This window comes from Elephas maximus, chromosome 1, assembly GCF_024166365.1.
Source record: "Elephas maximus indicus isolate mEleMax1 chromosome 1, mEleMax1 primary haplotype, whole genome shotgun sequence".
Classification (NCBI taxonomy): domain Eukaryota; kingdom Metazoa; phylum Chordata; class Mammalia; order Proboscidea; family Elephantidae; genus Elephas; species Elephas maximus.
In genome coordinates this window covers 49,810,573-49,954,751 of record NC_064819.1, presented here as the reverse complement: position 1 = coordinate 49,954,751, position 144,179 = coordinate 49,810,573, and the positions used below count along the sequence as shown (strand labels likewise).

Here is a 144,179-nt window from a genome sequence, read left to right as displayed (position 1 = left end):
GATCAAGGAAACGGCTTGCGCGATTGTAGAGGCTGGAACGTCCCAAGCCCATGGATCAGGATAGAGGCTTCTCTTGATTCACGTCGTCACAGGAGCTGGTGAACCCAAGATCTGCAGGTCAGAGAGCAAGGCTCCCACTCTCAGGCTGTGAAGATCGACGAATCCCAAGATCTGCAGATAAGCTGATAGCTCAAGTTCTCAGAGCCGGAGGTCAGATGAACAGGAGGCAGCGGCAGGATCCAGAGTTAGCAAAAAGATACAGGCCACACCCCCAAGGAAACTCTCTTTCAACTGATTGGCTACTCACAGCAGAGACCATCATGGGAATGATCACATATAAAGACGGAGAATCATGGCCCAGCCAAGTTAACACACGATATTAACCAACACAAAAAGGAAAGGGAGCAATCCAGAATGACTCTGAGGTCTCTAAAGCTAAAATGAACAGGACCATGGTCAGGTAAACAGAATAGCAGAAGAAAGAATGTAGGAGGCAGAAGTAGTTTGGGGGACAAGGTGATGACTACAGTTTTGGGCTGTGGATTCTGAAGTATGTGGCGAACATTTCAGGGCGAGGTGTGCGATTTGACAGATAAACATGGTGCTGGGAGAAGTCTAGGCTGAAGTCATAGATTTGCTCATTGTCCATGATGAGTAGGTGACATCTGCTGGGCAGAGCATATAGAATACAGAAGGACATCAACCCTGAGACTCACCAGTATTTAAAGAATGGGCAAAGGACAGGGTGCCTGTCCAGAACAAACAGTCGAAGAAGTGTGGAGAGAACCGTGAGGTGGAGCCGTGGGAGGCCACACAGTAGCAAATTTCAAAAAGAAAGGTTTGATGGAGTCAAACACAGCACTGAGGCCCCGGAATTTAAAGGTGGAAAGTCCTTTAGATTTGGTAATGCAGAAATCATTGATTATCTCAGTGGTGCTTGCTGAAGCCAGAGAGCAGTGAGTTATGGGAAACTCTTGAATGGAAACAGATACTCTCTGGAGAAATTTGGATAAATGCATATGCATAGAGAGTTTCCAAGTAAAAAACAGAAACAGTTGCTGTCCATTCCGACTCATAGCAACCCTAGCACGTGTCAGAGGAAAACTGTGCTCCACAGGATTTCTAATGACTCATTCTTCAGAAGTGGATGGCCAGGCCTTTCTTCCAAGGCACTTCTGGGTAGATCTGAACCTACAACCTTTCAATTAGCAGCCAACCACACGAACCATTTGCACCACCCAGACTTTAGAAGAGTAGTTATTAAGGTATAAAGATATTTGGTATGAAAAATTGAAATGTTTTAAATATTAGTAAGATGATCTCTATGGCACAATAAATTCATATATCAAGTACTTTTCAGTGCCAGACAAATTAATTTAATCCTCACAACAAATCGATGAAGTAGAATTTATCATCCTCATTACTGAGTTAAGGAGCTAAGATTCTGGGGTGTAAGTAATTTGCCCCAGGTGCCACTGCTGCAGATAGCCCTGTGGACAGTCAGCCTCATAGCTGTCTGCTCTTAATCACTTCATTATACTGTCTCTTTTTAAAGTAGATAGTCATCAAATTACAGACAGATTACTTACTGAAAGTTTTTATGTAAGTAATTTGCTTGGATCCTGAAATACATTTTCCTATAGAAATGTGATCAGTGGTGACTGGGTTTCCAAACCACCCCACAAAAGCATGTTTAAAGTATAATGTATGATGAGCAAGCTATTTATGTACAACCAAACAAAGAAAAACCCAAGGCTTCTGCCATACTAGTGATTAAATAAAACGGCAAAACAATAATATCATTGAGCAGGAGGTTTCTCAAAATTATCTTAATGGCTAAGGCTTGATTAAATGTAGATAAGGCAGTAAGTAGGGGATGGATAGGCTCTAGGCATTTTCAGAAACATTCGAGTTTGAAACCCTTGCTTTTTTGTCCTGTCCAATTTACTTCAAACATATGGCTTCCCCATCCCCTCTTGATTCAAATCATTCATTGGCCATGATCAGGGAGTTTCTTGACTCATAAATGTATTTTGAGATGAACAGAATATTTTCTTTAAATTTAGTTAAGATATACAAACACTTAGAACTGTGTCTGGCATACAGTAATTAGTTTATATGTGCTGTGTACTCTTTTAGGCTTTTTGAATATGTTAATTCTTTCACTACTTATAACCTTATTGTTGCCCCTGGTTTATATGGGGGAAATGGAGGCCTAGAAAGTTAAGCAACTTTCTCAAGCTAGCACAGCTAGTCAATGACAGAGCCAGAGTCTGAACCCATACTTTTAACCTCATTAAATGGGAGAACAGGAGCTAATGAAGATATGTGCATTCATGTGATAAAGGATGGCCCAAGTTCAGCCATAACGCTGTGAAGGTGAAAGACAGATGCAAAAGGAAAAGCTTAGTACATGCCCCTCTAACTATGAAGCGGGGCAGTGATAGTTCAGTGGTAGAATTCTTGCCTTCCACATGGGAGACCCTGGTTTGATTCCCGGACAGTGCAACTCTTGTGCAGCCACCACTCATCTGTCGGTGGAGGCTTGTGGACTGCTATGATGCTCAACAGGTCTCAGTGGAGCTTTCAGACTAAGACTGGCTAGGATGAAAAGCCTGGAGATCTACTTCCAAAAATCAGTCAGTAAAAACCCTATGGATCACGACAGTTTGATTCACAATCCATCCTGGCGATGGCACAGTGTTTCGTTCTGTTGTGCATGGGGTAGCCATGAGCTGGGGCTGACTTGATGATGGCTAGCAACGACAACAAGGAGGGGAGGATACAGTGGGGAAGGAAGGCTGGTTCCTGTTGTACTTCCCGCCAAAACCAAAAACCAAACCCACTGCTGTCGAGTCGATTCCGACTCATAGCTACCCTATACCACTTAATAGGGTTGGACCTAGACAGTGGAGGGTGAAGGACTGAGCTGGGCAGAATGCTGCCACCTAGAGGCTGAGTAGGAAAGAAGAGGAAGAGAGGCCAGAGATGGGAAGGGGGGGTGGGGGGAACCAAGTGATGTCATCCTGGAAGCCAAGAGAAGAGTGAGTTGCCAAGAAGGAAAGATGGATCTGCTGTGAGGAATGCTGCTGAATGATTACGTGGGATGGGGACTGACTATGCTGGATTTGGCAAATGGAGGTCATAGGTGCCCTAGCCATAAGCAGTTTGAATGGAGTCAGATATTTGAGCTAATGACACCCAGGCCCCAGGAAAGTCACTTTGACCAGTGGGGTGCCAATGCCCAAATCCACAGTGATGGGCAGAGATATCTCAGTGGCTGCCCTCCAAGACGGTATTGCAAGCACAATTCATAATCATTGCCATGAAAGTGGAAACGAATGACTAGCCACCTGCAATATACTATACATCCTCATCCCATTGCTCCTACCTTTTCCTTCTTCCCACGTTTTCTCAATGTCTGAACGTGAGTCTAGCCCCTGCTCTTTCTCTGTTGCATGAAGAAGCTAAAAGACATATCTGTAGGAGAAAAATGCCCAAAACCCCAGTCTGCATTGCCATCAGAGATGACCCCCTTCTGGGTGTGGCTTCCCTGTTTTCACTCTCCCATGAGCCTCTTCTCTTTGAATTAAGGATGCTCGTGGATTCTGGGTGAGCACTTTGAAGGCAAATTATAAGGCTAGAGGGTTTCCTGAAAAGTCACCGCCTTTCCCAAACAGAATGTGAGCAGATGCTTACCCCTTTTTCATTTGGTATCAAAGGTTTCTAAGAGTTTCGTGCGTTTGTTTTTCCCTAAAATGTGAGTTAGGGGGCAGTGGTGGTTCAGTGGTAGAATTCTCACCTTCCATATAGGAGACCTGGGTTTGATTCCCGGCCAATGCACCTCATGTGCAGCCACCACTGGTCTGTCAGAGGACGCTTACATGCTGCTGTGATGCTGGACAGGTTTCAGCAGAGCTTCCTGACTAAGACAGGCTAGGAAGAAAGCCTTGGCCATCTATTTCTGAAAGTCAGCCAGTGAAAACCCTATGGATCACAAGGATCTGATCCACAACAGATCATGGGGATTGTGCAGTACCAGGCAGTGCTTTGTTCCACTGTACATGGAGTTGCCGTGAGTCAGGAGCCAACTCAATAGTAGCTAATAAAAAAAAAGTTATTATTAACCATGTTACAAATATTACTCTTTATTGGCAGGATAACTTTTACAGTATTAATTTACATTTTCCTTCCTTGTAGGTTTCCCTTGTCTTCTCCAATTCAAGTAGCTAACAGGTTTTTGGGTGGAAAGTAGAAATTATCTGTCTCCAAAAGATTTTATTCCTCAGTTTTGGTTTACAAACCTCTTTGAGAACTGAGTTCTAGTTCCCAGAGATGGTAAAACCCCAGGGAGGAATAGGGGCAGAATGGGCAGAATGAGGGATCCTCAGCCTTGCCAAACATTCCTTGCCCCAAGACTCTCATGAAAGTATCAAGGGTGCTTGACATGTGGAACTACTTAGACCAACAGGGACCTGCTGTCCTAACTCCTCCAAGATTGGCAGAAATGTCTGAATGATGCTGAGCTCATGGGCTGAAAAAAGACATATGTTAGCAGCTGGCATCAGCATCCTCTCACAGGGAAGGTGTAGAGGGGTTTCCTCTCAGCTCCCACTGCACTTGGTCTGTATTTTTAACATGGCACTTGTTATGGACTGAGTTGTGTCTCTCAAAAAGAGGCTAAAATCCTAACCCCTGTACCTGTGAATGTGACCTTGTTTGGGAATAGGGTCTTTGAAGATGTTATCAGCTAACATGAGGTCATACTGGAGTAGGGTGGGTCCTAATATGTAGAAATGGAGCCTACCATTAATCTCACACTTCTTTTCCTCCTTTATGCCTTTTCTTTTTTATTTTTACTAAGCTACAGCAAGCTATTATTTTCTCCTGTTCTCCGTCCCTCTTGTTGCAAGTGAAAAATGAAATACAACCACTCTGGAAAACAGTTTGGCAATTTCTTATAAGGCTAAATATACACTTAACACTTGACCCAGCAAACCACCTGATATTTCCCCAAAAAGAAATTAAAATACATGTCCACCCAAAGGCTTATAGTGGAATAGTCACAACAACTTTATTCATAAGAGACAGAAACTGGAAACAACCCAGATGTCCAGCTGGTAAATGGAAACTAAATTTGGTATACCCATACAATGGAACACTACTTAGCAAATTAAAGAAATAAATTGATATGTACATTAACACAACAAAGAAAAGGCATAAAGGAGGAAAAGAAGTATGAGATTAATGGTAGGCTCCATTTCTATGTGCCATTCTTTTCCTTTGGCCACAAGATCAAAAGTTGATTCTGTGAATAAACCGAATGCTTTGAAGGCCAGAGTAGCAGGGGCAGGGTTTCAGGACCATGGTTTCAAGGGACATCTAGGTCAACTGGCACAATAAAAACTATTAAGAAAACATTCTGCATCCCATTTTGGAGAGTGGCATCTGGGGTCTGAAATACTAGCAAGCAGCCATCTAAGATGTAACAATTGGTTTCAACCCACCTGGAGCAAAGGAGAATGAAGAACACCAAAGACACAAGGTAAGTATGAGGCTAAGAGTCAGAATGGGCCACATAAGTCAAAGACTACATCAGCCTGAGACCAGAAGAGCTAGATGGTGCCCGGCTACAATCGATGACTGTCCTGACAGGCAACACAACAGAGAAATCCCTGAAGGAGCAGGCGAGCAGTGGGATGCAGACCCAAAATTCTAGTAAAAAGGCCAGACTTCATGGTCAGACTGAGAATAGAAGGACGCAGGTCATGGTCCCCAGACCTTCTGTTAGCCCAAGCCAGGAACCAGTCTCGAAGCCAACTCTTCAGACAGGGATTGGACTGGACTACAATACAGAAAATGAACTGGTAACGAGTGGGCTTCTTGGGTCAAGTAGACACACGAGACTATCTGGGCAGCTCCTGTCTGGAGGGGAGATGTGAAGGCTGAGGGGGACAGAAGCTGGCTGAATGGACACGGAAACACAGGGTAGAGAGATGGAATGTGCTGTCTCATTAAGGGGAGATCAACTAGGAGTATATAGCAAGGTGTATATAAAGTTTTGTATGAGAGACTGACTTGATTTGTAAACTTTCACTTAGAGCACAATAAAAAAATTTTTTTTTAAGTTGATTCTACTCTGACTCCTTCAGATTAACATGAGGGACAGGTATGACTGTCCTTAGACATCAAATTTAAATACGCCAGAAAAAGTACATTTCTTCATTTCCTTTAGATCAAACTCATTTTGATTCAAAGCCCACATTCTCTGGGCTGGAGGGAAATTCAACTTCAGTCATTCTTCGGGATCTCGCCCTGTCTCCAGAGAGATGAAAAGATCTCAGAGTCTAACTAGGGTCAACCCACAGGTATTAAATGAGATCATGAGGGAATATGTGTTGAATAAATCTCAAATTAAATATAATATGCACTCTTTCCTTCTCAGTTCAGTTCTGACACCAGCCACCCATGTACCACATCTTTCTCTGACCCTTAGGTCAGATCTCACAAGTTAAAAGGAGACTGTCCTTCAGACTGCCAAACGGGCAGATGGCCAGCCTCAAGTTTGGGAGTCCACAGGACACCCTCACTTCTGACTCGCTGGCTACAAATTCGGGCTTTCAGGGTGCCAGCTGCAAGCTCCGGAGTCCCCTCTGGGCTTCCTCATTTCTGACTTCCTGGCTCCCACTACTCTTCGGGTTCCACAATTCACTGGAATGACTCACAGAACTCAAGGAAATTACAGCCTTATTATAGCAAGAAAGAATACCAACAAAGAGGCACGTAGGGAGAGGTCCAGGAGGGTTCCCAGTGCCGAACGTCCTGGTCCCAAGGGATAGGCTACCCTCCCATGTGCCTCCTGTCTTTTACCAACCAGGAAGCCTCCACATCCAGAGTCTTTACTGGCAGTATCACGTAGGCCCAAGGTCAGCTGGTATCAGGCCACCACAGTGGTCTTCCTGGTCAGGCCAGCCCCCCACCATTAGCGCAACCCCCCAGGTGTGGTCTAGAAGATAACAAAGGCATCTCAATTACTCAGGAAATTCCAAGGGGTTAGAGTTCTCTCTCAGGAGCCAAAGACAAAGGCCAAATGAGGTGAGGTAAAATAATTCTTTACTGGACAGCGTGTTTCAGTAATTTAGTGAAAGACTGACAGCAGGAAATGTCACTTCACCAAGTGTTTTTCCTGTGCCAAGGTCATCCTGAGGAGGCACAGAGCAACAGTTCCTGAATAAAAAACCGAAACAACCTATTGTCAATGAGGTGACTCATAGTGACCCTACAAGACAAAGCAGAACTGCCCCTTAGAGTTCCCAAGGAGCACCCGGCGGATTCAAACTGCTGACTTTCTGGCTAGCAGCCATAGCTCTTAACCACTACACCACCAGGGTTTCCAGCTTCTGAATACCAAAACCAAAACCAAACCCGCTGTCATCAAGTCAATTGCAACTCATAGCGACCCTGTAGGACAGGGTAGAACTGCCCATAGAGTTTCCAAGGAGAGCCCTGTGGATCCGAACTGCTGACCTTTTGGTTAGCAGCTGTAGCACTTAACCACTATGCCACCAGCGTTTCCAGTTTCTGAATAGCAATCTCAAATTCCAGTCCTGAATCTGAAGGGTCTCACTCTGCCTGTAGGGGGCCCCATTCTCATTTTAACATAAGCACAGTCTGACGTGGGTCCCCTGAGTTGTTCATTTCTAGAGCAATTCACCAGGCAGAACTAAACTGGTCAATTACTTTGCTGTTTTCAAATCGTGATATTTTTCCATTTCAAAGAAAGCAAGTTTTCCTGTTACTGTCAGTTTCCATTACTACTTAACCATTCAATGACCTCAAGCATCCCAATGTTCCAAGAGGACTGAAAACATTCACCCTGCACATGTGTGCAAGACTCCACAGCAAAAGAGAAACACAACATAAGGGAGGAGATGGCAGTCTCCTCAGATCTCTTCCATGAGAGCCAGGCTGTGGTGGTGATAGTGGTTGTTATTAAAAATGATATCCTCGGAGCTAGATAAATAATAAATGCACTCTTACATGTTCCTTCTTTTTGCCTTCCACTTTCTCTTCCACTGCATTTGTTTTGTAGGGCTGCCTTAACACAGTGCCAACAACTGTGTGCCTTATAAGAGCAGAAATTTATTGCCTCACAGTGTTAAAGGCTGGGAGTCTGAAATCAGGATGCTGGCTGTGTTTATCCCTTCTGAATTCAGGGTGCTCGTTCTCAGGGAATTTTTGTCCTATGTCTGTCTCCTGGCTTCTGGCGGCTCCTAATGTCTTTGGTGCCCCTTGACTCGTAGATCACTTGAATTCTGCCTGTTTTCACATGGCATCCTTCCTCTGCCTCTTCTCCTCTTTTATAAGGACATTGCTCATACTGGATAAGGGCTCACCCTACTTCACTGTAACCTCATGTGAACTGATAACACCCTCAAAGACCCTATTTCCAAATCAGATCACATTCACAGGTACCGTGGGTTAGGGCTTTAGCCTATCTTTTGGGAGGACACAGTTCAATCCGTAACACCAACCAAGTGAGCACAGCAAGAGCACGCATGAATTTACACGACCACAGGAGTAACAGTGTTATGATGAAGGAACTCCACAACGCACACCTGCTGACAGCACAGCACAGCCGGTCTTAGGATGGTTCTCACAGTGAGAAAGCAAAAGACCGTTATGCCTGATCACCAGCCCAGTTGCCGTCTAGTCGCTACCAACTCATGAGGACCCCATGTGTGTCAGAGTAGAACTGTGCTCTATACGGTTTTCAATGACTGATATTTCAGAAGTAGATCACCAGGCCTTTCTTCGAAGGTGCTCTGGGGGGACCCAAACCTCCTACCTTTTGGTTAGCAGCTGAGCATGTTAACTGTTTGCACCACACAACAACTCCATAAAGCAAAGTAATTTTGAAGATGGATTTACCATACGTATTTTTCCCTCACAGGTACGCCGTATGAGGAAACACACAGGATGCGCAAACACCCAGCTGACCAGTGTAGCCTGTGCAAAGTTGTTCAGGTAGGATGACAGAGTGGAAAGGGAACAGGCCAGCTTACTTGAGTCCTCTGAGTTCAGATTTTTCAGCTGTAAAACTGAGACTAGGAATGCCCGCCTCTCAGGGTGGTAGTGAAGATCAATTGCATCAGGCACCATGCAGCTGCTGCAGAAAAAAACTGCTGGAGCTCTTGTGGGTAGGTGGACAGTCTCTCAGGGAACTTGACCAATGACATGTATGCAAAGTGTCTCATTCACAGGAAGCACTCAAGAAAGGGAAGCTGCCCTAGTTCACGAAATCCGAGAGACATCAGTCATAAACACACATTTCAACTGAGGGATTGTTGGTATTAGTTGCCATTGAGTCAGCTCTGACTTACGGTGTCTTCATGTGTAACCGAATGAAACGTGGCCTGGTCCTACATGATCTTCATGATCATTGCTGTGCTCGAGTCCGGTGTTGTGTCTGTTGTGTCAGTCCGTCTCACTGAGGGTTTCCCTCATTTTCGCTGACCCTCTACTTTGCCAACCATGATGTCCCTTTCTAGCGACTGGTCTTTCCTGATGACATGTTCAAAGTAAGCAAGCCGAAGTCTTGCCATCCTTACTTCTAAGGAGCTTCTGGTTGAATTTCTTCTAAGATTGATTTGTTCATTCTTCTGGCAGTCCACAGCATACTCAACTAGGTGCTTATGAAATCATGTAAAGGGCTGGAGGAGTGGGCTCACGGCAGGGCTTTCAGAAATAACTCCAGAAGGACACTCCTGAAGTGCTACCTCCATCGTATAATCAGGGACCAGGTAAGGATCTGATACCTTACCAGAGACCCAGGGATGAGAAAACTCTGCCACTGTGGCTCCAGGAGCAAATACCCTGGGCTTAAAGAGCACCAGAAAAGTTCCCCAAGAGCTGGTGGTCCCAGAGCCACCCTGACCTTACAGAACCTCACATGCCCCACCCCTACCTGAGCCATCTGCTAATGTGGGAACAGCTCCTCCAGCCCACTTGCCAACAGCAGCAGAGGCAGCAGAAGCAAAGCCCCCAGTTGGCTTCTGCCCACCAAATCTCCACGAGGTCATCTGATTGGTTGAGCCAGCATCACGTTGTACCCCTGGCTGCAATGGAACCCAGAACTGTGGTTTTTAGCCTCTGATCCCTACAGCTGAGGAGGGCGAACTAAACCCAGCACCCAGTACCAGTTCTGACTCATGGCGACCCCATGTGTGTCAGAGTAGAAACGTGCCCCGTAGAGTTTTCAATGGCTGATTTTTTAGAAGTAAATCACCAGGCCTTTCTTCTGGGTGGACTCAAAACCTCAACCTTTCTGTTAGCAGCCAAGCCTGTTAACTGTATCACCCAGTGACCCCAAGCAAACTAGGAAGGTAGAATGAGTCCCAGGACACCACACCAAGTTGTTTACGTAAAGAACCCAGCACTGAGCCTGGCCCCTAGTAAGTGCTCAGTAAATTTACAGCTGGAACAAACTACATGAAAATGGTACACATTTTCTTTCTTCGCTGAGGAAAGAATCAAATAAAAGGGGGAAACTAACCTGGTTTTTTCCCCCTGGGAGGCTTTCATCCCCAAACAGGAATGTCTTCCACTGTTGATTTTACCAGCGGTAATCCAGATGGTCACGTGAAGCAGATGGCTTGCAAAGTCACTGGGCAAGTGAAATTCTTAGATAAAGCAAGCAAAAGAATGCTCTCTTCAACTAATTCAGCCACCTTTTATGGCTTTCATAGCAGATCCATAGCAGAACTTTTTTTTTCCTGCAAATATAGTGCTCTTCCTTAAAGATAAATTAAGTTACTAAAAAGCTCTAGGAATTTCAGAAGTTTTCTGAATTGGTTTACTTCTTGCTTCCCATGACTCTTAACATTCGTTTCTTCGAGAGGATGAAGAGACTGAAGGGATTCATCTAATCAGCATCTGCCCTGCTCTACTCCAGATTAAGGAGAAGGGTGCAGGAGCCTGGGCTTCTGTTCCAAAGCGTCCTCTGACCTACGTGTGGAGAGCGCCAAAGTGGCAGCATGCCCGCGCTCTGGGCCTAGATTTACCCTTCTCTGCATGATCTCAAGCAAGCTATTATCTTTCCATGCCTCAATCTTCTCACCTTGAAAATGGGGATGAATATTATTCTCTCTACCTGCCACCCTCCCTTGGACATTAGGGCAAATCACAAAACACAGGTACAGACTGCATACGAATCTTCACATCTAAAGAAGCAGCTAACTTGCCCTGCCCTACCCCAGGGTAGTCTAAGTCCTTGCTATCCCCTCAGCATCGTTCTATGGAACCTATTCTTGCTGCTTTCCTTGTTGTCCCAGAGAAATTCTTACCGTGGCTACTTTGGAAAACCACACACTGCCCTCCTCCTTGCCTAAGAAAGAAAATAATACCAGATGCTAGGAGCACAGCATCCACTCCCCATGGGGGTGCCTTAGCAGTGAGGCTCCAATGGGGGATGCACTGACAGTGAGGCGCCCATGGGGCAGTGCACTAGCAGTGAGGCTCCCGGGGCGGGGGGGTGCACTGGCAGTGAGGCACCATGGTTAAGAGCTAGGTCTTGGTGTCAGGAATGAATTTTAATTCTCTGCAACCAACTGTGGGATTTTGTAGAAGCTACTCAGTCTCTCTAAGCCTCAGTTTCTCATCTTAAATGGAGACTGATAATAACAGCATCTACACAAAGAGTGAAGAGTACATGAGATAACTCATTGTAGTGGATGCTTGGTGCACAACCCAGATCTCCCCCTCCGGAATGGAAGTACTCTATCACTAGCTGCCAGGAGCACCGCTAAGGACAGCTGACATCTGAGAACCATCCCCCCACCCCCCAATTGCCCTTCATCAAAGGGAAACCTCACCCAGGGTTACATGACCTGGGGAGCCTTGGGAGAAGAGTCAGAGCTTGCATCCAATGAATTGTTGACGTGGAGGACAACGCTGAAGGGCCATCCCAGCCCAGAACTCCTAACACGGAATAACATGTTCCTACAGGACCGGCTAATGCTTTCGCCGTGACTGCATTGTAGCTAAATTTCTCCCCCTCCGCAGTGACTGCATTGTAGCTAAATTTCTCTCCCTCCGCAGTGACTGCATTGTAGCTGACTGCATTGTAGCTAAATTTCTCCCTCTGCCCATCCTGCTGATGTCACTCCCTGACTAGTGCAATCCTGGAAGCACCCTCCAATAAAGATCCTGCATCAAATCTGGGACTCAGAGACTGTTCCCAGGGAACCTGACCTAGGACATTGATGCAAAGCAGCTCATTCATAGAACACACTCAATAAAGGGAATTACCAGAGTTCCATCAAATCTGAGAGGCAGCAATCCTAAAATGCACATTATGCTATGTACCACTAGGAAAGAAAAAATACCCTCCAAATAGAGCCGGGACGCCAACCAAAGGGTTCTTCCCCGCAAAACAGAATGGCCAGAAACGTGCAGGGCTCAAGCCTGGCGCTGGGTGATGAAAGGGGAACTGCCCTGATAATCTGCATTGCGCTCTCTTCAAATGCCTGGCAGCATCCCCAGGATAAAGCAAGTATAAATTTTCTCTGGAAAAACTCCACTTCAATTCTTGGCAACAGTGATCGTAAAACTCAACCAAGTTTCAGACATGTTAAATGTGAGATGTGAGAATCAATGAAGCATGGTAATATCATGTTTAGCAAAGACATGCCCACCTCCAGGTGTCACTCTGCAGTGGCGGCAATTCCAATCATCACCTGTGTGGCTCACCACAATCAAAGCTGGCCAGGGCAATTGACCAGATCTCCTGTGAACCCTGAAGCTTGCAAATCCAAAGTAGAAATTACTGAGAAAAAGCACAGCCCACTCACTACAGCCAGAAATATCATGTTCCAATCAGACCGCTAAGGGTAGGGAAGCCCTCAGGGCAGAAATTGGGAGAACAGGTCTCCAGTCTCCTCCTACTCCTAATTAGCTATCAGCACTTCTGAGACTCATTTTTCTCACATCTTCTCATCAATGAGGGGAAAAAAATAGCTGTCATGCCTGCTCAAGTACTATATTGCATGAACAAGTACTCTGAGGAGTTACATAAAGATACACCATGCCTTTGACAATGGATTCTTAGATGATATCAAAAACATGAGCAATAAAAGACAGATAAATGGGACTTCATCAAAATTAAAACCTTTTGTGCCTCGGGACTATATCAACATAATGGAAAGAGAACCTACAAATTGGAAGAAAATATCTGGGGATCCTATCTGATAAGGATTTAATATCCCGAATATGTAAAGAACTCCTACAACTCAACAAGACAGCCCAATCCAAAAAATGGGCAAAGAACTTGGCATAGATGTTGCTCCAAAGAAGATATACAAATGGCCAATAAGCACATGAAAAGATGCTCAACATTACTAATCATTGTTGTTATTATTGTTAGCTGCCTTCAAGTTGGCCCCTACTCATGGTGACCCCACGCACAGCGGGATGGAACCTAAAGATTAGTCATTGGGGAAATGCGCACCAAAGCCACAATGAGGTACCACTTCACACCCAATGAGATGGCTATTATTAGAAAAACAGAAACTAACAAGCGCTGGCAATTGCTGGTAGGAATATGAAACAATGCAGCCTCTGTGGAAAACAATTTGGTTAAACATAGAATTACCATGTTAGTTATACATTGAATTGAATTCTGACTCATGGCAACTGTCTTCTGACATGCCTTGGGATGACTTAAATCGCCAACCTTTCAGCCAATAGTCCTGTACTTAACCAGGGCTTAACTGCACCACCCCGGGGGCCAGTTACTTATGTGCTAGAGGTAGGTACTGTAAGCACAGACACATTTCTTTATAAAATCTTCAATGACATAAGGTGTGTTTGCTAATACTATAGTGTGAGAACTCTCTGAGGACATAGGAAGAGGTATCCAGGTTGACCCATAAGCAAAATCAGGCATAGGAGCCAGGGGAGAAAGAAGCGGCTCCATGCATGTTACAAACCATAACAATGGCAGGTATTCAATACTTGCCATATTTCAGACACTATGCTTAAGGGAAATCCCACTCCTTATCTCTAAGCCTCACCGCAACGCTTTGAGGGAGTATAGCCTCAATCTACAGGTGAGGGAGAGGAAGCAACAAGAAATTAAGAATTTCCCCAGGTCACATTCTAACTTAAAAAGAAAGACCAGACTTTCTGGCCTGACAGAGACTGGAGAAACCCTGATAGTACGGAACCCGGACACCGTTTCAGCTCAGTAATGAGGCCACTCCTGAGGTTCACCCTTCAGCCAAAGACTGAACAGGCCCATGGAACAAAACAAGACTAAAGGGGTGCACCAGCTCTGGGGTGGGGGCTGGAAGGCAGGAGGGAACAGGAAAGCTGGTAATAGGGAACCCAGGGTTGAGAAGGCAAGAATGTTGACATGCTGTGGGGTTGTTAACCAATGTCATACAACAATGTGTGTATCAACTGTTTGATGAACTAGTTTGTTCTATAAACCTTCATCTAAAGTTCAATTAAAAAAAAAAAAGAGAGAAAAAAAAATTTTCCCAGGTCACACAGCTAAGAGGCAGGACCTGCATTGTATCTGACTCATCCTTCTGTCCCTTTTGATCAAGATTATTCCTTCTACTCTGTGATGAATTTATTACTTAAAAGTGTTTCATTTGTACTAAATAGTGTCAGCAATACCAAAGAAAGCCCGGGCTCAAACTTCTTCTCTCTGTATCCCTTTAATTACCTTCTCATCCCAGAATAGCATTGAGCTGGAGGGACAAACAGGCTACCAAAGTTCTGGGATTCAGGGAAATTAGCCTCATAACGCCACACTCAAGCACCCAGATTCCTCAATTGGTGTCACCAACTCCCTGGAGCCAGCAGCCTTTCTTATTTTCACATTGTCCAGATGGTATGTGTAGCAACTCTTTAAATTGGGAGCACCCCCTGCCTTGTATTACTTAACCAAATTAAGCATAGGAATATATATTCTGTCCAAAGGCAGCACCCCTTTTCTTACATGGCTTTATTTGTTTTGAAGTGGAAAGTGACAGCTTGTGCAATAAAGATGAATCCAGCATATAGCCCCTCGAGGCTGGCAAATCCTGTTCTTTATGAAAGGGAGCACTAGAAATTACTGGTCCCAATCCAGATAGCCAAAAGCTGTGAGGCCCTTTTATATATATCCAAAACTCTCAAACTCAAATCCAGAGCAGGAAGTAAAATCACTAACGTGATAGAACAAGTGTGGTTTAGAAGAGCTTTAACAACTAACACACCTGCTGGTTTATGGCAACTGCACAAGCAAGCTACATGAAAAAATTGACCTTATAAACATAGTCGAGCAAATATAAAATGGGTTTTAACCTTACCCACGCAGACTGCAACAAAGCTTTACACAAAAACTCTTGGACTTTCTTCATGAACTCACTGAACATACAGAGTCCTCAGAAGACAGAGGGAAATACCGTACACACGGTTTTTATAGTGTTAATATTTCTGCACTATAGAATATATTGATTAGAAAAGATTAGAAAAATGTCCTTGCCAATTTAGAACGTTTCAGCTAAACTTTACTCCTTGACAACCAATTTTCACCAAAAGAGTTTGAGATTATCCAATCAACCATACTAAACAAAGTGGCAGGTAGAGTAAAACCTGTGACAGCCAGAGCCTGTATAAGGTGGACACCTGCCAGAGAAGGAAAACTCAAAATGTTTTCCACTAAAACGAGCAACAGAAAAGCAGTAAGACTGCACCTGGCCAAAGGGGGAAAACTTGGGAGATTTGGAAAAACAAGGCAGTCCCATCAAGTTCCAGCTCTCACAGGTTGCACTGTACTTTGAGATTATTAATCTAATTTAAAATTCTGAGTGATGAGTTCAGATAATTACTTTTTCTTATTTATTTTGTTGTTGTTGAGAATACAGCAAAACATACATCAATTCAACAGTTTCTACATGTACAATTCAGTGACTCTGATGACATTCTTCTGGCTGTGCAACCATCTCACCCTTCTTCTGAGTTGCTCCTCCCTTATTAACAAAAACTCATTGTCCCCTAAGGTTCCTATCTAATCTCTCGAGTTACTTTTGTCAATTTGATCCCTTATTGATAGTTCTTACAAGAGCATACTCCTCAAGGCAGGCATTTTTTACTAGTTAAGCTCAACTATGGTTTGGTTTTAGGAAGACTTCAGCGGATATTTGTGGTTTAAGGTTTAAAGATTGTCAGGGCAGAGTTCAGATAATTACTGAAAACAGTGTCAATATCTAAGTTAAAGTCACCAACGTCAGTCGAAATATTTGAGACACTACCTTAATTTTTCTGCTCACGAATGCCTCCCCTACTGAAGCCTCATTTTCCTAGGGCAGACTGGGGTGTCACACTTACTTCTTCTTCCTCCTGAAGATGAAAAGGAAGAGAGATGGGATGGGGAACAATAAAACGTGGACGACAAAGCAGGTTCTAGCTTTTCTCAGTCTGATTCCCACTTCCTTACATTGGCTGAGAATCCTCCAGGACTCTGGCATCTAATTGTTAAGTAGTCTTAAACTTAAAAGGTGTTGTGAGATCTAGGCTTTTGCATCTTCATGTGAAATCTTGGAATGGAAAGTCGATCAATGCAGTCAACTTTGGTTTATGACTAAATGGTATCAAGATACAATGCGAGTTCATCTGTGGGGCAGTTTGATCTATTTTAACAAGTGGCGGGTGGTAAAATGCTCAAATTCTCTGGAGTTCGGGGAACTCTGGTGTATATGAAGAGACCGCCAAGAAATGGCAGAGATCTCATGATGTGAATCCATTGAACAGGGTCCGCAGATAGTAAACATCTACACAGTGGTTAAGAGCAGGGATTCCAGTTCCAATTCTGGTTGAATTCTGTGTATGCTGGGGAGCTAACAGCTTTTCCATGCCTATACTTCCTATCCATAAACACTTATCACCTGCACCACTCAAGGAATTATGCTAAGCACCTTGGGGATTCAAAGATAATCATATATCTTACAGAAATCTTAAAACCTAGTTAGTGATAAAAGTAGTACGTAACTGAAATACAAGGTTAAAAAAAAAAGTGTGTGTGTGGGCTCTGGAACAGAGTGGCCTGGGTTTGAAGTCTGGCACCACCACTGTCTTCAAGATCTTGGGGAAGTTATTTAACTCTTGGAGCCTCAGTTTCTTCATCTCTAAAATAGGGATAGTAACGTTTATACCTCTGAGGGTCATGAGAGAAGTTTAATATAAAGAGCTTCAAACAGAGTCTGAGACAAAAAAAAAAAAAGTGCTCAATAAATCTTAACTATTATTAGTATTGTTAGTTCAGGAGAGAAGATTATTTACAGCCAATAGATTACAGCCAAGAAAACTCTATGGAGCAGTTCTACCCTCTAACAGTTGGAATCAACTCAACAGCAAATAACAGATCAGAAACGTTGGTGAGGAGTCATCGTGTGAGCTAGGCCTCAACGGATGGGTAGGACAAATAGTAGTAATAGTAATTGCTAGTGGCACTTTATAAATCAAAATTAGATCTTAGAGACTGGGGTTTGCAAATTCTTTTGTCAAAATTTAAAATTACAAATTAATAACTATTATGATTTTTTTTTATGTTACACTGAGGAAACCCTGGTGGCATAGTGGTTAAGTGCTATGGCTGCTAACCAAAGGGTCAGCAGTTCGAATCTGCCAGGTGCTCTTTGGCAACTCTATGGGGCAGTTCTACTTTGTCCTATAGGGTCGCTATGAGTCGGAATTGACTCGACGGCACTGGATGTTACACTGAAGAAGATATAAACTCTGTTTTCAAGTAGCTTGTAATCCTGTGAAGGAGTTTGAAACACAGCTAAGCACAGAAGATTAATACTTCCAAGAATCAGACAAATGACTCTTCACATCTGATTTTACATTTTATTAGTTTACAGTAGTAGTTGATGCCACACTTAAAATCTGGGCTTTAAAGAATCCTGGCTGCATTTTAGATAATTTCCTTTCCACTTGTTTTTCTCTTCTACTAAAAACCCAAGTATTCCATTTAATTTTGCTCTTTAGTTTTTCTTCCAGTTAGTGAAATCATAATTAAAAACAAAATTATAAATTAAGCTATGATATGAAACCACCAATAATTCAAGTGGTTTTGACCTATAAAACCAGCAATTTCACATAGTTCAACATTATAAACCCGTTAACCTGTTGCCATTGAAGTCAACTCCGACTGAGCCTATAGAACAGAGTAGAACTGCACCATAGGGTTTCCAAGGAGCGGCTGGTGGATTCGAACTGCTAACCTTTTGATTAGCATCTGAGCTCTTAACCTCAACATTATAGTAATTCCAAAGTCCTTTCTTTTATGATTTTATGTTTTATGGCACCAGCAGGACTACATCTTAGCAGGTGACCTGCTGATTTCCAACTTATAAATCTCAGAGCTGCTTCCCACACCTGAACCCTAACACTTACTCAATGTAATCCAAATCCAATCAACCTCTCTGCCCCAAATAATTCAGGTTTCATTTTTATTTGGAACCCACAATGGAATCTTTAGCCTGAGTTTCCAAGATTCAAGACCATGATATTGCCATTTGGACATGAGGTGCTTAATATTTAACACCAGAGTTTCACCTGAATGATCTATTATACAACAGAATATACGACTCGTAACACATACAACATGGACAAGTCTGAAAAGTACTCTGAGTGGAAGAAGGCAGAGCACATACTGCATTACTCCATTTACATGAATTCTAGAAAAGATAAATCTAATCAACAGTGACAAAAAGCAGATCTACAGACATATGTATCACCACGAAAAATAAATACTAAAAAAAAAAAAAAAAAGCAGATTTGGGGTTGGGGGTAGAGGGGCTGACTGCAGAAAGGGATCTAGAGAATGTTTCGGGGTGATGAAAACATTATCTTGATTGTGGTGAAGGCTACATGGGAGCATAAATTTGTCAAAACTCACTGAAATGTACTCTTAAAATGGGTGCATTTTATTGCATCTAAATAATACCCAGCAAAGTTGATTTTTTAAAAACAGAAGACAGTATATTTTTAATTAACAAATGAAACATGGACACCTTCTTATTTAAAAAAAATTAATGTATTATGGATAAAGCTAGAGTTCTCGCTGACCATCAATCACCTCAATCCTAGTCTCCTCCCCTAATCTTTCCTATCTAAATTCTATCCCCCAAATAACCACTGTTATGACTTCTGTATGCACTCTTCTACACCTTTAAGATACATTTACGTATGTATATAATCACAAAAAATGTATACTAATATTTTTTACACAGATATAAATTATATGTATCTTTCTGCACCTTGGAATTTTCCGTTTCTGAGATCTGTCCATGTTAATATAAACCCAAAACCAAACCTGTTGCCATCGAGTTGATTCCAACTCATAGCAATCCTACAGGGCAGAGCAGAACTGCCCCATAGGGTTTTCAAGGCTGTGATCTTTATGGAAGCAGACTGCCACATCTTTCTCCCACAGAGCAGCTGGTGGGTTCAAACTGTCAACTTTTTGGTTAGCGGTCAAGCACTTAACCACTGCACCACCAGGGCTCCTCCATGTTAATAGAGATCTAGCTTATTTCTTTTAATTCCAATACAGTAATCTATCCCACGACTATGCCACAGTTTATTCAGCCAGACCATTCCCCTTCTGGTAGATTTTTAGGTTGTTTTTCCCTACTATATTTATAATACACTAGTATTGTGCTAAATGGCAGTAGCCATGGGGGTGGGCCTATGGATTACAGATGGTGCTCCCAGGGTGCCATAACCTCATCTGTGAGGTTTAATGTCTACAATAAGAATGTTACTCATGTGTTATTCTAAAAGAAATCTTACCATGCATAAATTACCAAGAAGAATGAAACAATCAGTAACAGGAAACAAATCATCTATTAAAATAAGGAAAACAAAGCTGTAGGAATAGTGTACTCATGGTTTGAGGCTAAGTGTTTATTTAGAGATAATGATCTGAACACCAAACAGATCCACTCAAAGCAATTCCAATTAAAATTTCAGCATAAAATACCATGGCATAAGCATAATTAATACATGCACAAATACATCATTTTTTTATATTTTTTGCTTTCTTCTTTTATGGCTACGATGTCTTTCTCCATCCCTGAAATAAAAGGGATTAAAAAAAAAAACACTATTATAACCATGGGTATTTTAATATCAGAACCTTAAAATAATTCAACAGCAACATAGTTCCATGAGATATAAACCAGAACAAGTTAAAACACACATTTAGAATTGAACAATTAAAACTGAACAGATTTTTTTTTTTATATTGTGCTAAAGACATGTAACAAATCACTTGCCTTTTCAACATCCTTCGCCTGTACAGCTGAGAGATGTTAATTATGTTGATCACGTGGTTCAACCATTACCACTGTTTCCAAATTATCCCGTGACCTACACTCAGTGCCCCCTAGGCTGTGAGTCCCCCAGTCCCCTTCCTCCCACCCATGAACAGTGATTTTTTTTTTTTTTAAGAGTAAATGAATTATTAAAATTAAGGGACAAAACAGAAATAGGGATAAACAAAAAATTTTTTTTTCAATTGTGCTTTGGAGTTCTGCGTTAAAATTAACTTGGAATATAGGTATATATGACTGATAACCAGGGATTTAATTTCAAATAGAATACTGAAATCATAGAAGGAATTCAAAAACTTAATGCCTTATCCTGGCTCCTATCTCAACTCCCTAAAATTCACTCCACCTTGGGATGGATATCAAAGATTAGCCTTCCCCTATTGAGAAGTACACTTTTTCTAATATCTAGTTTATACCCTCTAAAGAAAAATTATTTCATGTTTAGATTTTGAGGGCTTCCATGTATTTAAGCCAATAGTGACTGCTTACCAAAACTAGTTGCTACTGAGTCAACTCTGACTGGTAGTGACCCCACGTGTGTCACAGTAGAACTGTGCTCCATAGGGTTTCAACGGCTGATTTTTCAGAAGTAGATCACCAGGCCTTTCTTCTGAGATGCCCCTCTGGGTGGACTCAAACCCCCAACCTTTCGGTTAGCAAAAAACTGTTTGTACTACCCAGGGATTCCTAGGGATTGATTAGAGACGTCGAAAAACTACTTAAGTGGAAGAAGCACTAACAAACTTGAAAGAAGCGAAAGTGCCCAATCCTTGATAGAGAATCAGATTGTGTGTAATCATCATAAAGTATCATTATATGAATCAAAAAGAAATACTCCACTTGAAGAGGAGAAGGATCACAAAGCTTTAAACCTATAAACTGAATGACAAGAAGACAAGCAAAACTCCTAAACCAATAAAAAATAAGCCTTATCATTTCTGACCATCAGTGGCTCTGGGAGAGACACAGTATCCTTTCAGGGCCAATTATTTGACAAGCACTGTGCATATAAAACTAAATAAGACATGGATGCTGCTCACAGTCAGGTGGGGAGAACAGTAACTATTAAGTATAAGAACAAGTACGTACCAGGTAAGGGGGTGATAAAATGGAAAATGTAATCAATTCTGCCACAATAAGTGAGAAAAAAAGCCTTCACAGAAATGACTCAGCTGGGTCTTAGAAGGATGAATACCCGTTGCTGTCAAGTCAATTCCGACTCAAAGCGACCCTACAAGACAGAGTAGAACTGCCCCATAGAGTTTCCAAGGAGCGCCTGGTGGACTCACACTGCCAACCTTTTGGTTAGCAGCCGTTGCACTTAACCATTACACCACCAGGGTTTCCAAGAAAGATGAACAGGAGTTTACCAAATGGTATATTAAAAAAAAAAAAAAATTAGGCAAGAGAACACTACCTCTGGAAAAGCACAGGTGTGGCACAGTGTGGATGAGGAACCATAAGTAATTTAGGCTATCTAGGATATAAGTTATGAATTTTCCAGGGTAACAGTTCAAAAAAAAAAAAAAAAAAGTCTAGGTAGGCAGGATCCTTGGCCCTGGAGGGTCTTAAGAACTATTCTAAAGAATTTGAATTTTGCCACTGAAGAGTTTTTAAGAGGTGAAATTCTCTCTGCAGCAGAGTAGGGGATGGATTTATATGGGACAAGCTGAGAGACAGGCAGAGCAATTGCGAAAACTAAGATCATCTTCCAGATGGAGAGAATAGAGACAGAAAAAAGGAGGTACATGAGGGTGGAGCTGACATGATGGTAAGGAACAAGAAAGGAGCATCTCAAACAACTCCTTGATTTCTAGCTTAGGTGACAAGATGGGTAGTCAACCCACTGATCAGGATAGGAATGCTGGGAAAAGAACAATGGACTGAGAAAACGATATTAGTCCAGTTGTAGGCCTGATGAATTTGAGAGGCAGGAAGTTATGTCCAGGAAGCAGCTGGAAATTTAAGAACAGACCTTAACTGACTAAAATTTATCATTTTAGTATTAGTTCTTATCTCTTCAGATATCAAACTTTTTATCAGGGATATTAACAAGGATAAAACTGAATGATATTAAACTTTGAATCTGCTCTCAGACCCTGTACATCTTTTTAACTGAGGAACCAACAAGAGAGAGAAAATGAGAAAGAGACAGGGAAGAAGAAAGGAAGAAAAGAAAGGGATCTAGGCAAACACCTTTGACATAATAAACTCCCTACCTAGACCTGACTCTCCTATATCCTCGTCAGGACACAAGCGATTCAAAAAAGTGAAACTAAAATCAAACACACATACAGAGAACCATGTCATTAGAGCTACAGTTATTTCACCTGAAATATGGGGAATGTTAAGAATCTTCATCAATTTACTCTTCTTACCTTAACTCACTCTTAGAATCTATTTCCTTGACATGGTCTACAAAGAAAAGATCTATTTGTCCTAAGAATCCAACATCGGATGACACAGTATTAGACTCACCTCTCTTTCCTTCTTCTTGAGTCCAAGTTTCTATCCTTATCTTTACTTTTCTTTCGTTTGTGTGGGCTCCTGCTCCGATCCCTTCTATGCCGTGAGCATTCAGCATCCAAATAGCTTCCACCAGACTGCCATGAATCTACTGAAGCTGATCGCCTTTCTTCCTTCCTGAACGAGAGAAAGTAGCATTAGTCAGTCAGTTTTAACAGCTGGTTTTCAGTATGCATGCACACATGAACGCACACACGGGCCTAAAATTCAATATTCAATACTGTGCCAACGATAAGCCAGTTGCTGTCAAGTAGACTCTAACTCATGGCGACCCCATGTGTGTCAGAGTAGAACTGTGATCCACATGGTTTTCAATGACTAATTTTTTTCAGAGGGAGATAGCCAGGCTTTTCTTCTGAGGTGCCTTTGGGCGGACTCAAACCTCCGACCTTTCTGTTAGCAGCCGAGCATATTAACCGTTTGCGCCACCCAGGGACTCCATATGAATGATAACAAAAACCAAATCCATCGCCATCGAGTCAATTCCGACTCATAGGACAGAATAGAACTGCCCCACAGGGTTTCCAAGGAGCAGCTGGTGGATTCGAAATGCCAACCTTTTGGTTATACAGTCTAATTAAATGTGCATAATAAGAGGATAGTCAAAGTGACACGGCTCTTATATGCTTCATTATTTCATTAACTATTTTACTAATATGGTTGCACCCCCCAAACTGTCAAAGGGCAATGTCATAAAACAACTCTTGTATAGTAATCCTGAGCAATTACAACAAACAAGCATTTTGATGAATTATAATGTGTTATTAACGGTCTCAGAAAAGCCAAAACAAATAACTATAGGTAAGAGATTAGAAAAGGACACACTTTATAATACCATCCTCTGCTTTTTCCTGCTCTTCTTGCCACTGACTGCTGAGTTCTTCCATGTGTACATTTATCACATCCCGGATCACCTAGGAGAATTAAGCACAGAATTTCTGATAAGAAAGCTGTTTACAAAATTAAGAGCATAAAGCTAGAAAAAATACTGCTAACAACCAGTCAAATATTTACTAAGGGCTATGACACATCAGACTGCGGAGCGTGTGTAGTTAAGAGAACAATGTTCAAAATGGAATACAAATGGTAGATCAAATTATCATATCAATGTTAAATTTACCGAAGCTGACGATAGTACTATGATTATGTACGAAAATTTCCCTATTCTTAGGAAATACATACTAAGTATTTAGAGATAAAGGGTATGCAGCTTGCCCTTAAATAATTCAGAAAAAAAATCTCATACAAATGAGAATGAGAGAGTGAGGAAAAGAGTACCAATGATGAGCAAATGGGGTAAAACGTCAACAAGAGGTGACCTAAGGAAAGGGCACACAGGTGTTCTTTGTATTATTTATAGTTCTGCATCTTATCTGTAAGTTTGAAATTATTTACATGTAGAGTTTTTCTAACAAAACTAGTAATTAAGCCAAAGAGATGACAGAATCTGACATCTTACAGGCAATTCAGATCTTTCCCACTTAGATGACACACCCCTTAACCTGTCGGAACCATTAGAAATGTTTCCTTTTCCAGTTATCCAGGCCACCAAGCACTGGACTAATCACTAGGGAGACACACATGGAACTAAAATACACGTGTATGTCTTCCTCATGCCTAATTAGTGAATCTCTTCAGGAAAAAAAAAAAAAGGATGAAAGACAAGGGAGAAAAATATCAGAACGATGTATGCCATAGTTCAGGTCGGACTGCATTTCTTCTCTGCTCACATAAACTTTCAACGGCTCCCTAAGTAAAATAAAATAATGTCCAAACTCTTTAACGTAACTTTCAAAGTCCTCCATGATTCAACCACAACATGTAGTAGATTCCAGCTTTATCTCTCACTATATAGTTCATCAGAAACCCTGGTGGCGTAGTGGTTAAGTGCTATGGCTGCTAACCAAAGGGTCGGCAGTTTGAATCCTCCAGGTGTTCCTTGGCAACTCTACAGGGCAGTTCTACTCTGTCCTATAGGGTCACTATGGGTCGGAATCGACTCAACGGTACTGGGTTTGGTTTGGTTTGGCATATAGTTCATCAGAGTCCTGGTGGCACAGTCGTTAAGAGCTCAGCTGCTAACCAAAAGGTCACCAGTTCGAATTTACCAGCCACTCCTTGGAAACCCTATGGGGCAGTTCTACTCTGTCCTACAGGGCCGCTATGAGTCGAAATCGACCTGACGGCAACGGGTCTGGTTTTAGTTTATATAGATCGTCAGAAGCTCTAAGCTCTAGTCACCCTGGATTATTAACGGTTCTCTGAAAAAACTCCTGTACTTGTATTTATTTTTAGGAATGCCAATCCTCCTGCCTGAAAAACCCTTACACACGACTTCCTCTCCCTCAGTTCATTCTCCTGTTGGACACCTAAGACACTTGAAGGTTCCACCCAGAGGAGTGACGTAAATCACACAGCCCTGAACTCCAATTCCAGCTCTGGCACTTCTAGCCTGTGAGCTCCTTGAAGACTGCGTATTACTGGATGTTGTTTCCACAAAGCCTGCTAGCCAGGCTCTGGCACACGGAAAGCAGTCAACAAGCAGACATTCCTTTTCCACTTCCTGCTTGCCCCTTTCCCACAAATGCTCCCTTCTCTATGAAGCCTATACCAAGCTCATCTTTAGAAAGAACCTCTCCTTCCTCCCACAGCACTTGGATCTCACCTATTTTAGCACTTAACACAATCTCTATTTTGAATATGTCTGTTTTGCTTATTAAACTATAAGCTCCTTGAGGGTGGGATCTGTGTGTCATTGGTATCTGCTCACCCCATTTAAAAAAAAAGGTTGCCTTCAAGTCAATTGACTCATGGCGACACCATGTGCTGCAGAGTAGAACTGCGCTCCATAGGGTTTTCATGGCTGTGTCCTTTTGGAAGCAGATCGTCAGGCCTTTCTTTTGAGGCACCTCTGGGTGGATTCAATCTGCCAACCTTTTGGTTAGTAGCTGCAGGCTTAACCATTTACACCACCCAGGGACTCTCTTACATACCCCGTAACGGTGTGTTACGTGGTGTGTTATGCATAGTAACTAAGCATTTGCTAAAATTTATCAAAGTTCAGGTTTTGGTTCAGAGCAAACAAAAAAATATGCAGGATATGAATGAAGCTAGGAATGCATTAAAATGTCAAAAAAGCCATGACCAGAGATACGGCAAATCATTGAAAGATTTCTAAATACTGAAGTATTTATGAATGAAAAGATATTCGGGTTTTCCTTTCAAAACGACCAAGTGTGGGAAGTGGGCTATGAGATGAGTGGGAGATAGCTAAAACAAGACGGGCCGGTATGCTGGCAACTGCGCAAGAGAGGTATGGGTCCATGAGGGTTCATTATACTATGCCGTTTACTTTGGAATATGTTTAACCGTTTCCATACCACCAGTTAACAAACACTATCAGCACCATTTAAAACTGATTACAAGGTTATGAGTCCAAGAAGGAACACCTGATGAACCAACCACCAAGTATCTGAGGGATTGTGAGAATCACAAAGGCAGTATGACATGTCCCCAGAGCTCTACTGGCTTAGAAAAGTCTGAAACACATACTTTAATTTCAAAAAAAGACAGCATAAAATTAAGCACTAAGCTGTGTCCAAGCCTGAGCCTGATGCCATCTAGTTGATTCCGACTCACAGCGACCCTATAAGAAAGAGTAGAGTTGCCCCATCAGGTTTCCAAGGAGCAGTGGGTGGTTCTGAACTGCCAACCTTTTGGTTAGCAGCTGGCCTCCAAACCACTGTACCGCCAGGGCTCCCCGGGCTGTGCACCACTGAGCAATTGTGCAATAAGCCAGTGGAGGGCTAAGAGCCAACAAACACCCCGTGGAAAGAGTGGGCCTTAGGCTCATTAAGATTCACAATGGCAAAACCAAACAATATTTCAGGTGAGAAAACAGCATCCACTGAGGCACAGAGCTAAGGAAAAAGATGTGTAATCACAACGTAATTTGAAAGACATGACTGACTAAAACAAAAGAAAATGCTTGGTAAATGGAGCCAGGTTATGGAGGGTCTCCAAAATCACAGAAGTAAGAAATAATATGGGTAAATTAGGGATTCAGTGAGAAAATTATTTGTAGAATTTGGGCAGGGTAACTCATGTACCAAAAAAAATTCATCCACTCTAACTCTATCCATTCAACAACATTTGAAAACAAGTCTAGCTGCACACTAAGAGATAGAGTACATAAAGAACCCTAAGAATTCTGCAAAAAGGATGATAGCTAGTATTTATTGAGCAATTTTTGTGTTCACGTGCATTTTTTCAATCTACTCATAATAATCCTACAAGATTTGTACTATTACTATAAAGTGAAAAAAACTCAACCTTAAAAAACTCAAATATCTCACCCATGTCAAACAGCCCAGGACATCCAGGAGAACCAAACTTCAAGCCCAGGTATATCTAAAGCTAAAACCTACACTCTCCTCACAATGCCATACGACTTTCTCAAAGGTAAACATTTTACCATATGGTCAAGCCTCTTTACTTTACATAAGGTTTTCATACCCTGAAAAGCCTTTTCCTGGGAAACAGTGAGTCTGAAAGTGATGGAGCAAATACAAGTTCAATACGGCCACCCCGAAGACACTTACTTCAGAAAATCTCCCAGGAATCGTGGAAACCCACAGAAGAGACTTAGAAAACTATCTAAGGGAAAGTTTTGTTCTCAACAAAGCTCTTCAAGCTGATGTAAAACTTACCTCAGTATATGATTTCTTGGTTATGTGAACATTCTTAGCTCTATAGGACTGGCGTCTTCTTTTATAATCTCTCACTTCTGCCAGGATTTCAAGGTAAGATTTTGGACATTTTCTACTATTATCTAATAGGAGAATAAAATGTTATATCCTTAGGAGCTTTTCAATCCTTGTGAGTTAACAGGCAGCAACACCACAACCATCCCATGTTTCAGTGTAGCACACAAAACATTCTAGAAATTCTATGATACATAAATAGGTGATATGTAGTGTTGTATCATTCCTTTTCTCTGGCTACAAAACAAAAAAGAAAAACAAACTTTGCAACTGAGTCAATTCCGACTCTTAGCAATCCTATAGGGCAGAGCAGAACTGCCTCACAGGATTTCCAAGGCTGTAAATCTTTATGGAAGCAGACCGCCACACCTTTCTCCCACGAGTGGTGGGTGTGAACGACCAATTTCCCAGCTAGCCACAGGCTGAACATAACAGTGTTCAGGTACATAGATTAAAGTAACAACACAATTTTAAGCAACATCTTTACAGAAAGAAGACATGCTTAAATCAAAATTTTATGCACTGAATGTCTTAATACATACATAAACATCAGAGGATGCAAAAGCATCCTATTTCAATTTGTTTTCAAAGTGGTTTGACAATTCCATCATCTTAATAACTCTCAAAGCATGGAAAGATAATTGGGAAACGTAAAGATATGATATTCATCTCAAACCTTGGTTGACTTTAGCGGCCAAGTCTACAAAAAGATCACTGTCATTTTCAATGATCTGAGAACTGGAGCGCTTTTTCTTTGTTTCCTCAACTACAAAATCGTAGATGGCAAGACGATCGGCTTGGGTTAGATCACAAACAAAGCGCTTGTGATTCAGAGGAACTTCAACAGGCAAGGAAGAATAAATCTCTAAAGGAAAATAAAACCACAAAAATAAACAATACATGAAGCAGTGTGAACTTAAAATCTACCCCTTATTTTTAAAACACATGCTGTAATAGTGCAATATTAACAATTTTTTCATAGTAATCTCTAACATACAAAGTATCCATCTACGAGCTAAATGGTAGTGACAACTCTATCCTGAACGCTCCATAACCACAGAAAGGGTATACCCTGGATGTCTGCTAGTCGCCCGGCACAATGGTGAGAGAGGACCCACAAGGAGATGCATAATAACCATAAGAAAGAACATGCTCACGAAAAACCTTTTGGGTGACAATTTTTAAGAAGACCATCCACATTACAAAAGTAGGTATTAACTTTATGTTTATAAGCTTTTTCCCATAAAAGCTGGAAAAAAAATCTGCTTTTAATAGTTAGAACACATTATCACCTCTCCCAAAACAAATTGTGGAAATAAGAATAATGCATTTTTTAAAAAATGTCTTTTTAGTTATGAGACACCAAGCTGATTTTCAATACTCAAAACACTTCCCACTAAGCGAGGGGCCAGAAACAATAAATTAAGTAGCAGAAATCCCAAACTTCCACAGACCAGATTTGCGACTAAATTCTTCTCAATTTCCTGAGGAAGAAGCATATTTGTTTAACCGAATTAACTGAAAAATACTTCATAGCAGTGCCTCCCACCCCCGACAGTCATGGAACTTTCTAAAATCTGTTCATTAATGAAAAAAAGTATATACAATACCTGGATATGATGTATTAAACAGTGAAGAAAATTTTTGTTTTAAGATACAAATTTTCTCAAAGGAACAAAAAATAATTTTAACTGTAAATAAAGCAATTTAATACAACTCTTTCTGGACTTCATTATTCACTAATACACACAAAAAAACGTGAGCTACTCAAGTATTCCTTTTAATGTGTGCTGGGTTACCCTAAAATAATAACAGGTTCATAGCACAATGTAAAATTGGTAACTCTTCCCAAACACTAGTATTTGATATTTCATAAAGTCTAACCTCTTTAACATCCTAAGTAAAAAGGCAAAAAAAAAAAAAAAAAGAATCCAAATAAGAGCATACTATGAACTAAGCACTACAACTCAAAAGGGAGATGACTTTACATTTGCCTACAATTTACCAGGAGCACTACACTGAGCCTGAGCACCCAATTGAGAGTCAGGGATAACAATACGTGGCCACTGGTACTACTCAAGGCGGAGCAGGGGCTCCCTTTCAGGTCAATCAATTTCACTAATTCTGGTAGGTACTAGGAAAAGTCCTTTTATGTAGACAGGTGTTAAAACACTTAATTTTACAATAGCAAAGTGAGTTAGCTCTAAGAAGCCTAATTCCTTTGAAAATAGGCTATAAAAATCTAAGAGAAAAAAAGATTAGACAAGAACAATGCATTATGTAATTCTTGGCGTATTCATTACTTTTAAACAAAGAAATATAATTTCTTCCTTAACATATTTTGGCATTTTCTTTATTCATCTTAAATTTCTTTATGGTGAAGACTGATTCTTAAATTTCTTGAAACTCAACCAAAATTCCAAGTCAAGCCTATAATATTGTGACAGTTATTAAAATAAAGTTCAGAAAGTTGAGTGATACTTTTAAAAGGATATCATTTGCAAAAAGGATATTGCGTATCTTTAAATAAGGAGCACAATCAGGTTCCTAATTCCTCTTTATACTCACCCCAATTACTGAAAAAGAAGAAGCGGAAGAAAAATTAAACAACAAACTACATTCAAATCATTCAGAACATAGATATGGTAAACACACTAAAATAAGCTATGTTTACATAAAATGTAAATTTTCAAAACTCAAGTTTCTATATGATTTAGAGATACAACTGAATTGCTAAAATCATAATAATTCTGTAACCCTCTATCTTCTTCTTTAGTAATTTCAATTCTCATTCTTCCTTGGTAGTCACTTTTGCTATCATAAGGTATCTTAAACATATACAATATCAGTAAGAGGTAGTTTCAAAGTTATAAATTCAGAATTTTAGAGCTGAAAGACTGCATACAGGGTGAATTTCCTAGTATTAGAGATAAAGAAATTAAGGGCCCTAGAAGTCAAATGACTTGCCCAAGATCTCATACATGGTAGAAGACTGTATCTAGAACCATTATATCCTGTCTCTGCAGGGTTCTTTTATAGCATACTGACCCTCAAGTCATGTCCATGACTCAAATATACTTCACGAAACTGAAGTACAGCAATTTGAATCTTTAATACTGAAGGAAAACAATAAACCACTGAACAAAAAATGATTGTTTATGACTGAAATTAACATTTTGGTTACAAAATCAACCAACATAACTCCATCTGAAAACAAGTAAGGAGATCTAATGAGTTATTCAAGGTTTCACAAAAGTTAATGAGCTGAGAATTGTGTACCCAGAGTTTAGACTTGATATGACTGATGAAAAGATACATACAACCTCATAAAAACTTACACTTTAGTACCAACAAACATAGTATTAATTGAATGGGGATATGTAAAATCTTCCATGTTAGTCATTCTTCCTTCCAAGTATATATATCAATGCAAAAGAATATATTAAAAAGATTAGTATCCTAGAGTAAGAGGTATAAAATGTCTAAGACATAAGTGGGCCACAAATACCATCTGTTTAGAAATTGCAGAACCCTACATATGATGAAAAAAAAAATTTAAGAGGGTTACAGATTATATAAAAAGTGTTAACAATTAAATCTTAATTTAAGACAGTATAAAATTTCAAAATCAAATAAAAGTTCCTCTGAACTATCTACTGAAAGAACCTCTCATTCTATGTAATTATTTGCTTTTATATGAACTAAGTTTTTTTTTAAGCTCAATGTCCAAATCTTCCTTATTAATCAATTATATAGATAAAAGCTTAGGACATTTTTCTAAATTACATATATAAAATCCTCACCCATTCATCACCTTAATGATGTTTTCTAAACATTAATTTATACTTAAAACACTAACAGCTGCCAATTATTAAGCTAGGGCTAGTTTAGCATTCATTCTCTCTACTGAACAACCCTGTACCAAAAACAAAAAACAAAAAAACACACCCATTGCCATCCAGTCAATTCCAACTCCCAGGGACCCTGTAGGACAGAGCAGAACTGCCCTATAGGGTTTCCAAGGAGTGGCTGGTGGATTTGAACTGTCGACCTTTTGGTTAGCAGCTGAGCTCTTAACTGCTGTGCCACCAGGGCAACAACTCTATAAGATAGTTTTATATTACAGATAAGAAACCCAGAGATGTCATTTGTACAAGGTGAAACAGCTAATTTCTCTTTAAAACAGCCTTAATCAAAGTAGAACAGACAATGAACAGCACTGATGGCAGCAGTGAACACATACAGATGTGAAGTTCATGATATTCTACTTAAATTAACCTGATGACATAAGAAATAATGAATACAACTGAACAATATCTAGAATACTGATCCAGATTTCACTAACGTAAAAAGTTTCTAACAGAAAGCAGAATAACTCAGTTCAGAGTTTGTGCCAAAATTCAGAACTTGGTTCTAGACCCAGCAGTGCTATTATCTAGCAGAAGCATGTTACTAAACTGTGTGCCTCCATTTCTTCACCTAATATAGAGGAAAATATTGTCTAACCAATCACAAGTTTGTTCCAAAAGAGAAATGAAATACATAAAAGAGCTTTGGAAAAAAAGAATTTTTAAAAAATAAAAGAATTGAGGACAAATACACCAGAACTTAATCATACTACTATCAGACAGGGATTATTTTCTTATCTGTAAAACACAGGGGCTAGATGAGATGATCTCCAAGTTCCCTTTCAACTAAAATAAAAATTTCAGTAAATATAACAAGTTAAAAGTCCAAGTCCTTTAACCATTAATCCCTCAAAAAAAAAAAAAAAGTCTATTAACTAAACACAAGCAATAACAGGGGCTAAGAAAGGTTACATTGATCAAGGTCAGTCTCCCCAGGTAAGACAAAATTGAATGTCTCCCTCAAGATAAAACCTGAAATTTAACTGACAGTCACAAAAATGGGAGCTTCAAAACAGGAAATACAAGAAATCTGCTTCTGGTTGTTGTAAAGGGCGAATGTAAATGAGTGAGGGAAAAGGTAGTGTGTCCAGAGAAAGCAACTTCTAGGGGGTTCACAGAAGACAACTCATGCTGTGGCTAGATGTATACTTAAGCTCAGAAATCTGAACTCCGTTAACTCATTTACTTCTATGCTTTTGATGGATTACGCTTTCTTCCAATTTCCTAAAAGCACATGCTTAAAAATTCCAACCTAGTCTCTGTTGAAGTCAGTCCCAGGTAGAAATTGTAAACCCAGTTCCAAAGCTGGGCATGAAAAGATCCCCAAACTCTCTGAAATTATATTTAAGACTTTGTGTCTGAGAAGAGGGTCCCTAACACACATCAGATTCTCAAAGGAGTCCAACATCCAGAAAGATTGGAAATCCACTCACTTAAGGGGTAATACTCTGAGGGCAACTGTGGATACTGATCTCTTCTAGCCTAAGTCTTTCCTTGTACCTTGCATTTTAACATTCTCAAGAGAAGGAGAGTCTCAGGGCAAGACAGTCTCACCTAATGCAATTTATTTACTAAAAAATTTTTAAAATCGTTTACATAACAATCTCATCTACTAAGTAACTCCAAAGCATGAACACCTAGCTAGCATAGTATCCTAGTGAAACTGGTTTATTTAAGCGGGAAACATCGATTAAATGAAGTTAAAGCCAAGCAGATAAGCCCAGTGTTAAACGTAAAAGCTAACCTTTCCCAAGTAATTGCTTACATAAGATTTTTCTTGAAGAAAATTAGTAACTAGTACTTGTAAGAAAAACATAATTTGCTTCATCAGTTAGCTCAACCTATGATGTCACTTACTTTGATCAGAATAATCACCATCTTTTCCATCTGTAGTTCTAGCTTGTTTAATTATCTGTAATTGTGAGTCCTTATCTGAAAAAAAAAAAAAAATCCATGAACACAATATGAATCTCCAGCATTCACTATTAAATTATTAATATCTTTACTGGTTTCCAAACCAAGCTCTTTGGACGCACTGGCAAACCTTTTAGAATCTTAAAACATCCAAATCCCTGCCAACCGATTCTGAATACAGAATTCTTTCAGGTCTAACATAGTACGTAACCCAGACTTCAAGCAGCTTAGAAAACACTGTATTAGACAAGCAGCCAGGAGTGCTACAAATTTTGGCAACCAATAAGAGCTAACATTTCTCCAATCTCAACTGTCAGGCACTATTCTAAGCATATTACATATATTATATAACTTAATCCTCACAAAGATACTATTATCATCATCCCCATTTTATAATGAAATTTAGGCAACAAACAGGTTAATTAACTTACTGAATGTCACATATCCATTGGTGACAAAACCAGGAGTTGAATCAGTGCAACCTGATTCCAGAGCCCCTGCTTTTAATCTCTGTATGTACTGAACACCTGGAACATATTTCCATCCTTGGTCCTAATTTCTAAGTGCATTGTGTGGCCAGATTTTTATTATGACCAAGAGGGACGACAACTGTCCTTTCTGTATAAAGCTTTACAGGGTTTCACTATCAATATAAACATGGTCTCTAAACTTCATATTGAGAGATTTAGTTTTCTTGTGTATTAATTAATCCTACATTCTCTTAGGGTACAAACTTTCTTCCTAATCAAAAGTATGCTTCTAAAGTTCATTCCTTTGATATTTCATAAAGAAAACATCAATACCTACACTAAGATATTTTAAAATTATAATCTAATAATTTAATACTTACTCAAAGTAATTGAAGGTATATTCACATTCTCATAGAAAAATTCAGGATTATACATTTCATCCTAAGCAGTGAAAAAGAAAAAAATCTCAGTATTCTTGAGTACCAGATAATTGACTGTTTTAAGATCTGACATAAACAACAGATTAAACACCAAAAAAAAACAAGCCCGTTGCTGTCCATTCCGACTCATAGCTACCCTCTAAGACAGAGTAGAACTGCCCCTCCCCACCAAGGGGCACCTGGTGGATCTGAACTGCCAATCTTTTGGTTAGCAGCCATAGCACTTAACCACTACACCACCAGCATTTCCAAACAACAGATTAGTATTGTTTAAATACTTCTTGCAATAATTTGTGAAATCAGGCAAGTATTATTCCACCCTACAAACAAGGGCTATTATTGTATGTCAGAAAACCACACATTATACCTTCCAAACACTGTGAATTTATGAATGCATGAGCTACATGACATACACATAATACACTAAACATAGGGTACCTCTTCATCTTTGGTGTAGCCCAGTTTCCTCAATCTACATGATACCATGTGCTTTGCTAAAGACGATTTAGGCATATGATGATTGGAATCATAAGGACAGATCACCACTTCATCCTATAAAAAACAAACAGACGCAAAGAAAAAGGTACCTAATATTTAAAGAAATAAAGGGGTGCTATTTTTTTTTTTATTCAGTTTTTTTCGGCATACCTCTCCCAGCCCTGTGTGTATGCGTGCGTATATTTAAAAAAAAAAAAAAAAAAAACTCCTTCAACCCTCCATCCCCTTAAAGTCTATGCCCTCTTTCTATCCCTTCAAAGCCTAACTCGAAAAGTTTTGTTCACACTGTCAACAACCTCACCTACCAGCCATTCCTCACCCACTGCCACCATCATGCCACTGAAAACACTGCCAATAAGTTATGGACAACCTTATTCTTACAAATAGCCAAGGGACATGTCATAGCCCTCATCTGAACTCTTGGAAAGTCATAACCCAGTTGTCCATTTCTGTCATCTTGATACATACTTCATATTCGTTACACCTTTGTCTCCTTCTGCTTGGTCTCCTTCAAAGATCTGTCTTCCTTGCTCTACCTGGTCCCTTTTAAATGCTGCTGTTTAAACATGTAGGTCAAACCATACTACATACTGATGACTCTCAAAATCTAAATCTTTAGTTAGATCTTGTTTCTCTCTTGAGTACCTTATATCAAAGACACTAAAAATTCAACATGACTAGAAATAAATTTATTATGTTCACAGTCTCCTGATCCCAAAACTTTTGTTTTACAATTTCAGTAAAAGGTACCATTTGCTCAAGCAAGAAATCCCTCTTCTCCCTCATTACCCACATCCAATCAATCACCTAGTCCTGTTAATTTTACTCCCATGTATCTCTGAAATCCATCCCCATACTCCATCCCCACTGCCACTTCTCCAATTCAGTCATCTTCTAACTCTTCTCTCTACTTCGTCTTACTGTCCTCTACTCCATTCTCCACACTGTAGCTACTTCAAATCCTAGCTCTGCCACTTACTGGCTGTATGAACGTGGGCAACTTACTTAGCCTCTCTTTGCCTCCATTTCCTCGTCTATAAAATGGGCATAACAACGGAGGTATGATTGAGGTATTGGGACAATTAAATAAGCTATACACATAAAGCAATTAGAACAGAGCTCAGTACACACTAAGCAGTCAATACAAGTTATGCAATTATTTTATTAAAAGGCAAATATGCTTATGATATACCCTGGCTTAAAAGGCTTCAATGCCTCCCTTATTGGGCTGACAAGGACCTTTAAGATCTGGCTCTTAACCACCATCATTGGCCTCCATCTCCACATCCTCTGCTCTAGCTATCCTTAATGACGCCCTTGTCTCTGGGCTTCTACACAGACTGCTGATGCTTCCTTCATGCTTTACCTAGTTAACTCCACTCATGTTTTTAGGTATCAGCTTAGAATTTACTTTGTCCAGGAAGCCTTTGCTGTCCCACCCCAGCCTATAATAATCTCTACTACGGTACTTCCAACCTCCCCCATTGTAGATCTTATCATGTATAATGTAATAAATTATGCATTTCTCAGTATTCCTCCTCACCACCAGACAATAATCTCCATGAACAGACACTGTGACTACTGTTCACTAAACTTCGATATTAAAACATTCTAGTGGAAAAGTGAAGACTCAGAAACTACCTGGATGGCACGTATTCTAGAAATGATGGATGTCATTTATCAGGATTTTTTAAAACAGTAACTCTTGAATACCAGCTATCAGTTTTGCAAAAATTCGAGGTAAACTCACAAATGATTTTTGGAATTTTGGAATTTTCCAAAACAGTTTTAGAGAGAGAGCATAGCAATTAAGCACACAGACTCAGGAGTCTGAATGTCTGGATTTAAGTACTGGCCATCATTTGCTATCTCTTCATCCTTGGACAAATTACAACCTGTGTTTGGGTTATTAACTGGAAAATGTGGAAAACAGTACCTACTCTTTAGGATTATTCTGAGTATTAAACAAGCTAATGCATAGTAACATGTGAAAAGTGCTATTTGAGTGTTTGTTAATACAAGGAATCCTCATTTGCTATGCTGCTGTTAGGTGTCTTCGAGTTGATTCCGACTCATAGCAACCCCGTGTACAACAAAACAAAACAATCCCTGGTCCTGTGCCATCCTCACAATCGTTACTATGTTTTCGTTGCTATGTTTGAGCCCACTGTTGCAGTCACTGTGTCAACTCATCTTGTTGAATGTCTTCCTCTTTTTCACTGACTTTCTACTTCATCAAGCATGATGTCCTTCTCCAGGGACTGATCCCTCCTGATAACATATCCAAAGTATGTGAGACATAGTCTCGCCATCCTTGCTTCTAAGGAGCATTCTGGTTGTACTTCTTCCAAGACAGATTTGTTCATTCTTTTGGCAGTCCATGGCATATTCAATATTCTTCACCAACACCACAGTTCAAAGGCGTCAATAATTCTCTGGTCTTCCTTATTCATGGTCCAGCTTCCACATGCGTATGAGGCAACTGAAAACACCATGCCTTGGGTCAGGCATAACTTAGGGTTCAAGATGACACCTTTACTGTTTAACAGTTAGAGGTCTTTTGCAGCAGATTTGCCCAATGCAATGTGTCTTTTGATTTCCTGACTGCTGCTTCATGGGTGTTATCTGTGGATCCAAGTAAAATGAGATCCCTGACAACTTCAATCTTCTCTCGATTTATCATAAGGTTGCTTACTGGTCCAGTTGTGAGGATTTTTGTTTTATGTTGAGGTGTGATCCATACTGAAAGCTGTGGTCTTTGATCTTCATCACCAAGTGTTTCAAGTCCTTTCTGCTTTCAACAAGCAAAGTTGTGTCATCTGGTACATTACTAATGAGTCTTCCTTCCATTGTGATGCTGCATTCTTCTTTATACAGTCCAGCTTCTCAGATTATTTCCTCAGCAGACAGATTAAGTAAGTATGGTGAAAGGGCACAACCCTGACGCACACCTTTCCTGACTTTAAACCACACAGTATCCCCTTGTTCTGTTCAAACGACTGCCTCTGTACATGAGGTTCCACATAGCAGAATTAAGTGTTCTGGAATTCCCATTTTTTGCAATGTTACTCATAATTTGTTATGATCCATACAGTCAAATGCCTTTGCATACTTAATAAAACACGGGTAAACATTTTACTGGTATTCTCTGCTTTCAGCCAAGACCCATCTGACATCAGCAATGATGTAGTGGAAATTTGCTATGATGCTGAGTGAACAAGTAGGGGTTCCTCAATGCAATTCACAGCTTCAAATACCCCTCTAAAGGAACAATGAAGACTTTTTTATACAATTTCCACCACTTTTAATACAATAAACTGTGAGCCGATTTGCATACAAATCAAACATACTTGTAAATGCCTCTGAGGAGCCAGTTATGTCACTTAAGCTGGAGAGAAATTAGGGTGCTACAGCATGGTAAAACCAGAATGAACATGACAGACCACGAATTACCCACATTAGAGCACTTCCCTTCCTCCCACCCACCAGAATAAACAAACCAAAAATCAGGGCTGTTCGCTCTAATATGCTTGCCTACATCTTTTAAAAGCAATTCTGATGCCCAGGAGAGTTGCTGGGTAACATCTCTTAGAGGCACCCTTTAGTAACCTATACTCGGTGCTGTCCCAGCCATAAACGCACAATTCAAGAAGTTCAGGGATTAGTTCACAAGCTCTCCTGACAGCGGATTTGGTGCAACTGTGGAACCCATGCAACAGATGACAATGCAAATCGCCAACACCTCCGCCAGCAACACTATGCAACCCAGTCACTTATTCTCTAAATAAACTCGGACCTGCCGTCCCCTTCTCGCCCACCCGCTGTCAAGTTTTCTTTAAACCCGGAGCTGCGTCGGCGGAAGCGCTAAGGCGGCCCGTGCAAGCCCCAGCCGGGGGCTCGGGGACTTCAGGGACACCTGGGGCCTGCAGCGCCCTGCTCCCACCCGCCCCGTCGGGTCCGGACGCTCACCAGGCTCTGCAGACGACTCCGGGGCCCACGCCCTTCCCTCGGCAGCACCCCGCGCGGAATTCTCCTCCACTCCAGCACGTCACAGGCCGAGGTCCCCCAAAAGCACCCAGCAGCCGCTCACCTCCGCCGCCTCCTCTTCCCCGGGATCCAGCTGTTCCAGGCTCCAGCCCAGAGACGCCGTCACTTCTTCCAGCGTCCGGCAGCAGCTCTCCACGAACTCGCTCAGCTCCTCCTGCAACCGCCGCCGCTCCTCCACCGGCGGATGAACGTCCTCCATGGCTCCCCGCGCACCACGAGTAGGAAGCGGCCGAACCGAAGAGGGCGCGCGCGGGCCTCTGGGAGCGCGTGGGCGGGGCCTCGCCACCACGTGAGCGACGCAGCCTATAGCCGGAGGGGCGGGGGAAGCTGTCACTTTGAGAGGCTTCTCAGTCCCTTTTATTCCTGAAACTTTTGCCCCCGACCTTCTCTAGCAGTATTTACTCCTTCAACATTTTTTAAAATAATTTTTATTGTGCTTTAAGTGAAAGTTTACAAATCAAGCCAGTCTCTCACACAAAAACTTACATACACCTTGATAAAAAAAAAAAAAAATACTCCCAATTACTCTCCCCGTCATGATTTTATTTTTTTTCATGAGACAGCCGGATCCCTCCCTCCACTCTCTCTTTTCGTGTCCATTTCGCAAGCTTCTAACCCCCTCCACCCTCTCATCTCCCCTCCAGGCAGGAGATGCTAACCTAGTCTCAAGTGTCCACCTGATCCAAGAAACTCACTCCTCACCAGCATCCCTCTTCAACCCATTGTCCAGTCCGATCCATGTCTGAAGAGTTAGCTTCGGGAATTGTTCCTGCCCTGGGCCCACAGAAGGTCTGGGGGCCATGACCACCGGGGTTCTTCCACTCTCAGTCAGACCATTAAGTCTGGTCTTTTTACAAGAATTTGGGGTCTGCATCCCACTGCTCTCCTGCTCCCTCAGAGGTTCTCTGTTGTGCTCCCTGTCAGGGCAGTCGTCGGTTCCTTTAACATTTTTTTAAGAATTGTTTCTATTAACAGAAAATTTAAAGAGAACTACAATGAACATTTGTATATTCTTCCTTCAATGCATTAATTGTTAACATTTTGCATGTTTTCTTTCTCTCTGTCCCCACACACAGCTCCATGCACTTATTTTTGCTAAATTATTTTCAAATAAGTTGCAAATACTTCACTTCCAAGTATATCCCTGTTTATCTCCTAAGAATAAGGACATTTCCTATATACCGTGGTACATAAGCAAACCTAAGAAAAGTAAAAATTCCATGATATCATCTAATAAACAGTTCCTATTCGGACTTCCTCAATTGTCCACTAAACAACTATTACAGCGATTTTATTACTTTTAAAATCCATGATCTGTATTTGGTTATTATGTCTTTTAATCTAAAACAGTCTCCTCCGTGCTCCTTTTTTTAAATTTTTTTAAGTCACTGAATTTTGTGAAGAGCCACAGACAGTTGCATTATCCCTTATTCGGGATTTCCCAGATTTTTTACCCTCATGATTAGATGCAGTTTGAGCATTTTTGCAGGAATACTACATAGGAGATGTTGTGTACCTCTTACCACATTTCATAGGAGACACATATATTAGATTCTCTTGCTATTAAACCAGTTGCCATACTCACGGCAACTCCATATGTATTAGAGTAGAGCAGTGCTATTTAGAGTTTTTAATGGCTGATTTTTTAGAACCAGAATTTGAGGCCTTTCTCCCAAGGCACTTCTAGGTGGCCTCCTACCTCCAACCTTTTGGTCAGCTCATTAAACATTGGTACCGCCCGAGACTCCCTCTTGCTATTGTTGTTGTTAGATAACTTCGAGTTGGCTCTGACTCATAGCAACACTATGTACCACAGAACGAAACACTGTCCAGAGATGCGCCATGCTCACAATTGTTATTATGCTTGAGCTCACCGTTGCAGCCACTATGTCAATCCACCTCGTTGAGCATCTTCCTCTTTTCCAATGACTCTGTACTTTACAAGCACGATGTCCTTCTCCAGGGATTGATCCCTCCTGACAACATGTCCAAAGTATGTAAAACGCAGTCTCACCATCTTAGATGTCCTCACCACATGGACGGGCAAGTGCGGGGGCAGGGCGTGGCCTGCAGCCAGGGTCCCCTGCGCCTGCAAGCAAGACCTCACTGGAGGAGCCACCATGGGCCAGATGAGTGACAGGGGAGCACACTGGGTGGGGATGCCAGAGCACTGAGTCCCAGGCCTACAATGACAGCACCAACATCTTCTGGTGAGCCACGCCCTCACTGGGCTATTTATCCTTACCTGTGTGCTTGGCTATGTGACCCTGCTGGAGGGGATGCCTCAGTACATGGCCTCCACTACCAAGAGCATACGATGTGAGGCATAATTTGCTGATATAACATTCTCAGATGTTCACTTGCAGGTGTTCAATTATGATTCATTGTTGAAAACACTTCTGTATAGATCTAGTTTTCTAAACTAAATCAGGGACTTCAGTTGCTTGAAAACATAGACCCAAATGCTGGTCGCTTTGCTAAAGTCGATAGGCAAACTCAGGAAGCAGTGAGATGTAGTCACAAAACATATGAAGAAAAAAAGAAAAGTACCATACAGACAACTTTCACTATTTTCTGACTAGAAAAGCCATCCCCATTCCCAGGGATAATCCATAGGATCCAGAACCTTCCACAAATGAAGCTATTCCTGCAACTGACAAAATGTCAACGTCGTCCTACTCCTCTTCATTGTTGGAGTAAATCTTATGATTTGTGTATTTTTTAAATGTATGTATGTACATATTAAAATATATCTGTGTATTTATATGTGATGTTTCCAATCCCAAAGACAAATAAAGATTGGATTTATAAAGATATTGATGATGAAAGGCAGTAATAATAAAAACTAACAAAACAAGGCACTCAACTTCTGTGAGAAACTACCCATGACAGAGTTGTCAGAACAGGTAGTCGGGGACTGCCTGTACTTGTCAGAAGTTGGAAGCAATCAAGAGATCCTTTAACAGGTGAATGAATAAACAAACTGTTACATTCATACAATGTAATATTACTTAGCAATTCAAAAGAAATAAGCTATCAAGCCACAAAAAGACGTACTAGTTGCCCTACGGTGGACTCTGACTCATGACGACCCCATGTGTGTCAGTGTAGAGCTGTGATCCATAGGCTGTCAATGGCTAATTTTTCAGAAGATTGCCAGGTCTTCTGAGGAGGCTCTGGGTGGACTCAGACCTCCAATCTTTCCATTAACAGCAGAGTGCCTTAACCGTTTGCACCACCTGAATCTTAAATGCATATTGCTAAGTGAAAGAAGCCAGTGTGAAAAGGCTACATATTGTATGATTTCAACCAAATCATATGACATTCCAGAAAAGGCAAAACTATAAGGACAGTAAAAAGATCAGTGGTTTCCAGGGGCTCAGGGGTGGGAGGCAGAAGACTGAATGAGTGAAGCCCAGGAGATTTTTTGGTCTGTGAAAGAATTCTGTATGATCCTATGATGGTGAGCACAAGAGATTAATCATTTTTCAAACCCTGTAGAGCTTTACAGCACAAAGAGTAAACTTTAATGTATGCAAATTAAAAAAAGAAAAACTATTTGGGAGGTCAATGTCAGGGGCTCCCAGGATGAAATGCAGGCTGTGACAAGAGAATCTGGCTGTATTACAAATGTGTGAAACCACCTCACTGAAAGGGGTGGGGGAGTGAGGTGCTGACCTCAGTAACTATGGAAATGAATGGCATCTGTAAGACTTCAGGCAAAAGGAACGGCACATAAGCACTGTACTCTAGCGGAATAGTAGATAAAGCTATTTCCCATGAGGGTTATCCAGTTGCCATCAAGTTGATTCTGACTCATGGTGACCCCATGTGTGCACAGTAGAATTGCTCCATGGGGTCTTTATGGCTGTAACTTTTAGGAACAAGATTGCCAGGGCTTTCTGCTGAGATACCCCTGGGCGGGTTCGAACTGCCAACTTTTCGGTTAGTAGCCACATGCTTAACCATGTGCACCACCCAGGTACTTCCAACCAGTAGGGTACAAGTTAATGTACTGAGAATGAACAATTAAGTAAATGGATAGTAGGTAATGGCAGCCAGGTTTCTCATTGTAGGCATGGGAGTCATATTTAGCTTAATATCTATACAGATGATTACATATGGAAACATTTACAAGCGTGTATTATTTTTTTATATGCACAGGTTAGCGTACACATATATCTCCTTGCTCTGTCCTCTGAGAGGGCTGAGGAGCAACGACACTCCAGTAGCAATGAGCACACCCAGCACCCAGATCTTGGTCTCTATACTGTTCACTCGTAAAGGAACCAGGGCTTCTTGGAGACACATCTGAGTGGAGACTAAAGCAGGAAATGCGCAAGATGACCCTGGAGTGTCTTCTAGATCCATAAAGCAAGGACGAGCTCAAATACAAATCACACCCACATCAGAAGAACACAGGAGCTGAAGGAAAGATGGAGTGAAGAACAAGTATCAGTCAGCCTGGAGGAACCTAAGAAGACATGAGGACGGAATGTGGCATGGTGTCCTGGAGGGATCCTGGAGGAAAGGAAGTGCATTCAGGGCAAACTAAGGAAATCCAAATAAAGTATGGATTTTAATTAACAGTAGTGTATCAGTTCTGCTTAATTGCGACAAACATGCCAGGCAATTGGAAGATGTAGAAACTGAGTGTAGGGTATAAGGGAACCCTGTGTCATCTTTGTGATAATTCTGTAAATCTAACACTGTTCTAAAATAAAAAGATAATTTTAAATGTTTTTTAAAAAAAATCTATCCTCAAGTACAACACTGTCAGTGATCGGACACTATCCACACACGTATAAAGAAGACCAGTTAACATGACTATTGTTAAAATGTATGCAGCAACCACTAAGGCCAAAGATGAAGAAATTGAAGATTTTTACCAACTTCTGCAGTCTGAAATCAATCAAACATGCAATCAAGATGTGTTGATAATTAATGGTTATTGGAATGCAAACGTCAGAAACAAAGAAAAGGGAACAGTGGTCAGAAAATACGGCCTTGGTGACAGAAACGGTGACGGAGATCGCATGATAGAATTTTGCAAGACCAATGACTTCTTCATTGCAAATACTTTTTTTCAACAACATAAACAATGACTTTATACGTGGAGCTCGCCAGGCGGAATACACAGGAATCAAATCGACTACATCTGTGGAAAGAGATGATGGAAAAACCCAATATCATCAGTCAGAACAAGGCCAGGGGCCAACCGTGGAACAAAGCCTCAATTGCGCATATGCAGGTTCAAGCAGAAGCTGAAGAAAATTAGAACAAGTTCACCAGAGCCAAAGTACGACCTTGAGTAAATCCCACCTGCATTTAGAGACCATATCAAGAATAGATTTGAGGCGTTGAGCACTAATGACCAAAGACCAGATGAGTTGTGGAATGACATCATTCATGAAGAAAGCGAGAGGTCATTAAAAAGACAGGAAAGAAAGAAAAGACCAAAATGGACGTCCGAAAAGACTCTGAAAGTTGCTCTTGAACATCAAGTAGCTAAAGTGAAAAGAAGGGCAGCTCAAGAAGACAAAGTATTATAACGAAATGCGCAAAGACATGGAGTTGGAAAACCTAAAGAGAAGAACATACTTCGCATTTCTGAAGCTGAAAGAACTGAAGAAAAAATTCAAGCCTCAAGTTGCAACAGTGAAGGATTCTATGGGGAAAATATTAAACAATCCAGGAAGCATCAAAAGAAGATGGAAAGAATACGCAGAGTCACTGTAACAAAAAGAATTGGTAGATGTTCAACCATTTTAGGAGGTAGCATATGATCAAGAACTGATGGTACTGAAGGAAGAAGCTCGACCTGCACTGAAGACGTTGGTAAAAAACAAGGCTGCAGGTATTGACAGAATACCATCTGAGATGTTTCAACAAAAGGATGCAGCGCCGGAAGTGCTTACTCATCTATGCCAAGAAATTTGGAAGACAGCTACCTGGCCAACCAACTGGAAGAGATCCATATTTGTGCCTATTCGAAAGAAAAGTGATCCAAGAGAATGCAGAAATTATCAGTGTATCATTAATATCACATGTAAGTTAAATTTTGCTGAAGATCATTCAAAAGCACTCGCAGCAGTACATCAACAGGAACTGCCAAAAATTCAAGAGGGATTCAGAAGAGGACATGGAACAAAGGATATCATTGCTCATGTCAGATGGATCTTGGCTGAAAGCAAAGAATACCAGAAAGATGTTTGCCTGTGTTTTACTGACTACTTAAAGGCATTTAACTGTGTGGGTCATAACAAATAATGAATAAAAGTTCAAAGAATGGAAATTCCAGAACACTTAACTGTGCTTATGAGGAACCTGTATATAGGCAAAGAGGCAATCATTCGAACAGGAAAGGTGTGTGTCTGGGTTGTATCCTTTCACCACATTTATTCAATCTGTATGCTGAGCAAATAATTCGAGACGGTGGACTATGTGAAGGACGCAGCATCAGGACTGGAGGAAGACTAATTACCAACCTTCCATATGCAGATGACACAACCTTGCTTACTGAAAGCAAAAATGACTTAAAACACTTATTCATGAAGATCGAAGACTACAGCCTTCATGATGGATTACACTTCAACATAAAGAACAGAAATCCTCACAAATGGACCAATAAGAAACATCATGATAACTGAAGAAAAGATTGAAGTTGTCAAGGATTTTATTTTACTTGAATCCACAATCAACGCCCATGGAAGCAGCAGCCGTATTGCATTGGGCAAATCTGCTGCAAAAGACTTCTTCGAAGTGTTAAAAAGCAAAGATGTCACCGTGAGGACTAAGGTGCCCCTGACCCAAGCCATGGTATTTTCAATCATCTCATATGCATGTGAAAGCTGGACAATGAATAAAGAAGATAAAAGAAGAATTGATGCCTTTGAATTGTGGTGTTGGCAAAGAATATTGAATAAACCGTGGACTGCCAGAAGAAGGAACAAATTTTGGGGGGAAGAAAAGCCAGACTGCTTCTTAGAAGGGAGAATGACAAGACTTTGTCTCATGGACTTTGAATATGTTATCAGAAGGGACCAGTTCCTGGAGAAGGACATCATGCTTGGTAGAAGGTCAATGAAAAAGAGAAAGACCCTCAACGTGATTGACACCGTGGCTGCAACAATAGGCTCAAACAGCAGTAACTGTGAGGATGGTGCAGGACCAGGCAGTTTTGTTCTGTTGTACATAGCGTCACTATGGGTCAGAATTGACTCACCAGCACCTAACTACAACAAATTGACTTAAGGTTTTTAAATTCAATATATCGTACTCCGTTGCCATAATTCTTGCTGGCACTCAAATCGTTCCAAATTTGGCCAGTGGAAGCTACAAGCTCACCCCCCTGCCTTGAACCTTTTCCATTGGTCCTGGAGTACTTCCTTGCTGTGATGACTCAAGCTTACTCTGTACACTTCCCGCCCAAGACCTGGAGTCAGCCTTACTTCCATTTTGTTTCTCTGAATGATTTTAACTCTAGTCTCTTGGGAAATCAAGAGTCTTATCTGTTTTATATGATTTTTTTCAAGCCTGATGCCAAATCTTTGCTTCCCTTTGCACTTGTTTCCACCTGATGAAGAAATCGTGGAGGACGTTTTTTGTGAACAACTATTTCTAAAGACAAATAGCCTTAAAAAAATGGTGCTACTGAGAGTAGACAGAAAGCATCACAAAACAATGGAAGCAGGCCAGTAGCTGCAAGTGGATGTGGGGTTGAGAAAAGTTCTATAAGTAACTTATTCACTCTGTCCACAGAATCTTTAGTCTTTATTTGTATTTACATAATTAGCCAAGCGGCCTGGAAATGTGAGACTATCTTTGGGAATAAAATGATCACTCTCATTGAAGTCATGTGATTTTTCTTTTCTTTTTTATGGGTGCAATGTATGTGAACCAAATCAAAACTGAACCCAGGTCAAGCATGGCCTCCCCCACTTCATCTCAGTGTTTAATGCCTTTAGCAGCAGCTTGCAGGGAGTAGGAAAGATTTATAAATTGTACTCTGTGGTTACTGTCTCAACCTGGGGAACTTTCCATTGATGCTTGCTGATCTCTTAAACAGCACCTCCTTGGGGAGGCTTTCAGAGCCTGTTTTAGGGTAGGCCTCCCAACATGAGCATGAGACACTTCCTTCACTTCCCCAAACACATTATTTACCACATATATATTTTTTCCTTCTACGGGTTTTTTATTACAAGGGCTATTTTTGTCTATCATGGGATCCATCATGGGATCCATAGCTTCTGCTACATTGCGTGGCACACAGCAGATCTCAATATTTGGTGAATGAAATTAATTCCAAGTTCTTCTAATTTTGAGTGAGGATAAGTGGAAGAAAAGGTTCAGTGGGGCAACGAACGAATGAGTACTGCTGAGGAAAAATGGCCCAATCAATGGGGACCCAAAGTGCCGGCTGAAGTTCAGGGAGGATGGGAGTCACTTTGACCCTGAGTGCCAACTTGTCAATAATCAAATCAACTTTTATTTGAATTTAATGAAATTCTTTTTTTTCATTCTACACAATTAGCATTTCATTATTTTCAATCTGTTGTAAAATTTGATTTTATTAACATATAATGCTGATATATGAAAATTATCTCTGATTGCTTTATGTGTGTCTTCTGTCCCTACTCAGAATGCAAAAGCCTTGTAGTCAGGGGGCTCATAACTTCTACAGAATTCTCATAGTACGAAGCCCAATACTAGACATAGTAGGTGTTTAGTAAAGTGGTGTTAATTCAATGATAAACGTCTGAATTTCAATGCTCTCTTCATTCCAAAAAGTAGGCTTATATCTCTTTGTCCTTCTACAGACTGCCAGAATTCTTCAGGAGTCATCTTCATTGATTCAAGGATGATTCTTTCAAGAATATACTAGGACTGGATAGTGACCTCTGGCTTAGCCTCCTTACATGGGCTTCCTTCCCAAGTGCTCAAGAGATGTTGAAAGAGCCAACAAGAATTCTAATAAGAATTCAGAGCTAAAATTGTTTTTTAGTGATGTTTCTTAACAGATACTGAGTAAACAAATGGTTTTAGACATATATTAAAATAAATAAAAGCTATTTCTAAGTGTCTTTGTGTGCATAAATATTATTAAATCAAACCACAAGCACTTCCAAAGTCCAAAAGTTTATTGACAGAACAGCAAACTTCATAAAGACACCTTTTAAAAAGTACATTGAAAATGACAAGCAAAATAACAGAAAACTTTGACTTAAGCAAAGATTGCTGCCATCATGCACAGTCAAATTAATACCAAACCAAACAAGGACATTTAAGAGTATATGGTTATTCAATCCATATTCAAAAACTAAAAGATCCTCATTCCAAAATACTTGGGTTTTGGGTGGTTTTTTGGGGGAGTGGGGATTTCTCCTACTCCAGAAAAAGGTAACATTTAGATGAGAAACAGAATAATGACTAAAATATCAATTATCCATTTTTATCTCCAAGGAACAGAAATCTATATCATATGCCAAAGAGTTCAAGAAGAGTTAGTCAAAAATCTAAGCCCAGAAGAGAAAAACAAATTCTAAACTCAATTTGTGCTATCCTTACAATTGATTACCATTTCATATGTACTACATTCAAGGTGTATTACATTAGTTTAAGATAAGCTAACATGATCAAAAGCCAGAACAGCCTTCACTATTTGATTTCAAATGTGACTATATTTTTTTAAGTGAAGTTATATTATCCCTACTGCAAGTACTGAGTTTTCTTTTTTTATTACTTAAGTGAAAATTCATATAAAAGAAGCCAAGGTGTAGCAACCATTTCCAACTAACCACTAATGCCCAATAGAGCTACTGCTAAACGAGTAAGAGTAAGAGTAGGAAGAATTCCCTGTTGCATCAAAACTGCCCCGCCGGGACCCACTTCGGGAACCAGAACGAGAGCCGGAGCGAGAGCCGGAGCGAGAGCCGGAGCGAGAGCCTGGAGCAGAAGACACGTTATACGGGCTAGGCAAGCCCTTGGAGGAAACTGAGGCTGCTTCCAGAAGGCGTAACCCAGTGATATCTTCTACCATGGAACGATTGATGGCATCCTTATAGGATATTTTCAACTTGGTTTTGGGGCAGGTCAGGATTTTGGCATAGCTGCTGGTGTCTTGCAGCCTCTGAGCTGCTCGGCCATCAATGAAGCCTTTCCTGATGGCTTCCTCAGTGCTTATCCTCCCATGCACTTCTGGGTCAACGAGGCCTCCTGTGAGGTACTGGAACTCCAGGAATCGTTGCCCTGCCTCATAGGGGAGCCATTTTTCTTTCACAGCCTCTGCTGCCGACATCTTCTTCTTTCCTTTCACTCCTTCGAAGCCAATGTAGGCTTTCTGAGCAGGCTTCAGCCTGGTGGCCATATCCTGGTCAATCAGACCCTGGGAGACAGCATCCTGGAGTGACAACTTCTGACCAGTAGTAGGGTGAATGATGCCACCCGTGCAAGCCTGAGCTTCCAGAAGCCTCTGGCCCGTGATGCTATCCACAATGCCTCGCTCTATGCCTTCGGAAATAGAAATTTTCTCCAGGTTTTCTGTGTCAAAGATAGCAGCAATAGGGGTTGATTCTTCCAAGGGGTCAGACAGAGAGCTACTCCTGATGGTTAAATTCCTGATGCTGGATATGGTTGAAATTTTACTTACGGAATCATGCCGAGAGCTGCTAAAAACATCATCACTGATACTACCACCCAGGCCACTGCTATTGCCTACACCATTTTTCAAGGAGATCATATCAGCAAACTGAGTGAGGCTGAGGCTGCCAGACCGATACTGATCAAAGAACTTCCTGTCAACGAGGCCCTTTTCAATGGCTTCCTGAATATCGTACTGACTGCCTGTTTTCCTATCTACCAGGACCACCCTGGTAGAGCCGTCTGATCCAGTGATGGTTATTTCTTCCCACTCGCATTCCTGCTCACACAGTTCTTTGAAAGTTTCATAATCAATCAGGCCCTTCTTGTAGGCCTCCTGAACAGACATCTCCTTGTTGGTTTCTGGATCAACTATGACCACTCTACGCTTCCTGAGGGTATTCTTTTGGGACGTCTGCACCTGCTTCTTCTTTTCTTTCAGGGGCAGAAGACAGAGCCCTGTTGCTTCATCCTTAATGCATCTTTCCTTTAGCTGCAGATAGGTAAGGTTTTCTTCAGTGTTAGGGTCAAAAAATCCCTTTGTATCATCACTTGGATCCGAGAGAATCTCATTGAGCTCCTCGTTGAAATATCCCCTCTTGTAGGCCATGTCCACTGGTAAACGATGGCTCTCCTTTGGGTCAATGATGCCCCCAGTTGCAATCTGAGCTTCCAATAAGCGTATGCCATGGCCTTTTTCAATAAGTTCCTTGTTCATGGCTTGGAACAAGGAGATGATGTTTCCTGTCTCAGGATCATTGTACCCGGTGACAGCTCGTTCCGCGGACAGGAGCTTCTCTTTAAACTCAATGCCCACCAGGCCTCTTTTGTAGGCTTCTTCTACTGGTAACCTCAAGTTGCTAACAGGATCCACTATAAAGCCAGTAGCTGCTTGGGCTTCAAGTAACTCCAGAGCAGTACCTGGTCGGACCAAGCCAATTTTCATGGCCTCATAGATTCCGAGCTTCTGTTTTGTGGCCTCGTTGTATATGCCCGCTATGCAGCTTGAGCCCTGGAGGAAGTCCTTGATTCTCTCACCAACCTCATCATAAGAAATCTGCCCTGATTCAAGTTCGTTTACAGTGGATGGTCTCAAGATGCCAGAATTGACTAGTTCGGTGATGGTCACAGGTTGTCTAATTCCTTGGAAGGACATGCTTCTCTTCTGAACTGTCAGCAAGAGCAGACCCGTGTGTGGTTCGATTCTGCACCGTTCCCTCAGGTACATGTAACTGACCTTCTTTTTGGTGACTGGATCCACAAAGTTTTTCTGACTGTCTCGGGGATCATTCAGTGACCGATACAAATCTTTGTCAATCAGCCCACGGGCCAAGGCAACATCTTTTGGCAAAAAGACACTGTTAACAGGATCTACGATACCCCCAGATGCAAGCTGGGCTTCCAACAGGCGTATTCCGGTTTCTCTATCAATCAGATTTTTCTTGATAGCTTCAGAAACAGATACTGTCTTGCCTGAAAATGGATCATCAAAGCCCGTGAGGGCCTTTTCTGCTGTGTATATCTGCTGGCGGTCATCAAAGTCGATGAGGTCCCGGGCAATGGCAATGTCGACAGTCAGCTTCTCGTTCCTGTGGGGGTCAATGATCCCACCAGTGGCTGCCTGGGCCTCCAGAAGCATGACCGTGGACTCTGGGGTGATTAATTTCTTTCTCTTGGCCTCTACCAGAGAGTATTTATCCTTAGGAGAGGCAGAAGCTCCAGCAATTGCTCCCGCACCCCGAAGGAAAGTCTGGATTTCAGAAGCAACTTCTTCCACTGACTTCTTCCCCTTCAACAGCTTGTCCAAGGTTGTCTTGTCAATCAGTTGGCACTCATAGAGCTGCATTGCCGTCACCTTCTTCCTCAGTCCTTCAAACACCAGCTTCGAGGTGTCGACCGTCCACTCGTGCTCCGTCTGGGTCTCCCGATGGGACCCATAGGGGCGCTGTCTGAGCTTGTCAATTTCTCTCTGTAGCCGGGAGCGTTCTGTCTCCAGCTGGGACTGTGTCTCCCTGGAAGAGTCCTCCAGCTTACGCCTGCACCTCTCTTCAATCCTCTTGATCTCCGCCTGGAGTCTCTCAATCTCGCTTCTCAGGCTGTTCTTCTCTCGCTCGCTCTTTTCTCTTTCTGACTCGATCTTCCTAATGGTCTCCTCCTTGAGGGAATATTGAGTTTTCCACTGATTTAGGTCATTCTGGATCTGCTGCTTCTCACATTCAAGGCGTTGCTTCACCCTGCTTTCTGCCTCTAGTGTTGCTTTGGCGCGGTTCAGCTCATCCTCCAGCCTTTGCAGCCTTGCCTTGTCTTGTTCCAGGACCTTGATCTTCACCAGCAGGCTCTCTCTGTCCTGCACCACCTGAGTGCACTGATTTTTTGATTCCTGAATCCTGTTAGATGCCTGGAATTTAAAAAGAAGGAAATGGGAAAAAATAATGTTTTGATCACATCATATTACTATCATAATTTAACCTCTTTTCCTATATCTTAAAAAAAAAAAGCTAGTTTACTTATTTTCCCTCTCTATGGTTTCCCTGCATATACTGTTAACTTGTTATCTTACAAATTCATAGAAAAAATTCTGTGTGTGCGTGTATATATATATCAAAGTGTTTATATATATATCATTTATCAAAGTGTTTATATATATACACACACACATATATATAAACACTTTGATAAATGGCTTAATACTTACTCCCCCCTCCCCCCCTTAATTCTAAGTTATGACCCTGTCTTACTTGATAATTGAGGTTTGAAAAAAAAATATGGGGCACTTTCTTCACACCTGCTATACCTTCATCTCACCTGTTATAGCTATACTAGCAGGTTTAATAAAGCAATACAAACATATGGCTATATATACCACCCCATGCCCAGCCCCACACAAATATTGTCTATAGAAGTCAAATGTAGTAAAAGTTAAAGAAGTTATTTTTAAATAAAAGCCAAACAAAAAGAAATATATTAAGGTCATGATTAAAAGAAAAGAGAATAACGCATACAGAAAAATCATCTAAGCAAGCAAGAAAAAGTGATCTTAAAATTGCAGAGAAAACAGCTTTGTTAACTGTGTGGCTTTAATTTGGCAACTTTTTCATTACCAATGTATGTCGCAGCTCACTAAATAAGAGCTGTCTTCTAGAAAATAAAGCAGAACATTCAGCAGAAGCGATCTCAGATGTTATAAACATGCTAAGTTCTTAAAAACAGAGATTATTTTAAAGCACTTGTCTGGATTATGACATGTGCCAGTTCAGCAATTACAAAAAAGATGAGACTCTCTGTAAGCATGCCTCTAAGTAGCAAGAGCGTGATTCATATTAGATAACAGAGTGAATTATTTGAGAGACAGGGAAGCCATGATCAAATATTTGTGAATACCTCTAATGCCTGCTTTTGGAATTTCTCAATTTCCTGTCTCAAATTTTCCCTCTCTCTCTGTAAATCATTAATCAGCCCCTGCAGTTCCAGCGTTCGGTTGTTGCTGATTTGCAGTTGGCTCCTTAGTTCAGAAATGGTTGCATTTTTGTCAGAGTCGGCTTCGTTGCGGCTCCTCCTCAGGTCGTCATACTCCAGCCTCAGGTTCCGCAGCTCCTCCTCCAGCATCAGGTGCTCCTTAGTCAAGCTCTCCGTGAGAGACTGCAGCCGCTCAATTTCTATTTTGCTCTCATTTAAGCTCCTGCTTTTATCTTCTATTCCCTTCTGGAAGTGCTCATTCCTCAAGTGAGCCTGCTTGACATTCTCTTGCTCCTGGAACAGCTGCCGCCTCAGGGCTTCAAGCTCCAAGGACAGCCTCCTCAGTTCCTCCTGTGTCTTCTGCTTCTCTCTCACCTGGCTCTCTAGCAAGTCCCTCTGCTGGCGGAGGTCATCCTCACTCCTCTTCTTCACGATGGACACCTGCTCCAGCTGCTGGGTCAGGCTGGTGACTTTTATTGCTTGCTCTTTCAAGGACCGCCTCATGCCTTCCAGCTCATCCTCCAGCTTCTTCCTCTTGGCAGAGTCTTCTGAGGCCACTCTTTTCAGCCGATTCAGCTCATCTTCCACTTTCTGCTTCTGCAGCTGCAAGTCTTTCAGGGAGCTCTGGAATCTCGTGATATCCTGGTCCTTCACAGTCCTCTCCTGTGAAACCCTCTCATAGTCAATTCTCAGGCGTGTGAGCTCTTGCTCCTGGACCTTCAGCTTGCTGATGGTTTCTGCTGCAGTACTGTTGGCTTTCTGCAGATCATACTGGGCCCTTTGCAGTCTGGTGTTTTCGTCTTCCAGGGATTTCCGTTCATTTGTTTCTGTTTCTATCAGCTGCTTTAATCTCTCTATCTCCTTGTTTTTATCCTGAATGGTTTTGGCAGCATCATCCAGAGACTGCTTGTACCTCTGGCTCTCTTCACTTCGCATCTGTGTGACTTGTCGCAGCTCAATCTCTAGCTGCTGCTTTCTCTGCGACATCTCTGTGCCAGTGGCCTTCTGCTGTTGCATGTTTTCTTCGACCCTCCGAAGGTTCTCTGTGGTCTGGGCTAGCGTGTTCTTGAGCCTCTTTATCTCCTCAGATAAGTTCCTGTTTTCTCTGGTGAGGTTGTCGATTTGGGCTCGGTAGCCACTCGTGTCTTCTTCTTTCTGCATGGTGAGCTGGTGGATGGTGGTCTTGGTGATGTTGATCTCGGTCTCGAATTGGTTTTTTAAGCTAATGATCTCCTCGTCGTAACTGTTTCTTACCTTAGCCAGTTCATTTTCGTATTCACAGCGGCGCTTGGCCTCCTCCTTAAACTCAGCTTTGAGTCTCTCAATCTCTTTGTTTTTGTCCTGAATGGTCTTCGCAGCCTCCTCCAGGGACTGCTTATGCCTGGCATTGTCCTCGGAGCGCTGCTGGATGACCTGCTTGAGCTCTATCTCCAGTTGTTGCTTCTTCTGCAGCATCTCCGAACCACTGGCCTTCTGCTGGAGGGCGTTCTCCTCTGCCCTCCGGCGCTGCTCTGTGGTCTGCAGGATACTGTCATTCAGCCTGACAATCTCGTCCTTCAGATCCCGATTTTCCCTTGAGAGTCTATCAAGCTGGTTTCTAAGGTTTTTGGAATCATCCTCCTTTTGCATGGATATCTCCTTGATGGTGGTCTTCGTAATGTTAATCTCTGTTTCATACTTGTTCCTTAAATTACTCATCTCCTCATTATAGTGGTTTCTTACCTTTGCCAGCTCATTCTCATATTCTCTCTTCCGGGCGCCCTCCTCCTGAAGAAGAACCCTCAACCTCTCTATCTCGTACTCCTTCTCCTTGATGGCTTTCTCAGATTCCAGTTTTTGCCAGCCAAGGTTCTCCTTTTCACACTGCCTTGCTTTCTGCAGCTGGTCATAGTCGTTCTTCTGTTGGTCAAATCTATCCTCCATGGTCTTTCTTCTCCTCTTTTCGTCTTCAATCTCGTAAGTGAGTCTGGTGATTTTCTCATTAAGTTCTTTGATTTGGCCATAGCACTTGTCGAGATTCTGCTTCGCCGTCTTTCCATCCAGTTCAGCTTGCCTCTTCAGCTCCTCCAGGCTCACAAGCTTGGCTTTGAACTGGGAACACTCTGCCTGGTATTTCTGCAGGTTCTGATCCAGGAATTTGTTCTTGTTGCAGTTTTCAGAGTTGGCATCTCGGGCCAGTCTGAGCTCCTCCTCCAAAACTTCAATCTTGGTATTTTTCAGCTGTCGAATTAAAATCAGAAATTATGGTGAGAGAAAAACACCTCACATCACAGGAAAGAAGCAGTACTTTCCCCCTCCCAGACCTATGTGCCTATCTATTTCCCCATTTCTCTTTACACATACACATAAACATACACATAAGACATGCATACACACAAATACCCCCAGCACACACACAGAAACCCCACCACCACCCACACACACAACACATATATACCCCATCTCACACGCACACACATAAAACCCATATACAAACACCCCCAGCACACACAGAAACCCCACCACCACACACACAAACACACAACCCACATATACCCCATCTCACACACACACACGTACACATAAAACACACATACAAACACCCCTGGCACACACACCACATACACACATACAAACACACATATACACACCTCCACACACAGAGACACACACACAAAGAAACACACAGCCATACACATACACTCTACCACACACACACATACAAAGTGTGATATGAGGCAAAAACTATGTGAAAAAATTTAAGAAACCTGAGTTCTTGTCATAATTCTTCCATTAACTGCTTCTATTAACTATATAATCTTAGCAAATAATATTTCATCTTTGGGTCTCAGTTTGCTCATCTGCAAAATGAGGCGATTTTTCAAGATGAAAAGCATTTGATTTTATAAACTATGTTCCCTTTATTTCAAGGTATAAAGTGAGTTTCCATATAAACTCAAAAGTATTAGAAAAGAGGAGTAAATTAAATAACCACTCTATATTAAATAGCCAAATCCAACTATTCCAGGATGTTCTTATCCTTGTTTTAACACAAAGAATTAAAGCAAATTCCTTGATCAAATATTAAACAAAATTACTGTTTTGTGGCAAGAAAAAGTAGCTGCAATTTTGCAAGTATTGCAGAAGTCCATTTAGAACAGTGTACTAGAACATGGGACCAATCCCAGGCTTAACCCACAAACTGTATTATTATTGAATGTTTAGAGAAAATACAGTTTTACCAGTGTATGTACAAATCCATGTTACAATAAGAGAGTGATAATAAACTTCTATTCTGTTTTCTGATGCTGCAAGGAAACAAAGTAATAATTTACCTTCAAATCTTCCAAGCTTTTCAGCATCTCACTTAAGAATCTGTAATAATCTCCAGACCTTGTAAGTAGTTCTATGTATCGAGCATGAATGTCTGCAGCCTTGGAGAAAAGAAGAAGGAAAAAAACATTAGATTAAAAAAAAATTCTATGCAAGTTGACTACCCTTATTTTCCAAAATAATAAAATACTGAAATTATAATTTAAAGAGTGAATTCCCTTCCTTTATGTGTGCTAGTTCCAAAAGGGAAAGGACAACTAAACTAAGGGCTAAAGGCATTGCATTCCACCCTCATGGCTCCAGACTGCTTCCCCTGCACCACCTGAGATGTAATGTTCTCTGACATCTTTGGGAAGAAGTTGTCTTTTAGAAACTTATTATACGTTTTTCATTTTTTAGATGTCTCCCTCACTAACCCAGAAATTTAAGCCTGATTTCTGCAAACCCTCTAACATATCAATGACAGCTTCAGACTTCCACTGAAGAGCTCCTAAAATGTGCCGTGTATCAATGACTCATGCTGGGGGTGGGAGGGCATAACCTGCTATTAAACTTTTCTGAATGAGTCTCTGTGAGGTGCAGAAGGCAGTGTGGCCTTTTGTCCTGGGCTCCTGAGAGCCAGACTACCTGGGGGCCTGATGCCTAAGGAGTCATGATGTAATTGGTTATGGCCCTATGGTGAGGCCAATAAAGGCTCTGAAGATGGGGGCTCAGTGGATCTTCTGGGTTAGAATGGACCAGAGTGTATCACCTGGGGGCAAGGAAGCTCTATACTGGGGTCCTTCCCCAACCTCACTTTAGGTGTCTTACCCTATGTGTCTCGTCATTGGTATCATTTCTGGTTATAATAAATTGGTATGGTATACTTTCCATGAACTCTGTGAGCCATTCTGGGGAAACACTGAACCCACAGGGTGAGAGTGTGCAGGGGCTAGCATCATCTGCCTATTTGGCAGTCTGAAGGTCTGTGTCCTTTTAACTTGCATGCTCTGAACCAGCCCCCCATGCAGCTAGGAATGGGAGAGAGAAGGGGCTGGCTAGTCTGATGTGGAGGGAATCATGCTTGTAGCTGATATCCCCTGGCCCAGCCCCAAGTAGCTGGTGATGAGAGAAAGTACCACTTGGAGTGGCTGGAGACAAAGATGGAGAAGTGGGAAGGTGAGGACTGGATCCATTTCCAAGTGATCCTTATAACACAGTTAGCAATGAAGGTGGGATCTCCCCACCATGCTCTTTGCTGTGCACAATTGGTACAGTTAGAGCAATATCCTACAACAAGGAATGAATTTCAGGGAAGACAGGGAAAAAGAAAAGGCAGAAGCAAAGGCAGATTTTAAAAGATATGTAAAGACATATATAAACACATATATACCTCTTGCAGAATCACCCCTGAAGGGGACTGTATCATAGTTCTCTTGATAGGTATGTTCAGTAGCGTTTCCAATCCTGAGGTGTACGATGCAAGCTGGAGCTCATAATCCTGGTAAGTAATAAAGTTTAAGAAAAACATTCTTAATGGACTTAAAAGGAGTCATTGACAGCTACAACTTCACACTTTTAAATCAGCAAGCTGTGTCTCTAATGACCAAGACCAAGGCTATCGTGTACTGGGAGGGTCCAAGCAGCCAATACTACATTCTCAACACCAAGCAGTACACCTTTATATGCTAATTGAGTATTTTTGCATATACAACCAGTTGAAAGAATAAAGACCATCCATTCCCTCGGATACTGCCAATTTGTAACGAATGCAAGTTAACGGAGAAGCTTTTTATGGCTTGTTCAGGAAAAAATAAGTAAAAGCCATAATCAACATCCTCAAGAAGTTCATAACCTTTAATCAGTAAGTAACACAACTAATAATATTCTTGCTGAACAAGAATTCTTTGCGTAACCAGCATACCTTAATTGAATTTGCACAAAGTTCAGCAATTTTCTGTACTTCTTCTGATTTGTCTCGTTTGCCACATATTTCGTTGTGCAAGTTCTGTGCAAAAATGAAATATTAACAAATGTTAAAGTATGTGAATATCTTCAGTGTTATTTCACTCTTCAACCACTGTCATTTGTTCTGTTCTAAGGTTTGTTAATCCATGCACTGACCTCATATTTTTACAGTTACATCTTTGAAGATAAGCATTTTTTTCATTCAGAAAAGATAAAGAAGACCTTCAACTTCTTGTTCTCCATCTAAGAGTTTACTTTCTAGTCAGCACTGTGTTCCGGTCCTACCATCTCAATTTATAAAGACGCTTACAATAGCATGAGAGGAACAACACTGCATTATTCTACAGTCATAAATGCGCTTCCTTGTAAATATCTCAATTGTTTTTCCTCTCAGCATTCTTTAAGCATTCACAAAATAGGCTAATAGCATTAAATAATTATTATTTCCAACCTAGGCTGTGAAAACCAGAGGAAAACACAGTTTACACCCAATTATTCCCAAAACTGCTATAGAATGACAAGGTAGCTTGTACCTTCTGCTCATTCAAAAATCTCATGACCGTGTTGGAATCACCAAATTTCATGGATTCTAAGGAATCCTGGCGACGTTTGGCATCATAGAGCCACTTGCAGAAAGCCTGATAATTATCACGATAATTCCTCAGTTGCTTGATTTGTTTCTCCAGGTCCCATAATCTGGGGAAAACCGACATAATAAAATTATAAACGCACTGCTATTGTTCCTCAAAACATACTAGCACGGAGTTCACATAGGACCCAGCAATTCCACCCCCAGGTAGAACTGAAAACGTGTCCACACGAGATCTTGTCCACAAATGTTCATAGCAGCATTTCTCATGATAGACAAACAATGGAAGCAACCCAAGGGTCCATCAGCTGACGAAAGGACAATACAAAATGTGATATTTCTGTATAATGGAATATTATTCAGCAATAAAAAAGGAAAAAAAAGAACAGATACATGCTACAACATGGTAAACATTATTCTAAGTGAAAGAAGGCAGACGCAAAAGACCATATAGTATGATTCCGTTTACGTGGAATGTCCCAAACAGGCAAATCTACAGACAGAAAGTAGATTAGTGGGTTGCCCAAAACTGGGGGGCGAGGAGTAACAGGGAGTCACTGTTAACGGGTACAGAGTTTCTTTTCGGGTGATGAAAATGTTGTAAAATACGTCGTGGTGATGGGTTCACAACTCTGTAGATACAGTAAAAACTACTGAATTGTACACTTTAAATGGGTAAATTTTATGGCATGTGAATTGTATTTCAATACAGTTTTTTTTTTTTTTTTTAAAGCACTGTTAGTAAAGTGCACTACAGGCAAGGCAATTCAGAAGATGTTTTAAAACCCTTATTTGCTGTGAGGCCATTTCTTTGTTATAGGATTTAATTTTCCGAAGCTTTTGACAACACTCACTCAAAGCATCTCCTCCTTCAGGCAGTCACAACAAGAGTTAACAGGGCACAAAATGCATGCTAAATGGCTTCCACTATTTCTCTAAGAACCTGGATGGCCCCTGGCACGTGCTGGTTCAGACTTGGGTAGTATGAGGTACTCTCTCTCCACATCAAACAAAGCTGGTTACATGCAGTCCCTGAAAGGAGCATCTATTATGCCTACCAGTACTGAGTTGCCTCCAACTCATGGCAGCCCCACGAGTGTCAGGGTAGAACTGAGCTCCATTGGGTTTTCAAAGGCTGATTTTTCAGAAGCAGACTGCCAGGCCCTTCTTCTTAGGCGCCTCCGGGTGGCCTCAAACTGCCAACCTTCAGGTTACCAGGTGAGCACATTAACCTATTATGACTTACTTATACACACAATATAAAACCACTACTTTTTACAGTCACCACTTCAAGTACCAATAGCTTGGGAACAACCAAATGAGAAGAAAATATGGGAGGAGACTGACTCACCTGTAGTCTATCTGTTTATCTATTCTCTGCCAGCGATCGGTCAGCTGTGTGACTTTATCGCTAAACTTCCCAAGATCCAAGTCATACAGTGGGTACTGCTGGGAAGTCTGGGAGTGGATCTGCTGGGCCTTCTGCAGCTCTGTCTTCATGGTGGCCAGCAGGGACTTCTTCAAGTTCAGGTCATTTTTTATTTTCTGCAAGAGAAACTGAATGAGTACAAAGTAATCTCTTCTCTCACCTTATGCTATGCTGTAAGACACCAAGAGAAAAAAAAAGTTTGTAAAACTCTTGGAATATTTGTATTTTTAGGTGATAACAATCAATCCAGGAAAATATGTTTACTGATTGCATTTCTCAATATTTGTTCCACTAATATAGTTCCCTATGCTACCCTGTTTCAAAGGGACTCCGCATGTAAATTTCAGAAGTGCTATATATCATACTGCATTCTTGAATAAGTATAATGTATATTAACATATTAAAGGTTCTGTGAAGTGCCATAGTATGAAAACTGATTTAACTGTGTATAACTCAGCCTTCTCCACATGAATCTCACCACAAACGACTTTCTCACATAGTTCCTGCTCTGGAAAACAGCATCCTAGAAAGAACTACTGATATTGACCGTGTGTGGTCACTAAAATCCGGTAATCCTCTGGACTCATGAAGTCCCAGCAGGCTTTATAGCTGGGAATTGAGTCCTACATTACTTCCTGTAAACTGGGACACTGGTAGTAACCTTTCCAGTTACCTTGAGTCCACAGCGGTAGGCTTCCACTTTATCCAGATCCAGGCTGACTGTTTCTTCTTCCGTGAGCCTGGCTTCGTAGACCTTCAGCATGTCTTCTGTCTGGAGGAGAGCCTGGAGGAGCGCTCTCACAGCGCATAAGCTGGAGGAGGAGAAAAAGGAGGCAAATGAAATTGCTGGTAACAGATGCAAACAGCAGCTCTTGGCACAATTTACGAAGAGAACAGTATCAAAGCACATAAAAAATTATTTTGTCTATTTTATAAGCTAAAGGAGTGGTAATTTTATTTTTTTTCTTCTCCATCATGATTCAAACCATCATTTCACATTCACTTAAGAATTCAAAGTTTGGGTCCTGAGAGTTTAACTTACTTCTAAGACACATTAGATTTCGGACAGTGGGATTAATACCCTAGGCTAGAGGGCACCCTCTCAAAACTACAGAATCATGTAAGTAAGCATCTAGTAAGAACAGAAACTAAGCCGAGGGCTCCAGCCAGCCAAGTATATAAATCCAATTAAATCTGAGAAAAGGTAGTTTAAGAAAAGCAGAGTATCTGAGATTAGCATTAGTTGTGTTTACCTATTTAAGTAGCCATCAGTAACACCGTTGATATTTTCCAGTTTCTGAAACAGTCCAAATACCTCATTCTGTAAATAGCAATATTTTTCAGAACCTCTGAAGTTAGCGAGCATATCTTTAAGCTGGTTGAGAACTTCGGCAATTGCTTGTGAATCGTTCTGCACACTCTGCCAGAAAAGAAGGAAAGCGCCTCTGATTTATTCTGTGTGATTCTTTATAGCCACTTTGCCCTTAAAAAGCCCAGTATTGAAATCAGGGACTCAGATGATTGTACTCTAATTTCACTGCAGCACAATTCACGATAGCCAAAAGGCGGAAACAACCCAAGTGTCCATCAACAGATGAGTGGATAGACACAGTGTTGTATATTCATACAATGGAATAGTATTTAGCCATCAAGAAAAATCAAGTGCTGACACATGCTGCGACATGGATGAACCTTGAAAACATGCTCAGTAAAATAAGCCAAACACGAAAGAACAAATCTTAAATGACCCTACTTACAGGAACTTTCTAGATTGCAAGGACAAATGCATAGAAAAGGAGGTGAGTAGTTACCTGGGGCTGGGGAAGGAGAGGATGGGGAGTTATTGCTTAAGGGGTACAAATTTCTGTTTGGGGTAATGAAAAAATGTTGGAAACAGGCAGTGGTGATAGTCGTGAATGTAACTAATGCCACTGAAATGCACACTTAAAAGTGGTTAAAATGGCAAATGTTATGTGTATGCTTTACCATAATTAACAAAAAAAAGTCCAGTTAATGTAAAGAATTCAAGAGAGAGACAGAGTTGCCCTTTCATTTCCTTCTTCAGGGAGGCCTTCTCAGCCACAGTCTAAGTGTGGCCCTTTCCTATAGCACGTACACCTTGGGCATTCCAAGGCCATGCCCAGGTTCGGTGGAGCAGAAAAGACCCCTGAGTTAGGAGGTGAAACGCTTGGCCTGTAGTCACAGCTCTTCGAAGGCTTTGGGATCTTACCCCATCAAATCTTGCCATGTCAGTTTCCTGTCTATTCATTTCATAGACTGTTTCAGGCAGAAGACAAATTAATGTTTGTGGGAACTCTTTGAAATCAACACAGTACTGTCTCATACGAAGGAAAAACACTATAGCTTGATTCACCGACCCACAAACCAACAGCAAAGGTGGTTTAATCCAGTATGGTAAGCTTCCACAAATTTAGAAGTACATGAAAGAAAAAAGGAAATCCTGCCAGACACCTGTGTCCTTAAAAATTAATTTCTTGCCTATAAGTATTTATACCAGGGAGTTTTGAATTAGTTCACAAATAAATACACATATACCTGGAATCTGGCAAAACATCCATCGTTACCTACCTTCAGCTCGTTTATTTTCACTGTGATGTGGTGTGCAGAGCCTTGGTCAGCCAAAAGGATGTTTTTCAGGGTCATTCGGCCCTCACAGAGTTCTATCTGCCTGCGGACCTTCTGAAGCTCGATCAGTAACCACGCCTCCTGCTTGTCATTCTCTCTGTTGGTTTCAATCACTTTATTATGATTGACATCTTGGCAGGTACCAACATGAGTGATTTCAGTTGTTGTGACTGTAAAAACATGTCAGGACCACAAAAGTCAGAGAATTCATGGCCAGAAGGCCTCAAAAAACATTCACACTGCATACAAAATATGCCCACTTCAAGTAAGTCAATCACCAAAGGACCAATATTGTATGATCTCATGCATATGAAACACTTGGAAGAGGCAAATGGATAGAGACCAAAGGGAGGGGAAAGGGGGAGTCATGGAGTTTCTGTTTATGGTGATGGAAAGTTTGGCAACAGATATTGGCAATGGTTGCACAACATGATTGAGGTAATTGATGCCATTAAATTGTACCCATGAAAATGTTACACTGGCAAGCGTGTTATACAGGTATTTACAACAATACAGGAATATGCCCACTTCATTTGATTTCACTCTGAAAATTCAGTACATAAATTACTTTCAATGTATTTCTTTCAAAGAAATAGTTCTAAAAATACTTTACAGGAAAAAAAAAAACTGCAAATATGGTTGGTACAAAGAGAAAGTTGCCACAAGCCCACCTGTTTGGTGCTGGGGATGGCCAGGCAGCTGTATGACCAGGGTCTGGTAATGCTTCTGAGCATCAGTGAACTGAGATTGGATTTTCCGCTTGTCATCATCCCCAAACATCTCCGAGCCTTGGCTATTTCTGATGAACTCTTGATAATGGAACTCAAGATCAGAGATTGTCTTTGTATAATCTTCCTGGCGCATCGTTTTCAGCTGAAAATAAACCAGCAAATGGTATTTGTGATTGACTGCCCCACAGTGGGAAACCCTGGTAGCGTAGTGGTTAAAAGCTATGGCTGCTAACCAAAAGGTTGGCAGTTCGAATCCACCAACCGCTCTTTGGAAACCCTATGGGGCAGTTCTACTCTGTCCGTTAGGGTCACTATGAGTCGGAATTGACTCCACGGCAATGGGCCCCACAATGATGCCAAGAGGAGTCCGTTGAAGAATGCCTCAAACTTCTAGAACGGGGCTTGAGGCAGTATTTGGGATGTGTCCAATAAGATATAAAAGTCTTTGAGGTAGGGGACACTGAACTTCTGTTAAGGGTGGTGGAAAAATTCAGGAATGGTTAAGTGTGATGGTTGAAAACATGATGAACATAATGTCACTGAATTGTACATGTGAAGATCATTGAAATGACAAACGTTTTGTTACCTATATATTTACCACAATTAAAAAAGTCTTTGAGGGTTTAGAAATTTTTTTCTTTTTATAGTAGGTGCTAAGAACCACAGCAGTAGGTTGTCAATTTTATTTTCCTACAGAACTCTTCAAATAAAATATTACTCAGAAGCCCCAAATGTAAAGCAGATCACAGCAAAGCTGCTCTGACTGAAGAAGAGAAAAAGGGGGTGGGGGAACCCTAAAACCTTCTCATTCTGTGCCTCTCCTTCACTTGCATCCTTGTCACCCTGAAGCATCCCCACATCTAAGATTCTTCAGATGACAATTTCAAAACCGCTGATTTCAAGAATTCCATCTCATCATTTACTTTTGCGCTACCCAATTAATACTTTACATCCTAACTTTCCATTACATCCAGAATACTGCAGGGCCACGTTCCTTTTCCACGGATACTTTCAACTTGTCAGGTCACTTTAATTAATACTTCTACTTGTCTCGTCACCGACCATGTGTTAATTCCTCCATTCTACACTAGATGGAGCAGAACCTCTAAGGAAGGCCATGATGACTTACTGATGAAAGGGACTGCCTGGTAGAAACGGGCACTGCAGGGAGAAGCTAGCACCTCCCTCCCAGCAGCCTGGCCGTCAGAAGGACATACCTTGGCGATGGTCATGGCCCTGATTTTCTCGATGTCAATCATGCAGTAGTGCCAGGACACCAGGCTCTTCATGTTGATGTAGAGCTGGTTCCACAGAGCCAAGATGGCTTCGTAGTACTGCTCAATCCTAGAGGCACAAAAGGAAAGGTTACTAGAGCCAGGCTTTCATACTTTATCCCAAACAGGGAACCTGGACACGCTTACACAACCACACAAAAACCTAAAGCAATAACTAACAGTCACAGGTACAACTTCTGAAACATTCAACTTTCCAATGGATTTGCTGACTCTGCCAAAGCACATTCTCCATTAACTACGTTAGCGCAGACAATTCAAATCGTTTCAGTTAAGCTGTTCAGTACGCTTTTTCATGGTGGCGGTTTTGTTTGCCAGCAGCTTTTTAACTGGCAGTGGTCTAACACTGTGTAGGAGGTGGGGAGAAACCTGTCATGGGGACTCTGATGATGGCTGGAGCTTGATAATGAGGTTCATTATGCTATTCTCTCTACACCTGCATATGGTTGAACGGTTCATTCATGTCATTGCTAAGAATGTCAAAACAATACTTTGGAAGTGACAAAATATTATTCATTCCTGCCCTTTGATATAGTCAAACATTTTTTTATCCTCCAGTAATAATTATAATATCTTTAACACAAAATTGCAAGACAAAGTAAGGTGACTGTTCTAAGGTTCGTTTTTAGGGAGGTGAATATTGGGAGGGCAGTCTGTCACATAGCCTTGTGACCCTCACCTGTACCACTTAATCAGAGCCTTGGGCCTGGAACATCCCCTGTTGCTGGAGGCTGGGAACTGAGCCTCTCCCTCCATCCTAGTTTCTGCTTTTTCCTTAACAGGAAGGGTCTGCTTAGTACTTCTTTTCTGTTTATCTTTGTGTATCACATGTTACCTGGCCAGCGCCACTGCTCTATCTGTGGGGAGGGTACGGGGTCATTCATCTGAGGCACAAAAGGAAGTGTGCAGACCACGAGCCCAGCACATGAGACCCAGTGGCCGTGGGGCACTGAGGCCCACTATGGAAGCTGATCTTGCTCTGTCTCTTCTCTATGTAAGTAAAGCATTATTCCAGCCTGTGTTTGAGTAGGAGTCATGTCTTCCTTGGTGACCTCTGACCTTGGTTTGACAGTGAATATAATAAGGAAGAGTTTGTCTAAGTTTCTTACATAAGCATTGGCCCTTTTTCTCTTCACTCGTGTTCATGTCATAGCTATTAGCAACTTTAACCACTTACTTGCCAGAAAGGCCAACAGCCAATGGGTTTGGAGGTGGAATAATCAGACTGACAGAAGGAACCAGCATGTCGACGCCGCCTGGGCCTGTCACGTACCACTTGCTGCGCTCATTGTTGTCCTTCAGGATGCACTCGTCCCCTTTGCGCACAATTTTCTGCAAGGCAAGCAGCACACGGGTTGGCTTTACTCATAAGTACACATTTTTACCTTTTTTCTCAAAGACAGAAGCAGAGATCCAAATGTGCAAACTGTTTGAGTTTTTATCTTTTAATTATATTTTTTCTCAAATGACGCTGATCTTTACACAACCCAACAATGCTCGTCTACCTTTCTTTAATTCATGGAAGTCTAAAAGATGTGCATCAAGTGAGCTATGTTTAAAGTGAATTAGATGATGTAACTTTTCAAAGGTAGCTTGAGGAATCCATTAGGAAGGTCAGAAATCCTCTGGTAAAGCAAAAACTCACCCCATAGTTTTTCTATTTCGTGAGTTCATGTTTTACACATTAGATTTTATTATCTGGGCTCACTTGTCTGATTGCTTTGCTCTTAAAAAAAAAAAAAAAAAACTTGAAAAGATATGCTCAAATTACCACACAAACTTTGCAACATTCACTTTAAATACAGCATAATGGCTCCACTTTCCTTTTATGGCAGAAATTTAAAGATGAGAGGGATCACAGATAAGTCAGTCTTATATGTTAAAAGAAAAAAGTACTAAGCTCTATAAAAAGAATAAAAACATAAATATCACGTATAAGAGAAAGGAAGTATTAAGCCTTAAAAAATAATTAAAACATTTTTAAAGAAATGCTATTGTCTTAACTACTGACAACTACCGTATGATAATGAAGCCGTAGCATTTGTTCATTACATTAAAGAAAAAAATGTTTACTGTGGTGCTCATTGACACTTAGACTAATTTGGCTCTTTGATTGCCAATAATCTATATGCTAAGAAAGGGAACACTTTTGTATCATTCTGAGTAACCGAGTGCACACCTGGTCTTGTTTGTAGTCACAAAGAGCCCTGAGAATAATGGGCTTATTGCTTCTATAGTCTGGGTTACGCGGTTTCAGCTGGACAATCTTCTTGGATTTGTTTACCAAATTCTGCACCTGACGCTTGTATTCGAGGATTTTCTCTCGTTCTTTCTGCAATTACAAATTAAAATTGTAGTTTAAAATAGATTCCCTGTGGATTTTAGGTAAGCTCTTCAAATCGCATTAATAGAACTCCTATGATACCACCAAAAAACCCACTGTCGTCAAGTCGATTCTGACTCATAGAGACCCTACAGGACCTAGTAGATCTGCCCCATAGAGTTTCCAAGGAATGCCTGGTGGATTCATCACTATAGTTACATTAGCTACAAAGAGCCACAAATTCATCGTCGGGGAACACAGGAACCTTTCAAAACACACCTCTCAAGAAGCTATCTGGCCATGAATTAAATAGGCTGGAAAGAGTACCCCTGTGTGAAAGAACTCCCTTGATAAAACTTGAAGTATGCTTTTCTGAAGAAATTTTTATGTTAAGCCATCAGGGTCCTTTCTATTTTTGTTCTGATAAAAACTCCAAGCAATTCACCCAGACACTATGAAGCAAAAGTAATTTTCAGCAGTAGTTGAGCATGTAAAGAAATTCACGCCAAGAAAAACCACCAGGAGACAAAGTGCACGCTTAAGCTGTGTTCCGTAGTAGAAAACAGCAGTGAACCACGTTGAGCGTGGGCATGCCATTTCCCCAGCAGTGAAGCTGTGGGGCTCTGGGTCCCAGTTACCTCCAACTCCTTGATCTGGTCCAGCAGGCGCTGCAGAGGCATGTTCTTGTCACAGGGGTACTTCTTCCTGATGGAGTCCTGCAGGCCCTTCAGATAGGCCTCGGTTGACTGGGCCTCTTCAAAAAACTAGCGAGGATGAGAGTGATTCCATGTAAATAAAAAGCAACTCAATAAACAATAAAACCAAAAAAACCAAACCCATTGCCATCGAGTTGATTCCGTCTCAGAGCAATCCCATGTGTCACAGAGTAGAGCTGCTCTGTAAGGTTTTCTTGGCTGTCACCTTTATAGAAGCACATCACCAGGCCTTTCTTCCAAGGCTGCTAGGTGGGTTCAAACTGCCAAACTTTAGGTTCATAGTTCAGTACAAACCATTTGTGCCATTCAGGGACCTCAATAAACAATATCTTCTAGTATTTCTATTTGAAAGAAAATAATCCTCTAAAGGTCTATCTGATAGGTGGCTAAAAGAAAATCTTACAGAAGAAAATGTATTAACTTATCCTGGTGACTGGTGACCAGGTTACAAATCTATACTCCTCTGAACTGAAAACCAATAACCATTACTTATGTGATATTTTGAAGATTGTGTTTTTTAAAACACACACAAAATCTAAGGTATTAAGTCCTAAAAGACAATGAAAATTACTTCTAAGTGTAAATACCTGAAAGTAGGCAGCATTTTCTTTGAGATGAACATCAATACATTTGGTGATCTGAAGAATCCAGCTCCACTGGGTCTGAAGAGTATCCATATATGCCTGAAATAAGACACTGCGGTCAGTTGTCACCACCACTCAGCAGTATAAAGCCCACTGCCAACTGGAAAATCTTGGTATGGTAGAAACTAAATTTTAAAATTAGCTTTAAAAACAGATACCATTAGGAGTACCAGTCAAAATATTTACATACTTGAATGGCAGAGCCACTGACCAGTCAGAACAGACACTGGGGAGAGTGGTGAAGACCTGTACCAAGCCTTGTTCCTGTAGAGATGCAAGATCGTGGGGAGGCTCAAGGCATCCAGGATGCTGGATAAGGGGCTTGAGGCAGTGACACTTAAATCGTTGATTTTTCTTTAACAACCTACATGGCCATACCAGTGCTGCCAGCTAATGTCAGCCTTGAGAACAGCCCACAGATGGCAGTAAAGGGCAGAGGTCGGCAAACTACAGCCTAAGGGCCAAATGTGGCCCACTGTCTATATTTGTAAATAAAGTTTCACTGGGACACAGCCATGATCGTTCATTTACATATTGTCTATGGCTGTTTTCATGCTACAATGGAAGAGTTAAGTAGTTATGACAGAGACTGAATGGCCCACTAGTTTAAAATATTTATTTTCTGGTCCTTTCCAGGAAAAGTTTGCCAACCCCTGATCTAGGGTGTTGATCCCAAAATATAAAATAAAGTTGGCATGGCTTTCTGATGGATAAAACTCATTCACTTGTACGGTCTTACTTTGTGAAAAGCTTCCTTTTTTTTTTTTCCTAATAAAAAACATAAATCTCATGAAGCCTACCTCAATTTTGTCTGAAGCTGGATGCTGATTGAGCACAAGTTGGTCACTTTCTTGTTTGAGCTTATTGAGCTCTTTTTCCTTAACTTCCAGTTGACTCATCCGTATCTGTGAATGAAAGACCAGAAACAAATCCTTTAGAGCAAGTTGCCATTCACTTCCTAGCAATTTCACAGTATTTAAAGGAAGTCAAATACAAAACTGCATTTTAGAAATGAGAAATACCAAAGAATCATATAATTTTTCCTTAAGAAACACAGAATTTTTAATGCTGGAAAGGATGTTTTGAGATCCTCTAGTACATAATTGAGGCCAGACCAGTGAAATGGCTTGTCCAAGATCACACAGATAGAGTGACATAACTGCCATTAATACTGAGATTTTCTAGTTTCAGGTTTTTATCCACCATACTGCAGTGCTACACACACTCTGGGTTATCTGGCTGAACAAACTCTACCATACCTAAACCAACTACTGCCTTCTGGGATACTAAGCCATGTACTGTCCCCCTTAAGCCACTGAAAAGCTCCCAGAAACGAATGACCATTCCAACCAAGGCTGAATGACAAACAGCTGACTGTTTAGTGGTCTCAACAAGAATCTACAGCTATGGGCGGGGGGGGGGGGGGGGGTGGCGAGCTCACGGAGAAGGCCTCCTGCTTCTGAGCGATGTTGGTGTTCCTATCGCTCCAGTCATACAGCAGCTCCTCTTCCTCACAGTCGTTGATCCACATGATCTCCCGGGAAGTGGCTTGGATGATGCTCTGCAGCTGTCGCAGGTGGTCCATTCTCTCAAAGGATGCTTTCTGCAAGGAACATCCAAAGGCAGTATTTGAATAACAACATGCAGGTGAATAGTACTCTCTACAAACTTCACTGCTAAATCACATTAGTCCCTTTTACATGCAAATTACAAGAACAGGGAGGACATTAACCTCACAAGTTCACCACTGCCTGGTACGTGAAGAGGGCTGATCCAGGCAGTGCGATGAACAAGACAGCACTTGCAGATGCAAAGAAACAGCCTACTCCAGGAGGGCTGTAATTTAATAATTTTAGACTACAAAGGGAAAATGGATTCTTAAAGAGGTAAATCAACTAGAATAGGCAAATGCATAGATACCGAAGTTTATTAGTAGCTACCAGGGGCAGGAGAAGAGGGGAATCACTGTTTAGGATGCACCGAATATCTGTTAACAACTCATTGCTTTCTGTTGATTCTGACTCATAGTGACCCTATAGGACAGAGTAGAACTGCTCCATAGAATTTCCAAGGAGCAGGTGGTGGATTCCAAGTACCGGCCTTTTGGTTAGCAGCCATAGCTCTTAACCACCACACCACCAGGGTTTCCGTCTGTTAACAGTGGTAGAAAATTTGGCTATGGATCTAGGCGATGTTGCAGGGCGTGATTGATGTCATCAATGTCAGCGAATTGCACATGTAAAAACAGCTGAATTGGCAAATGTTGTGCTATATACATTGTTAGCACAAGAAAAAATAATGAAAAAATTTTTAATTAAAAAAAAAGATACATCATGTTTTTCCTGCCCTTTCCCTCTCCAAAAATTCAAGATGCCATCAGTCACGCCCCAACCCTAACTAAGGAAAAGTGTTGTGTCACTCTTAGGCCCAGTATTTAAAAAATACCATTGCCAGTAAGGGAATATTGAGAGTGAAATCATGGATACACAAATAGATACAAGAATGGAAAGATCTATTCTTCTTATGCACCAAGTACTTGATCTGGAGTCCGCTGTCATATGGTGAGGACAGTTTGGTAAACCTCTAGTGGAGAAAAACAAGTCTTATTTTTGCTTGCACATCATAAAAAGTCTGCAACTCACAAGTGGAAAAGTTACATTTAACTGAAAGGATTTAACAAGCCCATCTATGCGACACTCGAAGAAAACCTAGCAGTAAAAGTGAACTTAGCATGTAGGAGCACCCAAGGGTCCTTCCAGCATGGCCAGGTATAACACTGGGCAGCAGCCACTTAGTATTTGCGGAACTGATAGAACGGAACATGAACAGAGACTGTGTGCACTTCAGAGATAAGCTGACTTACCAGCAGATTTTCATACTCTTCCTCCAGCTGGTAGATGGCAGCTTTCTCACGCTAGAAGAAGACAAAAAGTGGGTAATTATTTCATTCCCTGGTGGATTTATGCACAAAGAACATCCTGGGCTCTCCTCAGTACAGTGCAGTATTTAACCTATGGAATCTTTTACTGCAGGGATCGTTTCCCAGGTGGTTTGAAGATGAACCCCTATTGGCTGGTAGAGCCACCTCCACAGTGTAAAGGCCTAGTAACTGTCCTGCTTAAAGGTTCCCATAGGACAAAATAAAAAAGTTTAAAAATACGATTTAGGATTCCCTAAATCTTAAAGAAATAAGGGAACAAGTTGGCTGGGTACTTAAAAAAAAAAACCCGTTGTCATCGGGCCAATTCTGACTCACGGCAATCCCACGTGTCACAGAGTAGAACTGCCCAGGAGGGTTTTCTTGGCTGTAATCTTTATGGAGTAGATCGCCAGGCCTTTCTTCTGCCATGCAGGTGGATAGGCTCAAACTGCCAACCTTTAAGTTAGGAGGCGAGCACAAACTGTGCACCCAGGGTATAAGAGACATAAGGCCAAAAAAGCTGGAAGGAGAACTGAGGGTGAGCAGCTTTGGTCTAAGTGAAAAAAGTTAGTGATTTGAAGTACAACGGGAAAAAACTAACCAAAAAATTGTAGGGAGACCAAACAATCCAGATCAGACTACTCCCTATTTGTGGAGATGCCCTGCTTTTTTTCCGCACGGGCACAACTACCACGCCACAGCCTTTATTTACAGACTGGGCTTTAAGGACAGCATGTCCTTGCATGCCCTGAGCCTTCTGTCAGACAGTTAATAGTGGGTCCATCCCATTCCACGTCCCCACTGTGACATGGGGTTTTAAAAAATTTCCAGTCTCTTGGGAAAGAAACAATAGACGAGTGTTTCAGACAAAGCTGCCTGGAATAGACAGTAGTTACCCTACCCTTTAAAATGCTTTAGAAAGGCTCTAAAATGAACCATTTTATTTACCAGGTCAGCTTTGACTTTGTCCAGCTGCCAGCGATAGTCACCGATGGCATTATGAATGGCCCTGTGGCTGTTGATATGCTGCTCCACGGAAGCCAGGTCCACGCCCCAGGTCACCATGTCCATCTCGGCCTGCAGGGCAGGGAGGAGGGGAAAACACCCTCAGAGCTCTGCTCCTTTGCACCTGGCTCACCATACCTACTGCCTTGGGGGGTCCAGGCACCAAAGAACAGGCATAGCTCTGATTCTGATCGAACTACAGACAAAAATATTCAGTATTTTTGAAGCCAAAATATTGTTAAGATGTTCAGGATTCCCAAACAGCCATTGGGGGTTGCCAAATACTTTCCTGGCCTTGTTAACCCCAGCCCAAGGTGGGCTGAATAGGTAATTTTGAAATTGCATCCTTGAAATCTGGAGTTAGTCCTCTGAAGAAAAAAAAATCTAGGTGTGCACATGCACGTGTGAGCAGATATTCGTACGTGCGTTACGTAATACATAACGATATTATAAAAACAATGGAGGTTTCTTTACTCAAGGCATTTAAAAATACACATCAAAAATAGTTCATTAAGTTCAATCATGCACTGTTTCCCAAGCAAAATAGCTAGCTTTTCATTGTTTATTTCTCAAATTGTTTTGATTAATATAATTTTTGATTCTTTAAAACCCAGCATTTATTATTCCCTCTTTTCAGAAGACAGTATTGTTATCAGTTGCTACCGTGCTGTGAGACATACAAAAATCTCTACGGTCCATTTCAAAAAGAAGTTACTGTACGTACTCAGTGTCTTAATTTCAATTACTCTAAGCAATATCAACATTGTAGGTTATGTTAGTTTTTTTTTTAATCAGACTAAATTTATTATTTGAGTGTCCACTACTTCAAATTCAAGAAAACCACATAATAGGAATCAAACACATTATTCCACAAATTCTATATCATGGCAGGTTGATAATTTTACCTTTCTTTCATATAAATTTCCAAGGCACCTGTATCATCTCTCGGACATGCCAAGGGCAAGCATTCCAGTGTGGCTTGCAACAAGAACATAATACACATTGTTCCGAGCCACAGCCATGTTCCAGTAGACTTGGCACACCTTCAGAAGGGGGAGCCACTTCAGGGTCAGACAACAAGAGAAGTCACCGGGGACTTTGACCCTTCTCTCCTGTGCTTATCTCTGCTTTAATGGAAGCCCAGAAACAGCCAGGCCAGTGCCCTAGGGAAGCCCCTGTGACGAAGGGCTCCAGCTCACACCCCTCATTATCAGCCCAGTAGATAGTATCTGACCCTTCCACCAGCAGGAACACAAATCAAGGAAACTAAACAAAACCCTAGCAAAGGAGCTATGTGCCTGCTGTTGGTTGTGCTGCTGGGGGGTTGGCCTTCTTGATCAGCTGGGCGTTGCGGCTCAGCCTCCTGGGAGTGAAAAGTAGAATGCAGGCTAGGCTCGGAGGAGGATGGGGTGAGAGGAAAAGCCCAGGGAAAATCCTAGAGCAAACCAGCAGTTGGTGATAAAACAGCTTTTAGTACCTTTGAAACCCTGGGGCTGTCTGAGCTGGAAAGTTCTGATTCTCATCAATTTTATCTGTTAAAAAACGCTGCTACACCAGGACATAAAACTGGGTCCATCTGATAACACCATTCTCTGAAATGTAAACATCTTGAGCCTTTGCTACAAAGTATGCTAACAAAGCTACAACCAACATGAACACAGAAAATGAGGAATTACGGGCTGTCATTTTCTGTAACTGTTCATTACTGACTACAGAAGAAATTAGGGGATAGGACGCTCACAGCTAATTTGGTTCAAAGGATGTTTCCCCTAATGGTTAAGATGCAGTTCAAACCCTAGCAGCTCTGTAGGTCTTCCTTTGAAAGCTTCATTCCACAGTAACCAGAGTACCTCGCTCTCCCACTCCTAACCAAGCGAGATTTCATCACAGCTCTCACATGGCAATTACTCACTTGTTGCTCTGGAGAGAAATGTGGCACTTTGGGTGTGTGTGTCTCGTTTTATTCAAAAACTAGGTTTGTATTGAGGTTTCTGGAATTACAACTGACTTTTCTATAAACCCCACCTTCTGTAATAGCATTTTCCAGTTCCCATGGAGTCCATTCCAACTCATGGTGACCTCATGTGTGTCAGAGTAGAACTCTGATCTGTAGGGTTTTCGATGGCTGATTTTTCAGTAGTAAGTTGCCAGGCCTTTCGACTCTGTCCTATAGGGTCACCATGAGTCGGAATCAACCTGATGGCAACAAGTTTGGTTTTCATTTTCGGTTCCTCCAAGGTGTCTCTGAGTGGACTCGAATCTTCAACCTTTCACTTAGCAGAGGAGTGTGTTAACTATTTGCACCACCCAAGGACTCCATACTTGTTTTAGATAGTCTTTATAATAAATGGGAGAAAATGTTAACCACATCAGTGAATGACCAGTCACATAGGCCCTCACCACCTAGAAAAGAACACATACAGGAATTTTCAAATGGCTGAGAAACTTCAGAGCCACTGCTGAATGGGTCCAACAATCACCAGTAAAGCTGAGCTTTCTTACAACAACCACCGCATCACCTAACAAATGATCTTGCCACAGCTTATCATTCTAAGTTATCTACCCTCTCAAGTGACAGGTCACGAGGAACAGGTATTCAGTATAAAGGATAATCTATCTACGTGATTAGGGCATATTTCAACTGCCGCCTGTTCACTATAATGTCTAATTACTACATAAAACAACAAAACAACAATTAGGATTCAGAAATACGCTGTAGGCTCTAGTTGCAGGGAAAGGGCTGGCACATACTTCTGTGGCCATTGTTTTACTTCACTCCCTCACCAGTGACGTCATGGTTGCACAGCCAGGCAACAGACACTTCAAAAATACAGGGTAGCCGGCCAGCGAGCCCAAACTAGAATATCCAGTTTTATTGTGCTTCCAGCTCCTCAAACTTGGTACGTTCTAAATAAACCTCCACAATGTTCTTTTTTTTTTTTTTTTAAAAAAGTGTCTCTTAGCAACACTGAGGAGGTCAGGTATACCTCCAGCAGAACAATGAATTCCCATAACAGATTTTCCTGCTGTGAACAAGGAGAGCCAGATGTTCAAAATTTACTAAAACTGTATCTGTTAAACGTACGATCAAGTATGACTAGAAGGCAATGAGGTGGATTCCCTGAGACACACATAAAAATAAGCCTGATTAATGGTGAAACCAAGTGAATGTGCGTGGGGACTAACAAGACCCCATTTCTGGACAAACAGAAGGCAGGTACCTACCACGTGAGTAAAGGCTGCGATGGATATAAGCTGCATTATTTCTGACAGATACCTCTAAGCCTGAAAAACTGATACTCTGACTTCTTTGCTCTAAAGCCATCTGAGCACATCCAGCTGCCATCGAGCCAGCCGCGACTCATGGCAGCCCCATGAGCAGAACTGTGCTCACAGGGTTTTCAGTGCTGATTGTTTTGGATGTAGATCACTGGGTCTTTCTTCCGAGGAGCCTCTGGGTAGACTCAAACCTTGGTTAGCAGTTGAGCACATTAACCATCTGCACCACCCAGGGACATCTGAGTAACCCGAGAATGTCTTTATAACGTTTCATTTTCCATACCACGAACTGTAGAAAGTCAAGTTGTACAATGCCCGGGTTTGTGATGCAAAGCACCATATATTGTAGTATGACATCTGAAGTATGTGCAGAAACCACTTAAGTTCACTTATTTCAATTAGTAGTTCATTTTCAAATTATAAACGAGGAACATTTTGAAAACAGCATGTTGTTGCTGCTAACCTGGCCTGCCACGTTCTGTACACCTGGCCCACACGAGCTTGGGGTGTTTGAGAACCACCCAGGGCTGCTTACCCTTTGCTGTCTCATCCACCCCAGACACTCGCTGGTGAGGCGCTTGGTGAATTCGTCCCACCCGGAGCCGCTCTGACAAGTGTATCCTCCACCACCCTTGGAGCTGGCCCTTCGGACCCTTGGGGCACTGATGGCTTTGTAAAGGGCACGCATTTGCTCCTGAAGCTGAAGCAGTCTGAAACGGAAGAAACACAATTACACCTTTGTAGCAAAACCTCATATGAAAACGTGTTCTGGGCAAAGGTTCCCTTTTCTGGGTCTCCTTTAAGTTACCCTGAAGACTTTTTATTACGTGACGTAAGAATCTTGATGACATACAAAAAAATAAACCTTACAATGATGCTCAAAGCTTGAAATATCACAGAAAGTTTAATTGCCTTTGCCTGATAGCGGAAACCCTGGTGGCATAGTGGTTAAAGTCAGCAGTTCGAATCTACCAGGCGCTCCTTGGAAACTCTATGGGGCAGCTCTACTCTGTCCTATAGGGTCACTATGAGTAGGAATCAACTTGACAGCAACAGGTTTGGTTATTGGTTTTAACCTGGTAGCACCTTTCTCTTTCTCATGAGTTTTATCCTGGGACTTCTTCCTAGTGCCCTGGGCACCATAACAGCAAAATCAGACCACATATCCTTGGTTTAAACTCTTGTGTTTCCAAGTGAAAGGGCCTCATTTTTGTATCCATTAAACTAAGCTGGGCTTGATATTAGACACTTAAGTCAAACACTGTATCATGGGGCTTTACTGTCCTCTACATGGAGGCACAGAACAAACTCAGCTCATCAAAGGAAGTACTTTCAAATGTTCACTCCCCTTTTGGGCAGGTCTGTTTAACTCTTTTCAGGGCAGCTTTGTGGTCTCACAAAATTCGAAGGTGATGATTTTGGTCAATTTATATCAGAGATACATAAAGTTGCAAAATACCAAGTAAGCAGGCCTTTCCTTAAGAATATTTGTGCTTCCTTCTAAGGTGGACTTGAGTCCCGGGACTGGACTATAACTGGGCATGCTACGCTCTTCCCTGCGCGGTCCACCTGCACTCACACCTATCAGCTATACCTTTTCTGATAAGCCTCGCAGGGCTGGCCCATCTGCCGCATCTCTCTGATCAAGCTGTCAGTGATTTCCATCTGATCATTGGCCTGGGCAAAGCACTCATCCAGTTCTCTGCTCCGAGCAAGCTGTATTCCATCTCCATATTTCAGTTCCTAAAAGAAAGAACTCACATGAAGGAAATCAAATAGGATACTGGAAAGCAAAGTTCCACTGCAAACATAAAAAAGTATTATAAATTTCCCTGTTCTAATGGTGAAAAATTTCCAAGTGAAAATTATTAATTTGAGATAAGGAAGTAAATACAGAAAGATTCATGAACCAGGAACTTGTGGACTGTATTTTACATTTTCACCAAGCTATCAAAAGCATACTTACAGAATGCTAATCTTTTCTATGCTTCAATTAGTGCTGGGCATTCACATTGACATATACCTCCCATCTTAATTTTAAGGGAATTTCACTTCGGTGAGAATGCTGCAGCATTTAGGCCATGATGCCAAATACGGTCTTTAACAAACAAAACAGCTTTTATCGCATCTTATGGGAATATAACTTTTGAGTTCTTTAAAAAATTTAAGAGTTTCCATCTAGTTTATTGTACTGCGCCAATTAATTTCCTGGCTTTTATGCTATGCTACAGATATGTTAGAGGTCACCATGGGGTAAAGCCAGGGGATGTATACGTGGGGCCTCTCTGGACTATTTTTGCAACTTCTTGTAACTCTATAATTATTTCAAAATAAAAAGGTTTATTTATTCTGTTCATATGCAAAAGACTGCTGCTCCGCAGCCACCTCTGAGCTCTCCCTAGAATTTTCCATTTACTGCTTCCATTCTGCTTTAGGCAAATGAACCTCATGTCTCTAAACAGAAATGTCAGCAAATATGGTGCCATTTCCCTATCATGTTTTTGCTGCGCTTCAACATGTATAGTAAAAACAAACTGAGTACACGATACCATGCAAATTTCTAGAACCACGTGTAAAACGTATCCACAGCCACTCTAACTCATGTTCAGGGCTGGGCGTGAAGGTCCACTATGAAGACCCTGGGGCCTCCGACGCAGCGTTCTGTAAAGAAGTCATGGCACCATGATGGACATTTAAAGGAGTATGCTTCAAATCAGATAGTTCAACCAACCAGAACTGGACCTGAGCTAGTTTGTGGAGCCTCAGCTATCTCTTTACATGGACTAAAGTCAAGTTTATTTGTTTGTTTGTTTTTTAACTGGACGAAAGGAGTTGGAACCAGAACCCACACGATACGTAAAATTAGGAAACTGGAACATTAAAACGTCTTCAAACACAGCCCATAAATTCACTCAGTTAAAGTGCCTGCTTCAGTCATAGATGGCATTTCACAGAGGTGCTTGGAGGAGATTCAGACTGCAGGTTTAACCCTACATTAACATCACCCTAGGGCTCCATTCCCTTGCTGAAAAGAAACAATTCAGGGGAGTAACAGGAGAGGTGGCAACGGCCCCACCATTTTCTCTTCCGTTTTTAGCAAACTCGGAGCAAATGTGAATGCTGCAGTCCAAAGTCTGATTTGATGAGATCCTAAGATGGCTCAGCTACCTCAGGAAACACCATGAAGTCCTACATAAATATTACCTCAATTTTCAAATTCATATTTTCCCACATTTTAATGTTTCTCAAATGCAGTGGTTCCCACTTTATGGTCATCCTTCCTGAAAAAAAATCTTATTTACTGGATGGTGCACATCACAACCCATTACAATCCAGTGACACACAACATGTCAGATTGCATTTCTAGGATAAGAACGTATTACATCCATAACAATAGGTTGGTGCAGTTCCAAAAGGGTGGCAATTTGTAGGGCAAATATTTGTTGGGGGAAACAAAAAAACACTTTGTGTGGGGACGGGTTCTCATTGTTAAACCAACAGACAAGTAGGTTCAGAAAATACACATCCCACTCCAGTCTGTTTTGAAAAAGGCAGTCTCTCAAGCTAGTGATGTGGATGAGGTCAGTGAAGAAAGACAGATTGGCCAGGACAAGGAGCGCCTAAGCCAGCCAGGAACAACATCCATGCTGACAACAGCTGGGAGGAACTGACCAGAACAGAGGCAACTCACCGGCTGTACGATCAGCTCCGCCCTCATCAGGCAGTCTGCGCAGTTCTGCAGGTACTCCTGGATGGTGTTCTGGTTCTGGTGCCTGGACATCGTACCCATTTGACTAATGGAGCAAACACAAAGAAACCAGATGTGAAATAAGGTTTTCAACTCTGAAATAAACATTCCTGTATATCTCTCACTGAGATTCACCAATGGTTAGCATTCTACCATGCTTCCTCCATACCCTCTCTCCCCTCTATGTATATGTCTTTTTATTTATGTATTTTTTTTCTGAACCGTGAGAATAATCACAGCCCTTTACCTCCAAACATTCCAGTGTGTATGCCCTCAGACAAAGCTACTCACTTGTATAACCATAGTATAATCTCTCCACAATCACAGCAAAAGACAATGATGGTAAAGAAACAACAGTATAAGGAAAGTGATGGAAAATGTCAATCTTTCATGCAAAAACAAGCCCATTTTCCTTTGGAGAGGATCCTAGAATAAATATTTTTCTATACAACGATGCTCATCAAAACGTACATCTCAAAATAGGCGTTGATCTGGAAGAAGCATGGCAGAAACTTTAGAACTTGGTGATGCTAAAGCAGAAGGTTGTAGACTTTCTGAAAAGAAAGGGATGTCTACGGTGGTTTAATTTGCTCCACGATGTAAGTGAATCCACAAAAGATCAAGGTTTTTAAAGTTGTTTGACTTTTTAATATGCCATGATTCATTATGCTGCATCACAACCTAGTATAACGTAGCTTAAGAGAGATTGTTTTTTAATTGTGGTAAAATATATATAACAAAAAGCTGCCATTTTAACCATTTTGAAGTATATGACTCACTTTCTTCCACTTCAGGGATATTAATTACATTCACCATGTTGTGCAACCATCACCACCAGCCAGTTCCGAAAGTTTTACATCACCAGCAACAGAAACAGTAGTTAAGTGCTAGGCTGCTAACTGAAACGTCGGTAGTTCAAACCCACCAGCCACTCCTCAGAAGAAAGATGTGGCAGTCTGCTTCCGTAAATATTTACAGCCTTGGAAACCCTATGGGGCAGTTCTACTCTGTCCTACAGGGTCGCTATAAGTTGGAATCAACTCGACAGCAATGAGTTTTTTTAACAGAAGCTCAGTACTTAAGAGAGATTTAAAGCATATCAAGCAATTATTTAATGTTCATGAAAAAGCCTCTTTAATGTGCTCCAAGAAGATGGAGTTCCTTGTTGGGCTTCACAGCCACCTGGCCCTTCGCCAGGACCACCCTGGCCTGCTTTTATCTGTTTGATGTTCTGGACTTTCTCGTGTGTGTGCGTGTGAGTGCGCACCTGCGCTAAAGAAAGAATTCCACTGGTTATAAAAAAAAAAAAAAGGTTTGAAAAACTATGGCTGTATTGTGCATTGATGGAGTAAGAACATAGGGACATGGGAAACTTCTCCATCACACCATAGGAACGGGCTGAATTTCTTTTTCTGACGTCTATTTGGGGTTCCTCCCTGCAAGCAAGACTCCCCCAACATGCCAGCACTAGCTGATGGTGGGTGAGGAACCAACCTTTCCCTGGAAAGCACTCCCAGTGATGACACCTGCTCCTCCAGGCAAGTCCAAGCACTGCGCCACCTGAGCTGTCCACCTATCAAAACCAGGACGCCCACCTGGCCCTCCCACATCAGCAAGTGAGTCTTTCTCCTCTCAGAATTATACAGGACACCTGGCGCAGTCTCCTACTCCTTGGATGTAAACCTGTTGTCCTAACTTGTGCAAAATTCCAATCGACTTAGAACTGGAATGCTTTCCAAAAACTACCTATTACAAAAAATAGAGGAAAGAAATCAAAGAGATAAAGGGGAAAAAAAATTAAGAAAGATAGGAACCTGATTTAGAACGCTTTGTGGATAAGGAATGCCAAAGGTCTTCTGTAATATTTGTCAAAACGTTTCCTTTGGGCATGACAGTACGTTTCTTCTGAAACTTAGAAATTCTGTTCAGTAATTTGTGGCAGTGGTTAATTTGGTTGAGAGGATGGTTCCCACAAAGAATTCCAGTCCCAAGCATAGAATGTGAATTTGAGTGTCTTAAGCCAGCGTCCTGGGGGCATTTCATTTCTGAATGCCAGGTAACTAGATCCGGGCTGGGTGAACAGAAGCTGGGGAGTTTTGTATTTCATTGTCAAATGACTTTGGGCTATTTCTTACCACAATGGAAAGCCAGAATTTCTTAAACGATTTAAACCACCTCCTCCAGCCCCTGGTAACCACTAGTCTACGTTCTTTCTCTAGGCATTTGCTTATTCTAGAGAGAAATCTAATCCTCTTAAGGGTTAAAAAATGAAAAGCTAAAGTGTTGAAACAATGAAATTAAAAAATCTTTGCTATTTGCCCACAGGCAAATATGATCTGACTAACCAAATTTCATCTTAAACAGAACTTTTCACGACTGTGCCTGGTTTAGTGCAGTATATGTAGCTATCTTTCATTCATAAGAATCCCACTTCAGTTTGAGGTGCAACCAAGAATACCATTTAGAAACAAAGCTAGAAGAGAACAGTAACCATCCATCAAAAGCTCAATCCATCAAAACAAGGCGGAGAAAGGGAGATTCAGGCCAGCTGAGGGTTATTAGCTGGGGAAATGAGAATCCACTTTTACACACCAGTTTGCTCAGCCCCATGAAGAATCCCCAGAGATTCCCTGTGCTAAAGTCAAGGAGGAAGTGCAGGTAGAAAGGATTAGGACCCAGGTAAGTACAGACATCCCCCAGCTGTACAAGATTGGATTGTTCAACAGGTAAGCCAGGAGAGCTTGCTTCAGGGAACACACACATTTTTAAAAAGCTATGCGTAATTCAAAACTTTATAAATCAGATCATATTTTTTATTGACTACGTAATCATTTTAGATTTTTTCTTTTTATCCCATAAATTTTCAAGACCTGTTTTCTCATCTCTAGGGCTACATGACATGGAAGGTTTCTTCCACTCACTCATTCTGTAACTCCGTGAACCTGCCAAACTCATTCTTCCTGTTGAAAATAACACAGAAGTCTGTAAAGGCTAATAGTAACTTCATTTCTTCTTCAATTCATATAGTGCACTTGAAGAAGAATGGTAAAATTCTATCATATATGAAGAAATATTTGTAAATGAATGTACTTATTTAACAAAGGTATAAAGATTTTTAAAAATCCCGAGCCACAAAGAAATGTTCAATACTGGTATGTATTGGTGTTGGAGGTGGACATGTCAAACCGTGCTAAGAACTGTACTAACAAGCCGCAAGTTTCAACCTTTAAATCTCATTTCAGTAGCATGGTGGATGGAAAAAACGTCATGTGTGTTTTTTAAGAAAGTAGGAAAACAAAACTCATTTGGGTCAGATAAATCAAAAAAATATTGACTTTTAAACTAAAATGAATAGCTGTCTTTGAAAAAATAGTATTTGTCCTTAAAAATGTTTAACTTCTTTGAAATTCAGCTTTATCTTCAAACTCACATAGACAAATGATTATATTACAAAGAACCTGCCTGCCCAAACATATTTTTAAAGTTCATTCTAAACTTGTTTCAACAAGTAGTTGTTCTGACAGTTTGCATAAAGACTGATTTATCTGTGGCTAAAAGGAAAACGCGTTCTGGATTTTCATCCAAGGATGGACCACACGAATGTGCAAAAAATATTATAGCGCTTTCTATGTTTTATTTTACTACCTTCAAATAACACTCTTTCTTTAAAACAACAAGACTCCAAAATTAGCTGTCTTAAGGCAGTAGTTTAACACTTATTGCCAAGAATATTACCGGAAAAAAAAAAATACAAGACATATATTTTGAAGAGTATCAGCATTATAAGTGAAAATACTTTTTAAATAGTTTCTATCTTTGTTTTACAAACGTCATAATGCTCTGTACCATTCATTAGATACTCGGCTGTGCCACTGAACTGTATTTATCCTTTCTCTTCAGTTGGACTTGAATTCTCTTAAAGGATTCCTTCTTTCCTTCCTTCCTCCCTCTTTCTCCCTCTCCACCCCTGTCTCCTCTTTCCTTTGTTCATTCAATCAACAGGGGGTCTTCCAGGTGTGACAGACTCTGAGTCTTGTATCTCTTTGCGTTCAAGTTCATGGAATAATGGCCTAGGAAAAGCTCAATAAATATTTGTTGGAAATTATAATTAAGTAATATATTAATATTGATTTTAAGGCCTATTTGCTTAGCTCGTTATACTTCCCAAAGCATTTTTCATATATGTTGTCTTGTGTGCGTTCCTTTAAGGATCTTAAGTAAAAAAAAAAAAGGTGAATTTTGCATAAAAATGTTTTCTCTTTTTTATTTTAAAGATGATACCCTAACTTCAAGACTCACAAAACACATGACACCAGTTGAAATGTCATTTGTCCATTCTTCAGAAGTTATAGCTCAAAGCTGCCTCCTCTACTGAGCTTTTCTGATTACCCCTCTGCCCCCCAAAGTCTGCTCACCCTTCTTTGACTTATCTCCTACTCCCTGTCACTCATTATTGACATACTTGCTGCCCCACTCCTGGAGAGCAAAGTCCCAGGGCTTAGTTATCTTCCACGCCTACACGCTCCTAACAATACAAGGTTCTGCACGCAGAAAGTGTTTAATGACTGTTTGGCTTACTAAAAAAAAAAAAAAAAAAAGCAGCAGAAAAACAAAGGCAAATAAAAGACTTTGATGGGAGGATATTACTACTCATCGCATTGCCCTGATTTCAAAAACTCAACCACAGATTACATCTATCCCCTATCACCCCCACCCAGACAGGAGAGTCAAAAACCTATAGATTTTAGAGAGGTTGCCTCTGATCCACCATTTAGTCCTCACCCAAGAGCTCTGGAAGCAGCACTCTGGTAAAAGCTCAGCTTCCTTCTGTCAGTCCTCTCTTTTCATGCCATTGGGTGGATTGTGTTGAGGGAGGGCAAACTGATCACACATCACTAACTTTATAAAGACTCTGAAGTCAGGCAGCCTGGAGTCCACTCCCAACTCAGCTGCATCCAGATGTCCCAGCTAGGAGAGAGAGAGTTCCTTCAGCTGCCTGTGCCTGGTGTTCCTGCCTCGGTGACAAGGGGAACCCTCAGGTCCTGGGGTAAGGGTCGGAGGGACCAAGAATGTCTGCAGAGCCACGCACATGTTAGACTGTCCCCGAGTGATAACTCTTACTGTGATGGCTGCTGCCATTGTTACCATGCAGTTCTGACATCTCATTTTTGTGTTTTTTTAATCTTTGCCCCATTCATAATATTGAGGACATCTTGTAGCAAATGGGGGTGGGCAAGAAGCAAAAAATGGAAAGAAGAGAAAGAAATAGATTTGAGCATTAAACGAGCAATTACAGGGGTTCCTAAGATTACCTACAAGACTAAAACAGCTGTTGGAGACCTTCAGAACAAATGCCACATTTTAACAGGGCATGAAAGAAACTTATTGAAGGGATAAGAAAATTGAGACAAAGATGCCTTCCTCTCCTGTATTAAGGAGGTCTGCCTATGAATATCTGGTCCTTACAAATTCAAGGCCAAAATGGGGATTTCTATTTTGAATGACTTCCTTATGCACAAATTTTGATTTCACTGAACCCTAAAAAAAATTGTTTACAAGGTTTCTGGTTATCAAGAAACCAACTCTTTCAGGTGCCAGACAAATTAGGAAGCAAGGGGTATTATGTTTGTGTGTCAACAATTTTAATTCCAAACAAAAACTTTATCGGTTTGTGCAGCTTCTCACTAACAGTCATTTTCACATTCTCGAGGTCTTTGAAGCACCTGGACCCTCCAGCCCAAGCTGTTTGTGGGAAGGTAAATTATTTGACTGCACTAGAATTTTACAGTATGTTGCTTCAAGCGAGTAGATGATTGTCTGAGTCTTGGGGTCTCTGGGACCCTTGCTTCAACATCAGCACCACAGTGACCCTTGGGGCCAGCCAATCCAGAGCAAGAGGGAAAAGAAGAAGAAAAGATGTGGCAGCATTCCCATGCTCTCTGGCCACATTAGCGCCAAAGCCTCCACACTGAGATGGTCTTCCAGAACCTCTTAGTCTGGAAAGACAGGTTGGCCAAGTGCTGAGTTAGACTCATAAAGTCACACCCAAGCCCTGCTCTGCCCCACCCTGAGAAGTCAGTCAGCATCGAGGTACACATACGGGGCATCAGCAGTTTTTCCTTCCAAAGACATTTCAGTCAGCTGAACACAACGAAATCAGGCCCATATTTAGAGAAAAAATTAACTTCTTGTTGAAACTGCTTTGTCCTATTTAATAGATATAACCAGCAATTAAAAAAACGGCACTGGTTTTTTTTTCTGGGTTAACCAGCAATTAGTTTGCCTTCTGCGTCATATTTTTTTTTCCCCCTAAGCAGATGAAAACTCTACAAGAGCATTCATGAAGGAATAGAATGATTTTGAAACAAACATTTCACAGGACCAGAGTGCAACTAATTAAAAAAAAGTAAAAACTTACTAGAAAAGAGTTTACAAGTAGAAAACATAAAGTCTAACAACTAAAGTTTAATATTTTTCTGGAGCCATTGTGGTATACTGGCTTCAAATCAAACTCAACCACTTACTGTGTGTGTGACCTTGGCCAAGTCATTTAACTACTTTAACCTCAGTTGCCCATTTGTAAAATGGGAAGTTTGCTGGGAGGCTTGAGACAACACACAGAACACATCTAGCACATCATGGGTGTTTAATAAATGGTAATTATTACTAACCGATATTGAATATATTATATTCAATATCGGTTAGTAATAATATTATATTTAATATTATTCAAGAATATTGAATAAACCATGGACTGCCAGAAGAATGAACAAATCTGTCTTGGAAGAAGTACATCCAGAATGCTCCTTAGAAGCCAGAATGTTGAGATTTCATGGCATGTACTTCTCCAGGCCCTGGAGAACGACATTACACTTGGTAGAGGGTGAGCAAAAAAAAGGAAGACCCTCAATGAGATGGATTGACACAGTGGTTACAACAATGGGTTCAAACATAGCAATGGTTGTGAGCTGGCACAAGACCCGGCAGTGTTTAGTTCTGTCGTACACAGGATCGCTATGAGTCGGAACCGACTCAACTGCACCTACCAACATTACTAACCATTGGTTTGCTCTTTTCATAAAATACATAATTTCCTCAAATTTAATAGCCATGCAAATGGTATCAGCCATGTATTAAGATAAACTGTATCTTGCTTTGCAACTGTTTCCCAAAAAAAAAGACTTACACTATCCATTATACAAGTCGCCCGAGCTCAAAGCCTGTTTTCTCAGATTCTCCCTTGTCTCTGACATCCAGTTCTGGACTGAGGCTGTCACTCCACCCAGGTAATACCTCCTTTCCCATCCCATCACTGCCTTCACCGTCATTCCATAACAGTGCAACTGCTTCCTTAAGCCAACTCCCTCCCGCAATCTCTCCCCACTGCATGCCACCCTCCACACCACAGAAATAGTCCTAAAGCTCAGCTATGATCATCTCATTTCTCCATTCAAAAACCTCCAATGGTTCCCCCTTGCCCCAGCTATGCGAACACCTCACGGCAGCATTCAGGTACTCCCATGCTGTGGCCCCAACCTATCTTCCTCCTTTCGTCTTATTGCTTCCCCTTTTAACAAATGCTCAAAGACCATGCCATAGCCTTAAATTTGCTCAGATTTTCTCGTGCTCTTCTCTCCCCCTAGAATGCTCTCTGCTCACCCATCTTTGGCAGCCGCAATACTCCAAAGCCAAATTCAACACCTGTGTCCTTTGTAAAGGAGCCGTGGGGGTACAATGGTTAAAGACTTGGCTGCTAACTGAAAGGTCGTCAGTTGGAACCTACCAGCCTCTCTGTGAGAGAAAGGTGTGGCAGTCTGCTTCCTTAAAGACTGAGAGCCTCGGAAACCCTATGGGCAGTTCTACTCTGTCCTATAGGGTTGCTATGAGTCAGAACTGACCCTATGGCAGTGGTCATGTCATCAGGGTAACCACTCAGGTCTACTCTGTCCTATAGCATCACTATGGGTCCAAACGGACTGACAGCTGTGCACTTGGTTTGGGTTTTCCTTTATAAAGTCTATCTAGTGCCCCCACTGCCAGGTGTTATGTGTCCTTATGAAGCCTGTTAGGCTTGTACACTCCATCAGCCTCTAGTATTGCAGTACTTGTGTACTTACTGTCCTTTAAAGAACATACCCTCCTTTCATAAAGTCCTCATATTTTCACCTTTACGTCTCCCGCAGTGCACACGGTAGATGCTCAGTAACTGTTTCCTGAATGAACGAATTTAAGATGCATTCGTTGTGTCATTACGGAACTGTCCCATCTAAAAGACAAGCCATGAAGGCACAGGATTACGTGAGTGCAGAGCGCTGGCCAGCGGCCAACTCAGCCAGGAGTGAACTGTGGGAGCTTGGCAAGGCTCAATCTTCTGTCTCTAAAGTGGGCTTCTGTAGACTAGGTGATCCTTCACTCCTCCTCCCTCAGTAAAATTCAATGCAAGGAGACCTGCCTACCTCATGCTAAGAAATAGGCTTCTTTTCAATAGTAGTTTAAAACAAACTTTAAATATACATCCACTGGCAATCATATGAATTTTGATTTTCAAATCATGAGATTGGGAGAAAAGTATGAACATTATAATCACATATTTCTGAAACTTAATGAGCATATCTGCTGAGCTGTGGGGGCTTGTCACTTTGCTACCATCCTCACTTAGGTAGCAAATTTCACTGCAGATTTGCATTTTAACTGCAGGAATAAGAGGAGAACAATTCTGCCTTAATTGAAAACAGTGTAACATCCTACATAAGAAAAAAATCAAAAGTACAAATTCTCAAAAATATACCTATTATATTATCAGTAATGTAACATTTACCAAACATTAACAAAATATTAAGTAGAACAGAAGGAGCAAAATAAAGTAGCTGCAGAATTCATTCAGCCTAAATCAGACACAAAGGATTAGGGGGAGGGTGAGAGAATGACAAATGAGATATAATGCTGACCCGGTTAAGCCTTTGGCTGCTAACCAAAAGGTCGGTAGTTCGAATCCACCAGCCACTCCTTGGAAATCCTATGGGGCAGTTCCGCTCCATCCTATAGGGTCACTATGAGTCAGAATCGATTCAATGGCAATGGGTTTGTTTGTTTATTTTTAAACTGACAAGCATTTTTATTAATGTAAGAGACAGACAGAGGGGAGGTATTTAAAGTCACTTTGAAAGGAAAAATAAGATTTGGGGGTCTCTACATACTCAAATTATTTAAATTAAGGAAAGAGCTAAACTTACTATTAAAAAATCACCAATGTAACTCAGCCAATAATGTTGTAGTTTTTTTAAATAAACGAGTTTAAAACAGCCAGCAATTTCCATCTGGATTTTGTTCTTAGAAAGACTTTTGGTCAGAAAAGTGCTTATTAAATGATTAGCCATCATTCATTTCACACGGGCCAGCTGATACCTTGGTCAGTGCTCACATTCTACTCCTAAAACAATTGCATACCACAGGCAGCCAAATCCCCGCACACAAAACCACCAGAAAACCAGGAGCCGGTGCATACCCTCTCTGCCTTCCCTCAAAGTCATTATCTTAGAATGCTAAGGCCAGCATCTGTGGGATATTTTGTTATTAATTGCTCGGTTCAGAGGGGTTGGCAGTACCATTGCCACGTCACAGCTGCAGGTCCACACAGGCTGGTGGGGGAAGGGGCTCCATCACCTGGGTCAGGAAGGAACGTGCTGAGGCTCACTCAAGCCCTGAGAGGAGAACAGGGCAGCCCTGGGAAATTAACAACAGTGGGCAGGAAAAACACCCTTTCTCAGCCCTACGTAATTTTTCACTTCGATCTATTTTCCCTTCTCAGAGAGACGTAAAACCTGACAAGCTTTAAGTCAGGAAAATAGAACACAGGAAATTATGCTGTACTATGAAAAAAGAGAGCCCCCCAGAAATGATTCCATAAAGAAACCACTTGTCTTTATGCAGTTCACTGAACAATGAATTATTTTAAATATTACTTCTCTACCAAAGGGATGGAATAACCAATAGTACTAATTACTGTCTATTTAAAAGATAGGGGTCTAGGATAACAGGAGCATATTTTAAAAATAAAAAATTCTTGGTTCATAAAATGCCGAAGAATCCTTGCAAATTCTGGCTCGGATTAAAGCAACGTGCTTCCCAAGTACTGGAATACTGGGAGGAAAAAACTAAGCTCTAGATTTAAACAGCTGGCAGAGTTTTAAAATATACTAAAAACCTAAAATGAAAACTTGCAAAGCGTCCTTTATTACTTGGCACATTTTTCCTGGAAATCCCCAGGTGCCTTTTGTTCACAAAACTAAGTTTCAATATTGAGACAGTTCTTTCCTAACTCAAAAAGTGAAAATAAATTAAGATGCTCCGAAAATAAATAAATATATAAATCTAAGCAAAAAACAGGTTGCAACTCGAGCAGTCCTTGTCTTCAAAATTGCTTGCAAAACAAAAACCCTTTGGAGTGTATTTAGGTGGCTCCTCCCCAGCCTAAGGCCCCAAAGCAGAGCCAATGATGTTCCGGAGCCCTGGGCCGCCTTCCCAAAAGCCCTACGTGGGAAGGCCTTGCAGGGGGCGGGGAGGGGCACAGGCGGCCAAACTCTCCCGGCTCGCGTGGGCATCCAGAGTCCGGCTCTGGAGACCACGTTCACTGTCTCCCCCCACCCATCAAATGACCCCCTCGGTCTGTTTCCGCGATGATCCGGAGCAGATGGATCCATCCTTCATTCTGGTGCGCTTCTCCCGGCACCTTCGCCCCCGCTGCCCCGAGCGTGGCGGGCGGGCGGGCGCGCCCAGTTAGTCGGGGCGCCCTCGATACCACAACCCCCACACGTTCCCGCTCCAACAGCACACCAGGCGACCGCGCTCGCGACCAAAGCACTGGGGTCGTTCATAGTGTGCTTTTTAAAAAAGGAGCAAACAAAGGGTCAGCCGGTGCACACGCGGGCGGGGGGGACCGGCACGTCCCTGCCCCGCGGCCAACCCGTCTAACAAGCTCCGCGGAGGGGAGAGGGGACCGCGGCAGCCGGGCCCCCTGGAGACGGGACGCCACGCCGGCGGGACGCAAAGCTTCCAGATGGCCTCCGTCCGCGGCTCAACTCCCCTTGGTGACTCGAGAGCCCGGGCGTCGGCGGCACCGCACTCTCGGGGTGGACGGGAATGTCAGACATCGCCCGCACAGCAGGGACCGACGGGCGCCGCCCCAGGGCAGGCCGCAGACCCCCTGCCTCTCCTGGTTTACGTTCGGTTGGCTTTTGTTTTCACAGCCACGCCTTGCCTGACCTCCCACCTGCCGGCCGGGAAGCTGGAATCCTGAGACAAAGGCGATGCGGCCGGCCTGGCAGAGGGGCAGCCCGGAGGCGGCAGAGACGACCCCCAGCCGCCCCCTCGCGCCCTCCTGGACCCCCCACAGGCGGGGTTTGCACGCCCCTTCCCGCCCCGGCCGGGTTCGCGGGAAGGGAGCCAGGTAGGACCGAGTCCCCGCTCCCAGGAAAGGAGCCGCTCCTCCCCCGTCACCCATCCACCCTCCCCTCTCCGGTCAGCGAGCGCACGGGCGCGGGACAGGAAACGCTTTCGTGATCCCGGGCAGAAAAACTTTCCTCTTTCCGAACCCGGGTTTCCCTCCCTCCCGACCTCCTAAGAGCCGGCTCGGAGTGCACCCACCCGTAGCCATCCGAGTTGTACTCGGTGACCTGACAGCGCCGAGTGTAGTATGTCCTGTTGTTGGCGCCCCCTCCGCCGCCGCCGCCGCCGCCGCCGCCCCCGCTGCCGCAGGTCAGCTCGTAGCGCAGGTCGGGGCCGGACTCGGCGCGCGTCATGCGGCCCAGCGTGTTGATCCGCGGGTGGGAGCCCCCGTTGCAGCTCATCTCGGCGGCGACACGCAAGAGCGGCTCAGCGCCGAGGCATAAGCGAGAGCTGCGGCCCGGGGAGTCCGAGGAGGCTTAAAAAGCTCACACGCCCAAGTGGAGGGGCGGTGCCAACGTTTCTCCGGAACGCTCCTCTCGGCGGGGCGGTGCCGGCCGCTGCGAGCGCCGCGCGGCCGAGGGGAGGCTGGGGCGCGGGGGAGGCGCGCTGGGAGCGCCGGCCGGTGGAGGAGCAGGAGCGGGCGGAAGAGCTGTGGCTCGGAGGGTGGCGAGAGCACAGAGGAGCTGCGTCGGGGCTGGGTGTTGGTGTTGGTCGGCGGAGGCGCGAGTCTCCTCCCCGCTGGCACCTGGCGCCGAGGCCGCACCTGGCCAGTTTCTTCCCAGGGCGGGGTGCGGCCGCCGCGCCTCCCCATCCCCCGCCCGTGTCACCGACGCGCCCCGGCCGCCCTCCCCACCTGAGGCCGCCGGCCTGCGGCTCCACCCTGCGCCGTCGAGGCCTGAGCAACGACCTGGAGGGGCGACGGGGGACGGGCCCCGGGCGCTTGCGGGGTGCTGCGCTCGGCTCCTGAGAGTGGGGGCCCTCGCCTTTGAGGATTTCCTGGGTTCCCACAGCGGGAATAAGTTGGAAAATAAGGGCTTTTCGATTGGACAGTTACTTTTTAAACATCTACTTTTGCTTATACCTGGGAAGAATGCCAACCCAGCTTTGAAAAGAAACACAACTGATGAGAGAACGCTTAGGTGATGAGCTTTCGTTTTGACTTTTTTTTTCTCCCTATCCTCCTCCCCCAGCAATCCAGGAAATTGTCTCAAAAATTCGATTTTTTGACATGTAAAAAACGATTTTTACAGAGAACCATTACTCTCTAGAGAAGTTTTCACCATACATAATTTCTTGGAGATAAAAAGGAAAACATTGCAGTTCTTTTCCATAGGAGAACATGACATACAAATTGCAATTCCTTTTATTTTTTCTTTTCATGGTCATTTTAAACGAGAGACTGAAAGGCTTCAATCCCTAGCCCAAGTCTCCAAGTTTTGCAAAAGAATCCTGGGAACGCTGGTCTTTCTCCACCCCTGAGCACCTTCTCCCCAAACGCGGACCCGTTTGGAACTCAGAGCTTTTCCCACAGCCAGTGGCAAAGGCCCTTCTGGGACTGAGCCTATCTGAGAAAGGGCCCTGGACAGAGATCGCCCGCATTGTAGAGATGAGTAACTCTGCGCCAGAACATTCCAGGGCCACTCCCAGCTAGTAGCTGAGTGTTAACTACCCTGTAGTCTCTGTGAGCCCCGTTTAGATATAGACACAGTCGCACCATCCCTCAGCTGTTTTTATAACTTGGGAAATTGTTACGTAACTCGTTAATAAGTACCATTTAAAGATCTTTATAATAAAATATTTTTCATCTTCCTAAACAATGCCTTCTTATACAACGTATTTCGAAAATGTTTATAAACTGAAAAGAACAAAGATCATGTACTTGCATGTTGGGAAAAAACCAAACCCCTCCCCCCTGTTGCCACTGAGTGGATTCCAACTCACAGTGACCCTATCCAACAGAGTAGAACTGCCCCACAGGGTTTCCAAGGAGTGCCTGGTGGATTCCAACTGCAAGCCTTTTGGTTAGCGGCGGTAGCTAGGAGTTTTCTAAAATTTATTCTAAAACCCCTAATTACACCTGACCTTTTGGGCACAATCTTTGGGAAAACATCCTGTCCTTTTTCTTCACAATAGACCACAGAATTGACTAGCTTAAATCCAGTCAAAAAGAACTGTAGCACACCCAGTAATTTTTCACTTTCCTCTCATCTTTAATAAAGAAAGGCAGAATGTGATAAAGGGTTCAAATAATTACACAAACATTGAGGTGTAGACAAGACAGTGTTTATTCTGAAGCTGTCAGTGTCTGAAGTCAGCCCACCATGAACAGCCCATGCCATCCATTGGTTTGAGGGAGAAGGGAGTGGGGAAATATTTCAGGATGTCAGTGTGCAAAAGTTTACATTACCGTGTGCAAAATTTGAGTTAGAACGAGCTCCCTCTGTGGACGTCCTGTCTGCAGCAAACACTGATAATCCACTATATGGAAGGGCCAATGCCAGACTCTGGGAAATGCAAAGATGAGTAAGACGCAGTCATTGTCCTTTGAAACGTGATAGTAAAATTTCAATTAAAAAAACAAACAAACAAAAAAAAGATTTCTTTTTTTCCCAAAGGTGTGTAATGAGAAGGGCATGCAATCGCACAGTAGATTTCTTGTAAACATCTATGAACCCCCTCCATTATCAAATGAAAGCCCCAAACAGCCAAGAGGCCCTTCTGAGAGCTCACAGTCGGTTCCCAGGAGTCAGCTAATCAAACACACCAGGCCTGGGAAGAGATTGGCTTTCATTTCTTTCTCTCTAAGTGGATAAGGTCCCTGGGTGGTGCAAACAGTTTGCACTCAACCACTAGCCTAAAGGTTGATGGTTTGAAACCACCAAGAGGCCCCTCAGAAGACAGGCCTGACGACTGGCTTCCGAAGGTTCACAGATGAGTCATTATGATTCAGAATCAGCCCTATGGCAGCTGACAACAAAAGGGAATAAAGAGAGATAGGTGGATGAAGTGAACAGATGGACCCGATAGGGAGCCGGCATCCAGACATGCACCTACGTTTGTCCACCAAATTGGCTCCATCTCATGAAAGTATGTTTGAGTCCTTGGATTTAAGCTGGTCGACTCTGTGGTCAATTGTGAAAAAAAAAGAACAAGACATTTTGTGAAAGATCATGCCAAAAAAGTGAGATGTAATTAGGGATTTTATGATATCGACAAGGGTTAGTAATCAGAAGACCACAGTTCTTATCTTTGTGCTATAATTCAATTGAGCAAGAGCTCAGTTTCTTCATGCGCAAAATGGAAATAGTAATACTTGCCCTGCCAACCTTTCAGATCTACATGGAAGTGACATCAAATGGGATCACATATGTGAATATTCTTGACAACTGTGAAGCATTACCTAAAGCTAAGGTTGTCATTGTTGGCTGCTGTCAAGTCAGCCCAATCATGGTGACTTCATGCTCAGTGGAATGAAACGCCATCCTCATGATTGGTTGTGGATTGGACCGTTGTGATCCTTAGGGTTCTCACTGACTGATTTTCAGAAGTAGATTGCCAGGTCTTTCTTCCTAGCCCATCTGAGTCTGGAAGCTCCACCAAAATCTGTTTAGCATCACAACAACATGCAAGCCTCCACTAATAGACAAATGGTGGCTGCACATGAGGTTGGGAATGAAACCTGGGTCTTTGGCATGAAAGGCAAGAATTGTACCACTGAACCACCAATGCCCCAATAAAGCTAAGGTTCCAAACCAAACCTGTTGCCTATTCCAACTCATAGCAACCCTTAAAGTAGAACTGCCCGATACCATAATCTTTATAGGAGCAGACTGCCACATCTTTCTCCCATTAATTGGTTGGTGGGTTTGAACTACTGACCTTTTAGTTAGCAGTTGAGCGCTTAACCACTGCATCACCAGGGCTCTTTCATAAAGCTAAGGTACCCGTTAAACCAAAAGCTCTTTTCTGGACATGAAATTTGAACCTTTAGTGTTTCTGTCTTTCCCCACATGTGAATCAATAAAACTCCCTCTTGGAGACATTTACACATTCATCCATTTAAAAAGCAGCTATTGAACATGTACTGCGTACCTCTTGATATGCTCAGGGCTAGACACAGAAAGATGGGTAAGGCATAGCTCCTGCCCTGTAGGATAGCACGGCCTACAACAGGAAAACAAACAATCACAAACAAGTTTGGGTATGCTGTGATAAAGGCGTGTATGTAGAATCATGGGGACACAGCAGAGGAGTGTTTCCTTAAAGTAGGTTTAAAATTTCAGAACCCAGAGTCTGACACAGCCCTAACCAAGGTCAGCTATTTTTTCCCTGCCACTTATAGATACCTCCCCTTGTACTGATAGAGACAAGTCACGGGCACACCACTTTCTGTGTGATCTTGGAAATGACCTTGCAGTGAGGAAAGAGACATTTGTCATATCCTGAGCATATTCTTAAAGCTAAACAAAACACCTCGATTTCAATGAAATTAAGGATGTCTTACCTGCTGGAAATCCCATGGTAATGATCTCATCTCTCTTTTTTTGGTAAATGGTCTCTTTCCCTCAGAGAAGATTTATAGCCCATGAACTAAAACTGCTCTTCTGCCTGCCAGGGAGTAGTATTTAAAAAATTCTGTAGACACTTGGGATTGGAACTATAATGTGAGGTAAAGAATATGCCTATTAAAATGACAGACAATTTAATTTTAGTAATGGATGTATATATATATGTGTGTATGCATATATATATAGTCTTTCTCTTTTATTCTTCCACTTGTATGAGTAAATTATAAAACCCAAAAAAAACCAAACCCGTTTCCCTCGAGTCAATTCGGACTCGTAGTGACCCTATTGGACAGAGTAGAACTGACCATAGGGTTTCCAAGGAGCAATTAGTAGATTCAGATTGCCAACTTCTTGGTTAGCAGCCAAGTTCCTAGCCACTGCACCACCAGAGCTCTGAATAAATTAGAGTCCTCCAGAAGTAATGAAATCTGGGTTCTCAGTATCACAAAAATAAAATTACTCCCTCCTAGTAAGAGCTAAGAATGGGAATTCTAGAACACTTACTTGTGCTCGTGAGAAACCTATACGTAGATCAAGAGGCAGTCATTTGAACAGAACAAGGGGATACTGTGTGGTTTAAAGTCAGGAAAGGTTTGTGTCAGGGTTGTATCCTTTGACCATACCTATTCAATCTGTATGCTGAGCAAATAATCAAGAAGCTGGACTATATCAAGAAGAACATGGCATCAGGATGGGAGGAAGACTCATTAGCAACCTGCGTCATGCAAATGACACAACACAACCATGCTTGCTGAAAGTGAAGAGGAATTGAAGCACTTACTGATGAAGATCAAAAACCACAGCATTCAGTATGGATTCTACCTCAACATAAAAAACATAAACAAAACAAAAATCCTCACAGCTAGACCAATAAGCAACACCATGATAAATGGGAAAATATTGAAGTTGATGAGGATTTCATTTTACTTGGATCCACAATCAACACCCATGGCAATGCAGTTAAGGAATCAAAAGATGCATTGCATTGGGCAAATCTGCTGCAAAAGGCCTCTTTAAAAGTGTTGAAAGCAAAGATGTCACCTTGAAGACTAAGGTGTGCCTCACCCAAGCCGAGGTGTTTTCAATCACCTCCTATGTATGTGAAAGCTAGATGACGAATAAGGAAGACCAAAGAAGAATTGACACCTTTGAATTGTGGTGTTGGTGAAGAATATTGAATATACCATGGACTGCCAAAAGAACGAACAAATCTGTCTTGGAAGAGGTACAAGAATACTCCTTAGAATCAAGGATGGTGGGACTACGTCTCACATACTTCGGACACATTGTCAGGAGAAATCAGTCCCTGGAGAAGAATATCATGCTTGTTAAAGTACACAGTCAGCAAAAAAAGAGGAAGACCCTCAATGAGATGGATTGACACAGTGGCGGCAACAATAGGCTCAAACATAACAATGATTGTGAGGATGGAGCAGGACCAGGCAGTGTTTCGTTCTGTTGTACATAGGATTGCTATGGGTCAGAACCAACTGGATGGCACCTAACAACAACAGTTAGAGTTATGAGTCTGAATCAATTTGACGGCAAAGGGTTTTTTTTTTTTTTAGAGTTAAAGATGTGGCACTCTGCTTCCGTAGAGATTTATAGCCTTGCCAGCCATGGGTAGGTAGAGTTGTTGGAACTATCAAAAGATTTCATTGTCGAAAACAGTTTGATAAGTGATGTAAAGTCCATTTCAGAAATAGGAAAAACATTTGTAAAATATATACCTTAACCCAGAGCTATCTTTATTTTCTTTGGTTTAAGTGTACTTCAGGAACAGGAGAATTTTTCTGTTCGTTTATTTTGTGGCTTTTTTTTTTTTGCCAGGAGTAGGTGGTTCATCTTTTAGAAATTACATAGCTGAGACGAACGTCTCAAATACATTTTCTGTCACTGTGGTGATCAGAGATAGAGAGCCCTGGTGGCGCAGTGGTTAATCGCTCAACTGCTAACCAAAAGATCGGCCCTTTGAACCCACCAGCTGCTCCTTGGGAGAAAGATGTGGCAGTCTCTTTGCATAAAGATCTACAGCCTTGGAAACCCTGTGGGGCAGTTCTACTGTCTTATAGGGTCACTTTTTTTTTTTATGAGTCAAAATCACCTGACAGTAATGGGTTCGTTTGGTTTCGGTTTGGTGGTGATGAGATGTTTGGTTTGTTTTTTATACAAGTAGTCACGGATAAATTGTGCTATCCTTCATGTTTTAAGAGTAATTTTTTGGACCGCCTTTAATTAACAGCATGAGTGATGGGTTGCAGCTCCCACAGTGTGTCAGCACTCTTCCCTTCTCCATCCCGGACTCCCCGTTTTCATTCGTCCAGTTTTCCTGTCCCTTCCTGCCATTTCATCTTTGCTTTTGGGCGGGTGCTGCCCATTTGGTCTTGTATACCTGATTGATCTAAGGAGCGCCTTCCTCACGTGTGTAATTTTTTGTTTTGGGGGCTGTCTAATCTTTGGCTGAAAAGTGGATTCCGGGAGCAGCTTCAGCTCTGAATTAGCAGGGTGTCCAAGGGCCGTAGTCTCAGTGGTTCCTCCAGTCTCGGACAGACCAGTAAGTCTGGTCTTTTTTCGTGACTTTTAAATTTGTTCTACGTTTTCTCCCACTCTGTCCGGAACCCTCTACTGTGATCCCAGTCAGAGCAGTCGGTGGTAGTAGCCAGGCACCATTTAGTTCTGGGCTTAGGCTGGTGGAGGCTGTGGTTCATGTGGTCCATTAGTCCTTTGGGCTGATATTTTCCTTGTGTCTTTGGTTTTCTTCATTCTCCTTTGCTCTGGATGGCCTTTCACAAGCTTTTAAGACCTAAGGCACTACTCACCAAAGAAGGATGCAGAACATTTTCCTTATGAACTATGTTACACCAATTGACCTAGATGTCCCCAGAGACCATGGTCACCAGCCGTCAGCCCCAGTAACTCAGTCCTTGAAGATGTTCGGATGTGTCTAGGAAGCAGCTATGACTGTGTCCCCTTTGTGGTCTGTTCTATATATGAATATGCTTGCCGTACGTACAAATATGTATGTAAAAATATCCACAGCCTAAGCTACGTATGTACGTGGGGCATACTCCTATATGCCCTCCTTCCCCTATTGACCATACATATTTGCATATGTGTCTACCTGTAAGTTATTCAAACCCACGTTTTACTAAGAGAAGAAAGTGAGAGGTTAAGGAACTGGCCTGAGTGGCTTAATAACAAAGAAAAGTTTCTAGTCTAATGCGTTTTCCACCCTGTCATAATTCCTGTCCAGTTGGGTACAGAAGAACACATTTGTGGGCAATGATGAAATGTCAATTTGGTACCAATCTGAAAGCAAGAAACTCTTCTCTCAGTAGTTATTTTCCTACATTAGACATATAAGATGACTGGATATATGGTAACTATAAGTACCAAGAGTCCCTGGGTGGTCCAAACCATTAATGCACTCAGCTGCTAATGGAAAGGAGGTTCAAGTCAATCCCGAGGTGCCTCAGAAGAAAGGCCTTGTGATCCATGTCTGAAAAATCAGCCAGTGAAAACTGTATGGAGCACAGTTCTACTCTGACACACATGGCGTTGCTGTGAGTCACAGTCAAGACCACAGAAACTGGAAAAAATAAGTAACAAGCTTGATTTGTAGAAGTCACACCAAAAAGTTACTCTTAATATTTTTTAGCCTTATTCCTGTGGGTCATCAAATAACTGTTTTTCTTGGTGCCCTCAAATCGTAGTGCATGTATTATTATTTTTTTTTAATATAGCTTCCATCATTTAGAAAAAATGAAATTAGGGAGTCGCCTACTAAACAACATAAAACCAGAATAGAAGCTAAGTTATAAATGATCAGACAGCCTAACTTATTTAGGTGAGTGTAACGCAAACAAACTGTAGCCCAGTGTCTGACGTGACCTCTTTCAAGATTGTAGACATTCTTAGGCAATGACAAGACCCCACACCTGATCGCCTTATCTTCATAAAGGATTTATTGCCCGGGAACAGGACGTTGTTCCCTGCTGCAGAAAGGAGAGTGTCGGGTAAAGAGAGATTAAAGCATAAGGAAAATGTCCAAGTTCCCGTCTTCAGTTATCTTAACACCAAAAGCAGGAGACAAAACATGAAATATAAAACTAAATAGAACCCAAGCTGGGTGAAAAAACCATCTTTGGCTTCAACTGGCTCTCCTAATCTAGGGCTGCATTTTGTCAGAGACTTGGTAAAATCAGACATCACACAGAGGAAACCGATTCAGGTGTCTTGTTGTGTACAGAGCCCACGGAGGCCCTGAGAACCTGCATGACTGACTTGCTAAGGCGCCAGTGGGTGAGAAGCAAGCCCCGAATCAGAGCTTAGAGTTTACTTGGCAAATCAAGTGAGAGGCTTGCTTAGAAGGATAAACACAAAGTTGGGAATTTTTTTTTTTCTCTCCGGATTATAAAAACATATATAACCAAACAAAAAATCCTTTGCGGTGGAGTTGATTCCAATTCATAGTGACCCTACAGGACAGAGCAGAACTGCCCTATAGGGTTTACAAGGAGCTGCTGGTGAATTTGAAGCACCCACCTTTTGGTTAGCACCCGAAGCTGTTAACCACTGTGCCACCAGGGCTCCAGAAACAGAGAGAAAAAAATACATACATGTATGTGCTTATTGTTAAATACTCAGAAAAGGCAGAAGGAAATGCAGAGAACCTAAGAAAATTTCACCAACCATACAAGGCACTAAGCATTTTGGTAGATTTCCTTCCAGTTTTTTAAATTCATTTTTCCCCTAACTAATGTCCGATTGTATAGACAAGTTTGAATCCAGCTTCTTAAGAGCATTATATCATAAACATTTTCCAGCGTCATTAAAAACTTCTTGTTAGAACATTTTTAAAGGTGCACAAGAGTTTTCCGTGGCACCTGATTTTAAAAGGGGTCTTTGAAAGCGTCAAAGTGCAGATCCTGAAGACTTCCAGGAGAATGATCCCCTTCTGTTCTAGAACTTTTCACGTCGACGGCAAATAGCATTCACTGGCGAGAGAGACAACAGGAGCGGGCGCGGCAGTGCTGAAGCAGTGAGCAACGGCTTCGTTTAAGTTCTTTAGTGCTGAAGCAGTGAGCAACGGCTTCGTTTAAGTTCTTTGCAACCATCACCAAGCTGAGTCGTGGGGAATGGAGGCAGTTCCATGCAGGGCTTCCCAGCAGGGCTTCTGTAGCCCTCAGCACTGGTTGCAAAACGGGGAGAATTTCTCAACCTTCAGGAATCCGTGGGCCATTCGCATTCGACATGAAAAAACTTTCATTTAGCAAGGGCTGAATTCGAGGCAAAGTTGTGCAAATCAGAAGAGAGCCTAAGGGACTGTTTCTTCTGCCATAAATCAGTGCTCATGCCAGCAACTCTAACTTGATTCCCCGTGTGCCTTTGTTTTTTTGTTCCACTAATTTGCAGCATTTTAACCTGAAAAAATTAAAACACACTGACACAAGACAGAAACTTTTCAAATTAGGAAAAAGTTATAGCATAGTTCCGCAGCAGTTTCAACAAACCTGGGAAGCAGTTCAGTCTTGCAAAGAGGGTGTGGGAGGCGGCGCACCGTTCTGGTCAAACCTGCCTGGCGGCTCCCTGGAGTTTTCACTGCTTAGCAGTTTGGCCCTGGGTGGAGTCAAATGAAGCATCTCGAGTCCTTTCCCACCACGGTACTCAGAAGAAACGTCATCTGGTCATCTGTCATCTCTAAACAACCTTTCATTTTGCTTTACTGAATAAGAGAAAAATAATCCAATGACTTCAAATTACAATTACCGTTCCTAAAACAAAAATAGATATTCCTATTTAATGAATCCCTGAGAAAGTATGTAATATACAAAAGGAGACTTTTTTAAAATCTGTGGTTAGATTGCAGAAGAACTGATGCCAGAGTTAAAACTATAAATAAATGTTAAGAAAATCGGTGTGTTTATATAGACAAGGATGTGGAAAGATGGCAAAAATGTAAAGTAAAAAAGAAAAAACAATTCTTCAGTCTTATGTATAGTATAGCCAGATTTTGCATAAAAAATTACATGTCAGAAACAACGTTTTAAGTGCTATTAAGACAGAGGTTATCACTGGGCGATGGGAACACAGGAGACTTATTGGCTAGATTATATATTTCTATAATAAGAGATTTTCAAAGTACAGGTATGTACTTTTTATATTAAAAAAAAAAAAAAGTAGCTTTCCTACCTGGTTTTGAAAATAGAAGTGAGGATCCTAATACCTAAGCCATAAAAATCTAGTATTTATCAGGATGATAAAAAAAATATTTATCAGGATGATAAAGAACGTTATAATTCCATTCATTTTTACAGACTCTTATTAGTCTTTTTTAAATTTAAAATTAAGTAATTTTAAAATACTAAAATTATTGTAAACTTTTCATTTACAGAGTTAAGAGCAGTATTTTTTATCTTTGGCTTAGTTGTCAGTTCTTATCACTAATTCATCCCCGAGCTCTCCCTTAGTTGTGTAAACCTCTTCTCAGTACAAACACTCACATCAGGTATTCATCCTATGAATTTCGTCTGCTGGAAGAAATCTTTCCCAGAACCTGTCCCTGACTTGCTCCAATCTGAAGACTTGCTCTCTAAGACCTGCTTCTTGGCTGTTGACACTGGGTTTCACCCTGAGGATTCCCTTTACGTGTCTTCTGTCGGATCCTCTGTTTTCTGGATCCCATGCCTTCCACTTTCTTGGTTTACACTCATCTTCCAGCAACTTTATTGATAGAGCGTGCATGGAAAGCAAATTGTTTGAGAATGTGCATGTCTAAAAATGTCTTTATTCTGCCAACATATTTCATTATTAATTTGGCTAGATATAGAACTCTAGATTGGAAATAATTTTCCCTCAAAATTTTGGGAGCATTGCTTCATCGTCTTCTGTTTGCAGATTTGCTGTTGAGAAGACAAAAGCCGCTCTGGTTCTTCACATATTTTATCAGAGCTGTTTTTCTCTTTGGATATGTTAGGATCTTCTCTTTCACCCTACTATTCTGATATTTCATGATGATGGGCTCTGCTGTGGATCTGTTTTCATCCATTCTATCTGATATTTGATCACCTGTTACAATTGGAACCTCATGTATTTCAACTCTGAAAATGTTTCTTAAATTGTTTTGATGCTATTCTACCCTACACTTGTCTGTCAATTTGTCATACTATGGTGGTTTGTGTGTTGCTGTGATGCTGGAAGCCATGCCACTGGTATTTCAAATACCAGCAGTGTTACTCATGGAGGACAGGTTTTAATGGAGCTTCCAGGCGTAGACTAGAAGAAGGACCTGGAGATCTGCTTCTGAAAACAGTGGCAGTGAAAACTTTTATGAATAGCAGCGGAAAATTGGTATAGTGATGGAAGATGAGCCCCTCAGGTTGGAAGGCACTCAAAGTATGACTGGGGAAGAGCTGTCTCCTCAAAGTACAGTCAACCTTAATGATGTAGATGGCTTCAAACTTTTGGGACCTTCTTTTGCTGATGTGGCATGACTCAAAAAGAAAAAGCTGCAAACATCCATTAATAATTGAAACGGGTAATGTATGAAATGTGAATCTAGGAAAACTGGAAGTAAAAAATGAAATGGAACACGTAAGGATTGTGTCTTAGGCATTAGTGAGCTGAACTGGACTGATATTGGTCATTTTGAATCAGACAATCATCTGGTCTACTATGTTGGGAATGACTGAAGAGTAATGGCGTCGAATTCATCCTCAAAAAGAACATTTCAAGATCTATCCTGAAGTACAACACTGTCAGTGATAGCATAATATCCACATACCTACAAGGAAGACCAATTAATATAACTGTTATTCAAATTTATGCACCAATCACGAATTCTAAAGATGAAGAAACTGAAGATTTTTACCAAATTCTGCAGTCTGAGACTGATCAAACATGCAATCAAGATGCATTGATAATTACTGGAAATTGGAATGAGAGAGTTAGAAACAAAGAAGAATCAGCAGTTGGAAAACATGGCCTTTGTGACAGAATACATGATAGAATTTTGCAAGACCAACAGCTTACTCAATGCAAATACATTTTTTCAACAACATAAATGGCGACTATACATGTGAACCTAGCCAGATGAATACACAGGAATCAAATCGACTACACCTGTGGAAAGAGACAATGAACAAGGCCAAGGGCTGACTGCAGAACAAACCATTAATTGCACATATGCAAGTTCAAGTTGAAGCTGAAGGAAATTAAAACAAGTCCACGAGAGCCAAAATACAACCTTGAGTATATCCCGCCTGAATTTAGAGACCATCTCTAGAATAGATTTGACACATTGAACACTAATGACCGAACACCAGACAAGTTGTGATATGACATCAAAGACATCATATGTGAAAAAAGCAAAAAAGTCATTAAAAAGAATGAAAAGACCAAAATGGATGTCAGAAGAGACTCTGCAACTTGCCCTTAAACACAGAGTAGCTAAAGTGAATGGAAAAAATGATGACGTAAAAGAGCTGAACAGAAGATTTCAAAGGGCAGCTTGAGAAGACAAAGTAAAGTATTATAATGAAATGTGCAAAGACCTAGAGTCAGAAAAACAAAAGAGAGGACCAAGCTGGGCATTTCTCAAGCTGAAAGAACTAAAGAAAAAAATTCAAGACTCGAGTTGGAATAGTGAAGTGTTCTCTGGGCAAAATATTGAACGACCCAGGAAGCATCAAAAGATGATGGAAGAAATACACAGAGTTACTGTACCAAAAAGAATGGTTGATGTTCAGCCATTTCAGGAGGTAGCATACGACCAAGAACCAGTGGTATTGAAGTAAACCCAAGCTGCGCTGAAGGCATTGTGAAAAACAAGGCTTAGGAACTGATGCAACACTGGAAGCTCTCACTCATCTTTGACAAGTAATTTGGAAGACAGCCACCTGGCCAGCCAACAGGAAGGGATCCATATCTGTAGCTATTCCAAAGAAAGGTGATCCAACAGAATGCAGAAACTACTGAACAATATCATTAATATCACAGTAAAATTTTGCTGAAGATAATTCAAAAGTGGTTGCAAGAGTACATCAACAGGGAACTGCCAGAAATTCAATCAGATTTAGAAGAGGATGTGGAACAAGGGATATTATTGCTGATGTCAAATGGATCTTGGCCAAAAGCAGAGAATACCACAAAGATGTTTACCTGTGTTTTATTGGCTATGCAAAGGCATTCGACTGTGTGGGTCATAACAAATTATGGATAACATTGCAAATAATGGGAATCCCAGAACAGTTAATTCAGCTCGTGTAGAACATCTACATAGACCAAGAAACAGTTATTTGAGCAGAACAAGAATATATACTGTGTGGTTTAAAATCAGGAAAGGTATGCATCAGGGTTATATCATTTCACTATACTTATTCAATCTGTATGCTGAGGAAATAATCTGAGAAACTGGATTATATTAAGAAGAACGCGGCATCAGGATTGGAGGAAGACTCATTGACAACCTGCATTATGCAGATGACACAACCTTGCTTGCTGAAAGTGAAGAGGACTTGAAGCACTTACTGATGAAAATCAAATCAACCTTCAGTATGGATTACACCTCAACATAAAGAAAACAAAAGTCCTCACAACAGGACCAATAAGCGACATCGTTACAGAGAAAATATTGAAGTTGTCAAGAATTTCATTTTACTTGGATCCACAGTCAAAACCCATGGAAGCATCAGTCAAGAAATCAAAGGACATATTGCATTGGACAAATCTGCTGCAAAAGACCTCTTTAAAGTGTTAAAGAGCAAAGAAAACCTGACTCAAGCCATGGTCTTTTCAGTCACCTCATATACATGCAAGAGCTGGGCAATGAATAAGCAAGATGGAAGCAAAATCGATGCCTTTGAATTATGGTGTTGATAAAGAATATTGAATTTATCAGGGACTGCAGAAGAAGGAACAAGTGTGTCTTGGAAGAAGTACAACCAGAGTGCTCCTTGAAAGCCAGGATGATGATGTACTTTGTACATGTTATCAGGAGGGACCAGTCCCTGGACAAGGACATCATGCTTGGTAAAATGAGTGTCAGTGAAAAAGAGGAAGACCCTCAGCAAGATGGATTGATACAGTGGCTGCAACAATGGGCTCAAACATAGCAACGATTGTGAGGATGGCAGCGTTTCATTCTGTTGTACATAGTTTTGCTATGAATCAGAACCGACTCAACAGCACCTAACAACAACAGCAGCACTTCTGTTTACTTTTCTTGAAAGTTCTATTATGCATATATTAGAATTCCATGTTTTTGTCATTTTGCTCTACTGTATTAGAGATCTCTTAAATACTATCTTCTAAGCTTTCTGTTGAATTTTTCATATCTGCATTCATTCTTTTAATTTCTAAGAGCCTTTGTTTTCTCCTTTATGATATTTCTCTTTTTTTATAGTATCCTGTTCTTGTTTCATAGATGCAATAGCTTCATTTATGTTTGGCTGGGTTTATAGTGTTTTTAAATTTTTCTACTCTTATATAGTCTTTATTTCTTCCAACTTTATTTTCTTCCTCTGTTCAGTCTATGTCTTTAATTTAAGACTCTTCAAATTTCTGGTGATCTTTGGTTGTCTACTCATACGTAAATATGGGGTACTAAAAAGCTTGTTGAAAGCTTTGTGCCTGTGAATAGGCTTGTAAACTGTGGACATATCTAGGTGTGATGTCTAGATAGTGGTCTAGGCTGGGAGCCCCCATATGTCTGTGTCTGTAGGTCCTTTCTTAGATTTATCTATTTCCCCAGAGAAGATTCTTCTAATATACTGCTAGAAGAGTGGACGTGTAACTGCCAGTGTGTTATGAGCCAAGTAGGGAAGCCCCAGGGAGTCTCAATATTCAGAATATAACTTCTCATTAAATCCCCAGTTTTCAATTTGGTACCTCTACCCACAATTAAGAAGCCTTGGTAGCTCAATGGTTAAGCACTTGCCAGCTAACCAAAAGCTTAGTGGTTCTAACCTACCCAGCATCTTTGTGGGAGAAAAGACCTGGTGATCTGCTCCTGTAAAGATTTACAACCTAGGAAACTCTATGGGACAGTTCTACTATCAGTCAGAATCAACTTGACAGCACACAACAACCAGCAACTGTGTCAGTTCAAAAACCCTCTCTTACTTTCTTGATACAGAATAAACCTCCAGACTTCTACCAAAGCAAGGGAGAGGCAGTTTGCCAAAGAATGTAGTCTTTTTTTTTTTAACCTGACTTTTATCCCCACTTCTAGAGATGCCTGATGCCACCAATTACTGAATGTTTGAGGGGTTTATAGTGTGAATCTGGTTGCTTATAGCTTTCCCTGTGAGGTCTGCTGCATTTGTTACCATTCATTCATCTGTTTTTTATGTAGTACAATGTTTTCGCTTCTGTCTCTTGTTTCATTATCTTTCTAGTGGCTTTATGCATTCCTAAAAATTCCTGTACTATCATTTTAGGGCAGTTTTAAGAAGGTAAATATGTGTGTATAAAATTAACAAATATTCGCAACCCCATTGCATATAAATTAAACTGCAAAATGCTGAAATGATTTGTAAAAGTCTACCCAGTACATAATTATCAGCGCCCCAACCAAATCCAAGCCTTTTTGGATTTAGTGTTTTATCCACTGAAACAAATAATCAAGTTGGAAAAAAGTATGACATTCTCTTATACAAGAAAGAATAAACAAATTGTTTGTCTGCCAAATTCAATGGCAATTACAATTCCAAAAGGAGTGGGAAAAAAAGCAAAGTATGAGCATTTCTTTTTTCATGTTTTTTTCTAAGAAAGTAATATTCATGACTAAGTTAGTCATTCTTTGTGTATTTGTTATTAATGCTCAGCAGAAAGTGCAAATTTAGGTCTAGTAAATTAGAGTAATATAAAACAAGCCAATCTCTCTCTTAGTATTATTAATGTTTGATGACAAAAATTTAGTTTTATATTCATTTAATATTTATGAAAACTTTTTGATGAGATTTGTAAATTATGTATGTTAGCAAGAAGATATTTTTCCTCAGTATGCTTATCTAAGTAATAAGGTCTTTGAGACCATTTAAACTTTCCATGTATAAATTAAGCCTTCTAAGCTGTCCAATTACGTTTGACCTCTTTACTTCTTCACATTGTTACTTCTCAGTAGTTTTGGTTAAATAAACTGATGAAATAACTTGCTACTTCCTAGGCTAACTGTCTAACAAGGCCAACTATCACTGGAAGGTTTTCAAGGTTCTAGAAGACTCCAGCGTGGCTAAAGATGAAATCACACAGCCTTGTAAGTAAATACCAGTGAGTTTTTAAATTGTAACAATTAAAAAAAAAAAAGTTGTCCACCTACCTACTCTTTCCCTCCCTTCTTTTCTATTCTCCTGGGATAAAATGCTGGTCATCCTAGCGTGGTAGCCGTATGACTGTCTACAACAGTGTTAGATACATGTTTAGATATAATGGACAATCGTTTTAACCATGAAGGTTGTCAGCCACAGGATATTTTACAAAGGGAATTACTGAATCTCTTTTTCTACAGGATTTAATATACAGAAGCCATTTTATAAGTAAGAGAAATAAAAAGACATACGTTTAAAGGTGTATGCAGGAGCCCTGGTGGCGCTGTGGTTAAGTTTGGTTGCTAACCGGAAGATCAGTTTTTCAGACCCATCAGCTGCTCCACAGGAGAAAGATGTGGCAGTCTGCTTCTGTAAAGATTTCAGCCTTGGAAACCCTATGGGGCAGTTCTGCTCTATCCTATAGGGTCGCTATGAGTCAGAATTGACTCGATGGCAACTTTTTTTTTTTTTGGAAGGGTGTTTGTTAGAATAAAAACTGGTATAAAGATATTTACTAACAGACGTGTTTAGGCATAGTAAGAGGAAGGAAAAAAAATGGCATTAAATGAGGGGCAGACAACAGACCAAGACAAATTACAGATGGTCAAAGTGAAGAAAATGAGGAAGTGTGGTCAGTCTTACAGATGAGCTGAGTCTTGTTTATAAGTGCCTTGCATTCCTAGAAAATCCTAAGTCCCTGGGTGGTACGGATGGTTAACAGGCTCAGCTGCTAGCCAAAAGTTTGCGGCTTTGAGTCCCCCCAGAGGTGCCTAGGAAGAAAGGCCCAGGAATCTACTTTCAAAAATCAGCCACTGGAAACCCTATGGAGCACAGTTTTGCTCTGACACACATGGGGTCACCATGAGTCAGAGACCATTTGATGGCAACTGGTTTATTAGTATATTAGTAAAAAAACACAAACACTTTGTTTATGTGCAAAATAAAATTGGTTTCTAGACTCAGATAATATTAAACAGGTGTTTCTCCTACTTCTATATGAATGTCCAATGGGACTTTAGAAAATCATTGTAGGATGTCTAGCATCCCTGTCCCCTAACTAAATACCAGCAGTGCCTCCCCAGTCATTGTGACTTCCAAAGTATACCCAGAGAAATTTTCAATATACCCTGTAGGAAGTGGTCCTGTCCCCTTTGACAGCCACTGACTACAAGTACTTACCCAGTTCTTTCAGTTCCAAATGTTAGCTGCATTGGAAGAGAAGTAAGTAATGGGGAGGGGCAAAGGCAAGCAAGGTAATTCTCGTCATGCTAATTTTCTAAGTGAAACTGCCAGAGAATCATTAGAGCTACTAGAAAACACCTTAAAGATGATCTGTTCCATCTCTCTCTCTAAAGCACTTTTTTCCCCTGATGGAGAGATAATTCTTAAATGTGACCAGGATACAAAATGGACCAATCTCTCTGAGAAGTCCATCTTAGTATTCAGTTTCTTCTTGGGTCAGGACATAAATTTTTGAGGTTTAACCTAAGTCTTCCTTGCTCAGTCCCCAGAGCAAGAGAAAAAGAGCATATTGTTGTCCTCAGGATGAAGGCTTGAAAGAGTACGTTGCCCAGCCACCATCACTTCCACCACTATTCCAGTCTTCCTCAAGTTAAAGGTATTTCTTCTCACTGATGGAAGATAAACAAATCTCTTATTATGCTGAAGATAGATAGGTAGCTGCCATTGAGTCAACTTCGACTCATGACGACTTTATGCACAACAGAACGAAACATTGACCTGTCCTTTGTCCTCCTCACATTTGCTGGCGTGTTCGAGTCTATCATTGTGGCTATTGTACCAGTTTGTCTCACCCAGAGTCTCCCTCACCCTCTCTGGCCCTCTACTTCACCAAATACTGTGTCCTCCTCCAGCAATGGATCCCTGCTGGTGTCCCCAAATCAACCAAATCTGTCAACATTGTATGTGATCCATAAGGTTTTCATTGGCTAGTTTTTGGATGTAGATCACCAGGCTTTTCTTCCTAATCCATCTTAGTCTGGAAGCTTCACTGAAACCTGTCCACCATAGGTGACCCTGCTGGTATTTGAAATACCCATGGCATAGCTTCCAACATCACAGCAACACACGAGCCACCACAGTATGAGGAACTGACAGGCAGGTGGTAAAGCATGCTAAAAGGACAGGGTTAAACTATTTTCTATGGGTTCTGAAGGCCCCTGGGATAGCTTTCAGTCTTCACATATTTGAAGTTACCCTCATGTTGTAAACAACTTAGCCCTTCTTGCCTTCATACATCTGAATCACTGCTGCTGTTTCTCAGATGCTTTTCCAACCTCTCGTCCTATTAACTAAATGAACATCACTGCCCCTAACCAGGCACGTCATTTTAATAATAAATTCCAACTATCACTGAGGGTTTACAGTGTGTCAGACACTGTAATTGCTCTACATCTCCTCTCTGTGAATCCTCAGAACAAACCCAGTTATTCCTATGGTCTTCCTAAGGCCGCCTTTCAGTTGCTAAGTCCAAAGCTGAGATTCAAACTCAGTTCTGTCTCACTCCAAAACCCCCCTGCTCTTCACCATTCTGCTATGCTACCCTTGGCAGAAAATATACAACAGGAAGGCAGTTGGTGGTTCTCACCTAAGTGAGGCCCAATGCACCAAATGCACCAACGTATTTGCTGTGATGATCTCTGAGTTTTGAAATAATACCTATATTGTTTTTCTTCTTTGTATTCTGATTTTTTTTTACAATAACTTTAGAGTCAGAAAAATGCAATAAAAATATTTGCAATAGATTGACTAGTTGTTTGACTACACACAGCTGTAATATTTGATGCATATTTGAAGTCTTGGTGGTAATTGTGTGTGACTGGTACAGGCTGAAGGCTCCTCAGGGCGGGGGCTCTCTTTCATAGCTCTGATTTAGCCTGCCAGGTATGCAATGATAAACTCTAATAATATATCTGCCCCATCCCACTGTCTATTCACATGGTGCAGTTTCTACCTAAAGGCTATCGGGGCTCTCTGATTCCTATGAGATCTGCTACAGCTTCCCACCAACCCTCACTCCCCACCCCAAAGGTGCAGAATTTGATTAATCTAATCTTGGCTGAGGACACACTCTCATCATTGCCCCGTGCATACCCCTTTCACCATGTTTGCAAAACGACATACAGGACATTCATGAACCCACCACCTAAATGGTCTCTAATTGAAGTCTACCCACCTGAGGCAACAATCCTGAATACTGAGTTATCAGATTATCATTCATTTCCTTCTATTTATGAGTGTTTTACATAAGTTAATCACATATACACAGGTTCTAGAAAAGTATATTGTTTAGTTTTAATTGTTTTTAACTTTATAAAAAGGATTTAATGCTGCACGCAACTTCTTGGACTTAAATTTTTCACTTAATGTTATTTATTTATTGTACTTTAGGTGAACGTTTACAGAACAAACTAGTTTCTCACTAATCAGCACACACATTGCTCCATAGCATTGGTTAAAAACTCCATGACATGTCAACATTCTCCCTTCTCAACTTTGGGTTCCCTATTATCAGCTTTCCTGTCCCCTCCTGCCTTCCAGTGCCTGCCCCAGGGCTGGTGTGCCCCTTTAGTCTTGTTTCGTTTTACAGGCCTGTCCAGTCTTTGGCTGAAGCATGAACCTCGGGAGTGGCTTCATTACTGAGTAGAAATGGTGTCCGGGGGCCATACACTAAGGGTTTCTCCAGTCTCTGTCAGGCCAGTAAGTCTAGTCTTTCTTTTTGAGTTAGAATTTTGTTCTACGTTTTCCTCCAGCTCTGTCTGGGACCCTCTGTTGTAATCCCTGTCAGAGCGGTCAGTAGTGGTAGCCAGGCACCATTTAATTGTACTGGACTCAGTCTGGTGGAGGCCATGGTACATGTGGTTCATTAGTCCTTTGGACTAATCTTTCCTTTGTATCTTTAGTTTTCTTCATTCTTCCTTGGTCCCGAAGGAGTGAGACAGGTAGAGTATCCAAATGGCTGCTCACAGACTCTTAAGACCCCAGACGCTACTCACCAAAGTAAAATGTAGAACATTTTCTTTATAAACTATGCTATGCCAGTTGAGCTAGATGTTCCCCAAGACCATGGTCCACATAGCCCTCAGCCCAGCAATTCGGTCCCTCAGGGAGTTTGGGTGTGTCTATGGAGCTGCCATGACCTTGCCTTGCACAGGTTGTGCTGGCTTCCCCAGTATTGTGTACTGTCTTACCCTTCACCAGAGTTACTACTTATCTATTGTCTGTTAAGTGTTTTTCCATCTCTACCCCTGCCCTCTCTGATAACCATCAAAGATAGTTTCTTTTTGTGTGTAAACCTTTTCATGAGTTTTTACAGTAGTGGTCTCATACAATATTTGTCCTTTTGTAATTGACTTATTTCACTCAGCATAATGCCCTCCAGATTCGTCCATATTATAACATACTTCACAGATTCATCCTTTGTTCTTTTTCTTTGCATAATACTCCATTGTATGTATGTACCACAGTTTGTTTATCCATTTATCTGTTGATGGCAATCTACGTTGTTTCCATCTTTTTGCTATTGTAGAAAATGCTGCAATGAACATGGGTGTGCATACGTCTATTCATACTATGACTCATACTTCTCTAGGATATATTCCTAGGAGAGGGACTGCTGGATCATATGGTATTTCTATTTCTAGCTTTCTAAGGAAGCGCCCTGTCGTTTTCTGAAATGGTTGTATCATTTTGCGTTCCCACTAGCAGTGCGTAAGAGTTCCAATCTCCCTGCAGCCTCTCCAACATTTGTTAGTTCCTGTTTTTTTTATTCCTGCCAGTAACACTAGGTGAGATGGTATCTCATTGTGGTTTTGATATGCATTTCTCTAATGGCTAGTGATCGCAAGCATTTCCTCATGTGTCTGTTGGCCGTTTGAATGCCTTCTTTAGTGAAGTGTCTGTTCATTTCCTTTGCCCATTTTTTTAATTGGATTATTTGTCTTTTTGTTGTAGAGGTGTTGGATTTTCTTGTATATTTTAGAGATTAGACTTCTGTCTGATTTGTAAGAGCCAAATTTTTTTCCCGTTCTGTAGGTTCTCTTTTTACTCTTTTGGTGAAGTCTTTTGATGAGCATAACTATTTAATTTTTAAAAGATACCAGTTATCTAGCTTATCCTCTGGAGCTTGTATGTTGTTGGTTGTGGTTTATATCCTGTTAATGCCATGTAGTAGGGCCTCTAGCATTGATCCTATTTTTTCTTCTATGAACTTCATAGTTTTTTTGCTTTATATTTAGGTCTTTGATCCATTTTGAATTAGTTTTTGTATATGGTGTGAGGTATGGATCCTGTTTCATTTTTTGCAGGTGGACATCAGTTTTACTAGCACCATTTGTTAAAAAGACTGTCTTTTCCCCATTTGATGGACTTTGGGCCCTTGATGAAGATCAGGCGACCGTAGGTAGGTGGATTTACATCTGGGTTCTCAATTCTGTTCCATTGATCAATGTATCTGTTGTTGTACCAGTACCAGGCTGTTTTGACTACCGTATTTAGCTGTATACTAGGTTCTGAGGTCAGGTAGTGCGAGGCTTCCTACTTTATTCTTCTTCTTAAATAGTGCTTTACTTATCCGGGGCTTCTTCCCTTTCCATATAAAATTAATGATAAGTTTTCGCATCTCTTTAAAGAATATTGTTGGTATTTGGATCAGGATTACATTGTATTTGTAAATCGCTTTGGGTAGAATTGTCATTTTCACAATGTTGAGTCTACTTATCCATAAGCATGGAATGTTTTTCCATTTATATAGATCTCTTTTGGTTTCTTGCAGTAGTGTTTTGTAGTTTTCTTTGTATAGGCCTATTACATCCCTGGCTAGATTTATTCCTAAGTATTTTATTTGGGAGGGGGGGCTATTATAAACAGTATTGTTTTCCTGATTTCCTTTTCATCATTCTCTTTATTGGTGTATAGGAATCCAACTGATTTTTGTATGTTGAGCTTGTACCGTGCTGCTCCGCTGAATCTTTCTATTAGTTCCAGTAGTTTTCTCATGGAGTCTTTTGGGTTTTCTATGTATGGTATCATATCATCCACAAATAGGGACAGTTTAACTTCTTCGTTACCAGTTGGGATGCCCCTTATTTCTTTTTCTTGTCTTATTGCTCTAGCTAGGACTTCCAGCACAATGTTAAATAGGAGTGGTGATAAAGGGCATCATTGTCTTTTTCCTGTTCTCAAGAGGGATGTTTTCACCCTCTCTACATTAAGAATGATGTTGGCCATTGGTTTTGCATAGATGCCCTTTATTATGTTGAGAAATTTCCCTTCTATACCTATTTTATTGAGAGTTTTTACCAGGAATGGGTGTTGGACTTTGTTGAATGCCTGTTCTGCATCAATTGAGATGATCATGTGATTCTTTTCTTTCCTTTTATTTACGTGGTGGCTTACGTTGATTGATTTCCCAATGTTGAACCATCCTTGCATACTTGGTATGAATCCTACTTGGTGTATTTTTTTTTTTTTTAATATGATACTGAATTCTATTGGCTAGAATTTTGTTGTGAATGTTTGCATCTATACTCGTGAGAGGTATTGGTCTGTAATTTTCTTTTTTTTGTGGTGTCTTTGCCTGGTTTTGGTATCAGGGTTATGCCGGCTTCATAGAAGGAATTTGGAAGTATTGCTTCCTTTTCCGCTTTGAAATAGTTTGAGTAGTACTGGTGTAAGCTCTTCTCTGAATGTTTGGTAGAATTCTCCAGTGAAGCCTCCTGGGCCAGGGCTTTTTTTTTTTTTGCTAGGAGTTTTTTTTTTTTTTTTTTACCTTTTCAATTTCTTCTCTTGTTATGGGTTTGTTCAGATTTTCAATATCATTTTGTGTTAGGTTGGGTAGGTAGTGTGTTTCTAGAAATTTGTCCATTTCCTCTAGGTTTTCAAATTTGTTGAAGTACAGTTTTTCATAACACTCTGTTATAATCCTTTTTATTACAGTTGGGTCTGTTGTAATGTCCCCCATTTCATTTCTTATTTGGGTTATTTGCATCCTCTCGTGTTTTTCTTTTGTTAATTTGGCCAGTGGTTTGTTGATTTTGTTGATACTCTCAAAGAACCAATTTTGGTTTTGTTGATTCTTTCTATTGTTTTTCTTTTCTCTACATTTATTTCTGCTCTAATCTTTATTATTTCCTTTTTTCTCGTGGCTGTGGGCTTCTTTTGCTGTTCTCTTTCTAGTTGTTCAAGTTGCGTAGCTAATGTTTTGATTTTGTCCCTTTTTCTTTTTTGATGTGTGCATCTATTGCTATAAATTGACCTCTGAGCACTTTGCTGTGCCCCAAAGGTTTTGGTATGATGTGTTTTCATTCTCATTTGATTCTAGGAATTTTTTTATTCCATCTGTGATTTCTTCTATCACCCAGTGGTTTTTAAGCATGGTGTTATTCAGTTTTCACGTAGTTGATTTTTTTCCCTTTTTTTTCCTGTTATTAATTTTACTTTGGTGGTGTTGTGGTCAGAGAAGATACTTTGTATTATTTCATTGTTTTGGATTTTGTTGAGGGTTGCTCTGTGGCCTAAGATGTGGTCTTTTCTGGAGAACGTTCCATGTGCATTGGAAAAGAATGTGTACTTTGCAGCTGTTGGGTGCAGTGTTCTATATATGTCAGGAAGGTCAAGTTGGTGCCCTTTAGCTCTTCTGTGTCTTTGTTGAGTTTCTTTCTAGATGTTCTGTCCTTTACTGAAAGTTGTGTGTTGAAGTCTCCTACTATTATTGTGGAACTGTCAGTTTTTCTTTTTAGTGCTGTTAGAGTTTGTTTTATGTATTTTGCAGCCCTGTCATTGGGTGCATAGATGTTTATTATGATTAAGTCTTGATGATGGAGCGTCCCTTTAATCATTATATAGTGCTCTTCTTTTTCTTTTATGGTGGATTTTGTTTTAAAGTCTATTTTCTCTGGGATTAGAATTGCCACTCCTGTTCTTTTTTGGTAGTTATTTGCTTGATGTATTTTTTTCCCATCCTTTGAGTTTTAATAACTTTACACCTTTGTTTCTAAGGTGTGTCTCTTGTAGACAGCATATTGATCAACGCTGTTTTTTTAATCCATTCTGTCACTCTGTCTCTTTATGACTGCATTCAGGCCATTTACATTCAGTGTAATTATTGGTAGGTGTGAGTTTATTGCTGTCATTTTAGTAGTGCTTTTTTTTTGTGATGTTGACATTTTCTTTACTCCTCTTACTCTCCTGTGCTGAGTTCCTTTTGTTTGTGGATTTCTTTTTCATTTCTTTTGTTTTTATTGAGACTTTATGTTTTTCTTCTTTATTTTATTGAGTAGGTTTGTTCACTTTCTTTGTGGTTACCTTGAAATTGACCCTTATCTTCCTAGGTTTGAACCAATCTATTATTACTTGGTATTGCCTTGCCTTCCTCTCCATTAGAAAGTTCTATACCTACACCATTTATTCACTCTTTTATTGTTCTGATATCGTTGTCATTTACAGATTAACCTCTCTGGTTCCTGTTGCAATTCTTTTGGTTTTGGATAGCCCTTGAGAGTTCATTTCCTAGGTTGTTATCTGACTGGTACAATCTTGCCTCCTAGATTCAGGCTGTGGTCTGATGTTGTTTGTTCTCAGACTGTAGGACTCCCTTTAATAATTCTTGTAAGTTTGGTTTGGTTTTTTCATATTCCTTTAATTTCTGTTTATCTAGAAACGTCCTAATTTCACCATCATGTTTGAACAAGAGTTTTGCAGCATATATTATTCTTGGTTGGCAATTTTTTTCTTTCAAGGTTTTATGTATGTCATCCCATTACCTTCTTGCCTGCATGGCCTCTGCCGAACAATCAAAGTTTAGTCTTGTTGTTTCACTTCTATATGTGACTTTTCATTTTTCTTGAGCTGCTGTCAGGATTCTTTCTTTGTTTTTGGTTTTAGCGAGTGTGATTATGATATGCCTTGGTGGTTTTCTTTGGGGGTCTATCTTATATGGGGCTCATTGAACTTCTTAGATGGTCAGCTTTTCATCTTTCATGATATTAGGAAAGTTTTCTGTCAGCAATTCTCCAATGATCCTCTCTGTGTTTTCCATATTCTCCCACTGTTCTGGAAGTCCAAACACTCATACATTTTTTGCTTTTGATTGTATCCCACATGATTCTCAGGGTTTCTTCATTTTTTTTTTTTTTTTTTGGTCTTTTTTCTGATTTTTCCTCAAACAGAGTTGTAGCCAAGTATTTGTCTTCAATTTCACTGATCCTATCTTCCATCATTTCAAAGCTGCACCACAGCCCTTCTATGACACTGTCCATTTCTGAAATTTTGTTGTTTATTTTTTGGATTTCTAATTGTTTGTTTTTATATGATTTCCATCATTTCAAAGCTGCACCACAGCCCTTCTATGACACTGTCCATTTCTGAAATTTTGTTGTTTATTTTTTGGATTTCTAATTGTTTGTTTTTATATGATTTCTAGTTGTGAATTTACTTTGGCATTTTGTTCCTGTATTATCTTCCTGAATTGTTCCATTTTTTGTCTATATTTTCCATGAATTTGTCTGCCTTTTCCATAAATTTGTCTATTCTTTCTTCATTTTTGTCTGTTTTTTTGCTTCAACTTTTGGATAGCTCTGAGTATTAGGTACTTGAATTCCCTGTCAGGTAGTTCTAGTGCCTTTTCTTCTACTGGAATGTCATCTGGTGTTTTATTTTAGATGCCTACTGGAACCACCCTGTCCTGTTTTTTAATATGTTTTGATATTGTCTGTTGTCTTTGGGAACATTTAGTAGTTATTTTCTTCATTTATTGATTGTAGATCTGTTCGTTTCATCCCGATTTTTTATTTTGTTATGTCTGAGCAGGAGGGCTCTGCATACTTTGTTGTTTGCTCATCTGTGGTCGATATTTTCCCATCCTTGTCCAATGGGCAGGGCTAGTCACTCAGTGATGGTGCAGCAGGGCAGGTCCAGCTGAAGGGGAGGGGCTGGGATGGGTTGTTTGTGGCATGTATTAGAGCCAACAGGGTGGGCCAGGAATCAGTGCTGGGCAGGTTCTGGTAGGCCATGCCTGTGCTGCTTGGGAGTTTGTTCAGTGCGCGGTGCACGTAGGCAGGCAGGAGGGAGGAGGTTGTGATGTGTGGAGCTAATATGGGTATGGGGAAGAGGAGCAAGAAAGAGGAGCCAAAAACAAACAAACAAAAAAAGTGCTAAAGGATCTTGTCATTGGAGTGGAGAGATGAGAAACTGAGAAAAGGAGACAAACAAAAAGGACAAAAAAAGAAAAAGGGAAAAAAAACTAGTTAAAATTTCAGAAAAAGAAAAAAACAAAAAAGAAAGGCCCCCAGAAGTCACACTAGTGTGGTTGCAAAGACCAGGGAAGTGGCTCCCAGGCTGCACAGTATAGTGTGGGTAGAAGGGGTATCGTTATCACACAGAGCCAGGTACTCAGGAGACAGGAAAACAAAGTAAGTATAGAGAGATGAGAACTGAGAAATGAGGAAAGATGGAAAGGAAAAAAGAGAGGTTAAAAAAGAGAGAGAAAAAGAAATGCCCGCAGGGGCCGTGCAGAGTGGGAAAGTGGCTCCCAGCTGTGCAGTGCAGCCTGGCTATAAGGGCTCTCAAGCAGTGAAAAGAAAAAAGAAAACAAACAAATAAAACAAGGGGGAAAAAAGCCCTGGGGACCCCACCAATGTGGTGTCACAAGCCAAGAGAGTGGTTCCCCAGTCAAGCAGCACCTCACAGCCTTTCAAAAGGAAGCAAAGATGGCGCATGGAGCCAGGTGTTCAAGAGAAAGGAGGGAGAGGTGGTGGGAGGCACGGAAGAAACCAAAAGAAATGGAAAAAAGCAACATCAGCAAGAGACAAACGGCACTCAGGTAGCCAGCCAGTGTGAGCAGGGCAAATCTAAGTGGCCTGGGGCTGAAGCAGTTGTCCTCCAGCCAAGAGACTGCAGCTGGGGGGAAAGCAGAAATGGTGGGGCGGGGGGAAGGTGGAGGTTAGGAAAGAGTATATCCCAGGTTACCAGGTGCTCTGTCTCCTGCCGGTAACTTCATGAAACTGCTTTCCTGTACTCCCTGTCCACCCATTTCCGATGTGGGTGGGGTGAATCCAAGCGGCACAGATGCTGAACTTCCCAACTGAACCACCAATGCCAACCAGGAAGGGTGCAGGTAGAGCAGCAGGGAGAGGATGGGGGGGTGAGAAAGCATGTATCACTGGTTACCAGGTGCTATGTCTCCTGCTGGGAGCTCCATGAAACAGTTTTCCCATGCTGCCTGTCTGCAGATCCCTGACAGATGTCCAAGATGGCAAATCTGTGCTATGTTAGTTGAAAGGGCATTTCAACAGGTATCTCTCCTTGCTCTCTGTTCTCTGTCAGTTTCTTATTACATTCAGTGGCTAAGTTCGTTCTCTCTTCATTTGACACTTCGGGTTCCAGGAATGATGTTTGCCTCTGCTTAGTTTTTAGGGTCTTTGCAGTGGAGGGATGGCATGGTGCTTCTGTCTCTGGTGCCATGTTGGCCAGAAGTCTTAATGTTATTTTTTTACTATTCACCCATTTTGTTGTATGTTGCTATAGTTCATCTTCCATTTTGTCTGTTTAATAGCATTCCACTGAATGGATTTATCACAATGGATTCACCCTTTCTGTTGTTGATGGACTTTGGCGTTATTGATACATTTTTGCTCTTACAAACAGTTCTGCTGTGAATATTGTTAGATATGTGTCCTGTTTTTTCTTGTGGGTATACCCAGGGTGGGATTGCTGGGCTTCAGGATATGTGAATTTTCAACTTTAGGAGAAATTGCCAAACTGTTGACCCAGGTGGTTGCACCAATTAACACTCACACCAGTTGTGTATGAGCCATCAGAAAGGCCACCTGCTCTTCAGATGTGTGCACAGATTTTCTAATGCTATTTATTACATCTTTATCTAAGATTTTAGATCAGATTTATGGTAACATTCTATTTTAGGGACATATTTCTTGCCCTTTCTATACTTTTTTGGGGGGGGGATGCTACCTGTGATTATTCCCATTTTTCTTGGATTTATACAATTATTCAAAGAATTAGAAACTCTATCAGAACATGTAGCCTTAATACCATCTTCATGTGTAAAAGCAAAAGTGTTCTTACCTTTTCTCTGGGAATAGTGGTGGTTCAGTGGTAGAATTCTCACCTCCCATGTGGGAGACCCAGGTTTGAATCTCGGCCAATGCACCTCATGTACAGCCACCACCCATCTGTCAGTGGAGACTTGTGAGTTGCTATAATACTGGTAGGTGTCAGTGGAACTTCTAGACTAAGATGGACTAGGAGGAAAAGGCTGGCAAGCTACTTCTGAAAATCAGCTAGTGAAAACCCTATGGGTCATAACAGTCAATCCCATTGTACGTGGGGTCACTATGAGTTGGAGACCTATTGCACAGCAGCTAAAAATAACAACAACTTCTTCTCTAGTACTCACACAAACCTATAGAGAGAGAATATTATGCAGTCCATAAGAGAACAAAGTTAAGCAGTCAGCAAACATCATGGTTATCAGAAGAGGAAAGAGGATCTTATATTTCAGAAGAGTCAGGACACATGTTGGTAAATAGTCTAAATGACTAAAGGTTTCGTAGTAAATAGAGACGCAGGGACCGCTGCCTTCTCCCTAATCTGTCCTTTGTATCGCTTTATTTCCATAGTTGTTACTCAGGTCAGGGTCACTTTATGCTTAGAACAGATTGCCTCATTTCTTTCCCCACTCCACACCACACATCAGCACCAGACTAACCTTCCAGAAATTCTTTCATCGTGTCTTTCTCTTCCTCAAAAATATTTATTGACTCCCCACTGTCAGCAGATAAAATCTGCACTCCCCAGCAGGGCACTCAAAGCTGTCCACGATTACATCCCAAACTACCCTGCATATACATCATGCTTTCTGCCTCTGTACTTTGGCTAACATCCATCCCCCACTGATATTCCCTCCCACCTTCTCCATGCATTCTTTTAGATTCACTTCAAGTCTTGCTTCTCCAGAAAACTCTTCTAGATCACCAAAGCCCATGGTTCCTTTTTTCTTATAATTCATCCCACCATCTACCTATTCACCCATCCTTCCATGCATTCATTCAGCATTTTGTTTTAGTACCTGTTATGAGCCAGATGTTGTGCTAAATTGGGGGAAAACAAGAATAAATAAGTCATATTTACCCTCTGTCTTAGGCTGGGTCTCTAGTGAAGCAAAACCAATGAAGTGTATATATATATATATCATATATATCCATAGAGAGAGACAGACAGATTTATATCAAGAAAATGGCTCACACAGTTGTTTGTTGTTGTTGTTAGGTGCTGTCGAGTCAGTTCTAACTCATAGTGACCCTATGCACAACAGAATGAAACACAGCCCAGTCCTGCACCATCCTCAAAATTGTTGCTATGCTTAAGCCCATTGTTGCAGTCACTGTGTCAATCCATTTCATTGAGGGTCTTCCTCTTTTTCACTGACCCTCTATTTTACCAAGCATGATGTCCTTCTCCAGGGACTGATTCTTCCTTATATCATGTCCAAAATATGTGAGACGTAGTCTTGCCATCTTTGCTTCTAAGGAGCATTCTGGCTGTACTTCTTCCAGGACAGATTTGTTTGTTCTTTTGGCAGTCCATGGTATATAGCCACAAGGTTGTAGTGGCTAGAAGGCCCCAAGTCTGTGGATCAGGCTGGACACTTCTCACATAGCTGCAGGTGCTAGTAAACCCAAGATTGGTAGGTCAGATGGCAAGCCTCTAGCTCATAGGCTGTGGAGGCTGATGAATCCCAAGATTGGCAGGTAAGATGGCAGGCCACTGACTCACAGGCTGCAGAGGCTGACAAGTCCCAATATCTGCAGGCAACATGGCAGGCAACTGGCTCACAGGCTATGGAGGCTGATAAATCCCAAGACTGGCAGGTAACTGCTAGCTCAAGTACCAAGAACTGGAGGTCTGATGTAGGATACAGAGCTAACAAAAGCCTGCGAGCTTTGCCAGAAAGTCCGCGTATACTGAATGCCAGCCACATCCCCAAGGAAACTCCCTTTCAACTGAGGCTTCTCATATCAGATTTGTGCCTAACATTATATAACTGACAAGTGTACAACCGAAAACGCACTAGCCCTGTTTACATATTATAAGTGAAGAAAATAAAAATATTTAATGCACAAGTACAAGGAAGAAATACTAATATAATTACAGTCCTTGTTTCTGCAACTGATCATGAGGTCGTAGCTGGTATTTAGAACTGCCTTCTTCCACCACTCATTCCATAGACTCTTTACACTCAGCAAGCACCTCAACTGGTTGTGGTTCTTTGCCAGGTGGGGTGACCCAAACTTTCATTCCTGAAGGGTCTGAGCAATTAGTAGTTAAGTCAGAATTGGGTTGCTGTGATTTTCCCTTGACTTTAATCACAGGGCATGGTAGTACTAAGAGATGACCTAAGGGATCCTCTGTATTCCAGACATAGTCTTCTTTACCTTCATTATGTAATATCAATCCAATTTCCTCTTGCCAATCAGGATCAATCATACCAGCCAATACTGTAATATCCTTCTTTGGTTGTTGATCCAGAGGCATAAGGAGCCCAAAGTGGCTGGGTGGCATTCTTAACTTTCGGTTAAATGGAATCAGTGTTGTGTGTCCAGGTGACAGCACTCCTCCCTTTGGAATTAAGACCTCTAGACCCACAAAGGAAACCCTGATGGCATAGTGGTTAAGTGCTATGGTTGCTAACCAAAAGGTCAGCTGTTTGAATCTACCAGGTGCTCCTTGGAAACTCTTTGGGGCAGTTCTACTTTGTCCTATAGGGTTTCTATGAGTCAAAATTGACTCAATGGCAATGGGTTTGGTGTTTTGTTTTTTTTTTTTCAGACCCACAGAGCACAGGGTCGCGGGGACAGGAAGCAAAAATTTTGCAAGTGAGTCACTAGGGGTAATAGTGAGTTGTGCCATTCACATTTCCACTCCTTGATTCCTGGGCCTATGAATCCTGGCAATGGGAGAAACAGCACCATATATTGGATGCTGGTTTAGAGTATATACAGCCTCCTGGAGAGCATTGCCCAACCCTGCAAGGTATTGCCACCTAGCTGGTGCCATAATTGTGTGTTTGGAAGGTCATTCCATCATTCTATCAAGCCAGCTGCTTCAGGATGATGGGGAACATGGTAAGACCAGTGAATTCCATAAGTATGGGTCCATTGCCACACTTGATTTGCTGTGAAGTGAGTCCCTTGATCTGAAGCAATGCTAAGTGGGACACCATGGCGGTAGATAAGACATTCCGTAGGTCCACTGGATGGTAGTTTTGGCAGAAGTATTGTGTGCAGGGAAGGCAAATCTATATCCAGAGTAAGTGTCTATTTTAGTAAGAACAAAATGCTGCCCTTTCCATGATGGAAAAGGTCTAATGTGATCAACCTACCACAAAGTTGCTGGCTGATCATCTTGAGGAATGATACCATATTGGGGACTCCATGTTGGTCTCTGCTGCTGGCAGATTGGGCACTCAGCGGTGACTGTAGCTAAGTAAACCTTGGTGAGTGGAAGTTCATGTTGCTGAGTCCATGCATAACCTCCATCCCTGTCACCATGGCCACTTTGACATCAGCCCATTGGAAAATGACAGGAGTGGCTGGGGAAAGAGGACAACTGTGGTTGTTAAAAATCCACTTATCCACTTGATTGTTAAAATCCTCATCTGCCGAGGTCACCTTTTGATGAGCATCACATGAGACACAAATATCTTCACTTCTTTGGCCATTCAGAGAGGTCTATCCACATACCTCTTCCCCATACCTCCTTGTCACCAATTTTCCAATCACATTCCTTCCAAGTCCCTGACCATCCAGCCAACCAGTTGGGCACTGCCTATGAATCAGTATACAGTTGCACATCTGGCCATTTCCTCTTCTAGGCAAAATGAATAACCAAGTTCACTGCTCAAAGTTTTGTTCATTGGGAGGAGCCCCTGTCCTTCAGGGAGCTCCCAGAAAGGGGCTGTATTGTTGCCGCTATCCATTTCCAAGTGGTGCCTGAATATCACACAAAAGCCCCTGTAAACTAGGCACAAGTTTTCTCTTCCTCAGTCAACTAATCATAAGGAATTCCCCATTAGGCCATAGGTGCAGACTGGGAGAGCGAAGGTAATGTGACAGGCATGGAAACCACAGGCATTTGGGCCACTTTCTCATGCAACTTACTTGTGCCTTCAGGTCTGCTCAGGCCCAATCTCATATATACCACTTCTGTTTAATGATAGAGTGCTCCTGTGCACGTCCAACTTTATGACTTTGTGGGTCAGACAACACCCAGTTCATAATGGGCAGCTCAGGCCACACAGTGACTTGGTGGCCCATAGGTAAGCGTTCAGTCTCTACTAAGCCCTGGTAATAAGTCAAAACTTGTTTCTCAAAAGTAGAGTAGTTATCTGCAGAGGATGACAGGGCTTTGTTCCAAAATCCTAGTGGTTTACACTGTGCTTCACCAATAGGGGCCTGCCGAGGACTCCAAACAGTGTCTCTATCTGCTACTGATACTTCAAGCACCATTGGATCAGCTGGATCACATGGGTCCAAGTGGCAGAGCGGCTTGCACAGCTGCCTGAACCTGTTGCAGAGCTCTCTGTGGACTAAATTATGACATAGAGCTGTAGAGTTGATATAGTTCTGAGGTAGGCAAGAGAAGGTGTATTGCTGGCCTTGCCAGCTGAAAGCAAACTACTTCTGGTGGTCCTTCAAAACAGATATGGCAAAAAAAAAAGGCATTAGCCAGATCAATAGCTGCATGCCACATACCAGGAGATGTTTTAATTTTCTCAAGCAATGAAAGCACATCTGGAACAGTAGCTGCAGTTGGAGTCACCACCTGTTTAAGTATTTGGTAATCCACTGTCATTCTCCAAGATCCATCTGTTTTTTGCACAGACCAAATAGGCAAGTTGAATGGGAATGTGGTGGGAATCATTACCTCTGCTTTCTTCAAGTTCTTAATGGTAGCAGTAATCTCTGCAATCTCTCCAGGAATGTGGTTTTGCTTTTGGTTTACATTTTTCCTAGGTAGGGGCAGTAATAATGCCTTCCACTTGGCTTTTCCTACCATAATAGCCCTGACTTCACTTGTCAGGGATCCAAGGTAGGGGTTCTGCCAGTTGCTGAGTATATCTGTGTGTGTCTTCTGGGCACTCCATGTGTAGGTCTAACCTGATAAATCCAGTCTAACATGCCAATTTCTCTAAGCCTTTGGATTCCTTCTACGGTATACCAGGGTAGGTCTGACACTCCAACTTGTTTTAGTGTGAGCCACTGCATAATCCATGTTTCAGTGAATGAACCAAATGAACTATTAGATCTTTTCCTAGCCTCTCAAGCTGAAACATTGAATTAAGAAACTGTGATTAGTGGGCCCATATCAATAAACTCAGACTGATACAACTTTGTGTTCCTTGTACCATTATCCCACACCCTTAGTAGCCATTCCCACTCATATTCCCCAGGATTCTCTTTGTACATATTAGAAAATTCAAGCAGTTCTTTTGGAGTGTAGTGTACCTCCTCCTGGGTCATGCTTTGTTCTTCACCTTTTGGGGCTTGCTCAGACTTAAGTCTAGTTATAGGTCTCTCAAGCAAAAATGGGTGGTGGGGATGTGTTCCGAGAACATTCAGCAATGTCCTATCTACCTCAGGCAATGCACCAGGCAACAAAGACTCGTTGGGCACAGCTGGGTTAATTTCATCAGATGCAGGTCAAGGGCTAATGGTTTTACTGAGGAGGCAAAGCTGGTGCAATCTCTTCAGATGAGAGTGAGAGGGCTGGTTCTGTTGGCAGGAGTAATTCAATGGAATTTAGGGGCTCAATGTCCCAAGCATCCTGATTATCTGCCCATATGTCCCCATCCCTAGTTTCAGGATCCCATTTCTTCCCAATCAATGCCCTCATTTTAATGTTAGACACCAGTTGAGGTTCAGAATTCAGTTGGCGTTGTAATTCAGCAGTTCTTACAATAAGACTGTACGTTTGGTTTTAGGGAATATCAGCTGTTACTACAAGAAATAAGACGTTCTTTCAAGGCACAAGTGGCAACTTTGAGGTTGTTTATGTGGCACTTGAACTTTGACTCTGAAATTCTGAGCTCATCTCTTTCACCACTTTATCTAGCTTCCTTGTACTTATTATTATGACAAAATTGTAGAAGGGTGTCAAACACGTGGTCACCCAGAACCTTTCTTGTCACCAATACTTGATCTATTGGTGGTGATATTTTGCATATTTCTATTGCCACCTCATTCCACAAATTAGCAGTGCCCTTTTTACTAATGGAAGCAGAGTCGTCGACACCTTTAAGACTAACCAAATTTGAGAACCAATGTAGAAAACTCATCCTTGTAATTTTATTTCTCTAGAACGACTCTTGGTGCCAAATATCTCAGGATGGGTTCTCTAGTGAAGCATATGTGTGTGTGTGTATACATACATACATACATACATACATACATACATACATACATACATACATACATATATATATATATAAAGACAGAGATTTGTATCAAAGACATGGCTCACATGGTTGTAGAGGCTGGAAAGTTCCAAATCCGTGGGTCAGGTTGGAGGCTTCTCCTGGCTCATGTAGCTGTAGGGGCTGATGAACCCAAGGTTGGCAGATCAGACAGCAGACCTCTGGCTCATAGGCTGCAGAGGCTGATGAATCTCAAGACCAGTACGTAGGTCTCAAAAACCAGAGGTCAGATGTGGAATCCAGAGCAAACAAAAGTCTGCAAGGTTTGCCAGAAAGTCCACATATGTTGAATGAAGGCCATATTCCCAAGGAAACTTCCTTTCAACTGATTGGCTGCTCATAGCACATCTCCTCTTGAAGGTGATTACATTGTATGAGATCTCATTATGGAGTTGATTACATCATTATATAGCTGGCAAACTACATCATAACTGCCAAACCACTGAGAATCATGGCCCAGCCAAATTGACACACAATCTTAACCATCACACCATCCTGGAGTGATTTATAATCTAATAGAATAAATAATAGCTGCCTTCTATTTTACACATACTATATACCAGGTGTGAAGGAGCCCTGGTGATGCAGTGGCTGAAGAGCTCAGTTGCTAACCAAAATGTCAGCAGTTCGAACCCACAGCTGCTCCTTGGAAGAAAGATGTGACAGCCTGCTCCGGTAAAGATTTCAGCCTTGGAAACCCTATGGGGCACTTCTACCCTGTCCTATAGGGTCACGATGAGTCAGAATCAACTTGATGACAATGTGCTTGGTTTTGTTTTCTATCCCAGGTGTTGTATAATGCTTTTAAATACTTTGTCACAAATTATTTTTGCAGTAATATTGTGATGTTGGTATTATAATCCTGAATTTATTGATGACAAGTGAGGCTCAGCAGGGTAAAGTTATGTGTCTATGGTCATTTAGATGGTGATTAGCACATCCAGGAATCAGAGTCTATAAAACTCTGCCCTAATATCCAGACTCCAGGTGACACACTCCTTCTCACCACACCACCCATCTCTCTCTCGCTCTCCTGAGCTCACAGCATTTAACAATTGATCATATGTGATATATTTTCTCTTTGCATTTTCATAACTTGCCCTTTAATTTTTTGCATACTTATATTTCCCCAGTTAGATTTGTAAATGCCATAAGATAGAGAGAATTAGGAAAGGGTGCAATCAAGAATATCACACCTTAAACAGAGTAAGGGCGCATGCTTCACTCCAGTGAGAGCAGGTGTGTAATGCCCACACCTCAAATACTGATGGAACTGGGAGGAGGCCATCCACGAGCTAAACACAGATCACTGACACTGTCGATCAATGATCCCAAACTTTTAAATTATAAGGACCGTTTCATTATTAAAAACAGGAAACCTTCACAAAAGCGAAGTTATGTTTATGAGAGCAACAATTGAGAAAATTCATGACAAAAGACCTCCATGAACTTAGCAATGCCTTTAAGCAAATCTGTGCTTTATTAATCGGAATAGCTTATCTCCATACTTTTTGAAAAACAGTACACGTAGGTGTAAAACACCCATGAGTTCTCTAGATAATGCTTGCAAACCCATTAGGAAACCTCCTCATCTCTTTAGGCACTCATGTCCCATAGGATAGAAACTGCTGCTCAATGAGTTTACTGACCCTGGGCAGAAAGTGGACAGGATGCTGTCATCTTGTAAAGGAGCAGGCATTCTTCGCCTTCTGGGTCCAAAATTCTTTTACAGGAGAGAAGAGTTTTAATTTAGAGCAGAACTCTGACATAATAACTCTTCCATATCCAACAAGAATACAAAAAGGGGGAGGTGTCTCAGCTTACTGGTTATGCAATACGGTTACTGCAAGTGATTGTGCAAGTCATGTGATCAACACATTAATGGATTCAGTGGGATGAATTTAAATATAAATCAGTGTATTCATTTCAAATGCCTCTTAGCTCTTTACAGTCCAGATCTCAGAGGAATCTGAGCTAACAGATATGAATTCAGTCAAAACTAGACATAGGTAAACTGCCAGCTGATAACAGAATGCTCGTCATTGGGAAAAGGAGAATTTTCTCCCTTGGGGCCCTTGGTCAAAACTTTTTTGTAGCTCATCTTTGTTTTTCATTGAACGACAAAATTATATTATCTGAATAGAATGTTTCTGAATGAGCCTGGAAGAAATCATCGGGAGTACAAAGTATACAGTTTATTGTATAACACAGAAAAAGCTATTCAGTATTTTCTTCATACATCTACCGAATGCTTTCTTAAAGATGCCTGAAGATCCTCTGCTATAAGACTTTAAGACATAAGGCAACACACAAATGTAGAATAGGAATCTTAACTATTGTAATAGGACTGAAAGGGGGCAGCCTAAAGGTCAGTAAGGTATTACTCCCAGGAAGAAACAGGCCCACACATAAATGGCCACAAATACATTATTGTACCTTAACTGGCAAACAGATGAAGTTTAATGAAAAAGTAATAATAATATGAATTCATTTAGTCTAAATAATCCAGATTTTGTACTGATTTATTGTAGACGACCATGCACGACACTGCTAGTATCCTCATCCCGAAATACATACAGTGCTGTTATTATGTGTGTGGCATAATTAAAATCAACAATATTCTACTTTAAGAAAGTAGGTGCTTCTTGTATGCTAAAGGACAGGTCCATAAATACTCTATTTGGGCTTCCAAGTCTTGTTCTGAAGAGCAGGCCGCCGCCTTGGAAGTTCAGTCTCTAACACCGTGTCTGACACGTAATAGGGCTCGGGAAAAATTTGTTGAGTAAATGAATGAATGAATGGAATGCTGCAGCTTCAGCAAATATGTGTACAAACCCAGACACTTCACTTTCATTCAATAAAAACTCAAAGTGATAATGAAAAAATCACACGTTCTAATAGTTGGTTTTGCGACTCATTTTCTCCTTCCAAGCCTAGCTTTCGTACGGTCTTTATATCAAAGCTAGATGTGAAAAACGATTTTCCAAGGTTTTCTGTGCCTTTTGCATGATAAGTAATGAATCAATTTAAGGCAATGTGTTCAGGAGTAATTGATTCTGGAGACTGGGATTTGTCTAGGAAGGTTTGCAGGAGGAGCCAAAGGCCAGGATAGCATGGGGTAGAGACGGCTGTCTACCAGTTGCCACTGAGTCAATTCTAACACAGCAACCCCGTGTGAGTCAGGGTATAACTGTGTTTCATAGTTTTTTTTAATGGTTAATTTTTCAAAAGTAGCTTGCCAGATCTTTCTTCCAATTCCAAGATGCCGGAAAAAAAAAAAAAAAAAGAACCCAAACCAAACGTATTGCCACCAAGTTTATTCCAAGTCATAGAGACCCTATAGGACAGAGTAGAACTGTCCCATAGACTTTCCAGGTGGTGGCTGGTGGATTCAAACTGGTGAACTTCTTTGGTTAGCAATCAAGCTCTTAACCACTGGGCCATCAGAGCTCCTGAGACCAAATAGCTTATCAATATTTTAAGATATTGGTATTTGAGAGCCTCTTTTTAAGGACAGTATATCTCCAAATTTTAAGCTGGAAAGTCACTGGAGTAACTGTTTGAAAACGAATTACAATTACATGGCTTTTTAGATTTTCAGTACTTACATTAAGAATTATCTACAAACTGATCACCATGTCTGTGCACTGGTCCACATGCCTGGACCCACCCCAGACCAAACGAGTCAACCTCTAGAAGAGGGACTGGGCAACTGCATTTCTTCAAAGCTCCTTCAGATGATCTGAGATGCCTTGAGTGATGAGAACCTTTGTCGTAGACCATCTAGCTAATGAGAAAATCTACATTTGAACCCACTCCTGGTTCTTTGGCTTTGCAAGTTACCCAGGGCTGTAGAATGGTGAATTTCCTCTAAGAGGCCACGCGGGGCAATGGAAACAGCACCGGGCTTAGAACACGCAGACGTGAGCCAAGTCTCAGCTTTGCATGAACTTGCTGTGCAGTATCAGACAGGTCACACGACCTCGTGTGAGGTGGCACCGTTCACCTACCAACAATCCAGTGCTCTTTCTAACACACCAGTGTTTTCGGACCTTGTTTTTTTCCTTAATTGATATTTTATTGTTTTTTTTGTTCGAATGTAGATTTTCTCATTAGCTAGATGGCTATGACAAAGATTCTCGATACTCACTGTGTATCAGATCATATGAGGGAGCTTTGAAGAAATGCAACTGCCAGGCCCCTGTTTCAGAGATTGATTCATTTGGTCTGGGGTGGGATCCAGGCATTTTAATTTTTTTTAAAGCTCCCCTGCAGGTAAAGCTTACCTGCAGCCAAGTTTGGGAATCACTGCTCTGTGGCACCACCGGTTCTCAACACTGGGGAGCTTTAAAACCTGCAATGCCTGAGTCCCACTCAGAGATTCTGATTCCATTGGTAGGTGGTGCTGCCCAAGTACTGGGAGTTGCAGAAGCTTCCAGGTGATTCTAATGTGTAGCCAGGATGAGGACCACTGCTCAGGGGCTCCCCAAACCACTCATCTCTAGTCTAAATTATTTCTCAGGAAAGGGCATTAGGGCCCCTATCATTGCTGGCTTTAGAATCCCAGTGCTATTAGTGTTCAGTAAATATTTGTTAGAATTGCCTAATGAGGATCAGCATTAAAGGGTAGGTGAGAAGGAAGAGGCAGCTTAAGAAATCATGAGCATTTAATATGAAAATGTCCTGAGGGTGGACTATGCAGTCAGCTAGGCAAATATTATGACAATAGTCAGATTCCTTTGCAAATGCAAAGGTGGCCCTTTTAGGTAATGGAGCTTACTATCCTAACCTGGAATCTCCTTATCCCCAAGGATATTGTGGAAACCCTGGTGGCATTTCCACAATAATAGCTATGGCTGCTAACCAAAAGGTTGGCAGTTTGAAACTACCAGGAGCTCCTTGGAAACCCTATGGGGCAGTTCTAGTCTGTCCTATACGGTTGCTATGAGTCGGAATTGACTCGATGGCAATGGGTTTTAGTTTAAGGATATTGTGATAGTGGCAATGAGCAAATTCTACCTAGCTTACTTAACTAATTCCTACCACAGACAGGTTGTTTACCACAGACAGAATCATTCTTTAGTACGTCTGATAGCAACCTCAGCACAAGCCCTCAGGGGAACAGAACACATCTCTCAGCAAAAGCTGTGCACCCCAGGGCGTTAGAGGGGAGAACGTGACCTAGTGACATGAATTCATGCCACAGGTCAGCTACTTTCCTTCCTGGATTCGAGCAGACGAAGAAGGAAAAGCTATTTCCCCAAGTTAAATGAAAAAAACTGTATACATCAACGATCTCAATACTGTAATAAATACGACCAAAAAGAAATTTAACAAAATATTAACAGTGCCTCTCTTTGGGTGGGGAAGTCCTAGTGGCTCAGTGGTTAAGTGCTACGGCTGCTAACCAAAAGGTTGGCAGCTCGAATCCACCAGGTGCTCCTTGGAAACTCTTCTGGGGCAGTTCTACTCTGTCCTGTAGTGTCACTATGAGTCGGAATTGACTCAACAGCAATAGGTTTGGTTTTGGTTTTACCTTTGGGTGGTGGGATTATGGTGATTTTTATTTGTCTTTATATTTTTCTATGTTTCCTAAATTTAACTACTTTTTAATAAGAAAAAAAAAAAAGAACAACTCCCTTTTAAAAATTTTAATTGTGCTCAAGCTTGGGGACTGATTATCAGGCATTTCTAAGCCTGCTGGCACTTAGGTAAGGAGGAGCAGGTTTGTCCTTCAGTCTGAAAACTCAGCATGTCCACTTGTGCTTTCCTAAGCAGCTGAAGGTTGTGCAAGCCCCGTGTTGCTTGCCAGGCTCAGCAAAGTTGGTATCAGGCCGGCAGTGGTTGATGCCCGAAGTTCCCAATAACCAGATGGAGCGGTCCCTGAGCTGCCAACCCTGACAACATCGGGACGAATTTAAACACTCCATATATTGGGCTGTCGTCGATTATTGTCAATGTGAAGTTCATGAAGAAAACATGAGGACGAAACATTTAGAAAGATTCATAATACAAATCCCTAGGTACTGCAAGGTTTGGAAATCTATTTGGCTTGAAAGTCAGATGCAAATTACAAATGAAGGAACCTCTTAGGGAAATTTCAGTGCTGAGCTTGCGTGCTTGGCTACCTGATAAACTCAGTGAATAAAATGGGCAGGTGGTTGTTCCCAAATTAAAACTTCAAATCCAGGTTCTCTCTCCTTCAGCATGAAGGTTCTCTTTCTCAGAAACCTCCAAATCTTCAGTAAGACTCCCTTTTTAAATCTTGATGCTCAACCTCCCTTTATAATCTATTTCTTCCGCCTCTTTTGAATGTTCTAACCTCCTCTGTCCTTCACGTGGATATCCTTCTTCCAGTATTTTCCCGAAACAAAAACTTTTTGTTCTATTGTCTTCCAACCCTCAAATACCCTTTACATCTGTTCCATCTGTTCCACTGAGATCAGAAAACCTCGGTCAGGAAGTTTTATTTTCTGCTTAACTTAAATGTCATCTATTATAAATTAAACTGTAAACAACTTGGGGGAAGGAATCTATAGCAGGCTAGTATACATTTGTTGAACAAGTGAATTTCTTCTATAAGAACGAGTAGTACTTTATAATGATGTCATGTGCTTCTTTACATAGAACTTTTTTTAAGCACAGGAGTCTTGCAGCTCCAAATGAGATCCCTGGAACTAGAAAAGGGACGTCTCCTGCAAGCTTCTTAGAAATGCAGAATCTTAGTGTCCTGCCTCCTCCCTCTTTTCCTTGCTCTGCACACACCACCCCACACACATCTCCCGTACACACCTGCCCACACCTCCCCACGCACACATCTCCCCCACACCTCCCCACACACACCTCCCACACACACACCTCCCCACACACACATCTCCCCCCACACACCTCCCCCCACACACCTCCCCCACACACCTCTCCCCACACACCTCCCCCCACACACCTTCCCTCACTCACACCTTCCACACACACCTCCCCACACATACCTTCCCACACACACACCTCCCACACGTGCCTCCCCCCACACAACTCCCCCCACACACCTCCCCGCCCCCCCACTGAATCAGTATCTGAGTTCCCCAGGCAATTCCTATACATTGAAGTTTTAGAAGCACTGATCTAGACTAGAGAGAGTATGGCTCTCAACCTTGGCTGCACATTGGAATTGCCTGGGGAGCTCTACATATCCAGGAGCCTGGGTTTCACCTCATTCTGGGGCACTGGAGGAATTCCAGTGTTCAGCCAGCCCTGAGAACCTGGCACTGTGACTGTCCTTGCTGGAGCTCTCCAATAACCTGCCATATTTTGTATGCCTGATGTCTCCTCTTTACTCCTTCTCTTAAGAGTGTATTCTTATCTTCCATAAAAACACCACTTAGTTTCATTTGTTGACAGATGTTTATTGAGCACCTAGAATTTGCATAAACACAAAACCTATTCTTGAACTTCTCTGCCACAACAAATTACCTAAACCCTCTTTCTTGGGTTCTTTCTTCACAAACTGTAATTTCTCATTTTGGGTGCTTGTACATTTATAGCTTGCCTTTTCCAGAGTAGAGGAAAAGAAAATTAATTAGGTTTTGTCCAGCTTTCAAACAACCTAAAGATGATTTTGAGTTGTGGAGATATCAAGAGTTGATTACATTTAAATATGTATGTATGTTTTTTATATATGTTGTTCTTTAATGTTTATGAATATGCCAGCGTTCCACTTTATGGAGTCCCTGTGTGGTGAAAATGGTTAAGGTCTCTGTCGCTGATCCAAAGGCTGGAGGCTCAAGTCTACCCAAAGGCTGTTCGAAAAAAGCCTAGAAATCCACTTCCAAAAAATCAGCCACTGAAAACCTTGTGGAGCACAGTTGTACACTGACCCACATGGGTTCACCACAAGTCATAGTCAGATGGTTTACTGGTGGCTCCCCTTTATCATCCTAACTGTAATAGCTAACAAGGAGGCTTGCGAAGCCCCTGGAACTGTGCTTAGCGTTTTCCTTGTACTATCTCATTCAATCAAACAGCCCTGGTGGCGCAGTGGTTAAATGCTCAACTGCTAACTGAAAAGCCTTAGTTCAAACTCACCCAGGGGATTCTCAGGAGAAAAGACCTGCAGATCTGTTCCCGTAAAGATTTCAGCCTAGGAAACCCTATGTCTCATAGGGTCACAATGAGTTGGAATCAATTTGATGGCACACAACACCAACAACAGCAACTCCTTTGATGCTCCCAACAACCCTGAGGTACATTCGCTTGTTATCCCTATTTTGTGGATGAGAAAACAGCAGCACCAAGAAGTTAAGTAACTTGCCCAAGGCCATACAGCCTGACTCCTGAAAACAGGATTCAAACCCTGGCAGTCAGATGCAGACCATGCCTGGAGCTGTTCGGCTACCTGCTTTCTGAGGGCGGTGTTTCAGGAACATAGGGTAATGTGGTTTAGGGCATGGGGGATCCTCTTATTCTTTCATAGTTCTCCATCAGATAATTTAGGGCAGCGTTTCCAAATTTCTTTTCTCACCTTAAACTGTGGCTCAGAAAGCTCTTTCCCAGGTATACTGTGAAGTCTAAAAGGAGACTCATGTTTGGACAAATTCCTTCTGAATGTTGAGCAAGAGAAGAAACAAGTTCTGACTGCTACAGTCAAGGTCTAAATAAAGAAGCTTTGATTTTTATAAAGACAATTTTCCCTCCTATCCAAATCCAGTTTTAAATCTTAATATCTTTATTGCAAAGAGAAAATAAATAAATGTAGACTCTGGACAACAGTACGTATGTGTGTGTATTAATATAAAGGCAAGAAAGTTAGGAAATGATCCACAATGTACAAGAGGCATCCTTTTTCTTTGGTCCTCCTCTACGGCCATCCCATGTTCATAGCTCTTTTCTTTCATCCTTCTCCCAGCTCAGGAAATATTTCATTTAATCCCTTCTGGTTGTTCTAAGGTAAGATTTTTCAACCTCAGCACTGTTGAGATTTTGGGATATATAATTCTGCATTGAGGACTGAAAGGGCTGTCCAGTACATCGTAGGCTGTTTAGCGTATCCCTAGCCTCCACCCACCTGGAGGCCAGCGGCATTCTCCGCCCTCCCCTCCCTCTCCCTGACCTGCCCAATACTGATGACCAAAAATGTCTCCAGACATTGTCAAATGTCCCCTGGGGGGTAGGGTGGAGGGGCAAAATCACCCTCAGTTGAGAACCACTGTTTTGGAGCTATTCACTGGAATTGCAATAGCATGTATTCATATTTTGTCATTTTTGTTATTACCTGCCATCAAGTCACCCCCCAACTCATAGTGACCCCTGACTCATGGTGACTCCATACACAAAGGAATGAAGCATTACCTGGTCCCATGCCATCCCCATGATTACCTGGGGACTGACAATGTTCTGTTGTGATCCATATCATTTTCACTGGCTGAATTTCAGAAGTAGATCACTGGGCCTTTCTTACTAGCCTGCCTGAGCCTGGAAGCTCTGCTGAAACCTGGTCAGCATCATTGCAACACTCACGTCTCCACTCAACAAGACTGGGATAGAGAGAAAAACTGTTAAGTAATATCAGGAATTTCTAGTCATGGACTTCAGATCTTTGAGACAATATTTTGCCATACGTCTCCTCTAAATATTGCCTCAAAGATTGCAAGTCCACATGATATTACTTAGCTGTTTTCTCCCTATCCTAGCCTTCTTGAATCCTCCCCCACATACACTTCCCAGGCCATCTTCAGAAGGTGGCCTGTTGGCTGCTGCAGAAGGTGGCATAGGAGAGCCTTAGAGGGCCCATGATTGTGCTTCTTGGGGGATGCAAATCCTTGGGGGTCTCACCATTATTACTTCCTTAACTTCAAACCTAGCTTAGTTCCCTTAGGACTTCCTCTGAAGATCATTTGCCCAACCACAGCATAACACCTCAGACATTATTCCAGTTGTTCCTCATAGAAAACAAATGTTTAATCTCTGATGGTGTTGATAAACATAAAATATCTATGCCCTATATGCAGTCAGTGGGCAAAGTGAAACTCTACTATGTTAGTGGAAAAGACAAATTGAGAATATATGAAATAAATATGCCGACAAGAGATACCAGCTTGTCTTTATTCCATGTATATCTGGGTCTTAATGGTGCACGTATTTATGGGTGTGAAGAGGTATGGTGGGAAATTATTGTTTCATTTTTGGGGATCAAGTTAAAAAAGACAGGTTAGAAAAGATTGTGATTGATCAGCTTCTAGTTGACCTTTAGTCATGATGTTTGATGATCTAATAATATCAATGGTGTTGTTAGTTGCCATTGAGTCAATTCCGATATCAATAGCTAACATTTATTGTATACTTAGTATGTGCCAAACACTGTGCCAAATTTGGTTCTGTCATTTAAACCTTACAACAGCCCTAAAAAGTGTGTCTCATTATCATCTCCATTTTACAGATGAAAAAAATGAGGCTCAAATTTGTCCAGTAACTTGACCAAGCTCATATTTCTAGTAAGCTGTGAAACGGATCAAAGCCAGGCAGTTTATCCACAAGATTTTGAAATATTTATGCCAAGTCTCTCCCTTCTAGACCTTTCTTCTTGATTCAACAGCAATTGTGTAGACACACACACTCATTGGAAAATCTTGATCATAATGTGGTAACTCGTGAGGGTTCTCGCCCGTTCAATTCTTCATTGCCCTTAGCCTGGTTTCTTCAGTGAGCTGGTTGGGAGGTTGGTTGGGAGGGGCAAGAGTGGATAATAAAACCTCTCCCTTCCTCTACCCCCTAGCCTCCTGGGTAAGTAAGTATGCTTCTTTCTCTTTTCTCTCTCTTCTCCATTTCTAGGGCTCCGTGTAAACATTTAGGAAGCACCTAGAAAAGAAACAAATCAGATACCAGGAGACATCAGCCTATTTTGATCCCATTAATTTTAATGGGAATTATCTTTCAGGAAACTTGTTCTGACTTGATCATGGGAGCTTCAGGTAAGTAAATTCTCCGCCTAGCATTCAGAACTTGGGCAAAAGGTGTGGCTGCCAAGGCAGACAAGAGTGACTCACACCAGCTCAATGGGCCCGCCCAAGGCGTGTCCTTTTCTCCTCCCATTTTCCTCCCTGTGTGCTTCATGCTCTCAGGCCTTCCTTGCTTCCAGACATCCTGGGAAACAGAGGCTGAAATAGCAGAGCAATGAATCAAAACCCATCTGACCAAGAGAAGGGAAGGCAGGTGCAACCCAGTAATGAATGACTCAGGGAGTTTCAAGACCTGAGTTCCCCAATTCTCAAGAAGCCATTATAGTTTCAGAGCAGCTCCAGTTCAAAGGACTCTGACCAGAGCAGCTTGCTCAACAGGGAGTAAGAGTCTGGGCCAAAGCAGCTTTAATCAAGAGGCTGCAGCACTTAGGGATCAAGTGAGCTGTTAATTAGGTTTTGGGTGTACCCTGATCATTTTAAAAACCACCCAATACTGGAGTCATAGAATTGCAGTGCTTTAGAGCTGAAGGGTATTTTAGATACATAATATCATAGAATTTTCAGGTAAAATCATGTTTAGCTTTGATCTTATCCAGTATTGAGCCCAAACTGGCTGTTATGAGTTCACAAGAGCCGATTGTTAAATGTTCAGATATTTGCGAGCCAGTTGACTTCAAATTGGTAGCTTGAAATGGGCCTTTGGTGGGATTACTTCCAGTTGCTATCAAGTCAATTCTGACTCATGGCGACCCCATGTGTGTCAGAGTAGAACTGCTCCATAGGGTCTTCTTGGCTGAAATCTTAATGGAAGCAGATTACCAGGTCTTTTCTTCCACATCTCACTGAACCTTTACGTTAGTAAACCAGCACTTCTGTGCCACCCAGGGACCCCTATGAGATACAAATAGTTCTCTGGAAAATAGGTTCCCATCCTGGAATTCCCTCTAGTAGCTTAAGCTGACAATGAGCAAAGGTCTTATTATACTTCTGTGGAATGCAGCAGGGAGGCTTGGACCCAATTATGTATCTGTACTATTCTCAACCATATGAGACTCAGTTGCCTTTGAGAAAAAAAGTGGTTTGTTTGGTAGACTTGGGGTAAAAAATCCGATGGTGAGCAAGAAAAAAATAAGTAAGACTCTTAGACTGTAAATCCATCATTTAGGACAAGTTATCAGACTTGCTTCTGTTGTCTTTTGTGGCAATCAATTTGTTTCCAAAACAAAAGCAAAGAAACTTTGATTCCAGGACTTTTTTTCCACCATGTGGTTTTTCTGTACTCGCACAGCTGAACTCAAAACCCTGGTTTAGGACGTTTATGGAAAGGCAAAAGTAGAGGAAGGATGTCCAGGAACAGAGGCAGAGGAGCAGGCAAGGGAAGGACAGATGGAAATCCCGACTGGGGTGTGTGTTCCACGTTGGCCAGAAGAGCTGATGCTCAGAAATGCAGGAGGGATGGCCTTGGCCTGCAGAGGGCAGTGAGGCTCCATTTCTGCGTGCTTGCATCACCCAGACCCACGGTACTGGAGCAGGGACTGGAGCAGCCATGTTGCAGGGACACAGGAGAAAGGAGGAGCAGTAAGACTTACAAGGTGGGAGAGAAGAGGTCCAGTGACTCCAGTGGGGCTGTGGATCCCATTTCCTCCGCCCTCATTCTGTAATCCCTTGCAGTTTGCCCTGGCCAAACCTGTCTTACCACAAAAGCGCCCTACCAAATGCCTTGGAGCCTTTCTTATCTTCTTCCAGAGGCACCTCCTCAGCCCCGCCCTCCTCAACCAGGACAGTATTTGGTGTGTTGGCTCCCTGCGGGAGAACACGCACTTCCCTCTCTTGTCCACCCCAAACATATGTCTTCTATGAGGTTGCGGTAGTTGTTATTTAGTTATTCTCTAACCTATCATTGTACTTCTGGCCCTACTCATAATAAGCAAGGTCTCATCTGAAGGGTGGCATGATTTCTAGTGACACTGACCTAGACAAGAAGTCACTCACACCAGGCAAAAGGAAAAGGATCAGGTCCTGTATAGGCAGCCATCTTGTCCAGACTTAAATGTCCAGATGGAAGAGAAACTATCCCCAGTAAGGGGTGGAGAAGGAAGTCAGTCAAGTGGAGGAAACTGGCCAACCCCTTGGAAGCAACCAGGAAACCCAGACTAGGAATCAAAGAAGTTATCCAATCTTTTGAGTTCAGGGTGTTGATAACTCTTTTCCTTTTTGAGAGAAACCTATGTTGAGAGAAAACATAGAAACAAGAAGCAACCTGGCTGTACTAGCATTAGAACGTATTACTTGTAAATCTGATGTTTATTGTACTGTCTTCTTGTTATTTGCCGTAGTTGTATGCCGCAACATGGAATTAGCAAACACAGAACCACTGCTCCAGGGGAAATACAGGGTTAGCTTCCTGAGAGCCACTGTTCACAGCATTTTAGTCATCCAATCCATATATAACTTTGTGTTACGTGTGTTTCTGTTTAAAGACACCTTGTTTAATATATTAAATATATTGAGCCCAGGTGGTGCAGTGATGAAGAGCTACAGCTGCTAACCACTAGGTTGGCGGTTCAAATCTACCAGCCACTCCTTGGATACCATATGGGGCAGTTCTACTCTGTCCTATAGGGTCACTATGAGTGGGAATTGACTCGACGGCAACAGGTTTGGTTTTGGTTTTATTTAACATGTATTTTTGACTCGCTAACAAGGAACTGATGACCAACAGCGCTATAACTCATGCCTGAACCAAGGTTATCTAACACATGCATTTTCTCCATGAGGCACATAGCAGCCTTCTCGTACTTAGGAACACCAGACAGCACTTCAGCATTACCCTTGGGTGCTATTTTAACTGCAAAATCATCAATAAAAAGCACAAAAATGTGAAAGACATGGCACTGAATAGACCACAATAAGGATAATAGTTTACACTATGAGAGCTGAAACAAGAAGGCTCGTTGTTCAACCCCAGCTGGGAACATGCCCATTGGGTAACTCAAATTTTTCCCAGCTCTGTGCATGTCTGTGAATGACCACAAAACTGTCATGGGTATTGATTTGGGGGCTACAAATAAATTTTAGTAGGTAGTTGAATTTGCAAATACAGAATCCGTGAATATTGAAGATTGACTGTATTTGTTGTTGTTGTTCTCAGTTACTACTCAGAGTAGTCTTTAAAAAACATTTTTTCAACATATCACAGAGGCAGTAAGGGGGGACAAAAGTAAAGGATTGTATCTACTCTTTGGCCCAAATACTAACGTGGCAGCATGGTAAATATTCGAGGTTCTGGGTTTTGAAGTGATTTGTTATTTATGCCACCTCCTCTCTGAAATCCTCTCCCTGGCTTCTAAACCTCTCCACTGCCCTAATTCACCTCCTACATTTTCTTGCCCACCTTCGATGCCTCTTCTTCTGCTCCATAAATGGGCTGTTTCACAAGCTCGTGCGCTATGCCCCTTCCTTTTTGCCTCTTCACTCTGCCCTCCACAGTTTCATCCTTTGGCAAGACTTCAGTTATAACCTCCATGAAGATGAGTCCCATACCTTAATCTCTAGTTTTGACCTCTCTCCAGACAAATTTTCAACCTTCTTCTAGGCCATGCCACCTGGAGAGGCAATTGTTGTCTCGACTTAGTCCTTCTAAAACTAAATTTATTTCTCTCCCAGCTCAAAAAGTCCAAGACAACCTTGGATTGCTTCCCCAAGCAATCCAAGTCACAATCAAAGCCTGTTGTCTCTATGTCCACCAGTTTCTCTAAATCTTCCTCTTCTTTTCAATACTTGTAGTCCCATCCCAATCCAGGCTCTCATTACCTCTTACCTGAACTATTGCAAAACCCTCCTAACTGGTCTCCCTGCTTCCAGTCTCTGCCCATTCTAAACCAACCCTGAGATGTTTTCTTTCATCAAGCAAAGTCAAGGAGGACTACTACTCTGCCCAAAAGGCCTTTCTTCGCCTGCTATTCACAATCACCTAAAGTGCACCTTAACCAACATCTACCCTTGGCTGCTCCCTAAACTTCACCACATGCTTCCCTACCTCTGTTTCTTTTCCTTGGAACACTCTTCCTTGCCACTCCATCTGCTGAAAGCTCTTTCATCCTAGCCCAAGGTCCATTTCAGATGACATGGTTCCCTTGGAGCTCTGTTTATACCCTCAGTCAGATGCTGTGTCCCACTGTCTTGAACCCACAAGCACTGTTAGCTTTTTGAGCATAATGAGTTGGATTCTGTTACCCCAAAAAATATGTTGAAGCCTTTACTCCTGGTACCTGTGAATGTGACCTTGTTTGAAAATGGGATTAAACATGAGTTAACGTGAGGCCGTACTGGAGTAGGTGAGCCCTAATCTAATCTGAGTGATGGCCTATAAAAGAGGAGAAGAGACACAGACACAGGGAAGACGGCTGTGTGAAGATGGAGGCAGAGACTGGGGTGATGCGTCTACAAGCCAAACAATGCCAAAGATTGCCAGGAATCACCAGAAGTTGGAAGAGGCAAGGGAGGATCTTCCCCTGGAGGCTTCAGAGAGAATGTGGACTTGTCAACACCTTGGATTGGACTTTCAGCCTCCAGAACTGAGACAGAAAACTTCTGTTTTTTTAAGTGACCTATTTGTGGTGGAAACCCTGGTGGTGTAGTGGTTAAGTGCTACAGCTGCTAACCCAAGGGTCGGCAGTTCAAATCTGCCAGGTGTTCCTTGGAAACTCTGTGGGGCAGTTCTACTCTGTCCTATAGGGTCACTATGAGTCGGAATTGACTCGACGGCACTGGGTTTGGTTTGGTTTTGGAGTTTGTGGTATTTTTTTAATGGCAGCCCTGGGAAATTAAGATACCATGACACTTACCAGATTCTTTCTGCCTTGTACTATAGCCATGCATGTGCTTGCTTGCTTTCCTCCTACCCATCCCTTCTTCCTTTTCCCACCTCAGTGCCAATGCCTATCTGTTGTCCAAGCCAGAAATTTAGGAATTATTCTAGATTCCTCCCCTCCCCGCATTCAAGTCCTCTAATCTGCCTCCTAAATGTCTCTCGTATCAACCTCTCCCCTGTTCAGCCTCCCTTGTAAGACTTAGCTCAGGCCATCCTCACAGCAGGAAGCCAGGGCAGGACCTTCTACCCAGGCCTGAGTTAGGCAGCTGCTAATCTCCACCCTGCTGCTCACTACCTGTGTGACCTCAGGAGGGTTACACAACCTTTCTGAGCCTCCGTTTCCTCACCTGTAAAAGGGGATAAAAAAAAAACCCTTTCCAGATTGTTTTATAGATGTTGATGTATGTGTGTTTATATATATCACAGAGAGAGAACAAGAGAGACTAGCATATAGCGTATTAGTTGCCATCAAGTCGATTCCAACTCATGGAGACGCAACATGTGTCAAAGTAGAACTGTGCTCCACAGGATTTTTAGCTGCTACTCTTTTGGAAGTAGATCACCAGGACTTTCTTCCAAGGCACCTCTGGGTAGACTCAAACCTCCAATTTTTTGGTTAGCAGCCGAGCACCTTAACCATTTGCACCAGTCAGGGACTCCAGCATGTATGGTGGGTACTCGTAAAAATATACATTCATAATTTCTTTTTTTTTTTTTCCTTGAATTTATGTACCAACTTCCAAAATGGCTCCTTGGCTGTGGGGACACATGGATAAAATCCATCGTTTACTATGCACCAATGATCTCGGCAAAATACAGATAGGATTCCCATATAACTTCGAATGCCAATGACTCTCAGAGTAAAGTTCTGTCTTGTCTCATGTTGTAGCTTAGCATATAAGGCACTTCCTCCCTGCCCCCTGCTCCCCCTCTGACTGCACCCCTACCACCCACATCCCTTTACCAACATAGAAATGTAAGCACTTTCCCAAATGCCATTCTTGCTGCCTCTAAATCCCCCTCCCAGCCTGCCCCACTCTCCCTCTGCTTTCTACATCTCCTAACTCCCTGTTGCTCTTCACCATGAGAAGCTCAGACCCTCCCAGTCTGATTTCAGGAGCCTTCCACTGCATTCCAGTAGCTCTACGCCAGTACCTATCACATGCTATTTTTACTACTGACTCACCTGGCTCTGCCCTCCCCCCACAACCCCTGCAATCTAGGTCCTTGTCTTGATTGACTTTGTGTCCCCAATGCCTAGCACTGGGCCTGCAGTGTAATAGGCAGGTAATCACTTTCTTGACAGAGGAATAAAAGAACGACTCGTCCACACACTCACACCCTCTATCTGTATTTATACCCATTTCGTAAGCTCATCAAAGAGTTCAGTCTGACTTGTTCTTTTATGTCTAATATATCTAGAGACTTGTTTCTAACGTCTGTCAATTAGTTCTACACTAAATGGCTTCTCAGTTAATATTTGGTTTTTTAAGGGACAGCAAGGAGGACAGTGTGGCAAACACACAGTGAATGAAGGGGAGAATAGATGTGCTTCTGGGGCCAGATCAAGAACGGAAGCTTGAGGCGGTACTGAGGAGATTGACCTTTATCGCAATGCCTGTGTTGGCTCTACGAGGTTCTATTCTTTAGCCTATCTAACAGTAATGTTTTATTAACAATTGGAGGGCCTTAAGTAGGAGACTAACATGACCAGATTTGTTTAAGAAGAAGCTAGACACAAAAGGCCACATTTTGAATGATTTCATTTGTATGACGTGCTTATCACACTCAGAACATTAGCCAGGAAACGCTGGTCCTCAACTTCCTCATGTGTTAGATGAGGTTAGACCAGCTGACCTCTAGGTTCATGTGTAGCTCTCTATTTTTTGATTGC

At 41.7% G+C, this 144,179-nt stretch overlaps 3 protein-coding genes across 5 annotated transcripts; 1 reads left to right on the top strand and 2 right to left on the bottom strand.

The window, feature by feature from the left end:
• Positions 1 to 10,874: 10,874 nt before the first annotated feature.
• Positions 10,875 to 39,203, bottom strand: SNRNP48 (small nuclear ribonucleoprotein U11/U12 subunit 48). Of its 2 annotated transcripts, none has more exons than XM_049883241.1 (9): positions 39,000 to 39,203; positions 34,850 to 34,963; positions 34,352 to 34,412; positions 33,445 to 33,519; positions 28,356 to 28,544; positions 27,626 to 27,747; positions 23,742 to 23,830; positions 22,869 to 23,033; positions 10,875 to 16,392 (listed from the first exon to the last, which is right to left on the bottom strand). In XM_049883241.1, the coding sequence occupies exons 1-9, from the start codon at positions 39,153 to 39,155 to the stop codon at positions 16,377 to 16,379; spliced, it is 987 nt and encodes a 328-aa protein (XP_049739198.1). In that variant the 5' UTR covers positions 39,156 to 39,203; the 3' UTR covers positions 10,875 to 16,376. The 2 variants fall into 2 exon arrangements, with proteins under 2 accessions (XP_049739198.1, XP_049739189.1); XM_049883232.1 differs by lacking the exon at positions 10,875 to 16,392 and adding an exon at positions 17,892 to 20,131.
• An 8,883-nt stretch (positions 39,204 to 48,086) lies between these two features.
• Positions 48,087 to 91,727, bottom strand: DSP (desmoplakin). Of its 2 annotated transcripts, none has more exons than XM_049882978.1 (24): positions 91,275 to 91,727; positions 79,575 to 79,677; positions 77,478 to 77,626; positions 76,419 to 76,593; positions 72,548 to 72,676; positions 71,543 to 71,593; positions 70,121 to 70,282; positions 69,480 to 69,584; positions 68,623 to 68,718; positions 67,958 to 68,083; positions 67,176 to 67,328; positions 66,174 to 66,328; positions 64,922 to 65,048; positions 63,645 to 63,846; positions 62,917 to 63,143; positions 61,581 to 61,747; positions 61,001 to 61,139; positions 60,250 to 60,443; positions 58,843 to 59,005; positions 58,266 to 58,349; positions 57,735 to 57,842; positions 56,365 to 56,463; positions 52,976 to 55,270; positions 48,087 to 51,992 (listed from the first exon to the last, which is right to left on the bottom strand). In XM_049882978.1, the coding sequence occupies exons 1-24, from the start codon at positions 91,475 to 91,477 to the stop codon at positions 48,756 to 48,758; spliced, it is 8,649 nt and encodes a 2,882-aa protein (XP_049738935.1). In that variant the 5' UTR covers positions 91,478 to 91,727; the 3' UTR covers positions 48,087 to 48,755. The 2 variants fall into 2 exon arrangements, with proteins under 2 accessions (XP_049738935.1, XP_049738944.1); XM_049882987.1 differs by having other exon boundaries at positions 48,088 to 51,992; positions 54,773 to 55,270.
• On the top strand, positions 90,228 to 91,698 carry LOC126075434 (tetra-peptide repeat homeobox protein 1-like). Its single transcript, XM_049883175.1, has 2 exons — positions 90,228 to 90,342; positions 90,878 to 91,698. Exons 1-2 carry the CDS (start codon positions 90,308 to 90,310, stop codon positions 91,188 to 91,190), a joined length of 348 nt encoding a protein of 115 aa, XP_049739132.1. The 5' UTR covers positions 90,228 to 90,307; the 3' UTR covers positions 91,191 to 91,698.
• Positions 91,728 to 144,179: the final 52,452 nt, after the last annotated feature.

Coding starts and splice junctions, on each gene's coding strand:
- DSP (XM_049882978.1), bottom strand. CDS start 91,477: ATGAGCTGCAACGGGGGCTCCCACCCGCGGATCAACACGCTGGGCCGC. Junction 76,594..77,477: donor TGCGAGGCTTATCAGAAAAG/GTATAGCTGATA, acceptor CTTCCGTTTCAG/ACTGCTTCAGCTTCAGGAGC. Junction 59,006..60,249: donor GATAAACAGATAGACTACAG/GTGAGTCAGTCT, acceptor GGTTTTCCCCAG/ATTATGGGACCTGGAGAAAC.
- LOC126075434 (XM_049883175.1), top strand. CDS start 90,308: ATGATCCGGAGCAGATGGATCCATCCTTCATTCTG. Junction 90,343..90,877: donor TGGATCCATCCTTCATTCTG/GTGCGCTTCTCC, acceptor TTGTTTTCACAG/CCACGCCTTGCCTGACCTCC.
- SNRNP48 (XM_049883232.1), bottom strand. CDS start 39,155: ATGGAGGACGTTCATCCGCCGGTGGAGGAGCGGCGGCGGTTGCAGGAG. Junction 34,964..38,999: donor GGGAAGAGGAGGCGGCGGAG/GTGAGCGGCTGC, acceptor TGTTTTTTATAG/GATGAAGTGGTGATCTGTCC. Junction 23,034..23,741: donor GCAGAGGATGGTATTATAAA/GTGTGTCCTTTT, acceptor TCTCTCGTTCAG/GAAGGAAGAAAGGCGATCAG.